At 52.0% G+C, this 144,179-nt stretch overlaps 1 protein-coding gene across 1 annotated transcript; it reads right to left on the bottom strand.

Annotated features, from left to right (window-relative positions):
- Positions 1-76,456: 76,456 nt before the first annotated feature.
- LOC144950113 (SLIT and NTRK-like protein 2) lies at positions 76,457-123,124 on the bottom strand (the record flags this gene model as incomplete). Its single annotated transcript, XM_078880173.1, is given in 9 exon segments — positions 76,457-77,418; positions 103,979-104,413; positions 104,415-104,561; positions 105,464-106,042; positions 116,059-116,961; positions 117,501-117,677; positions 119,074-119,351; positions 121,472-121,516; positions 123,010-123,124. Coding segments are annotated over 9 exon segments (3,567 nt in total), but the record flags the coding sequence as incomplete, so codon positions are not given.
- Positions 123,125-144,179: the final 21,055 nt, after the last annotated feature.

The following is a 144,179-nucleotide window of genomic DNA, read 5'->3' as shown; positions in this document are numbered from 1 at the left end:
TTTGAGGCCTAGTTCTAGGCTTTCGGCCTAGCTGTAGGCTTTAGGCTGCTATGAGTTAATTTTTAATTTAAATGTTTTAATTAAAAACTATCTCAGGGAATTATAAGGGAATGTTACACTTGTTTAGCCAGGAAAGCCTCACTGAGTCTAAAGGTTTTTTGTAGGGTCCTGCCAAGTGTTTGCAGTAGGGGGCGATGTTGCTATACCTAATCGGACATCGGACGGACGGACGATATAATCTGTTGTAGGCTGGTTCACTTCGTTCCTACCAGTATAAAGTCCCACTCTGAATTCCATCGCCTCTCATCCAGAAACCCCCCGACTCTCGATCGGAATCTGTTCAATCCTCCGCGTGGCTTAGTTCGACTTAGCGCAGGCCCAGCAAAGGTTCAATTTACTCGCCGCTGTTCTTATTCGTGAGCGAGAACCCGGGTCACCGGGGTCAGAGCCGAGTGCAGCACTAACCACTGCTCCAAAGATAAAGGCAAAGAACCCCCGTATAGCCTGTGACAGACTGTAGGGGCAAGTGTTGTTAGCGAGCTCAGTTGAAGGCTGAAACGACACACGAGGGGGTGGGTGGCCAGCACCACGCCTCATCGACTTTGTCCCTACGTAGCGATATTTACACACTGCACCAGGTACTCATTTGAGGCTGAGTCGACCTAGGGGAGGCACAGGACTGGTTCAGATCTTCGTCACTGGTGTTAGCCGTGAGCGGCCAACACCAGCGCAGTGCGCTAACCACTGCGCCACCGCTCCCTGTAGCGCATCCACACAACCTCACACACACACACCCCAAACACCCCCCCCACACAATCACCCCCCACACACTCACTCCCCCCCCCACACTCACACACACCCCACACACTCACACACACCCCACACACACACACTCACCCCACACACACACACACTCACCCCACACACACTCACCCCCACACACTCACCCCCCACACACACTCACCCCCCACACACTCACCCCACACACACACTCACCCCACACACTCACACACTCACCCCACACACACTCACCCCCACACACTCACCCCCACACACTCACCCCCCACACACACTCACCCCCCACACACACTCTACACACACACACTCACCCCACACGCACACACACCCCCTCCCACACACACACCCCACACAATCACCCCCCACACACACATTCCCCCCCCTACACACTCACCCCACACACACTCCCCCCCCCCGCACACACTCACCCCACATACACTCACCCCCCCCACACACACCCCCCCTCCACACACTAACCCCACCCCCCCCCCACACACTCCCCCCCACACATACACACACACTCACCCCATACCCACACACTCACCCCACATACATACACACACACACTCACCCCAAACCCCCCCCCACACACACTAACCCCACACACACACACACACCCCCCACACACTCCCCCCACACATACACACACACACTCACCCCACACACTCCACACACGGATCCTCGGGGGACGATCGTGCGAGCCGTGGATTGTCTTTGTGTTACGAGACGGTGTCCCGTGACTTCGTTTGAAAGTTGATCGCGGTGGAGAGAGGACGGAGGAGGTGGAGAGGGGAGGAGGTGGAGGATGAGGTGGAGGAGAGGGGAGGAGGAGGCGGAGGAGGAGAGGGGAGGAGGAGAGGGGAGGAGGTGGAGGAGGAGGTGGAGGAGGAGAGTGGAGGAGGTGGAGGATAGGGGAGGAGGAGGCGGAGGAGGAGAGGGGAGGAGGTGGTGGAGGTGGTGGAGGAGGAGGTGGAGGAGGTAGAGGAGAGGGGCGGAGGTGGTGGAGGAGGAGAGGGGAGGAGGTGGTGGAGGAGGAGGTGGAGGAGGTGGAGGAGGAGGTGGAGGAGGTGGAGGAGGAGGTGGAGGAGGAGAGTGGAGGAGGTGGAGGATGAGGTGGAGGAGAGGGGAGGAGGAGGCGGAGGAGGAGAGGGGAGGAGGTGGTGGAGGAGGTGGAGGATGAGAGTTGAGGAGAGAGGAGGAGAGGGGGGGAGGGTGAGAGTGGAGGAGGTGGTGGAGGAGGAGAGGGGAGGAGGTGGTGGAGGTGGTGGAGGAGGTGGAGGAGGTAGAGGAGAGGGGCGGAGGTGGTGGAGGAGGAGAGGTGGAGGAGGAGGTGGAGGAGGAGGTGGAGGAGGTGGACAGCTGAATTCCTTCCACTGCTGGCCGGTAACCTGAGATTCCATTGCCGGGCAGCTGCAGCCGTTGAGTTTGATTCCCTCTACCCGAATTCATTTCCCCACCACTGCCGCCGACGTCGGTTATTATAATGAGCCTATCCTCTGCAATTGTCTCAATTTGCATCTACTCGCATCTACCACACCCGGTGTTTTTGTATTGTGTTTGTTGTTGGCTAAGAGATGTTAACTACCTCGCCTGGTGTGCAGGAGGTCGTGGCTTCGATCCCGACCCTGACGATGCCTGCTGCTGTATATTTAGAGTTTGCGTGTCTCTCTCTGTCTCTCATCATCAGCACGGTGGCTAAGAGATGTTAACTACCTCGCCTGGTGTGCAGGAGGTCGTGGCTTCGATCCCGACCCTGACGATGCCTGCTGCTGTATTTGAAGTTTGCGTCTCTCTCTCTGTCTCTCATCATCATCACGGTGGCTAGGAGATGTTAACTACCTCGCCTGGTGTGCAGGAGGTCGCCTGTTGTATCGTGTTTTTGTATTGTTGTAACGTTCTTACCCGTGCCCCCATACTGGGCATCTGTGAAAAAAAGAGCTTCATAGCTCATCGGATTCCTCCTGCAGTCTATATATGTATAGAGAGATATTCTGATTCAGATTTTGGTGTAATAACAGTAGAGTCACTCTGCAGTACGAATGGACAGCTGGGTTAAATAAAGGATGTCACTGTGAATCTCAATAGGGGTTCTCAGCTGGGTTAAATAAAGGATGTCACTGTGAATCTCAATGGGGAGTTCTCAGCTGGGTTAAATAAAGGATGTCACTGTGAATCTCAATGGGGGTTCTCAGCTGGGTTAAATAAAGGATGTCACTGTGAATCTCAATGGGGGTTCTCAGCTGGGTTAAATAAAGGATGTCACTGTGAATCTTAATGGGGGTTCTCAGCTGGGTTAAATAAAGGATGTCACTGTGAATCTCAATGAGGGTTCTCAGCTGGGTTAAATAAAGGATGTCACTGTGAATCTCAATGGGGGTTCTCAGCTGGGTTAAATAAAGGATGTCACTGTGAATTTCAATGAGGGGTTCTCAGCTGGGTTAAATAAAGGATGTCACTGTGAATATCAATGAGGGGTTCTCAGCTGGGTTAAATAAAGGATGTCACTGTGAATCTCAATGGGGGGTTGTCAGCTGGGTTAAATAAAGGATGTCACTGTGAATCTCAATGGGGGTTCTCAGCTGGGTTAAATAAAGGATGTCACTGTGAATCTCAATGGAGGTTCTCAGCTGGGTTAAATAAAGGATGTCACTGTGAATCTCAATGGAGGTTCTCAGCTGGGTTAAATAAAGGATGTCACTGTGAATATCAATGAGGGTTCTCAGCTGGGTTAAATAAAGGATGTCACTGTGAATCTCAATGGAGGTTCTCAGCTGGGTTAAATAAAGGATGTCACTAGAGGCTGTGAATCTCAATAGGGGTTCTCAGCTGGGTTAAATAAAGGATGTCACTGTGAATCTCAATGGGGGGTTCTCTGCTGGGTTAAATAAAGGATGTCACTGTGAATCTCAATGAGGGTTTCCAGCTGGGTTAAATAAAGGCTTTCACTGTAAATCTCAATGGGGGTTCTCAGCTGGGTTAAATAAAGGATGTCACTGTGAATCTCAATGGAGGTTCTCAGCTGGGTTAAATAAAGGATGTCACTGTGAATCTCAATGGGGGTTCTCAGCTGGGTTAAATAAAGGATGTCACTGTGAATCTCAATGAGGGTTATCAGCTGGGTTAAATAAAGGATGTGACTGTGAATCTCAATAGGGGTTCTCAGCTGGGTTAAATAAAGGATGTCACTGTGAATCTCAATGAGGGTTCTCAGCTGGGTTAAATAAAGGATGTCACTGTGAATCTCAATGGGGGTTCTCAGCTGGGTTAAATAAAGGATGTCACTGTGAATTTCAATGAGGGGTTCTCAGCTGGGTTAAATAAAGGATGTCACTGTGAATATCAATGAGGGGTTCTCAGCTGGGTTAAATAAAGGATGTCACTGTGAATCTCAATGGGGGGTTGTCAGCTGGGTTAAATAAAGGATGTCACTGTGAATCTCAATGGGGGTTCTCAGCTGGGTTAAATAAAGGATGTCACTGTGAATCTCAATGGAGGTTCTCAGCTGGGTTAAATAAAGGATGTCACTGTGAATCTCAATGGAGGTTCTCAGCTGGGTTAAATAAAGGATGTCACTGTGAATATCAATGAGGGTTCTCAGCTGGGTTAAATAAAGGATGTCACTGTGAATCTCAATGGAGGTTCTCAGCTGGGTTAAATAAAGGATGTCACTAGAGGCTGTGAATCTCAATAGGGGTTCTCAGCTGGGTTAAATAAAGGATGTCACTGTGAATCTCAATGGGGGGTTCTCTGCTGGGTTAAATAAAGGATGTCACTGTGAATCTCAATGAGGGTTTCCAGCTGGGTTAAATAAAGGCTTTCACTGTAAATCTCAATGGGGGTTCTCAGCTGGGTTAAATAAAGGATGTCACTGTGAATCTCAATGGAGGTTCTCAGCTGGGTTAAATAAAGGATGTCACTAGAGGCTGTGAATCTCAATGGGGGTTCTCAGCTGGGTTAAATAAAGGATGTCACTGTGAATCTCTATGGAGGTTCTCAGCTGGGTTAAATAAAGGATGTCACTGTGAATATCAATGAGGGGTTCTCAGCTGGGTTAAATAAAGGATGTCACTGTGAATCTCAATGAGGGTTCTCAGCTGGGTTAAATAAAGGATGTCACTGTGAATATCAATGAGGGGTTCTCAGCTGAGTTAAATAAAGGATGTCACTGTGAATCTCAATGGGGGTTCTCAGCTGAGTTAAATAAAGGATGTCACTGTGAATTTCAATGAGGGGTTCTCAGCTGGGTTAAATAAAGGATGTCACTGTGAATTTCAATGAGGGGTTCTCAGCTGGGTTAAATAAAGGATGTCACTGTGAATCTCAATGGGGGTTCTCAGCTGGGTTAAATAAAGGATGTCACTGTGAATATCAATGAGGGGTTCTCAGCTGGGTTAAATAAAGGATTTCACTGTAAATCTCAATGGGGGTTCTCAGCTGGGTTAAATAAAGGATGTCACTGTGAATTTCAATGAGGGGTTCTCAGCTGGGTTAAATAAAGGATGTCACTGTGAATATCAATGAGGGGTTCTCAGCTGGGTTAAATAAAGGATGTCACTGTGAATATCAATGAGGGGTTCTCAGCTGGGTTAAATAAAGGATGTCACGAGAGACTTTAAATCTCAATTGGAGTTTAACGTCACATTCATATTTACACGATATAACTCCCAAAAAAAACTAAATTATGGATTTAAGTGGCCTGGTTGTGTTTTCTTTTTGGGTCGGTTGGTTTAATTCGTAAATGGAACAACACCGTGACTGCTGCTTGTTGTTGTGTTTAATTTATTGTCCTTCATCCCCCCCACCCCTCCCTCCTCCTCCTCCTCCTCCCCCCCAGAGACTCCGATTAGCGCGGTTGCCTACGTACGGTGCGAAAGAAGTTCAACACACATGCATACAACATACGTAGAGTAATGTGTTTTTGTGTACCTTTGTCCTTCACACGTAGAAATAATGCTATTGTTGTTGTTGTTGTTGTTTGTTATCGGCTCTGCTGGGCTGCGTTTTTGCAACACTTTTGCCAATTTCTCATTTTATTTTCATTTTATTTTGCAAATGCAGCATATCGGTGGTTTCATGTGCAGGGAGCGATAGCAGAGATGGAAAAAAGGGAAAGAGTGAGAGAGAGAGTGAGAGTCATTCGATGATAGTAGGGTGAAGATTGAAATTATCCATGACCCGATTCACGCAGACTCACACATAGACTCACCGGCTCACTCAGAGACATCACAGACTTACACAAAGAGCCATAGACACACAGACATAGACTCACCAACTCACTCAGAGACTCACAGACTCACACAGAGAGCCATAGACACACACACAGAGAGCCATAGACACACACACAGAGACTCACAGACTTACTCAGATACTCATAAAATCACTCAGAGACCCACAGACTTACACAAAGAGCCATATATACACACACAGAGACTCACAGACTCACTCAGATACTCATAAAATCACTTAGAGACTCACAGACTCCCACAGAGAGCCATAGACACACAGACATAGACTCACCAACTCACTCAGAGACTCACAGACTCACACAGAGAGCCATAGACACACACACAGAGAGCCATAGACACACACACAGAGACTCACAGACTTACTCAGATACTCATAAAATCACTCAGAGACCCACAGACTTACACAGAGAGCCATAGACACACACACAGAGAGCCATAGACACACACACAGAGACTCACAGACTTACTCAGATACTTATAAAATCACTCAGAGACTCACGGACTTACACAGAGAGCCATATATACACACACAGAGACTCACAGACTCACTCAGATACTCATAAAATCACTTAGAGACTCACAGACTCCCACAGAGAGCCATAGACACACACACAGAGACTCACAGACTCACTCAGAGACTCACAAACTCACTCAGAGACTCACAGACTCACACAGAGAGCCATAGACACCCACACAGAGAGAATAGACACACACAGAGACTCACAGACTCACACAGAGAGCCATAGACACACACACACACAGAGCCATAGACACACACAGAGACTCACAGACTCACACAGAGAGCCATAGACACACACACACAGAGCCATAGACACACACACAGAGAGAATAGACACACACAGAGACTCACAGACTCACTCAGAGACTCATACATTCACTCAGAGACTCACAGACTCCCAAAGAGCCATAGACACACACAGAGACTCACAGACTCACTCAGAGACTCACAAACTCACTCAGAGACTCACAGACTCACACAGAGAGCCATAGACACACACACAGAGAGCCATAGACACACACAGAGACTCACAGACTTACTCAGATACTCATACAATCACTCAGAGACCCACAGACTTACACAGAGAGCCATAGACACACACACAGAGAGCCATAGACACACACAGAGACTCACAGACTCACTCAGAGACTCACACAGAGACTCACAGACTCACACAGAGAGCCATAGATCACGCATAGTCTCACAGACTCCCACGTTGACTCAAAGAATCACACAGATTCACAGATTCACTCAGAGACTTACAGACTTACTAAAGGACTCACAGAATCACACAGAGAGCCATAGGCACACACACAGGCTCACATACTCACTCAGATATTCACAGATTCACTCAAAGACTCACACAGAGAGCCATATACACACAGACATACAGACTCACTAAGAGACTCACAGACTCACACAAATAGCCATAGACTCACACAGAGGCTCACAGACTCACTCAGAAACTCAGAGACTCACACAGAGACTCACACACTCAAACAGAGATTCAGAGACTCACTCAGAGACTCACAGACTCACACAGAGAGCGATAAACACACACACAGAGACTCACAAACTCACAAAGAAACTCACAGACTCACAGAGAGGCTCACAAACTCACACAGAAACTCACAGACCCACACAGAGACTCACAAACTTACACAGAGACTCAGACTCACACAGAGACTCACACAGACACTCACAATCTCACACAGAAACTCACAGACTCACACAGAAACTCACAGACTCACACAGAGACTCACAGATTCACACAGAGGCTCAGAGACTCACTCAGAGACTCAGAGACTCACACAGAGACTCCTATAGACTCACCCAGAGAACCAAAGACTCACTCACACAGAGGCTCAGAGACTCACACAGAGACTCACAGATTCGCCCAGAGAGCCATAGACTCACTCACACAGAGGCTCAGAGACTCACACAGAGACTCACAGATTCGCCCAGAGAGCCATAGACTCACTCACACAGAGGCTCAGAGACTCACACAGAGACTCACAGATTCGCCCAGAGAGCCATAGACTCACTCACACAGAGGCTCAGAGACACACACAGAGACTCACAGATTCGCCCAGAGAACCATAGACTCACTCACACAGAGACTCAAAGACTCACACAGAGACTCACAGATTCGCCCAGAGAGCCATAGACTCACTCACACAGAGGCTCAGAGACTCACACAGAGACTCACAGATTCGCCCAGAGAGCCATAGACTCACTCACACAGAGGCTCAGAAACTCACACAGAGACTCACAGATTCGCCCAGAGAGACATAGACTCACATAGCGACCTATACGAGTTGCGTGGACGCAGCGAGCTGACATCGGGAGAGGCGGGAGGTTCAAGTCCATCTCAACGCCGTTCGTTTATTGCCCTCCTCGTTGTGAGATGGGGGGTTGGGAGATGGGGAGGGGGGGCTATGTTGGGAGAGAGAGAAGAGAGAAAGAGCGGGAGGAAGAGAGAGAGAGGTTGGTGGTGATAAGATAGCGAAGGGAGCAGGGCTGGTTCAGTGTCAGTGACACGGCCATTATGAACCTCGATACAGAAACACAGAGGGAGAGACAGCGAGAGAGAGAGAGACACCCAGACCCAGGGCCGGTTTAGTGTCAGTGACACGGCCATTATATGAACCTCGATAGAGAAACACAGAGGAAGAGACAGAGGGAGAGACAGCGAGAGAGAGAGAGACACCCAGACCCAGGGCTGGTCCAGTGTCAGGGACACGGCCATTATGAACCTTGATAGAGAAACACAGAAAGAGACACAGATAGAGAGAGAGAGACACCCAGACCCAGGGCCGGTTTAGTGTCAGTGACACGGCCATTATGAACCTCCATGGAGAGACAGCGCGAGAGAGAAAGGGAGGGTGAGAGACACCCACTGGCTCTGGGCTCGAACCCAGAATCTCGGGGTCTGCTCCGTCAGGCTCCTGCCGGGCAGCTCACGGAGCGAGCCAGGGGGCTGAATCGCTCCGCGGTTTTCCGTCAAGGTCAGACGCGATGTCTCGTTTGAGGCTGAGTCGACCTTGGGGAGGCCCAGGACCCGTTCAGATAATCGTCACTCGTGTTGGTGGTGACCGAGAGCGGGAATCGAACTCGGGTCTCCGCGTATTTCAGAAGCGTCTGGCATGCACAGCAGCAGCAGCAGAAGGAGCTGAACAGCTGTATCAGCTGTGACAGCTGTTGCACATGCAGCTGTATCAGCTGTGACAGCTGTTGCACATGCAGCTGTATCAGATGTGACAGCTGTTGCAGATGCAGCTGTATCAGTTGTGACAGCTGTTGCACATGCAGCTGTCTCAGCTGTGACAGCTGTTGCACATGCAGCTGTATCAGCTGTGTAGCTGTTGCACATGCAGCTGTCTCAGATGTGTAGCTGTTGCACATGCAGCTGTCTCAGATGTGTAGCTGTTGCACATGCAGCTGTATCAGCTGTGTAGCTGTTGCACATGCAGCTGTATCAGCTGTGTAGCTGTTGCACATGCAGCTGTATCAGCTGTGTAGCTGTTGCACATGCAGCTGTATCAGCTGTGACAGCTGTTGCACATGCAGCTGTATAAGCTGCGTAGCTGTTGCACATGCAGCTGTATCAGCTGTGTAGCTGTTGCACATGCAGCTGTATCAGCTGTGACAGCTGTTGCACATGCAGCTGTATAAGCTGCGTAGCTGTTGCACATGCAGCTGTATCAGCTGTGACAGCTGTTGCACATGCAGCTGTATCAGATGTGTAGCTGTTGCACATGCAGCTGTATCAGCTGTGACAGCTGTTGCACATGCAGCTGTATCAGATGTGTAGCTGTTGCACATGCAGCTGTATCAGTTGTGACAGCTGTTGCACATGCAGCTGCATCAGTTGTGACAGCTGTTGCACATGCAGCTGTCTCAGCTGTGTAGCTGTTGCACATGCAGCTGTATCAGCTGTGACAGCTGTTGCAGATGCAGCTGTATCAGCTGTGACAGCTGTTGCACATGCAGCTGTATCAGTTGTGACAGCTGTTGCACATGCAGCTGTATCAGATGTGACAGCTGTTGCACATGCAGCTGTATCAGATGTGACAGCTGTTGCACATGCAGCTGTATCAGTTGTGACAGCTGTTGCACATGCAGCTGTATCAGCTGTGACAGCTGTTGCACATGCAGCTGTATCAGTTGTGACAGCTGTTGCACATGCAGCTGTATCAGATGTGACAGCTGTTGCACATGCAGCTGTCTCAGATGTGTAGCTGTTGCACATGCAGCTGTATCAGATGTGACAGCTGTTGCAGATGCAGCTGTATCAGATGTGACAGCTGTTGCACATGCAGCTGTATCAGATGTGACAGCTGTTGCACATGCAGCTGTATCAGCTGTGACAGCTGTTGCACATGCAGCTGTATCAGATGTGACAGCTGTTGCACATGCAGCTGTATCAGATGTGACAGCTGTTGCAGATGCAGCTGTATCAGCTGTGACAGCTGTTGCACATGCAGCTGTATCAGTTGTGACAGCTGTTGCACATGCAGCTGTATCAGTTGTGACAGCTGTTGCACATGCAGCTGTATCAGCTGTGACAGCTGTTGCACATGCAGCTGTATCAGATGTGACAGCTGTTGCAGATGCAGCTGTATCAGTTGTGACAGCTGTTGCACATGCAGCTGTATCAGTTGTGACAGCTGTTGCACATGCAGCTGTCTCAGCTGTGACAGCTGTTGCACATGCAGCTGTATCAGCTGTGACAGCTGTTGCACATGCAGCTGTCTCAGATGTGTAGCTGTTGCACATGCAGCTGTCTCAGATGTGTAGCTGTTGCACATGCAGCTGTCTCAGATGTGTAGCTGTTGCACATGCAGCTGTCTCAGCTGTGACAGCTGTTGCACATGCAGCTGTATCAGCTGTGTAGCTGTTGCAGATGCAGCTGTATCAGCTGTGACAGCTGTTGCACATGCAGCTGTCTCAGATGTGACAGCTGTTGCACATGCAGCTGTCTCAGATGTGTAGCTGTTGCACATGCAGCTGTATCAGCTGTGACAGCTGTTGCACATGCAGCTGTATCAGCTGTGTAGCTGTTGCACATGCAGCTGTATCAGCTGTGTAGCTGTTGCACATGCAGCTGTCTCAGCTGTGACAGCTGTTGCACATGCAGCTGTATCAGCTGTGACAGCTGTTGCACATGCAGCTGTCTCAGATGTGTAGCTGTTGCACATACAGCTGTATCAGCTGTGTAGCTGTTGCACATGCAGCTGTATCAGCTGTGACAGCTGTTGCAGATGCAGCTGTCTCAGCTGTGACAGCTGTTGCACATGCAGCTGTATCAGCTGTGTAGCTGTTGCAGATGCAGCTGTCTCAGCTGTGACAGCTGTTGCACATGCAGCTGTATCAGCTGTGACAGCTGTTGCACATGCAGCTGTCTCAGATGTGTAGCTGTTGCACATACAGCTGTATCAGCTGTGTAGCTGTTGCACATGCAGCTGTATCAGCTGTGACAGCTGTTGCACATGCAGCTGTATCAGCTGTGTAGCTGTTGCACATGCAGCTGTATCAGCTGTGTAGCTGTTGCACATGCAGCTGTATCAGCTGTGACAGCTGTTGCAGATGCAGCTGTCTCAGCTGTGACAGCTGTTGCACATGCAGCTGTATCAGCTGTGTAGCTGTTGCACATGCAGCTGTATCAGCTGTGACAGCTGTTGCACATGCAGCTGTATCAGCTGTGTAGCTGTTGCACATGCAGCTGTATCAGATGTGTAGCTGTTGCACATGCAGCTGTATCAGCTGTGACAGCTGTTGCACATGCAGCTGTCTCAGCTGTGTAGCTGTTGCACATGCAGCTGTATCAGCTGTGTAGCTGTTGCACATGCAGCTGTATAAGCTGCATAGCTGTTGCACATGCAGCTGTATCAGCTGTGTAGCTGTTGCACATGCAGCTGCATCAGTTGTGACAGCTGTTGCACATGCAGCTGTATCAGCTGTGACAGCTGTTGCACATGCAGCTGTCTCAGATGTGTAGCTGTTGCACATGCAGCTGTCTCAGCTGTGACAGCTGTTGCACATGCAGCTGTCTCAGCTGTGTAGCTGTTGCACATGCAGCTGTATCAGCTGTGTAGCTGTTGCACATGCAGCTGTATCAGCTGTGACAGCTGTTGCACATGCAGCTGTATCAGCTGTGTAGCTGTTGCAGATGCAGCTGTATCAGATGTGTAGCTGTTGCACATGCAGCTGTCTCAGCTGTGACAGCTGTTGCAGATGCAGCTGTATCAGCTGTGTAGCTGTTGCACATGCAGCTGTATCAGCTGTGACAGCTGTTGCAAATGCAGCTGTCTCAGATGTGTAGCTGTTGCACATGCAGCTGTATCAGTTGTGACAGCTGTTGCACATGCAGCTGTATCAGCTGTGTAGCTGTTGCACATGCAGCTGTATCAGCTGTGACAGCTGTTGCACATGCAGCTGTATCAGCTGTGACAGCTGTTGCAGATGCAGCTGTATAAGCTGTGTAGCTGTTGCACATGCAGCTGTATCAGCTGTGTAGCTGTTGCACATGCAGCTGTATCAGTTGTGACAGCTGTTGCACATGCAGCTGTATCAGCTGTGTAGCTGTTGCACATGCAGCTGTATCAGTTGTGACAGCTGTTGCACATGCAGCTGTATCAGCTGTGTAGCTGTTGCACATGCAGCTGTCTCAGCTGTGACAGCTGTTGCACATGCAGCTGTATCAGCTGTGACAGCTGTTGCACATGCAGCTGTATCAGCTGTGTAGCTGTTGCACATGCAGCTGTATCAGCTGTGACAGCTGTTGCACATGCAGCTGTATCAGCTGTGACAGCTGTTGCACATGCAGCTGTATCAGCTGTGACAGCTGTTGCACATGCAGCTGTCTCAGATGTGTAGCTGTTGCACATGCAGCTGTATCAGCTGTGTAGCTGTTGCACATGCAGCTGTATCAGCTGTGACAGCTGTTGCACATGCAGCTGTATCAGCTGTGACAGCTGTTGCACATGCAGCTGTATCAGCTGTGTAGCTGTTGCACATGCAGCTGTCTCAGCTGTGACAGCTGTTGCACATGCAGCTGTATCAGCTGTGACAGCTGTTGCACATGCAGCTGTCTCAGATGTGTAGCTGTTGCACATGCAGCTGTATCAGCTGTGACAGCTGTTGCACATGCAGCTGTATCAGCTGTGTAGCTGTTGCACATGCAGCTGTATCAGCTGTGTAGCTGTTGCACATGCAGCTGTATAAGCTGTGTAGCTGTTGCACATGCAGCTGTATCAGCTGTGTAGCTGTTGCACATGCAGCTGTATCAGCTGTGTAGCTGTTGCACATGCAGCTGTATCAGCTGTGTAGCTGTTGCACATGCAGCTGTATCAGCTGTGTAGCTGTTGCACATGCAGCTGTATCAGCTGTGTAGCTGTTGCACATGCAGCTGTATCAGCTGTGTAGCTGTTGCACATGCAGCTGTATCAGCTGTGACAGCTGTTGCACATGCAGCTGTATCAGCTGTGTAGCTGTTGCACATTCAGCTGTATCAGCTGTGTAGCTGTTGCACATGCAGCTGTATCAGCTGTGACAGCTGTTGCACATGCAGCTGTATCAGCTGTGTAGCTGTTGCACATGCAGCTGTATCAGCTGTGACAGCTGTTGCACATGCAGCTGCATCAGCTGTGACAGCTGTTGCACATGCAGCTGTATCAGCTGTGACAGCTGTTGCACATGCAGCTGTATCAGTTGTGACAGCTGTTGCACATGCAGCTGCATCAGCTGTGACAGCTGTTGCACATGCAGCTGTCTCAGCTGTGTAGCTGTTGCACATGCAGCTGTATCAGCTGTGAGAGCTGTTGCACATGCAGCTGTATCAGCTGTGACAGCTGTTGCACATGCAGCTGTCTCAGCTGTGACAGCTGTTGCACATGCAGCTGTCTCAGCTGTGTAGCTGTTGCACATGCAGCTGTATCAGCTGTGTAGCTGTTGCACATGCAGCTGTATCAGCTGTGACAGCTGTTGCACATGCAGCTGTATCAGCTGTGACAGCTGTTGCACATGCAGCTGTATCAGCTGTGACAGCTGTTGCACATGCAGCTGTATCAGCTGTGACAGCTGTTGCACATGCAGCTGTATCAGCTGTGACAGCTGTTGCACATGCAGCTGTCTCAGCTGTGTAGCTGTTGCACATGCAGCTGTCTCAGATGTGTAGCTGTTGCACATGCAGCTGTATCAGCTGTGACAGCTGTTGCACATGCAGCTGTATCAGCTGTGACAGCTGTTGCACATGCAGCTGTCTCAGCTGTGACAGCTGTTGCACATGCAGCTGTATCAGCTGTGTAGCTGTTGCACATGCAGCTGTATCAGCTGTGACAGCTGTTGCACATGCAGCTGTATCAGCTGTGACAGCTGTTGCACATGCAGCTGTCTCAGCTGTGTAGCTGTTGCACATGCAGCTGTCTCAGATGTGTAGCTGTTGCACATGCAGCTGTATCAGCTGTGACAGCTGTTGCACATGCAGCTGTATAAGCTGCATAGCTGTTGCACATGCAGCTGCATCAGTTGTGACAGCTGTTGCACATGCAGCTGTCTCAGCTGTGTAGCTGTTGCACATGCAGCTGTATAAGCTGCATAGCTGTTGCACATGCAGCTGTATCAGCTGTGACAGCTGTTGCACATGCAGCTGTCTCAGCTGTGTAGCTGTTGCACATGCAGCTGTATAAGCTGTGACAGCTGTTGCACATGCAGCTGTATCAGCTGTGACAGCTGTTGCACATGCAGCTGTCTCAGCTGTGTATCTGTTGCACATGCAGCTGTATCAGCTGTGACAGCTGTTGCACATGCAGCTGTCTCAGCTGTGTATCTGTTGCACATGCAGCTGTATCAGCTGTGACAGCTGTTGCACATGCAGCTGTATCAGCTGTGTAGCTGTTGCACATGCAGCTGTATCAGCTGTGTAGCTGTTGCACATGCAGCTGTATCAGCTGTGTAGCTGTTGCACATGCAGCTGTATCAGCTGTGTAGCTGTTGCACATGCAGCTGTCTCAGCTGTGTATCTGTTGCACATGCAGCTGTATCAGCTGTGACAGCTGTTGCACATGCAGCTGTATAAGCTGTGACAGCTGTTGCACATGCAGCTGTATCAGCTGTGACAGCTGTTGCACATGCAGCTGTCTCAGCTGTGTATCTGTTGCACATGCAGCTGTATCAGCTGTGACAGCTGTTGCACATGCAGCTGTATCAGCTGTGACAGCTGTTGCACATGCAGCTGTATCAGCTGTGTAGCTGTTGCACATGCAGCTGTATCAGCTGTGTAGCTGTTGCAGATGCAGCTGTCTCAGCTGTGACAGCTGTTGCAGATGCAGCTGTATCAGTTGTGACAGCTGTTGCACATGCAGCTGTATCAGTTGTGACAGCTGTTGCACATGCAGCTGTATCAGATGTGTAGCTATTGCACATGCAGCTGTATCAGCTGTGACAGCTGTTGCACATGCAGCTGTATCAGCTGTGACAGCTGTTGCACATGCAGCTGTATCAGCTGTGTAGCTGTTGCACATTCAGCTGTATCAGCTGTGTAGCTGTTGCACATGCAGCTGTATCAGCTGTGTAGCTGTTGCACATGCAGCTGCATCAGTTGTGACAGCTGTTGCACATGCAGCTGTATCAGCTGTGACAGCTGTTGCACATGCAGCTGTATCAGCTGTGACAGCTGTTGCACATGCAGCTGTCTCAGCTGTGACAGCTGTTGCACATGCAGCTGTCTCAGCTGTGTAGCTGTTGCACATGCAGCTGTATCAGCTGTGAGAGCTGTTGCACATGCAGCTGTATCAGCTGTGACAGCTGTTGCACATGCAGCTGTATCAGCTGTGACAGCTGTTGCACATGCAGCTGTATCAGCTGTGACAGCTGTTGCACATGCAGCTGTATCAGCTGTGTAGCTGTTGCACATGCAGCTGTATCAGCTGTGACAGCTGTTGCACATGCAGCTGTATCAGCTGTGTAGCTGTTGCACATGCAGCTGTATCAGCTGTGACAGCTGTTGCACATGCAGCTGTATCAGCTGTGTAGCTGTTGCACATGCAGCTGTATCAGCTGTGTAGCTGTTGCACATGCAGCTGTATCAGCTGTAACAGCTGTTGCACATGCAGCTGTATCAGCTGTGACAGCTGTTGCACATGCAGCTGTCTCAGCTGTGTAGCTGTTGCACATGCAGCTGTATCAGCTGTTTAGCTGTTGCACATGCAGCTGTATCAGCTGTGTAGCTGTTGCACATGCAGCTGTATCAGCTGTGTAGCTGTTGTAGATGCAGCTGTATCAGTTGTGACAGCTGTTGCAGATGCAGCTGTATCAGCTGTGACAGCTGTTGCACATGCAGCTGTATCAGCTGTGTAGCTGTTGCACATGCAGCTGTATCAGCTGTGACAGCTGTTGCACATGGAGCTGTATCAGCTGTGACAGCTGTTGCACATGCAGCTGTATCAGCTGTGTAGCTGTTGCACATGCAGCTGTATCAACTCTGTAGCTGTTGCAGATGCAGCTGTCTCAGCTGTGACAGCTGTTGCATATGCAGCTGTATCAGATGTGTAGCTGTTGCACATGCAGCTGTATCAGCTGTGACAGCTGTTGCACATGCAGCTGTATCAGCTGTGACAGCTGTTGCACATGCAGCTGTATCAGCTGTGACAGCTGTTGCACATGCAGCTGTATCAGCTGTGTAGCTGTTGCACATGCAGCTGTATCAACTCTGTAGCTGTTGCAGATGCAGCTGTCTCAGCTGTGACAGCTGTTGCATATGCAGCTGTATCAGATGTGTAGCTGTTGCACATGCAGCTGTATCAGCTGTGACAGCTGTTGCACATGCAGCTGTATCAGCTGTGACAGCTGTTGCACATGCAGCTGTATCAGCTGTGTAGCTGTTGCACATGCAGCTGTATCAACTCTGTAGCTGTTGCAGATGCAGCTGTCTCAGCTGTGACAGCTGTTGCATATGCAGCTGTATCAGATGTGTAGCTGTTGCACATGCAGCTGTATCAGCTGTGACAGCTGTTGCACATGCAGCTGTATCAGCTGTGACAGCTGTTGCACATGCAGCTGTATCAGCTGTGACAGCTGTTGCACATGCAGCTGTATCAGCTGTGTAGCTGTTGCACATTCAGCTGTATCAGCTGTGTAGCTGTTGCACATGCAGCTGTATCAGCTGTGTAGCTGTTGCACATGCAGCTGTCTCAGCTGTGTAGCTGTTGCAGATGCAGCTGCATCAGTTGTGACAGCTGTTGCACATGCAGCTGTATCAGCTGTGTAGCTGTTGCACATGCAGCTGTATCAGCTGTGACAGCTGTTGCACATGCAGCTGTATCAGATGTGACAGCTGTTGCAGATGCAGCTGTATCAGTTGTGACAGCTGTTGCACATGCAGCTGTATCAGTTGTGACAGCTGTTGCACATGCAGCTGTCTCAGCTGTGACAGCTGTTGCACATGCAGCTGTATCAGCTGTGTAGCTGTTGCACATGCAGCTGTATCAGCTGTGTAGCTGTTGCACATGCAGCTGTATCAGCTGTGTAGCTGTTGCAGATGCAGCTGTCTCAGCTGTGACAGCTGTTGCACATGCAGCTGTATCAGCTGTGTAGCTGTTGCACATGCAGCTGTATCAGCTGCATAGCTGTTGCACATGCAGCTGTATCAGCTGTGACAGCTGTTGCAGATGCAGCTGTATCAGCTGTGTAGCTGTTGCACATGCAGCTGTATCAGCTGCATAGCTGTTGCACATGCAGCTGTATCAGCTGTGACAGCTGTTGCACATGCAGCTGTATCAGCTGCATAGCTGTTGCACATGCAGCTGTATCAGCTGTGACAGCTGTTGCACATGCAGCTGTATCAGCTGCATAGCTGTTGCACATGCAGCTGTATAAGCTGTGACAGCTGTTGCACATGCAGCTGTATCAGCTGTGACAGCTGTTGCAGATGCAGCTGTCTCAGCTGTGACAGCTGTTGCACATGCAGCTGTATCAGCTGTGTAGCTGTTGCACATGCAGCTGTATCAGCTGCATAGCTGTTGCACATGCAGCTGTATCAGCTGTGACAGCTGTTGCACATGCAGCTGTCTCAGCTGTGTAGCTGTTGCACATGCAGCTGTCTAAGCTGTGACAGCTGTTGCACATGCATCTGTTGGGTGGTGAGAGGCTGGTCACCCCGTGGTGCCCTTATAAAACTCAATGTTTAACCTACTCACGCCGGCTTGTGCCCGCCCTCACAGTTGGCCATATTTGCGGAATACACCACGCCACCGTTGACCCTGGCCATTGACCGAGCAACCCAACGTTCCTACCAGCTCCCTCGGCAGGAGGAATATGTTAATGCCACGCAAGCCCTGCCGGGCCCATGCGCTGAACCTCAAGCGATGCAAATTGAAGCGCTCCCCGATGAAGGTTGGCAGAGCCGAATGGAGTTCAAAAGAAGCAGCAGCAGCAGCAACTTCGCTTGTGAAAGAGCCAAACGCAGCAGATCCCCGAGGCGGTGGGCAGAGGTCGCAAACGGATTTTGATTCCTTACCCGTACCCGTACCCGGCCGGGTACGGCCGGGTACGGGTAGGGTACGGGTATCGGGTACCCGATTGCGACCTCTGGGATGAAGCCATGTTGCAGGCGCGGGTGGGTTGATTCTATGAACTTGAATTGTGAGAAGAGACAAGACGTTGGGAAATGAGTGACAAACGGTGACTCACCAGTGACTCACGGTCTACCCGTACCCGTACCCGGCCGCACCAGGGTCGCAAACGGCTACCCGTACCCGGCCGGGTACGGGTAGCCGGGTATCGGGTAGGGTAAGGGTATCGGGTACCCGGTTGCAACCTCTGGGGGTGGGATTCACTTTGGACCCTGGCATTAGGAATAGGCGGGTGCATATAAGGAATATTTATTTTTTATCTTTCATTGTAAACTACTGAAAATAAGTTAATAAAGGTGTCCAGTTTGGGGGCTGTTGCTCCCCCCCACACCCCCCCAACGCAGCAGATCCCCTAGGCGGAGTTTGACTTATATTCTTAGGTTTTGTTCGGTAAAGTCACGTAGGTAAAAAAATTTAAATTAATAAAAGTAAAATAAAATAAAAATCACGACGTTTCGGAGGCAACACAAGTCTCCGTCATCAGGTGGGACCGTCACAGCTAAAATGACTGCATCAAGTGACTCTTGATGCAGTAATTTTAGTGCAGTAATTTTTGCTGTGACGGTCCCACCTGATGACGGAGACTTGTGTTGCCTCCGAAACGTCGTGATTTTTAATTTTATTTCTATTACTACTTTTATTAACTTTTAATTTTATATTCATATTCTTAGGTTTTTTCGGTAAAGTCACGTAGGTAAAAAAATTAAAATTAATAATAGTAAAATAAAATGAAAATCGCGACGTTTCGGAGGCAACACAAGCTTATGTCTTCAAGTGGAACCGTCACAGCCACGACAGCTGTATTAAGTAAATGAATCCTTGCAGTCACGAAAGCTTCAAATCTGGAGTTTGACTTCTCTATGGGGTGTAGGGAGCTCGCTTTGTCCCTCGCAACAGGAATTGCGGGCGTGTATAATGAATTTAAGTTGAATCTTTCATCATAAACTACTGAAAATAAATGTACAAAGGTGCCCAGTTTTGGGGCGGGGGTTATCCCCCCTGCCCCCCCCCCCCCCACCCCAAAACTCCGACCGTGAAAGATCCCCCAGGGTCTCTATGTAACTCAATGGGTCTATGACGTATATGGATCTCTACGTGAGTCTATGGGTCTCCATGTAAGTCAAATAGTCTCTTTGTGAGTCTATATGTCTGTGTTTAAGTCTGTGATCTCTATGTAGGCTTATGGGTCTGTGTGTAAGTCGATGTGTCTGCGTGTACGTCTGTAGATCTGTATGTAAGTGTGAGGGGTCTGCGTGTAAGTCTATGGGTCTGTGTGTATGGGTTTGCGTGTAAGTCTATGGATCTATATGTGAGTCTATGGGTCTCTATGTGAGTCTATGGGTCTCTATGTAAGTCAAAGAGTCTCTTTTTGAGTAAATTAGTCTGTGTTTCAGTCTATGGGTCTGTGTGTAAGTCTATGGGTCTGTGTGTAAGTCTATGGGTCTGTGTGTGCATCTATGGGTCTGTGTGTAAGTCTATGGGTCTGTGTGTGTGTCTATGGGTCTGTGTGTAAGTCTATGGTCTGTGTGTAAGTCTATGGATCTGTGTGTGCATCTATGGGTCTTTGTGTAAGTCTATGGGTCTGTGTGTAAGTCTATGGGTCTGTGTGTGTGTTTATGGGTCTGTGTGTAAGGCTATGGGTCTGTGTGTAAGTCTATGGGTCTGTGTGTGTGTCTATGGGTCTGTGTGTAAGTTTATGGGTCTGTGTGTAAGTCGATGGGTCTGTGTGTAAGTCTATGGGTCTGTGTGTAAGTCTATGGGTCTGTGTGTAAGTCTATAGGTGTGCGTGTGTGTCTATGGGTCTGTGTGTGCGTCTATGGGTCTGTGTGTAAGTCGATGGGTTTGTGTGTAAGTCTATGGGTCTGTGTGTGTGTCTATGGGTCTGTGTGTAAGGCTATGGGTGTGCGTGTGTCTATGGGTCTGTGTGTAAGTCTATGGGTCTGTGTGTGAGTCTATGGGTCTGTGTGTAAGTCTATGGGTCTGTGTGTAAGTCTATGGGTGTGCGTGTGTGTCTATGGATCTGTGTGTAAGTCTATGGGTCTGTGTGTGCATCTATGGGTCTGTGTGTAAGTCTATGGGTCTGTGTGTGTGTCTATGGGTCTGTGTGTGTGTCTATGGGTCTGTGTGTGTGTCTATGGGTCTGTGTGTAAGTCTACGGATCTCTACGTGAGTCTGTGGGTGTGCGTGTGTGTCTATGGGTCTGTGTGTGTGTCTATGGGTCTGTGTGTAAGTCTATGGGTCTGTGTGTGTGTCTATGGGTCTGTGTGTAAGTCTATGGGTCTGTGTGTGTGTCTATGGGTCTGTGTGTAAGTCTACGGATCTCCACGTGAGTCTGTGGGTCTCTGTGTTAAATCTCAACCAATCAACAATGCACGGATACAATTTAAAGGCGCGTTTCTTAAAAACCAAGGCCCCCTCTGTACAAACATCAAACATTAATACCCTCAATTAAAACTGTAAAAACCGCGCAATTAAAAGAGTAACTCAGTTTAACAACCCACCGGTGGGACACGTTGCAACAATGATGCAGGGCGAGTCCTCGCTTTCACGGGCGTCGTTCTCACTGCGTAAGCAGTTCAACAAACATGCAGACACAGACACGCACAACCAGACACACATGCAGACACGCACACACACACACAGACACACACACAGACACAGACACGCACAACCAGACACACATGCAGACATAGACACGCACGCACGCACACACACAGACACAGACGCGCACAACCAGACACACATGCAGACATAGACACGCACGCACGCACACACACAGACACAGACACGCACAACCAGACACACATGCAGACATAGACACGCACGCACGCACACACACAGACACAGACACGCACAACCAGACACACATGCAGACATAGACACGCACGCACACACACACACAGACACAGACGCGCACAACCAGACACACATGCAGACATAGACACGCACGCACACACACACACACAGATATGCGCACACACAGACACGCACACAGACACACACGCAGACATGAGCACACACAGACACGCAGACACACACACACAGACACCCACGCACGCACACACAGATATGCGCACACACAGACACACAGACACGCAACGCATATGCGCTATAACGAGGTTCATCCATTAGGGGACACTTTGCGCAACGCGGAATGCGCACACCGTTACAACACGCCCGTTATAACGCACCCGTTATAACGCACCCGTTATAACGCACCCGTTATAACGCGCCCGTTATAACGCACCCGTTATAACGCGCCCGTTATAACGCGCCCGTTATAACGCACCCATTATAACGCGCCCGTTATAACGCACCCGTTATAACGCGCCCGTTATAACGCACCCGTTATAACGCGCCCGTTATAACGCACCCGTTATAACGCACCCGTTATAACGCACCCGTTATAACGCACCCGTTATAACGCACCCGTTATAACGCACCCGTTATAACGCACCCGTTATAACGCACCCGTTATAACGCGCCCGTTATAACTCACCCGTTATAACGCACCCGTTATAACGCACCCGTTATAACGCACCCGTTATAACGCACCCGTTATAACGCACCCGTTATAACGCACCCGTTATAACGCGCCCGTTATAACTCACCCGTTATAACGCAGAACGATCGCTGTTGTAAGCGAGACTCACTCTCTGTGTGAGTCTATGGGTCTCTGTGTGAGTCTGTGGATCTCTGTGTGAGTCTATGGGTCTATGTGCGAGTCTATGGGTCTATGTGTAAGTCTGTGGGTCTCTGTGTGAGTCTGTGGGTCTCTGTGTGAGTCTGTGGGTCTCTGTGTGAGTCTGTGGGTCTCTGTGTGAGTCTGTGGGTCTCTGTGTGAGTCTGTGGGTCTCTGTGTGAGTCTATGGGTCTCTGTGTGAGTTTATGGGTCTCTGTGTGAGTTTGTGGGTCTCTGTGTGAGCCTATGGGTCTCTGTGTGAAGTCTGTGGGTCTCTGTGTGAGTATATGGGTCTCTGTGTGAGTCTATGGGTTTCTGTTTGAGTCTATGGGTCTCTGTGTGAGTCTATGGGTCTTTGTGTAAATCTATGGAACGCTGGCCATTACAACGCGCCCGTTATAACGTGGATCGCTCGCCGTTGTAGCCGAGACTCACTCTCTGTGTGAGTCTGTGGCTCTGTGTGAGTCTGTTGGTCTCTGTGTGGGACTCTGTGTAAGTCTGCGGCTCTCTGTAAGAGTCACTGTTTGAGTCTTTGAGTCTCTGCGTGAGTCTGTGGGTCTCTGTGTAAATATATGGGTCTCTGTTTGAGTCTATGGCTCTCTGTGTGAGTCTATGGCTCTCTGTGTGAGTCTGTGGGTCTCTGTGTGGGTCTGTGGCTCTCTGTACGAGTCACCGTTTGAGTCTTTGGGTCTCTGTGTGAGTCTGTGGGTCTCTGTATGGGTCACTGTTTGAGTCTTTGGGTCTCTGTGTGAGTCTGTGGGTCTCGGCGTGAGTCCATGGCTCTCTGCACGAGGAGCTGTGTGAGTCTGATCGTCTAATAATAGTTTCCAAAACAATGCGGGTTAGAAGGGCATTTCTACTTTACCTGCGGACCCCGAATAGAAGTTTCATATCACCCAGTTCCATCTCTCCGCATCTCCGTGTGTGCCATCTCTGCCCTGCATGAAACCGACTCTATTATTAAAATCACGACAATTTGAAACGTGGCAATGTTATTCTACAACGCGTTTGATGTGTTTTTAAAAACGTTTTATTACGTTTTGTTTTGTTTGAATCTGTTAATTTTGGAACCCTTTGATGACGTCGTCTGCCGGCCGAGTCCCCCACTTCGAGCAGAGCTTCTTAGCTCTTCGGATTTACTCGGGAAATAGCTCCCGAACTTGTGAGTCTGAAGTGAGTGATTGAGTGGCTGTGTGAGTGGGCGAGTGGGTGGGTAAGTGGTTGAGTGGTTGAGTAGGTGGGCGAGTGGTTGAGTGGGTAGGTGAGTGGTTGAGTGGGTGAGTGGTTGAGTGGGTGGGTGAGTGGTTGAGTGGGTGAGTGGTTGAGTGGGTGGGTGAGTGTTTGAGTGGGTGAGTGGTTGAGTGGGTAGGTAAGTGGTTGAGTAGTTGAGTGGGTGAGTGGTTGAGTGGATGGGTGAGTGGCTGAGTGGGTAGGTGAGTGGCTGAGTGGGTAGGTGAGTGGTTGAGTGGGGAGGTGAGAGGTTGAGTAGTTGAATGGGTGCGTGAGTTGTTGAGTGGGTGAATGAGTGGCTGAGTGGGTGTGTGAGTGGGCGAGTGCAAGAGTGCGTGGGTCAGTGGTTGTGTGCGTGTGTGTATGTTGAACTTTTTTCGCACCGTACGTCGCCAACCGTGCTACTCGGAGGTGCGTGGGAAGGACAGCAAACTAAACACAAAAAACAGTTCTAAACAAATGAGTTAATCTTGATGATCATGTAAAAGTGCATCGCTCCCAGTGGCTTCCGAATATCGGAAGGAAGAGAGCGTTCCAGACGGCCCCAGAAGCGCCATCTCTGTTCGATGGTTCGCCAGAAGCCGCTGTTGCTGCTGCGAGGATGAGCGGAGTTCGCGTGCTGCTTGATGCTTCTTGACGAGATCAGAAAGCTGTTGTGAGTCATTTGCGGCAAGCACTTTGTGTGTAATGAGTGTGACCTTACAATGTAGTAATTGGTGCGACGTTGCAATGTACGTGTGTGAGTGTGTGAGTGGGCGAGTGGGTGGATGAGTGGTTGTGTGGGTGGGTGAGTGGTTGTGTGAGTGGTTGTGTGAGTGGGTGAGTAGGTGGGTGAGTGGTTGAGTGGGTGGGTGAGTGGGCGAGTTGAAGAGTGGGTGGGTGCGTGGTTGTGTGAGTGGTTGAGTGGGTAGGTGAGTGGTTGACTAGTTGAGTGGGTGCGTGAGTGGTTGAGTGGGTGGGTGAGTGGTTGAGTGGGTGGGTGAGTGGTTGAGTGGGTGGGTGAATGGTTGAGTGGGTGTGTGAGTGGTTGAGTGGGTGGGTGAGTGGTTGAGTGGGTGGGTGAGTGGGTGAGTAGGCGAGTTGAAGAGTGGGTGGGTGCGTGGATAGGTGAGTGGTTGACTAGTTGAGTGGGTGCGTGAGTGGTTGAGTGGGTGGGTGAGTGGTTGAGTGGGTGGGTGAATGGCTGAATATCGGAAGGAAGAGAGCGTTCCAGACGGCCCCAGAAGCGCCATCTCTGTTCGATGGTTCGCCAGAAGCCGCTGTTGCTGCTGCGAGGATGAGCGGAGTTCGCGTGCTGCTTGATGCTTCTTGACGAGATCAGAAAGCTGTTGTGAGTCATTTGCGGCAAGCACTTTGTGTGTAATGAGTGTGACCTTACAATGTAGTGATTAGTGCGACGTTGCAATGTACTTGTGTGAGTGGGTGAGTGGGTGGGTGAGTGAGTGAGTTTGTGAGTGGGCGAGTGGGTGGTTCAGTGAGTTTGTGAGTGTGTGAGTGTGTGAGTGGGTGGTTGAGTGAGTTTGTGAGTGGGCGAGTGGGAGAGTGAGTGGGTGAGTGGGTGTGTGGGAGAGTGAGTGGGTGAGTGGGTTAGTGGTTGAGTGGTTGAGTGAGTTTGTGAGTGGGCGAGTGGATGAGTGAGTTTGTGAGTTTGGCGAGTGGGTGGGTGAGTGGTTGAGTGAGTTTGTGAGTGGGCGAGTGGGGGGGGGTGAGTCAGTTTGTGAGTGGGCGAGTGGGAGAGTGGGTGAGTGGTTGAGTGAGTTTGTGAGTGGGCGAGTGGGAGAGTGGGTGGCTGAGTGGTTGAGTGAGTTGGTGAATGGGCGAGTGGGTCGGTGAGTGTGTGAGTGGGTGGGTGAGTGGTTGAGTGAGTGGTTGAGTGAGTTGATCAGTGGGCGAGTGGGAGATTGGGTGGGTGAGTGGTTGAGTAAGTTGGTGAATGGGCGAGTGGGTGGGTGAGTGTGTGAGTGTGTGAGTGGGTGAGTGAGTGGTTGAGTGAGTTGGTGAATGGGAGAGTGGGAGAGTGGGTGGGTGAGTGGTTGAGTGAGTTTGTGAGTGGGCGAGTGAGTGTTTGGTGAGTGGGCGAGTGGGAGAGTGGGTGAGTGAGTGGTTGAGTGAGTTGGTGAGTGGACGAGTGGGTGAGTGGGTGGGTGAGAGGTTGAGTGAGTTTGTGAGTGGGCGAGTGTGAGAGTGGGTGGGTGAGTGGTTGAGTGAGTGGTTGAGTGAGTTTGTGAGTGGGCGAGTGGGAGAGTGGGTGGGTGAGTGGTTGAGTGAGTTTGTGAATGGGCGAGTGGGTGGGTGAGTGGTTGAGTGAGTTTGTGAATGGGCGAGTGGGAGGGTGGGTGGGTGAGTGGTTGAGTGAGTTTGTGAGTGGGCGAGTGGTTGAGTGAGTTTGTGAGTGGGCGAGTGGGAGAGTGGGTGGGTGAGTGAGTTTGTGAGTGGGCGAGTGGGAGAGTGGGTGGGTGAGTGGTCGAGTGAGTTTGTGAATGGGCGAGGCGAGTGGGTGGGTGAGTGGTTGAGTGAGTTTGTGAGTGGGCGAGTGGCTGAGTGAGTGGTTGAGTGAGTTGGTGAGTGGGCGAGTGGGTGGGTGAGTGGGAGAGTTGGCGAATGAGTATTTGAGTGAGTTGGCAAGTGAATGCGTGGGTGGGTGAGTGAGTGAGTGAGTGGATGGGCGAGTGGATGGGTGAGTGAGTGGGTTTATGAGCGAGTGAGTGAATGAGTGAGTGGGCGAGTGAGTGTGTGGGTGGATGAGTGTGTGAGTGTGCGTGTGAGTGAGTGAGTGTGTACGTGTGTGAGTGTGTGAGTGAGTGTGTGTGTGAGTGAGTGAGTGTGTGGGTGGGTGAGTGAGTGTGTGAGTGTGCGGGTGAGTGAGTGTGCGGGCGAGTGAGTGTGTGAGTGAGTGAGTATGTGAGTGAGTGAGTATGTGAGTGGGTGAGTGATTGAGTGTGTGAGTGTGTGGGTGGGTGAGTGAGTGTGTGAGTGTGTGAGTGGGTGAGTGAGTGAGTGTGTGGGTGAGTGAGAGTGTGGGTGAGTGAGTGTGTGAGTGCGTGAGTTTGGGGAGTGGGTGAGTGAGTGTGTGGGTGGGTGAGTGAGTGAGTGTGTGAGTGAGTGTGTGAGTGAGTGAGTGAGTGTGTGAGTGGGTGAGTGAGTGAGTGGGTGAGTGAGTGAGTGTGTGAGTAGGAGATGTTAACTACTTCACCGGGTTTACAGGAGGTCGTGGGGTCGACCTCTCTCATCATCATCACGGTGGCTAGGAGATGTTAACTACCTCGCCTGGTATGCAGGAGGTCGTGGGTTTGATCACTTTCATAATCATCACGGTGGCTAGGAGATGTTAACTACCTCGCCTGGTATGCAGGAGGTCGTGGTTTTGATCACTTTCATAATCATCACGGTGGCTACGAGATGTTAACTACCTCGCCTGGTGTACAGGAGGTCGTGGGTTCAACCTCTCTCATCATCACGGTGGCTAGGAGATGTTAAATACCTCTCCTGGTGTACAGGAGGTCGTGGGTTCGAGCCCAACCCTGACGCGTGCTGCTGTATATTTGGAGTTTGCGTGTTTCTCTCTCCGTGATCGCGCACACTTTTATCCGGGTCCTCTGCTATTCCCTCGACATTTACAAATCGACATCACGGCGTCTATAGAGTGTTTTGACAACGACGACGATGATGATGATGAGCCGCCCACTTCGGTGAGCTCTCATTCGTGATGTGCCAGGGTCGCTTCTGAAACAGGGGTACATCGCCGCTCTGTGGGGCCTGACCTGGTTAAAAATGAAAATGTGTTTTACTCTTCAGAGCGTATGCTTTGCAATCTCCTTGGGAGATCGAGAGATTGAGAGGGAGCGAGAGAGAGAGAGAGAGCGCGAGAGAGAGAGCGAGAGAAAGCGAGAGAAGTCAAAACAACACAACGGAGAGATAAGATGGCATGAATATTTTATGAATCCTTAACACTCCCGACAGCTGGGCCGAGCTTCCTTGGCCACTCACTCCGGGCTCCTCCGAGTGCCGATGGATTTCGTGATCAAGGTGTGGGGCACTAGATAGTAGTCGGGGGGGGGGGGGGGAGGTGGGGGGGGTTAAGCAGGAGGTGGATTACCCACCCCCCCCCTAACAAATAATCCCCCACGTGGCCTAAGGGGAGGGCCACATTGAACAGATCCGCGTGTGCCCGAGCCGCGTTTGCGAACCACGCTGCAGGTTCGCGCTTTCACTGTTTATCTCGTCAGGCGAGCAATGAACCGTAATCGCCGCGGTCATTCTCGCAGCGGCGATGATGGTGGCTTCTGGCTGAACCGTCGGACAAAGACGGCGGTCGCTATGTAGATCAATGAGTCTTTAAGAAGATCGATGGGTCTTTGTGTAAATCAATAGGTCTCTGTGTAGATCAATGCGTCTCTAAGAAGATCGATGGGTGTTTTTCTAAATCAATAGGTCTCTGTCTCTAAGAAGATCGATGGGTCTTTGTGTAAATGAATGGGTCTCTGTGTAGATCAATGAGTCTCTAAGAAGATCAATGGTGTTTGTCTAAATCAATAGGTCGCTATGTAGATCAATGAGTCTCCAAGAAGATCGATAGGTCTTTGTCTAAATCAATAGTTCTCTATGTAGATCAATAAGTCTCTAAGAAGATCAATGGGTCTTTGTGTAAATCAGTGGGTCTCAATAGAGATCAAAGGGTTCTCAATATAGATCAATACGTGTCTATGTAGGTCAATGGGTTTCTGTGTAGATCAATAGGCCTAAGAATAGGGTTTACCCGTGCTGGCAATAAAACGATGTTTTAAGATGTTCGAACACCAAACAGAAACCTTTTGGAAATAATTCATGTCTGCATTAACCACACATACTTGCGGTGAAAATGCAAACAAACACATTGTCCTGCGGAGGGAGCTGGTAGGAACGTTGGGTTGCTCGGTCAATGGCCTGCAGGGTCAACGGCGGCGTGGTGTATTCCGCAAATATGGCCGACTGTGAGGGCGGGCACAAGCCGGTGTGAGTAGGTTAAACGTTGAGTTTTATAAGGGCACCACGGGGTGACCAGCTCCTCCCCACCCAGCCCCACCCCTCCCCTCCCACCCCCCACCCAGCCCCTCCCCACCCTCTCCACCCAGCCCCTCCCCACCCTCCCCACCCAGCCCCACCCCACCCTCCACCCACTCAGCCCCACCCTCTCCACCCAGCCCCTCCCCACTCTCCCTTCTCCACCCAGCCCCACCCTCCCCTCCCCACCCAGCCCCTCCCCACCTTCCCCACCCAGCCCCTCCCCACTCTCTCTTCTCCACCCAGCCCCACCCCTCCCATTTTTGGATGCACAACGGACGGACACAATAATCCCCTGTGGGCTGGTGTAACCAGGAGGTTCCTACCAGTAAAACATGCTCCGGTAATGTACGATGCATTGTACTCAAAATTGATTGGTCCACACCAAAGACGGCCTTCTTTAGGGCCTAGTCTCACCAGTGTTGGACCAGGAAACGCCAAATCAAGACACGATTCCTCGCAAGAGGTTCCTGTTTGGTGGTTGAACATCTCAACGCAACTGTTTTATTGCCAGCAAGGGTGAAATCGATTCTTGATCGAGTTCGATTCTTATACTTTGAAACTGCCAAGAAATCGATCGATGTATATCAATGGGTTTATTTGTACATCAACGGGTCTCTAAGTAGATGAATGGGTCTCTTTGTAGATCAATGGGTCTCAATAAAGATCAATGGGTCTGTCTGTAGTTCAATGGGTCTCTCTGTAGTCCATTGGGTATCTATCTAGATCAATGTGTTTCAATATAGAGCAATGGGTCTGTATGTAGATCAATGGCTCTCTGTGTAAGTCTGTGGGTCTCTGTGTAAGTCTGTGGGTCTCTATGTGAGTCTGTGGGTCTCTTTGTGAGTCTGTGGGTCTCTGTGTAAGTCTGTGGATCTCTGTGTAAGTCTGTGGGTCTCTATGTGAGTCTGTGGGTCTCTGTGTAAGTCTGTGGGTCTCTATGTGAGTCTGTGGGTCTCTGTGTAAGTCTGTGGGTCTCTATGTGAGTCTGTGTGTCTCTGTGTAAGTCTGTGGGTCTCTATGTGAGTCTGTGGGTCTCTATGTAAGTATGTGGGTCTTTATGTGAGTATGCGGGTCTCTATGTAAGTCTGTGGGTCTCTGTGTAAGTCTGTGGGTCTTTATGTAAGTCTGTGGGTCTCTATGTAAGTCTATGGGTCTCTGTGTAAGTTTATTGGTCTCTATGTAAGTCTATGGGTCTCTATGTAAGTCTATGGGTCTCTATGTAAGTCTGTGGGTCTCTATGTAGGTCAAGGGATCCCTATACGGCTCAGTGGTTCTCCGCAACGCAATCCCAGACGAGTGTGTGTGTGTGTGCGTGTGTGCGTGTGTGTGTGTATGTGCGCGTGTGTGTGTGTGTGCGTGTGTGTATGTGCGTGTGTGTGTGTGTGCATGTGCGCGTGTGTGTGTGTGTGCGTGTGTGCGTGTGTGTGTGTATGTGCGCGTGTGTGTGTGTGTGCGTGTGTGTATGTGCGTGTGTGTGCATGCGCGCGTGTGTGTGTGTGTGCGTGTGTGTGTGTGCGTGTGTGTGCATGCGCGCGCGTGTGTGTGCGTGTGTGTGTGCGCGCGTGTGTGTGTGTGTGCGTGTGTGTGTGTGTGCGTGTGTGTGTGTGCGTGTGTGTGTGTGTGTGCGCGTGTGTGTGTGCATGTGCGCGCGTGTGTGTGTGTGTGCATGCGCGCGTGTGCATGCGCGCGTGTGTGTGTGCGTGCGTGTGTGTGTGTGCGCGTGTGTGTGTGTGCGCGTGCAATCTCATCAGCAAGGAGGTGCATCACTGCCGCGCTATTTCTCAAAATGTTTCCCTGGTCATTTGCCCGACTCCCACTGACAGCTGTCTTTTGCAAGGGTCATCAGCTCGTCTCACGCAGCAGGAGCAGTGGCAGTAGCGAGAGAGAGAGATGTGGGGGGGGTGGGGGCGGTAATTGGTGGCCGTCGGGGGTTGGTTAATTGCGTGAGACAAAGACACCCGGAAATTCCACATTACCATGGCGGAGGGGCTCAGGATATCCACGTGGCAAACAAAAACGAGGATGGACTTTTGTTTCTGGATGCGAAGCTTTCGTGACTGCAAGGGTTCATACTCTTAGGTTGTTTCGGTAAAGTCACGTAGGAATTTTTTAAATAATAAAATAAAATAATAATAAATCGAAAATAACTAAATTAAATCACGACGTTTCGGAGGCAACACAAGTCTCCGTCTTCAGGTGGGACCGTCACAGCCAGATTTGCTGTATCATTCTTTGGTTCTTTCGGTAAAGTCACGTATGAAGATAAAATAATAAATTAAATAATAGCACACTATGCTGTTATTTGATTTATTACTTATAATAATAAATTAAATAATAGCCTACTATGCTATTATTTAAAGTCACGTATGAAGATAACATAATAAATTAAATAATAGCACACTATGCTATTTTTTTTATTTATTATTTATAATAATTATTTATAATAATAAATGAAATAATAGCATACTATGCTATTTATTTATTTATTATTTATAATAATAAATTAAATAATAGCATGCTATGCTATTTTTTTATTTATAATTTTATCTTTATACGTGACTTTACCGAAAGAACCAAAGAATAATTCCTGCAGTCACGAAAGCTCCAAAATTAAGATTTTCACTGTATCATTTGATACATTAAATGCATTACTATTTTATTTTAAGACTTTTCTTATTTGTTAAACGAGTAACGTCTCACTGGGCTGTGTTGTTCTTTTTCGGAAGCCACCTTTGCTATCACAAATGATAGCTCAATGAAAGTGGGCTAATTGTCATCATCATCATCATCATTATCTCGTGGACATTTATACCAGCTGTCCAAAGATTCTAAAGGTGCGACGTTGATGATGAATATGGAGGGGAAAACCGGAGGACCCGGAGAAAAATCCACGCGACCACAAAGAGAGACAGAGAGACACGCACATTGTGTTAAGTCTGATATCAAAGCTGCCTTTCCTTTTCTCTCTCTTTCTCTCCTAAGCCCTCTTTGAATTTCACTTCCCCTCCCCCCTCTCGGATCTATTGAATGCCTCGTCACAACGGCATGCTTCTCTCTCTCTCTCTCGCCTGAAGATGAGCGCTTGTCGTTGCGATTGAGAAACGTCGCGATCTATTCATTGTTTTCCTATCTACGTGACTTTTACCGAAAGAACCAAAGAGTATGAATTCATGCAGTGACGAAAGCTTCAAATTAAGAGAGAGACACGCAAACTCCAAATATACAGCAGCAGCAGGCATCGTCAGGGTCGGGATGGAACCCACGACCTCCCGTACACCAGGCGAGGTAGTCAACATCTCCTAGCCACCGTGATGATGATGAGAGAGAGACACGCAAACTCCAAATATACAGCAGCAGGCATCGTCAGGGTCGGGATCTAACCCATTACCTCCTGTACACCAGGCGAGGAAGTCAACATCTCCTAGCCACCGTGATGATGATGAGAGAGAGACACGCAAACTCCAAATATACAGCAGCAGGCGTCAGGGTCGGGATGGAACCCACGACCTCCTGCACACCAGGCGAGGTAGTTAACATCTCCTAGCCACCGTGATGATGATGAGAGAGAGACACACACTGAACACTCTAAATATGCAGCAGGCGTCAGGGTCGAGATTGAACCTACGACCTCCTGCACACCAGGCGAGGTAGTTAACATCTCCTAGCCACCGTGATGATGATGAGAGAGAGACACACACTGAACACTCTAAATATATAGAGCAGGCGTCAGGGTCAGGATTGAACCCACGACCTCCTGCACACCAGGCGAGGTAGTCAACATCTCCTAGCCACCGTGATGATGATGAGAGAGAGACACACACTGAACACTCTAAATATGCAGCAGGCGTCAGGGTCGAGATTGAACCCACGACCTCCTGCACACCAGGCGAGGTAGTTAACATCTCCTAGCCACCGTGATGATGATGAGAGAAAGACACACACTGAACACTCTAAATATATAGAGCAGGCGTCAGGGTCAGGATTGAACCCACGACCTCCCGTACACCAGGCGAGGTAGTTAACATCTCCTAGCCACCGTGATGATGATGATGAGAGAGAGACACACACTGAACACTCTAAATATATAGAGCAGGCGTCAGGGTCAGGATTGAACCCACGACCTCCTGTACACCAGGCGAGGTAGTTAACATCTCCTAGCCACCGTGATGATGATGAGAGAGAGACACACACTGAACACTCTAAATATATAGAGCAGGCGTCAGGGTCAGGATTGAACCCACGACCTCCTGTACACCAGGCGAGGTAGTTAACATCTCCTAGCCACCGTGATGATGATGAGAGAGAGACACACACTGAACACTCTAAATATATAGAGCAGGCGTCAGGGTCAGGATTGAACCCACGACCTCCTGCACACCAGGCGAGGTAGTTAACATCTCCTAGCCACCGTGATGATGATGAGAGAGAGACACACACTGAACACTCTAAATATATAGAGCAGGCGTCAGGGTCAGGATTGAACCCACGACCTCCTGCACACCAGGCGAGGTAGTCAACATCTCCTAGCTACCGTGATGATGATGAGAGAGAGACACACACTGAACACTCTATATATGCAGCAGGCGTCAGGGTCGAGATTGAACCTACGACCTCCTGTACACCAGGCGAGGTAGTCAACATCTCCTAGCTACCGTGATGATGATGAGAGAGAGACACACACTGAACACTCTAAATATGCAGCAGGCGTCAGGGTCGAGATTGAACCTACGACCTCCTGTACACCAGGCGAGGTAGTTAACATCTCCTAGCTACCGTGATGATGATGAGAGAGAGACACACACTGAACACTCTAAATATATAGAGTAGGCGTCAGGGTCAGGATTGAACCCACGACCTCCTGCACACCAGGCGAGGTAGTCAACATCTCCTAGCTACCGTGATGATGATGAGAGAGACACACACACTGAACACTCTAAATATGCAGCAGGCGTCAGGGTCGAGATTGAACCTACGACCTCCTGTACACCAGGCGAGGTAGTTAACATCTCCTAGCTACCGTGATGATGATGAGAGAGAGACACACACTGAACACTCTAAATATACAGCAGGCATCATCACCATCATCACCATCATCACCATCATCACCACCATCATCACCATCATCACCACCATCACCACCATCACCATCATCATCACCATCATCACCATCACCACCATCATCACAATCATCACCACCACCACCACCACCATCAGCAACATCATCACCACCATCATCACCATCATCACCACCATCACCATCATCATCACCATCACCACCATCATCACCATCATCACCACCACCACCACCATCATCAACATCATCACCACCATCATCACCATCATCACCACCATCACCATCATCATCACCATCACCACCATCATCACCACCATCATCACCATCATCATCATCATCAACACCATCATCACCATCATCACCATCATCATCACCATCACCACCATCACCACCATCACCATCATCACCATCATCACCATCATCACCACCATCATCACCATCATCATCATCATCATCAACACCATCATCACCATCATCACCATCATCATCACCATCATCACCATCACCACAATCACCATCATCACCATCATCACCATCATCACCATCATCACCACCATCATCACCACCATCACCACCATCACCATCATCATCACCATCATCACCATCACCACCATCATCACAATCATCACCACCACCACCACCACCATCAGCAACATCATCACCGCCATCATCACCATCATCACCACCATCACCATCATCATCACCATCACCACCATCATCACCATCATCACCACCACCACCACCACCATCATCACCATCATCACCACCATCACCATCATCATCACCATCACCACCATCATCACCACCATCACCACCATCATCACCATCATCACCACCATCACCACCACCACCGTCATCACCATCATCACCACCATCATCACCATCATCACCACCACCATCATCATCACCACCATCACCATCACCACCACCATCATCACCATCATCACCACCACCACCATCACCACCATCATCACCACCACCACCATCATCACCATCACCACCACCATCATCACCATCATCACCACCACCACCATCATCACCACCATCACCATCATCACCACCATCATCACCACCATCAGCACTTCCACCATCACCACCACCATCACGACCACCATCATCACCATCACCATGATCACCACCATCACCATCACCACCACCACCATCATCATCACCACCATCACCACCATCATCACCATCATCACCACCATCACCACCACCACCATCATCACCATCATCACCACCATCATCACCATCATCACCACCATCATCATCACCACCATCACCATCACCACCACCATCATCACCATCATCACCACCACCATCACCACCATCATCACCACCACCACCATCATCACCATCACCACCACCATCATCACCATCATCACCACCACCACCATCATAACCACCATCACCATCATCACCACCATCATCACCACCATCAGCACTTCCACCATCACCACCACCATCATCACCACCATCATCACCATCATCATGATCACCACCATCACCATCATCACCACCACCATCATCATCACCACCACCATTATCATCACCACCATCATCATCACCATTATCACTACCACCAATACCATCACCACCACCATCATCATCATCACCACCACCATCACCATCATCATCACCACGACCACTACCACCACCATCACCACCATCATCACCATCATCACCACCATCACCAACACAATCATCACCACCATCATCACTTCCACCACCATCATCATCATCATCATCACCACCACCCCCCCCGACCTATCCCCCCCCCTCCACACCCACCTATCCCCCCCCCTCCACACCCACCTATCCCCCCCCTCCACCCCCCACCTGTCCCCCCCCTCCACCCCCCCCCCACCTATCACCACCCCCCTCCACACCCACCTATCACCCCCCCTCCACCCCCACCTATCACCCCCCCCTCCCCCCCCCCACCTGTCCCCCCCCTCCACCCCCCCCCCACCTATCACCACCCCCCTCCACACCCACCTATCACCCCCCTCCACCCCCCCCCCCACCTATCACCACCCCCCTCCACACCCACCTATCACCCCCCTCCACCCCCCCCACCTATCCCCCCCCCTCCACACCCACCTATCACCCCCCCCTCCACCCCCACCTATCACCCCCCCTCCCCCCACCTGTCCCCCCCCTCCACCCCCCCCACCTATCACCCCCCTCCACCCCCCCCACCTATCCCCCCCCCTCCACACCCACCTATCACCCCCCCTCCACCCCCACCTATCACCCCCCCTCCCCCCTCCACCTGTCCCCCCCCTCCACCCCCCCCACCTATCACCACCCCCCTCCACCCCCACCTACCCCCCCCCACTAACAGCCCCACGGAGTTTCCCACGAGAATGTTCCGCAGTTCGGGTGCGGTTTCACTCCGCGGGGAGACACGTGATAGGCAGACACGTGATAGGGGCTCTGTGGGGGGGGGGGGGATGGGCTGTATGGGGGGTGTATGGGGGGGGGCTGTATGGGGGGGGGGATGTATGGAGGGAGTGGTGGCGCAGCGGTTAGCGCTGCACGTGCGCTACGAGGCAGGCTGCGGGGTCACCATGCCGGACCTCACGGAGTCGCCACCCAATTGCATTCTGGGGTTCGAGCCCTGCGGCTTCGTGCGTGCGCGTGTGGGCCTCCCCTAGGTCGACTCAGCCTCAAGTGAGTAACCCGGTGCGGTGTGGGAGCATCGCCACTGGGGAGACAAAGGCGGCCGGGCGTGGTGTTGGCCACCCACCCCCTCGTGTGCCGTGTCGGCCTTCATAGGTGTTCGCTAACAGCACTTGCCCCAACAGTCTGTGCAGGCTATACGGGGGATCTTTGTGTGTAAGTGTGTGCGTGTGTGGGGGAGCGGTGGTGCAGTGGTTAGCGCTACGAACCCAGCTATGACCCGAGTTCGATTCCCGCTCAAGGCCAACACCCAGTGACGATTATCAACCGGTTCCGGGCCTCCCCTAGGTCGACTCAGCCTCAAATGTGTACCTGCTGCGAAGTGCAAACATCGCCACTGGGGAGACAAAGGCGGTCGGGCGTGGTGCTGGCCACCCACCCCCTCGTGTGCCGTGCCGGCCTTCATAGGTGCTCGCTAACAGCACTTGCCCCAACAGTCTGTGCAGGCTACACGGGGGATCTTTGTCTTTGTTTTTGCGTCTGTGTGTGTGTGTCTCTCTCTCTGTCGGCCAATACCAAATACCCGAAGCCATCCGCCACTTAAGTGACGCCGCCGCCGTCACCACGGCACGGCGCCTGTGCCAGGCTAGGTGCACTTTGAGGCCACGCGAAGTGTCGGAAGATCCCTCGCCGGCTGAGATGACCGGCGGGTCACACTGGACTTACAGCAAGGCCCTAGACACGGAGTCAACATTGGGGGGGGGGGCAAATCTTACAGGGGGTCTGGGGGGTCCCAACCCAGAAAAAAATGTAAATTTGAAAACGAATTTCCTGCCTAAAATATTAAAAAATTCGCTAACGCATCGGATGGACTTTTTATTTATTTTTTACAATAATGTCTAATAGTGTATTGTATTACATTGCTCTGTTTTAACTTTTTTTTACCATTTCTTGTTTCGTTGTATGTAATGTTTGAGATTAGGGATTAATAAAGTACAACCACAACCATATAAACAGAAATCTATGCATTCATTTATACGAAGACAAGTCCAGATATTGTGGCCAAGGTTTGAGCAAATTGTAGTTTTTATTTACACAGCATAGCAATTATGATTACTTTTTTAGAATTTTTATAGCAATATATTGGGGGGGGGGAGGGGTATTTTGAGTATATTTGAATTTGGGGGGGAGATGTGTTCCCCCCAATTACTATTATAATCACGGCCATGACACAGAGAGCCCTCAACACACACTCTTAGCGCGTGCCCCAACTGAACATCCGTGAGCAAAGAGCTTCACAGACCATCGGATTTCTCCTGCCGCAGTTTAAATACAGACTCTGATTACCATTCTCTCGGACTCTCTCTCTTTCTCTCTCTTATTTTTTTTACGATCAGTGGAAACAATAAGATGCTCGGTGTATTCGGCACTTGCTTCGTTCATTATTTCGTAAAAACTTTTTACATTTAATTTACATTTTTAAACTCTGCTTTATGTAAAGCCCCACCCTCTCGCTCACTCTCTCGATCGCTCTCTCGCTCGCTCGCTCTCTCGCTCGCTCGCTCTCTCGGCCTCTCTCTCTCTCGCTCTCTTTCTCTCTCTTCGTCGGATGGATTCATGATGTCCGTGTCAGGAAGATCGCTCACAACGAAACCGCTCAATTCCCTGACTGGGTCCTGAGCGTCTCGCACAGAATGCTGATGATGGCTTCGTCACGCCCCAGGCCGTCTTTGTATCTCCAATGGTCATTCCTTGCACGTGTAGCCGGACACAGTCACGGGGCAAGTGCTGTCAGCGAAGGCCGGCACGGCACACGAGGGGGTGGGTGGACAGCATCACGCCCGGACGCCTTTGTCTCCCACAGTGGACCGGTTCGGATAATCGCCAGCGGTGTTGGCCGTGAGCGGGAATTGAACTCGCGTTGTCGGGTTCGGAGCGCAGCGCGCTAACCGCTGCGCCACCGCTCCCACACCACACACAGCACACACACACAGCACACACACACAGCACACACACACACAGCACACACACCACGCACACACACCACACACACACACCACACACAGCACACACACACCATGCACATACCACACACACTACACCACACACACCACACACACTACACACACCACACACACTACACACACACACACACTACACACACACCACACACACCAAACCACACACACTACACACACCACACACACACACACCACACACACCACACACACCACACACACACACACCACACACCACACACACACACCACACACACACACCACACCACACACACCACACACACCACACACACCACACACACTACACACCACACATACACACCACACCACACACACCACACACACCACACACCACACACACCACACACCACACACACCACACACACACACATCCCACACCCACCTTACGTGACGAGAGGCTGAGAAGAAACAAAAATAATTGGGTGGTGGTGGTGGGGGGTTATTTAAGAAATTCGCTCAGTTGTTTCAGCTCTTTGTTTTTTTCCGGTAAAGTCACGTAGGTAAAAAAGAAATTAAAATAAGCATTTTTTTTTTTATTTACGTGACTTTACCGAAAAAAACAAAGAGTATGAATCCTTGCAGTCACGAAAACTTCAAATCTAGAATTGTTTCAGCTCAACAGCAACTAAAGCTAACAACAACAATTTGTTATTTATCTTCTTGGTTCTTTCGGTAAAGTCACGTAGAATGGAAATAATAAAGTAATAAAAATAAAACATAATAAAACTTCGATTTAAAGCTTTCGTGACTGCAGGGATTCATCTTCTTGGTTCTTTCGGTAAAGTCACGTAGAATGGAAATAACAAAATAATACAAATAAAACATAATAAAATTTCGATTTAAAGCTTTCGTGACTGCAGGGATTCATCTTCTTGGTTCTTTCGGTAAAGTCACGTAGAAGGGAAATAATAAAATAATAAAAATAAAATATAATAAAACTTCGATTGAAAGTTTTCGTGACTGCAGGGATTCATCTTCTTGGTTCTTTCGGTAAAGTCACGTAGAAGGGAAATAATAAAATAATAAAAATAAAACATAATAAAATAATTCTCACGACGTTTCGGCCACAACGCAAGCAGCCGTCCTCAGGTGAAGAACAGGTCTGTCGGAAAAAACGCTGTCTTTCCGACAGACCTGTTGCCACGACGGGAGATCGAAGCTCACAGGCGAATCTGTGGACAACGACTGCCACTCTTCCACAAAGTAGATCGAATTCATATGAATTATATATATATAAAATATTAAATATAGATTTATTTACATGTATATCATAAATAGGTCAGTAACTCGTCCCTCGTGCACTTAGTATCCATTTATTTTTACCTGCGAAAGCGCGCGCGCAATTATTTATTTATATTCCCTTACACCAGTCCCAAGTTTGCGGAATATACCTCTGGATTTGTCGGCTAAATGTACATCCGAGCTAATTGAATTAAGAGCCTCGGCTAATTTGATTTAACCATTAATTGGTTGTGGGGTAGAGGGGAGGGGGGCACGGGGGGGAGGGGCGGGGGTTGGGGGCTACAGAATTATAGGTCAGAGACGGACGCCGAAAAGCTAAGCCGGGTTGAGTCTGGCCCACGAGTGGATGGGCAAAGCACGTGTCGGGGTCGAAGTTATGCTGAGGGTTTTATTTTCTCAGAAGCGACTTGGTCACAAGAAATAGCTTTTGAACGAACTGGGGATTATCACCATCATCATCATCATCACCATCACGTGAACATTCATTCATAGCAGCAGTCAAATACTCTAAACGCGTGACGTTGATTCTAAATGTGGAGGGGAAAAAACCGGGAGGACCCGGAGAAAAATCCACGCGGCCACGGTGAGAGAAAGAGAGACAGGCAAACTCCAAATGTACAGCAGCAGGCGTCAGGGTCGAGATCGAACCCACGACCTCCTGTACACCAGGCGAGGGAGTTAACATCTCCTAGCCACCGTGATGATGATGACAGAGAGAGACACGCAAACTCCAAATATACAGCAGCAGGCGTCAGAGTTGGGATCGAACTCACGACCTCCCGTGCACCAGGCGAGGTAGTTGACATCTCCTAGCCACCGTGATGATGATGATGACAGAGAGAGACACGCAAACTCCAAATATACAGCAGCAGGCGTCATGGTCGAGATCGAACCCACGGCCTCCTGTATACCAGGCGAGGGAGTTAACATCTCCTAGCCACCGTGGCGCCACCGGTAAGGGTTAGATTTTATTATGTTTAATTTTTATTATTTTAGTAATATAATATTTAATAATGTTTTATTATTATTTTATTATTAAAGTAATAGACATTTTAAATAAAAAAAATAAAAATAAAACAATATTATTTTATTCTAGAATATTTTATTATAAAATATTTTATTATGTAAAATTTTTATTATTTTATTATTTCCCTTCTACGTGACTCTACCGAAAGAACCAAGAATATGAATCCCTGCAGTCACGAAAGCTTTAAATTGACAATTACAGCTTCCGTCCCAGGATGGTAAAAAGGCTAGTATAAAGATCCCCCGAATAGCCTCAAACAGACTGTAGGGGCAAGTGCTGTTAGCGAGTAGCACCTATGAAGGCCGGAACGGCACACGAGGGGGTGAGTGGCCAACACCACGCCCGGCCGCCTTTGTCTCTCCAGTGGCGATGTTTACTACACACCGCACCAGGTATTCATTTGAGGCTGAGTCGACCTAGGGGAGGCCCAGCACCGGTTCGGATAATCGTCACCGGTGTTGTCGAACCCGGATCAGGTAGGTTCACAGCACAGCGTAGCGCTAACCGCTGCACCACCGCTCCCCACCATCACCACCACCATCACCGTCACTATCGTCATCAGCTAGGTTCATAGCGCAGCGTAGCGCTAACCGCTGCACCACCGCTCCCCACCATCACCACCACCATCATCATCACCGTCACTATCGTCATCAGGTAGGTTCATAGCGCAGCATAGCGCTAACCGCTGCACCACCGCTCCCCACCATCACCACCACCATCATCATCACCGTCACTATCGTCATCAGGTAGGTTCATAGCGCAGCATAGCGCTAACCGCTGCACCACCGCTCCCCACCATCACCACCACCATCATCATCACCGTCACTATCGTGATCAGGTAGCTTCATAGCGCAGCGTAGCGCTAACCGCTGCACCACCGCTCCCCACCATCACCACCACCACCATCATCACTATCGTCATCAGGTAGGTTCATAGCGCTAACAGCTGCACCACCGCTCCCCGCAACGACTCCCACACCAACACACGAATCTAAAGATGCCTCCACACAGCCGTTTAGAAGCGATGTCGGTGCCAACGCTGTTCGTACGCACTCACACACACACAACTCGCTGGCTAAACAAAAGCGATCTCGCTTTAACACGTGAGGCTTTCGCAAAGCAATATCATCATCCATCATGGAGGGTTTTTTTGTTTGTTTGTTTTGTTGTTCGGGGTTATATTTACGCGATCTAAACCAACAACAACAACAGCAACAACAACAAACACAAAAACTTAGAAGCGATCTCATTAGACCCGTTGCGCGTCGTTGCTACCTGAGATGCAACTCCGGAGTAGATCAAAGCAACGAGTTTTGAAAGGCAAACGATCTCCAAAGGATTATAAAAAATACAATTCAGAAATTCGGTTAAAATCCCGAAAGCGTCGGCGTGTTTCATGATGATTACAAACGTTTGAATCGGTGCCCGATTGCCCGATGAGCCGGTGATCAGGCAAAGGCAAAGATCCCCACAGGCTTGGAACAGGCTACTGGGGCAAGTGCTGTCAAGGGAGGCACCGCGGATGAAACGTCTGCTCAATCGAAACCCCAACATCGTGGGCGTCATCGTGCCTCTTCCTCGCTTTGACATTCATCTCCCTCGGAGACACTGCTGGTGGAATCGTGAACTCACTCACTCACCAATTTACTCACCCAGTCACTTACTCAGTCACTCACCCAGTCACTCACTCACTCAGCCAGTCACTCACTCACCAATTTACTCACCCAGTCACTCACTCGGTCACTCACCCAGTCAGTCACTCACTCACTCAGCCAGTCACTCACTCACCCAGTCACTTACTCAGTCACTCACCCAGTCACTCACTCACTCAGCAAGTCACTCACTCACCAATTCACTCACTCAGTCACTCACCCAGTAACTCACGCAGTCACTCACTCACTCACTCAGCCAGTCACTCAGTCACCAATTCACTCACTCAGCCAGTCACTCACTCACCAATTCACTCACTCAGCCAGTCACTCACTCACCAATTCACTCCATCACTCACTCACTCACTCACTCACTGATCCAGTCACTCACTCACGAATTCACTCACTCACTCAGTCACTCAGCCAGTCACTCACTCACCAAATCACTCACTCAGCCAGTCACTCACTCAGCCAGTCACTCACTCACGCACACACTCATTCACTCACCCAGTCACTCACCCAGTCACTCACTCACCAATTCACTCACTCAGCCAGTCACTCACTCACCAATTCACTCACTCAGCCAGTCACTCACTCACCAATTCAGTCACTCAGTCACTCAGCCAGTCACTCACTCACCAATTCACTCACTCAGCCAGTCACTCACTCACGCACACACTCATTCACTCACCCAGTCACTCACCCAGTCACTCACTCACCAATTCACTCACTCACTCACTCAGCCAGTCACTCACTCAGCCAGTCACTCACTCAGCCGGTCACTCACTCAGCCAGTCACCCAGTAACCCAATCACTCAGCCAGTCACGCAATCAGCCAGTCACTCACTCACGCACTCACTCATTCACTCACCCAGTCACTCACCCAGTCACTCACTCACCAATTCACTCACTTACCCAGTCACTCACTCACTCACTCAGCTAGTCACTCACTCAGCCAGTCACCCAATAACCCACTCAGTAAGTCACTCACTCACTCACTCAGCCAGTCACTCACTCAGCCAGTCACCCAGTAACCCATTCAGCCAGTCACTCACTCACGCACTCAGCCAGTCACTCACTCACTCACTCACTCACTCACTCACTCACTCACTCACTCACTCACTCACTCAGCCAGTCACTCACTCACTCATCCAGTCACTCACTCACGAATTCACTCACTCACTCAGCCAGTCACTCACTCAGCCAGTCACTCACTCAGCCAGTCACTCACTCAGCCAGTCACCCAGTAACCCACTCACTCAGCCAGTCACGCAATCAGCCAGTCACTCACTCACGCACTCACTCATTCACTCACTCAGTCACTCAGCCAGTCACTCACTCACCAATTCACTCACTTACCCACTCACTCACTCACTCACCAATTCACTCACTCAGCCAGTCACTCACTCACCAATTCACTCACTCACTCATCCAGTCACTCACTCACGAATTCAGTCACTCACTCACTCAGTCACTCAGCCAGTCACTCACTCACCAATTCACTCACTCAGCCAGTCACTCACTCACACACACACTCATTCACTCACCCAGTCACTCACCCAGTCACTCACTCACCAATTCACTCACTTACCCAGTCACTCACTCACTCACTCACTCAGCCAGTCACTCACTCAGCCAGTCACTCACTCAGCCAGTCACTCACTCAGCCAGTCACCCAGTTACCCAATCACTCAGCCAGTCACACAATCAGCCAGTCACTCACTCATGCACTCACTCATTCACTCACCCAGTCACTCACCCAGTCACTCACTCACCAATTCACTCACTCACCCAGTCACTCACTCACTCACTCACTCACCCAGTCACTCACTCAGCCAGTCACTCACTCACCCAGTTACTCACCCAGTCACTCACTCACCCAGTAACTCACTCACCCAGTCACTCACTCACCAATTAACTCACTCACCCAGTCACTCACTCACCAATTCACTCACTCACCCAGTCACTCACCCAGTCACTCACTCACCCACTCACTCACCCAGTCACTCACTCACTCACCCAGTCACCCACTCACTACTGGTGTAGCCATTAAAAATGACAAAGATCCCCCGTGTAGCCTTAACAGACTGTAGGGGGCAAGTGCTGTTAGCGAGCACCTATAAAGGCCGGCACGGCACGGAGGGCCGTCCATAAATGACGTCCCGCGAGTATTTGACCCGCTCTCCCCCCCTCGTCACACGGCGTCACAAAAAAGTCAGACCCCCCCCTCAAATATGACGTCACAAAGCTCTGCCCCCCCCCCCCAAAACCATATTTCCACTTTGAAAATAAAACATGCTTCAAATGGCTTTAAACTATTGTCATTGCAGTGCGTATTTAATGTGGCGCTGCATTCTGATGTTGTAGGAGAAAACATTTATTAAAAATGAGGCGTTGTAAAGCTGAAATTTAGCATGAAATTATCTGGAAAATATTCAACGTCTAATTAAAACTGCAGATGTTCAGAATATTATATTGAAATTATCTTACAATTTTAAAATGTAAAAAGTAATTATAACTATAAAAACACACTTTAAACTTTGTAGTAGAACAAAGCAAAACGGGGAGAACAATTATAACAGTCGCATATTCATTCCGCAGAATTAAAATCTCTGGTAGAATCATTAGAATCAAAATGTTTAATAACAATCATTAAAACAAATTGCAAAATGTTTGCTTCTCCATTCTCCCATGAAGAAGCAAAATGCTTCTTCATGGAATAAATGAAAGATGACCTTAGTAAATTGAAATAATCAAATAGTTAATCATGAAAATTAATCACAATTAGTGTTGTTATAACAATTATATTTAATTAATATTTATTTAAAGTTGTAATACATTTTGATGTGACGTCACATTTCTCAACCACCCCCCTTCCACCCCTCGTCACAAATGTCTGACACCCCCCCCCCGGTGCGTGACGTCATTTATGGACGGTCCCACACGAGGGGGTGGGTGGCCAGCACCACGCACGGCCGCCTTTGTATCCCCAGTGGCGATGTTTTTTAAGGCACCGCACCAGATACTCATCTGAGGCTGAGTCGACCTAGGGGAGGCCCAGGACCGTCACCGGTGTTTGCCCTGAGCGGGTTAGGAGCGCTAACCACTGCGTCACCAATCCCCATTAGCAAAGATAAAGATTCCCCATAAAGCCTTTAATAGGCTGTTAGGGCAAGTGCTGTTAGCAAGCACCTATCCCAATTAGCGCGCACACACACACACATTCATCAACGCACACAAGACAAAGATCCCCCGCGTAGCCTCAACATGCTGTTGGGGCAAGTGCTGTTAGCGAGTGGCAGCACCTATGAAGGTTGGCACGGTGGCACACGAGGGGGTGGGTGGCCAGCACCACGCCCGGTCGCCTTTGTCTCCCCCCCTGGCAATGTTTACACATCGTACCAAGGTGCTCATTCGAGGCTGAGTCGACCTAGAGGAGGCCCAGCACGGGTTCAGATTTTCGTCCGCTGATGTTGGTTTGCCTGTGAGCGGGAATCGAACTCGGGTGGGCCGGGTAAGGAGCGCGGCGCGCTAACCGTTGCGCCACCGCTCCCGACACAAACACAAAAGCCAAAGATCCCCCGTGTAGCCTTAACAGACTGTAGGGGCAAGTGCTGTTAGCGAGTAGCACCTATGAAGGCCGGCACGGCACACGAGGGGGTGGGTGGCCAGCACCACGCCCGACCGCCTTTGTCTCCCCAGTGGCAATGTTCACACACCGCACCAGGTACTCATTTGAGGCTGAGTCGACCTAGGGGAGGCCCACAACCGGTTCAGATAATCGTCACCGGTGTTGGCCGTGAGCGGGAATCGAACCCGGGTCGCCGGGTCATTAACACACTTACACACTTACACACACACGCTCATTAACACACACACACTAACACACACACGCTCATAACACACACACACTAACACACACACACACACATTAACACATACACGTACAATCATTAACACACACACGCTCATTAACACACACACACTAACACACACACACACACACTCATTAACACACACACACATTAACACACACATTAACACACACACATTAACACACACACACACACATTAACACACACACACGCTCAATAACACACACACTCATTAACACACTCAATAACACACACACACACACACTCATTAACACACACACACACTCATTAACACACACACACACGTTAACATACACACACACTCGTTAACACACACACACACTCAATAACACACACACACTCATTAACACACACACACACACTCAATAACACACACACACATTAACACACACATTAACACACGCACATTAACACACACACACACACTTACAATCATTAACATTGTCGACGCTTTCATTGGCGCCGGTGCGGCGACACGGAGTCATTAACAGCCGTGCCTCATTAACGGAATATCCTTGCAGAGGCAAAGCTCCCCCGCGTAGCCTCGGGCGCCCTGTTGGGGCAAGTGCTGCTAGCAGCGAGTAGCAGCACCGATGACGGGTGGCAGGCGAGGGGGGCGAGGGGGGCGAGGGGGGCGAGGGGGGCGAGGGGGGCGAGGGGGGCGAGGGGGGCGAGGGGGGCGAGGGGGGGCAGTGACACCACGCCCGGTCGCCTTTGTCTGGGGAGAGCCCAGGCACGCGCACGCGTACACACTGACACACACACACACAGACACACACACACACTGACACACACACACACTGACACACACTGACACACACACACAGACACACACGCGCACACACTGACACACACACACTGACACACACACACTGACACACACTGACACACACACACACTGACACACACACACAGACACACACACACTGACACACACTGACACACACACACACTGACACACACACTGACACACACACACTGACACACACACTGACACACACACACTGACACACACACACACTGACACACACACACACTGACACACACACACACACTTACACACACACACACTGACACACACACACAGACACACACACACTGACACACACACTGACACACACACACACGGACATAGACACACACACACTGACACACACAGACACACACACACTGACACACACACAGACACAGACACACACAGACACACACACACAGACATAGACACTGACACACACACACTGACACACACACAGACACAGACACACACAGACACACACACACACACAGACATAGACACTGACACACACACACACAGACATAGACACTGACACACACAGACACACACACACAGACATAGACACTGACACACACACACTGACACACACACTGACACAGACACACACACACTGACACACACACAGACACACACACACGGACATAGACACACACACACTGACACACACAGACACACACACACTGACACACACAGACACACACAGACACACACACTGACACACACAGACATAGACACTGACACACACACACACTGACACACACACAGACACAGACACACACAGACACACACACACAGACACACACACACAGACATAGACACTGACACACACTCACACACATTCATTAACGATGACAGATACCCCCCCGCGCCCCCGTGTAGACTCCTTAACCTGCGCCAGTGCACCCCCCCCGCCCCCCAGACGACACAATGACAAAGATCCCCCGTATAGCCTCGACCAGCTGTTCGCCAGGGTGAGGTCGGCACGGTGGCCCATGGCGCGCCCGGCCGCCTTTGTCTCCCCAGTGACAGTCGCCCTCCAACAACAACGGAGGGCGGAGGAGCGACGCTCACAACAACGAGCGGAGCGCCGGGTGGCTAAAGCACAGCAAGTTGGCACAGTAGGGGGCACAGGTGGTGCATCAGCCAGTCATCTCGGTCATCTCGGTCAGTCGACCCGTGGCACCTGCTGGGTCTGCCCCGTGACCTCCTCCTGCCAGCGGGCGTTCGACACTTCACGTGGCCTCAACGTGCACCTAGCCTGGCACAAGCGTCGTGGTGACGTCACCGCCACTTAGTGGCGAATGGCGGTTGTTGTTGTTGTTGTGTGTGTCTGTGTGTGTGTCTGTGTGTGTTCCGCTCACGGCCTACACCAGTGAAGATTATCTGAACCGGTCCTGGGCCTCTCCTAGGTCGACTCAGCCTCAAATTAGTACCTGGTGCGGTGTCTAAAGATCGCCACTGGGGAGACAAAGGCGGTCGGGCGTGGTGCTGGCCACCCACCCCCTCGTGTGCCGTTCCAGCCTTCATAGGTGCTCGCTAACAGCACTTGCCCCTACAGTCTGCCAAGGCTATACGGGGGGGGGGGTTCTTTGTCTTTATATCGTGATGCATGTATTGTGTCGGCGACCCGAGGTGAGGACCAGCGTGGGCCTCCCCTAGGTCGACTCAGCCTCAAATGAGTACCTGGTGCGGTGCGTAATAAACACATCGCCGCGCACATGGGGAGACAAAGGCGGCCCACAGTCTGTGACAAAGTCGCCACGGACGATGTCTGCCTCCGTGTGCACGTTCGCGCGCATCAGTGCGATTCGTTATCATCATTATCGCGCTATTAATTTAATTCCGCTTGTTAAGCCGCGGGAGAAAAAGGGTCAATTTGAGTGCCCGCGACTGATTTCGCAGAGGGTTCTGCCAGGTGCATTCATTTTCATTTTTCTTTCGCCCGCAGACGCAGCGTGAGTCGACATTGAACACAGACGCAGGCCACCATGAAATAGGACAAAGACAAAGATCCCCCCCGTATAGCCTTGACAGACTGTAGGGGCAAGGGCTGTTAGCGAACAGCACCTGTGAAGGCCGGAACGGCACACGAGGGGGTGGGTGGCCAGCACCACGCCCGACCGCCTTTGTCTCCCCGGTGGCGATGTTTACTACGCACCGCACCAGGTACTCATTTGAGGCCGAGTCGACCTAGGGGAGGCCCACGACGGATTCAGATTATCGTCACCGGTGTTGGCCGTGAGCGCGAATCAAACCCGGGTTGCCGGGTTCGTAGCTCAGCGTAGCGCTAACCGCTGCGCCACCGCTCCCCACCATCACCACCACCACCATCATCAGCGTCACTATCGTCTTTGCTTCCACGCTCGGCACACCACATCAAGTGCTGCGTGACCCTCATGCGCTGGCTGGCCACGTGGTATGGGTCACGTCCGGGGTCATATCAAGGTCATGTCAAGGTCATGTCCAGGGTCATGCCCAGGGGCATGTCAAAGGTCACGGCCCGGGGCGCGTCACATTCCACACCCGGGGTCACGTCAAGGTCACGGCCGTGGTCGCGTCAGAGGTCACGGCCAGGGTCATGTCAAGGTCACGTCAAGGTCAGGTCTATTATTGCTACATTTCGGTCACAGTTCCTATGATCGCTGTTACATTGCTTTTATGGCTTTATTTTGGTGATTTCGAAAAGTGAATTGGTTTAGCCATCTCGATTCTTTCGGTAAAGTCACGTAGAATGGAAATTAGTATTATTATTATGGAAATTATTATTATTTCCATTCTACGTGACTTTACCGAAAGAATCAAGAAGATGAATCCCTGCAGTCACGAAATCTTTAAATCGAAATGGTTTAGCCATGTTTGTTTGTTGTAGTACAGAGTTAGACTGATGGCCTTAATCTAAGTTGTCTTGTGGTTGTTGTTGTTTGAATTGCATCCCACTGGGATTTTTGCACACAGCGTTGGTGTACGCTGTTTTTTTCTGCAATATTTTGCTGTCTTTTCTTGGATTTTCTGTTTGCACTCAGTTACATATTCACTTACAGATGTTTTTTTGTTCATGTTTTAGTTTTTTGTTTGTTGCGGTTGCACCCGATTCAAGAGCCGAATGGCTCACAGGGCTATACCAAATAAATGAACTTGAACTTGTGTTTGGACACGACATCTGGCTACAGGATGTTGGTGGTACATGTTGTTTATTGCGAAATTTTGGTCACAGTTCCTATGATCGCTGTTACATTGCTTTTATGGCTTTATTTTGGTGATTTCGAAAACGTTTTTTTTGGGTTTGGCCATGTTTGTGTTGTTGTAGTACGGAGTTAGAATGATGGCCTTAATCTAAGTTGTCCTGTGGTTGTTGTTGTTGTTGTTTGACTTGCATCCCACTGGGATTTTTGTACGGTGCAACTTTTTTTCTGGAAGACTTTGCAGTTTTTTTCCTGGATTTTTCCGTTTGCAAATAGTCACATAGTCACTTTAAGATGTTTTTTGTTCATGTTTTAGTTTTTTTTGTTTGTTGCGGTTGCACCCGATTCAAGAGCCGATTGGCTCACAGGGCTATACCAAAGGAATGAAACTGAAAACTAAAAAACACTGAAATCTCTCTCCTGCCCACCACTCCCCCACATCGCCCTGGTGTTAAATGGGGCAACTAGCGGGTTGCCTGCTTCTGCTGGGATCGTTAGCGAGCGATCCCACGTGCGATGATAGTACGAGGTGCTGGGATCATCTCAATTATAGCCTCTGACAAATTCGCAGAAATGAGAGCGGCGTTCCGAAACGAATTTTTACGAATTTAAGCCAAAAAAAAACCGATTTAACTTTTAAAGCGACGTAAAATAAGAAATAATTCGAGATTTTCACGGCAATTATTAATTCAGGAATACCTAGCAGCACCACGTTCCAGTCTCGGTAACTCTGAGGCCCTTAAAAAGGGCGACACAGATATGAAATAATATAAAGTTGGCGACGTTTCGGCTACTGGCCATTTTCTATGGAACTCCAGAGGGGTGGAGCGGTCCTTTCCTAGCAGAGGCCAACGAGGTAGAGAAGGTCCCTCAATTGATTTGAGCAATTTTTTTAAAATTTCATTTTACCACGGAAGGCTCCACTGAGCTGAGTGGCTCCATTTTTCATCAGGAGCGTCATCGTCATCATCGTCATCGTCGTCGTCATCATCATCGTCGTCATCGTCGTCATCATCATCGTCGTCATCATCATCGTCGTCATCATCGTCGTCATCGTCGTCGTCGTCATCGTCGTTGTCGTCATCATCGTCGTCGTCATCATCGTCGTCATCGTCATCATCGTCATCATCGTCGTCATCGTCATCATCGTCGTCATTGTCGTCATCGTCGTCGTCGTCGTCATCGTCGTTGTCGTCATCGTCGTCATCATCGTCATCGTCAACGTCATCGTCAACTTCATCGTCGTCGTCGTCATCATCGTCGTCATCGTCGTCGTCATCATCATTGTCGTCGACGTCATCGTCGTTGTGATCGTCGTCATCGTCATCATCATCATCGTCATCATCATCGTCGTCGTCATCGTCGTCATCATCATCGTCGTCGTCGTCATCGTTGTCGTCATCGTCGTCGTCGTCGTCATCATCGTCGTCGTCATCGTCGTCGTCATCGTCATCGTCGTCATCATCGTCATCGTCGTCGTCGTCATCGTCGTCATCGTCATTATCGTCGTCGTCATCGTCGTCATCGTCGTCGTCATCGTCGTTGTCGTCATCATCGTCGTCGTCATCATCGTCGTCATCGTCATCATCGTCGTCATCGTCATCATCGTCGTCATCGTCGTCATCGTCGTCGTCGTCGTCATCGTCGTTGTCGTCATCGTCGTCATCATCGTCATCGTCAACGTCATCGTCAACTTCATCGTCGTCGTCGTCATCATCGTCGTCATCGTCGTCGTCATCATCATTGTCGTCGACGTCATCGTCGTTGTGATCGTCGTCATCGTCATCATCATCATCGTCATCATCATCGTCGTCGTCATCGTCGTCATCATCATCGTCGTCGTCGTCATCGTTGTCGTCATCGTCGTCGTCGTCGTCATCATCGCCGTCGTCATCGTCGTCGTCGTCGTCATCATCGTCGTCATCATCGTCATCGTCGTCGTCGTCATCGTCGTCATCGTCATTATCGTCGTCGTCGTCGTCGTCATCGTCGTCATCGTCGTCGTCATCGTCGTCGTCGTCATCGTCGTCGTCATCGTCGTCGTCATCGTCGTCGTCATCATCATCATCATCGTCTTCGTCATCTTCGTGTGAAAATGTATAGCGGTAGCCAAATACTCGAAACGCCGTGACGTTGATTCTAAATGTGGAGAGGGGGGGGATCCGGAGGAACCCGGAGAAAATCCAAGCGACTACGGGGAGAGAGACAGAGACACGCACACTCCAAACATACAGTATGAGTCAGGGTCTGTATCGAACCCACGACCTCCTGTATACCAGGCGAGGTAGTTAACATCTCCTAGCCACCGTGATGATGATAATGATCGAACCCACGACCTCCTGTATACCAGGCGAGGTAGTTAACATCTCCTAGCCACCGTGATGATGATGATGATGATGAAAGAGAGAGACACGCACACTCCAAACATACAGTATGAGTCAGGGTCTGGATCGAACCCACGACCTCCTGTATACCAAGCGAGGTAGTTAACATCTCATAGCCACCGTGGTGATGATAGAGAGAGACACGCAAACTCCAAATATACAGCAGGCATCAGGGTCTGGATCGAACCCACGACCTCCTGTATACCAGGCGAGGTAGTTAACATTTCCTAGCCACCGTGATGATGATAGTGATCGAACCCACGACCTCCTGTACACCAGGCGAGGTAGTTAACATCTCCTAGCCACCGTGATGATGATAGAAAGAGAGAGACACGCAAACTCCAAACATACAGAATGTACACCGGGTGAGGTAGTTAACATCTCCTAGCCACCGTGATGATGATAGTGATCGAACCCACGACCTCCTGTAGACCAGGCGAGGTAGTTAACATCTCCTAGTCACCGCGACGCCGAGAGGGGAGACGCTGGGCAAGAGTTCTTCTTCGGCAGGTACCTCGAGTGCCTGCTGATGTGTCTGGTAGCAGGTACGGGAGTACTCGAGTACCTGACAGACGGATTGCCTGACAGTCTCGTTACACGCAGAGGCGTCTCCTCGGGCTACGGCGAATCGCACCGGGCCCCGCACATTGGGGGGTTCGGGGGACGGATGTCATAGGTGTGCGATGCAATACTCCCATAGCGTTCTATGATTAAAGGTTCCCAGCGTGTCCAATGTGAAAGGATCCCATAGGGTGCAATGTTAAAGGCTGCCATAGCGTGACATGCTCCCTTAGTCTTCAATGTGTGAGGCTTCTTCCAAAGCGTTCGATGTTAAAGGCTGTCAAGGTTTCAACGTTCAAGGCTCCCCATAGCGTTCAATGCTATAAAGGCTCCAGTCGACGACAATGTTAATGGCTCCCCAAAAACTCAAATTTTGAAGCCTCGAATCGACTTTAATGACTTGGCACTGTAATACATTCCTACATGCACAAAGATCCCCCGTGTAGCCTCAACAGACTGTTGGGGCAAGTGCTGTTAGCGAGCACCTATGAAGACCGGCACGGCACATGAGGCGGTGAGTGGCCGCCTTTGTCTCCCCAGTGGTGATCTTTTTTTTGGCGATGTTTTTATTACACATTTCTGTTAGCGAGCACCTATGAAGGCCGGAACGGTACACGAGGGGGTGGGTGGCCAGCACCACGCCCGACCGCCTTTGTATCCCCAGTGGCGATGTTTACACACCGCACCAGGTACTGATTTCAGGCTGAGTCGACCTAGGGGAGGCCCGGGACCGGTTCAGATAATCGTCACCGGTGTTTGCCGTGAGTGGGAATCGCCAGGTTCATAGCGCAGCGCGCTAACTGCTGCACCACCGCTCCCCACCCATACAGACACACACACAGACAAAGATGCCCCGTATAGCCTGAACAGGCTGTTGGGTCAAGTGCTGTTAGCGAGCACCTATGAAGGCCGGCACGGCACACGAGGAGGTGGGTGGCCAGCACCACGCCCGGCCGCCTTTGTCTCCCTAGTGGCAATGCTCACACATCGCACCGGGTACTCATTTGAGGCTGAGTCGACCTAGGGGAGGCCCGGGACCGGTTCAGATAATCGTCACTGGGTGTTGGCCGTGAAAGGCGAATCGAACTCGGGACGCCAGGTTCGTAGCGTAGCGCTAACCGCTACACTACCGCTCACACACAGACAGACACACACACACCAATTTTGAATGTCACATCTGGGGGGTGGGAGAGAGTGGATGGGGGGGATGGGGGCTGTGTGGGGGGGGGGGGCCGCAGCCCAACGCTAATTCCCCGAGCCTCTTCGCATACCACTTCTCTCTGGCCATCTAATTACCCTAATTAGCGCGAGACGTGGAGTGGTGTTAATTGGACATCGTATTTGCCATCGGGATGCAATGGATTCCTCTCCGCCAGGGATGCTGCGGATTCAATTGCATCTGACCATCACACACGCACGCACACGCAGACGCACCACGGCGCCCGTGCCAGGCTGGGTGCACTTTGAGGGTGTCACGTGAAGGCTGGCTGGCACGTGGTCAGCGGAGAGATGCAGGTGGTGCCATGGGGTTGACCGACTGAGATGGCTGGCTGATGCACCAGTTGTGCCCTCTACCGTGCCAACTTGCTGGATTTTATCCACCCGGCGCTCCACGCGTTGTTGTGAGCGTCGCTCCTCCGCCCTCCGTTGTTGATGCTGGAGGGCGACTGCCTCCAACTGCCCAGTAGCGTCCTTCACGAGCCTCCTCCACAGAGGCCGATCTTGACACCGCTGGTACCAGTCATCGGTAAGTTCACTCAGCTCCACGTCCTCCTGTACCACATCACTCCATCTCTTCTCCAGCCCGTGCCGTGCCAGTTTAGAGACTGATAATAGGGTTTCCCCCTTTTTTTCTGGCAACAAAACAGGTGTTAAGATGTTAAAACACCAAACTGAAACCTTTTATAAGGAATCACGTCTGCATTAGCCACAATGCTTGTGGTCAGAATGCAAACAAAAAAAACACACACTCTGATAACACTGATCAACACACCTTTTCTGGAATAAGGTATTCCAACGGTTTAAAGGTAATTTTGGGGTGCTGATTCTAAATCTGGCATCAGTTTTTGTCTATCACATCAGGTTTTTGAGATATCAAATATTGCATTTTCCATAAAAACTGCAGAAGAAAAATATTAAACAAATGTGGATATTATTTGTTTCTTTCGGTTAAGTCACGTCTAAAGATAAAATAACAAATTAAATTAAATAATTTGTTATTTTATCTTTAGACGTGACTTAACCGAAAGAAACAAATAATAATTCCTGCAGTCACGAAAGTTCTAAAATTAAAAATGTGGATATCTACATAAAATTATATTATAAACACACCATTCTAAAAATACCGCACCATATTTTAACACTAAAGCAGTCACTGACTCGCAACAACTTGCAATCACAAGTGACGGAGTTAATTTAGGGTAAAATCAATGAAAATTGGGTATGCCGATTGCATAAAAATGAGATGTGATAGAGCAAATCTGAGATCAGATTTGGAATCAGCACCCTGAAATTAGTCTAAAGCAGCTGCAAAAGTCCAGGCCAGAAAAAATGTTTTTGTTTTGTCGACCAGTGTAATATTTAAATTTTTCTATGGGTCTTTCGGTAAAGCCACGTAGATTGAAAAAAAATTACAAAAATATCACGACGTTTCGATCGCAACACAAGCAATCGTCTTCAGGTGAGAGAGAGAGATCTGCTGAGACGAGGTCTTATATCGGCCTGAGATGGGTGCATCAAGGTAGGTGGGTAGAGTTAGACGTGGTCCGACCCACGGAGGCTGGGATAGTGGCCTTTGTATTGTGAACGACCGATAGAATACGTATCCCTGCAGTCACGAAAGCTTTAAGTCAAAATATTTGGCATTGTCATGTTTGCATTGACCACAATACCTGCGGTCGGAATGCAAACAAGAAAACACACAACTCTGATAATGTATGCACTGTCCTTGAAATGGATTGGTCCACACCCGAGACAGCTTTTTTAGAGCCAAATGGTCCAACACCATATGAGACTAGATTCTAAGAAAAGCTGCCTCGGGTGTGGACCAATCAATTTCAAGGACAGTGCATATCATTATCAGAGTTGTGTTGTTTTTGTTTGCATTCCGACCGCAGGTATTGTGGTCAATGCAAACATGACTCCTTGTAAAAGAAAAGGTGTCAGTTTTGTTGCCAGATAAAAGGGTAAAAAAACAATTATCATATTTTGCTACTGGCAAAGGAGGTTCCAATGGTATGAGCATTGTCCTCGAAACGGATTGGTCCACACCAGAGACAGCTTTCTTTTGAGCCTCGTCTCAAAACGGTGTTAGGCCAGAGGACGCCGAAAGGCGAAGAAAGCCCAAAGACAACGCCACTCTCAGAGTAAACGAGAGCTCGGGGTGAGCAGCGACATCATGGGACCTCCTTTGCCAGTACCAACATATGCTAAGAGGGGTTTTTCACCCTTTTTTCTGGCAAAAAAAGAGACAACGTTTGGAGACTCCCTCCACTCTATCCGACCGAACATCAGCTGCGTGGGCAGCATGCGGTGGCTAGGGGCATGCGTCCGACTTGACCCAGCCAACAACCCAGCCGTGCCCCGCCGGAGGAGATCACACGAAACACAGACAAAGATCCCCCATACAGCCTTTAACAGACTGTCGGGGCAAGTGCTGTTAGCGAGCACATATGAAGGCCGGCACGGCACACTAGGGAGTGGGTGGCTAGCACCACGACCGACCGCCTTTGTTTCCCCAGTGGCGATGTTTGCTACACACTGCACCAGGTAATAATTTTAGGCTGAGTCGACCTAGGGGATCCCAGGGCCGGTTTAGATAATTGTTATTGGGTGTTGGTCATGAGCGGGAATCAAACTCGAGTCGCCGGGTTTGCAGCACACGCTGTCATGCACTCACGCACTCCCACACACTCTCTCAAACACACCCACACACTCTCTCACACACACTCACACACTCTCATACACTCACACACACTCACACACACACTCACACACTCTCATACACTCACATACACTCACACACACACTCACACACTCTCACACACACTCACACACTCTCATACACACTCACACTCTCTCACACTCTCACACACACTGTCATACACTCACACACTCACACACTCTCTCACTCTCTCACACTCACACAATTTCTCACACACTCACACACTCTCACACACCCTCACACACACACTCACACACTCTTATACACTCACACACTCTCACACACTATCACACTCTCTCACACTCTCTCACTCTCTCTCACACTCTCTCTCACACTCACTCACACACTCTCACACTCTCACACACTCTCACACTCTCACACACTCTCACACTCTCTCTCACACTCACTCACACACTCTCACACTCTCACACACTCTCACACTCTCACACACTCTCACACTCTCTCTCACACTCACTCACACACTCTCACACTCTCACACACTCTCACACTCTCACACACTCTCACACTCTCTCTCACACTCACTCACACTCTCACAACAACAACAACAACAACCGCCATTCACCACTAAGTGGCGGTGACGTCACCACGACGCTTGTGCCAGGCCATGTGCACCCTGAGGCCACGTGAAGTGTCGAACGCCCGCTGGCAGGAGGTCACGGGGCAGACCCAGGTGCCACGGGTCGACTGACCGAGATGACCGAGATGACTGGCTGATGCACCACCTGTGCCCCCTACTGTGCCAACTTGCTGTGCTTTAGCCACCCGGCGCTCCGCTCGTTGTTGTGAGCGTCGCTCCTCCGCCCTCCGTTGTTGTTGGAGGGCGACTGCCTCCAACTGCCCAGTAGCGTCCTTCACGAGCCTCCTCCACTGAGGCCGATCTTGACACCGCTGGTACCAGTCATCGGCAAGTCCACTCAGCTCCACATCCTCCTGTACCACATCACTCCATCTCTTCTCTAGCCCGTGCCGCGCCCGTTTAGCCCCCTCGATCCGGCCGAACAAAAGCTGTTTAGGCATTCGGTGGCTGGGCATGCGGGCTACATGACCCAGCCAACGCAGCCTTGCCTGCCGGAGGAGCTCACTGATGGGACTTTGCCCAGATCTTTCAAGGACTTGTGAGCTCCTCACACAATCCAGCCTGGTTAAACCCAGGATGGATCGTAGGCAGGCCAGCCTAAATGTTTCCAACCGGCGAAGATGCTCCACTAGGGGGGTCCACGTTTCGCAAGCGTAGAGAAGGGAGGGAATGACCGTGGCCGAGAAGACCTGAAGCTTCGTGCGGAGCGACAGACCAGGTAGCTTCCACACAGCGTTACGCAACCGATGAAAAGACCTCTGCTGATAAACTGGAGCCGGTCATAAGCACACTGCCCAGGTATGGGAAACTCTCCACTCTCTCACACACACTCACACACACACTCACACACACTCACACACTCTTACACTCTCACGCTTTCTCTCACACTCTCACACACACTTACACACTCTTATACACTCACACTCTCACACACTCTTATACACTCACACTCTCACACACTCTCACACACTCGCATACACTCTCACACTCTCACACACTCTCACACACACTCACACACTCTCATACACACACACTCACACTCTCACACACTCTCACACACTCTCACACACTCTTTCACACACACACACTCACACTCTCACACACTCACATACTCTTATACACTCACACTCTCACACACTCTCACACACTCACATACACTCTCACACTCTCTCACATTCACTCACACACTCTCACACTCTCACACACTCTCACACTCTCTCTCACACTCTCACACTCTCACACTCTCACACACACTCACACACACACACACACACACACTCACACACACTCACACACTCTCATACACACTCACACTCTCTCACACTCTCACACACACTGTCATACACTCACACACTCTCACACTCTCTCTCACACTCTCACACTCTCACACACTCACACACACACTCACACACACTCACACACTCTCATACACTCACACACACTCACACACACTCACACACTCTCATACACACTCACACTCTCTCACACTCTCACACACACTGTCATACACTCACACACTCACACACTCTCTCACACTCACACAATTTCTCACACACTCACACACTCTCACACTCTCACACACACTCACACACACACTCACACACACTCACACACTCTTACACTCTCACGCTTTCTCTCACACTCTCACACACACTTACACACTCTTATACACTCACACTCTCACACACACTCTCACACACTCACATACACTCTCACACTCTCTCACATTTACTCACACACTCTCACACTCTCACACACTCTCACACTCTCTCTCTCACACACTCACATACACTCTCACACACTCTTTCACACACACACACTCTCTCTCACACTCTTTCACACAAACACACACTCACACTCTCACACACTCACACACTCTTATACACTCACACTCTCACACACACTCTCACACACTCACATACACTCTCACACACTCTCACACACTCTCACACTCTCTCTCACACTCACACACTCACACACGCTCACACTCTCACACACTCTCACACTCTCTCTCACACTCACACACTCTCACACTCTCACACTCTCTCTCACACTCACACACACTCACACACTCTCATACACTCACACACACTGTCATACACTCACACACTCACACACTCTCTCACTCTCTCACACTCACACAATTTCTCACACACTCACACACCCTCACACACCCTCACACACACTTTTATACACTCACACACTCTCACACACTATCACACTCTCTCACACTCTCTCACTCTCTCTCACACTCTCTCACACTCTCTCTCACACTCACTCACACACTCTCACACTCTCACACACTCTCACTCTCTCTCACACTCTCTCACACTCTCTCTCACACTCACTCACACACTCTCACACTCTCACACACTCTCACACTCTCACACACTCTCACACTCTCTCTCACACTCACACACTCTCACACTCTCACACACACTCACACACACACTCACACACACTCTTACACTCTCACGCTTTCTCTCACACTCTCACACATACTTACACACTCTCATACACTCACACTCTCACACACTCTCACACACTCGCATACACACTCACACACTCTCACACACACTCACACACTCTCATACACACACACTCTCTCACACTCTTTCACACACACACACACTCACACTCTCACACACTCTTATACACTCACACTCTCACACACTCTCACACACTCGCATACACTCACACTCTCACACACTCTCACACACTCGCATACACTCACACTCTCACACACTCTCACACACTCGCATACACTCTCACACTCTCACACACTCTCACACACTCTTTCACACACACACACTCTCTCACACTCTTTCACACACACACACACTCACACTCTCACACACTCTCACACTCTTTCTCACACTCACACACTCACACACGCTCACACTCTCACACACTCTCACACTCTCTCTCACACTCACACACTCTCACACTCTCACACACACTCACACACACTCACACTCACACACACTCACACACTCTCACACACTCTCACACTCTTTCTCACACTCACACACTCACACACGCTCACACTCTCACACACTCTCACACTCTCTCTCACACTCACACACTCTCACACACACTCACACACACTCACACTCACACACACTCACACACTCTCATACACTCACACACACTGTCATACACTCACACACTCACACACTCTCTCACTCTCTCACACTCACACAATTTCTCACACACTCACACACTCTCACACACCCTCACACACCCTCACACACACTTTTATACACTCACACACTCTCACACACTATCACACTCTCTCACACTCTCTCACTCTCTCTCACACTCTCTCACACTCTCTCTCACACTCACTCACACACTCTCACACTCTCACACACTCTCACACTCTCACACACTCTCACACTCTCTCTCACACTCACACACTCTCACACTCTCACACACACTCACACACACACTCACACACACTCACACACTCTTACACTCTCACGCTTTCTCTCACACTCTCACACACACTTACACACTCTTATACACTCACACTCTCACACACTCTTATACACTCGCATACACTCTCACACTCTCACACACTCTCACACACACTTACACACTCTTATACACTCACACTCTCACACACTCTTATACACTCGCATACACTCTCACACTCTCACACACTCGCATACACACACACACTCACACACTCTCACACGCACACTCACACACTCTCACACTCTCACACTCTCACACACACTCACACACTCGCATACACACACACTCTCACACGCTCTCTCACACTCTTTCACACACACACACACTCACACACACTCTCACACACTCTCACACTCTCTCACACTCTCTCACACTCTCTCACACACTCTCACACTCTCTCACACACACACACACTCACACACACACACTCTCACACACTCTCACACTCTCTCACACTCTCTCACACTCTCTCACACTCTCTCACACTCTCTCTCACACACACACACACTCACACACACTCTCACACTCTCTCACACTCTCTCACACACTCTCACACACTCTCACACACTCTCACACACTCGCATACACACACACTCTCACACACTCTCACACACTCTCACACTCTCTCACACTCTCTCACACTCTCTCACACTCTCTCACACTCTCTCACACTCTCTCACACACTCGCATACACACACACTCTCACACACTCTCACACTCTCTCACACTCTCTCACACTCTCTCACACTCTCTCACACTCTCTCACTCTCTCTCACACTCTCTCACACTCTCTCACACTCTCTCACACTCTCTCACTCTCTCTCACACTCTCTCACACTCTCTCACTCTCTCTCACACTCTCTCACACTCTCTCACACACTCTCACACTCTCTCACTCTCTCTCACACTCTCTCACACTCTCTCACACTCTCTCACACTCTCTCACACACTCTCACACTCTCTCACACTCTCTCACACTCTCTCACACTCTCTCACTCTCTCTCACACTCTCTCACACACTCTCACACACTCTCTCACACTCTCTCACACACTCGCATACACACACACTCTCACACACTCTCACACTCTCTCACACTCTCTCACACTCTCTCACTCTCTCTCACTCTCTCTCACACTCTCTCACACTCTCTCACACACTCTCACACACTCTCACTCTCTCACACACTCGCATACACACACACTCTCTCACACACTCTCACACACTCTCACACTCTCTCACACTCTCTCACACTCTCTCACACTCTCTCACACTCTCTCACACACTCACATACACTCACACTCTTTCACACTCTCTCACACACTCGCATACACACACACTCTCACACACTCTCACACTCTCTCACACTCTCTCACACTCTCTCACACTCTCTCACACTCTCTCACTCTCTCTCACACTCTCTCACACTCTCTCACACTCTCTCACACTCTCTCACACACTCTCACACACTCTCACTCTCTCACACTCTCTCACACACTCTCACACACTCTCACACTCTCTCACACTCTCTCACACTCTCTCACACTCTCTCACACTCTCTCACACTCTCTCACTCTCTCTCACACTCTCTCACACTCTCTCACACTCTCTCACACTCTCTCACACTCTCTCACACTCTCTCACACTCTCTCACACACTCTCACTCTCTCACACACTCTCACACACTCTCACACAGTCTTTCACACACACACACTCACACACTCTCACACACACACTCTTACACACTCTCTCACACACACACACTCTCTCACACTCTTTCACACACACACACTCACACACTCTCACACACACACTCTTACACACTCTCTCACACACACACACTCTCACACACTCTCTCACACACTCTCACACACACTCACACACTCTCATACACACACTCTCACACACTCTTTCACACACACACACACTCTCTCACACTCTTTCACACACACACACTCACAAACACTCACACACTCTCACACACTATCACACACTCTCCCACTCTCACACACTCTCTCACACTCTTTCACACACTCTCTCACACTCTTTCACACACACACACTCACACACTCTCACACTCTCTCACACACACTCACACACTCACAAACACTCACACACTTTCACACTCTCTCACACTCTCACACTCTCTCACACTCTCTCACACTCACACACTCTCACACACTCTCACACTCACTCACTCACTCTCACACTCTCACACACACACACACACTCTCACACTCTTTCACACACACACAGGCACGCTCGCACCTCTCGCCCAGGTGTTCAATCACCGCCGGACTTGGCTGTCTGCGCGTTCCGCCGCAGCCTCATCGACTGCCGTTTACGATTCGCGAATGCAGAATTCAGTGGAGGGGGGGGGATGGGACGGAGGAGATGGTGGGAGGAGGTGGGAGGAGATGGTGGAGGAGATGGTGGGAGGAGATGGAGGAGATGGAGGAGGTGGAGGAGGTGGTGGGAGGAGGTGGAGGAGGTGGAGGAGATGGAGGAGATGGTGGGAGGAGATGGAGGAGATGGAGGAGGTGGAGGAGGTGGTGGGAGGAGGTGGAGGAGGTGGAGGAGATGAAGGAGATGGTGGAGGGGATGGTGGGAGGAGGTGGGAGGAGGTGGAGGAGATGGAGGAGGTGGAGGAGGTGGTGGGAGGAGGTGGAGGAGATGGTGGGAGGAGATGGTGGGAGGAGGTGGAGGAGATGGAGGAGATAGTGGGAGGAGGTGGGAGGACATGGTGGGGATGGTGGGAGGAGGTGGAGGAGGTGGAGGAGATGGAGGAGATGGTGGGAGGAGGTGGAGGAGATGGTGGGAGGAGGTGAATGAGACGGAGGAGATGGTGGGAGGAGATGGTGGGAGGAGATGGAGTAGATAGAGGAGATGGTGGGAGGAGATGGTGGGAGGAGATGGAGGAGGTGGGAGGAGGTGGAGGAGGAGATGGAGGAGGTGGTGGGAGGAGATGGAGGAGGTGGGAGGAGGTGGAGGAGGAGATGGAGGAGGTGGTGGGAGGAGATGGTGGAGGAGATGGAGGAGATGGAGGAGGTGGTGGAGGAGATGGAGGAGGTGGTGGGAGGAGGTGGAGGAGGGGGATTTTTTTCCGTGCGTGTGCGCGCGTGTCTTCATTAACTTAGACGCGTAAAAAAAAATATATCAAGAAAGCAATTACACGGAGCCAGCGGTACAAGAATATATATACACACACACACACGTGTATTTAAAGAGCTGTTACTCAACAACGGTAACTTCGACTGAACCCTGAACCCCCCAAAAAACCCGGCCGCCTACACGAAATCAGAATGACGCATCGTATGGATTACCAGACGTCAATGAAAACTCCAACACTGTGCTACCTTGAAAGTGTTTTGCCATATTTGCACGCGTTCTTGACAGTGTACAATATATATAGAATATTTTTAATAATCTTATTTTGTACTAATTTTTTTTACGTAGCATTTGTTTTTATTCAACCTCTACTTATTCGTATTCTTCCACGACCGATAATCACGATTCATTAACTGGGTGTTGGGTTTGATGTTGTGTGTGTGATTGCGTGGGGCGAGTGCGTGGGGAGTACGTAGGGAGTGTTTTGGGGAGTGTTTTGGGGAGTGTTTTGGTGAGTGTTTTGGGGAGTGCTTTGGGGAGTGAGTGGGGAGTGTTTTGGAGAGTGTTTTGGGTAGTGTTTTGGGGAGTGAGTGGGGAGTGTGTGGGGTGTGAGTGGGGAGTGTTTTGGGGAGTGTTTTTGGGAGTCTATTGGGGAGTGTTTTGGGGAGTGAGTGGGGAGTGTTTTGGGTAGTGTTTTGGGGAGTGAGTGGGGAGTGTGTGGGGTGTGAGTGGGGAGTGTTTTGGGGAGTGTTTTTGGGAGTCTATTGGGGAGTGTTTTGGGGAGTGAGTGGGGAGTGTTTTGGGGAGTGTTTTGGAGAGTGTTTTGGGGAGTGCGCGGGGAGTGTTTTGGAGAGTGAGTGGGGAGTGTTTTGGGGAGTCTATTGGGGAGTGTTTTGGGGAGTGTTTTGGGGAGTCTATTGGGGAGTGTGTGGGGAGTGCTTTGGGGAGTGTTTTGGGGAGTCTATTGGGGAGTGTGTGGGGAGTGTTTTTGGAAGTGCGCGGGGAGTGTTTTGGGGAGTGAGTGGGGAGTGTTTTGGGGAGTGTTTTGGGGAGTCTATTGGGGAGTGTGTGGGGAGTGTTTTGGGGAGTGTTTTGGGGAGTGCGCGGGAATTGTTTTGGGGAGTGGAGAGTGTTTTGGGGAGTGTTTTGGAGAGTGTTTTGGGGAGCGTTTTGGGGAGTCTATTGGGGAGTGAGTGGGGAGTGTTTTGTGGAGTCTATTGGGGAGTTTGTGGGAAGTGTTTTGGGGAGTCTATTGGAGAGTGAGTGGGGAGTGTGTGGGGAGTGTTTTAGGGAGTGTTTTGGGGAGTGTTTTGGGGAGTGCGCGGGGAGTGTGTGGGGAGTGTTTTAGGGAGTCTATTGGGGAGTGAGTGGGGAGTGAGTGGGGAGTGTTTTGGGGAGTCTATTGGGGAGTGTGTGGGGAGTGCGTGGGGAGTGGTTTGGGGAGTGTTTTGGGGAGTGTTTTGGGAGTGTATTGGGGAGTGTTTTGTAGAGTCTATTGGGGAGTGTGTGGGGAGTGTTTTGGGGAGTGTTTTGTAGAGTCTATTGGGGAGTGTGTGGGGAGTGTTTTGGGGAGTGTTTTTGGGAGTCTATTGGGGAGTGAGTGGGGAGTGAGTGGGGAGTGTTTTGGGGAGTCTATTGGGGAGTGAATGGGGAGTGAGTGGGGAGTGTTTTGGGGAGTCTATTGGAGAGTGAGTGGGGAGTGAGTGGGGAGTGTTTTGGGGAGTCTATTGGGGAGTGAGTGGGGAGTAAGTTGGGAGTGTTTTGGGGAGTCTATTGGGGAGTGAGTGGGGAGTGAGTTGGGAGTGTTTTGGGGAGTCTATTGGGGAGTGAGTGGGGAGTGAGTGGGGAGTGTTTTTGGGAGTCTATTGGGGAGTGAGTGGGGAGTGAGTGGGGAGTGTTTTGGGGAGTCTATTGGGGAGTGAGTGGGGAGTGAGTGGGGAGTGTTTTTGGGAGTCTATTGGGGAGTGAGTGGGGAGTGAGTGGGGAGTGTTTTGGGGAGTCTATTGGGGAGTGAGTGGGGAGTGAGTGGAAAGTGTTTTGGGGAGTCTATTGGGGAGTGAGTGGGGAGTGAGTGGGGAGTGTTTTGGGGAGTCTATTGGGGAGTGAGTGGGGAGTGAGTGGGGAGTGTTTTGGGGAGTCTATTGGGGAGTGAGTGGGGAGTGAGTGGGAAGTGTTTTGGGGAGTCTATTGGGGAGTGAGTGGGGAGTGAGTGGGGAGTGTTTTGGGGAGTCTATTGGGGAGTGAGTGGGGAGTGAGTGGGGAGTGTTTTTGGGAGTCTATTGGGGAGTGAGTGGGGAGTGAGTGGGGAGTGTTTTGGGGAGTCTATTGGGGAGTGAGTGGGGAGTGAGTGGGGAGTGTTTTTGGGGAGTCTATTGGGGAGTGAGTGGGGAGTGTTTTTGGGAGTCTATTGGGGAGTGAGTGGAGTGTGAGTGGGGAGTGTTTTGGGGAGTCTATTGGGGAGTGAGTGGGGAGTGAGTGGGGAGTGTTTTGACTGCAAGAGTATGAATCCGTGACTGCAAGGATCCATACTCTTAGGTTTTCTCGGTAAAGTCACGTAGGTAAAAATTAAAATTAATAATAATATAATAATAATAATAATTTGAATTTCATTTTTTACCTACCTGAATTATATCTTGAAACTGGCAAAGGAGGTCTAATGATGAAACTAAAAAAATTGACGAACCGTTAAAGTATAAAAGATGTGAAACGTTATTGCGCGCGTGCGCGTGTGTGCGTGCGTGTGTATAATTGTCCGTATCCATGAATGATGATCTCATCCACTGAATATTGTGTCTGTGTGCATTACTGTGTAGTGACATAAGAAGGGAGGGGCTGCTGGGGGCTCTGGGACCCTTGGCGCCAGGGCTGGGTTCCCAGGCGGGTCAGACGCTTAAGCCCCTTGGCGCCACCAACGGGGGGGGGGGGGGGCTGTGTGTGCTCTGTGGGATACCTGGGGGCGCACACAACCCCCACTCCTCGTTGGGGACTAGGCATAAAAGGGGAGCTCCCTGGACGATCAGGGCCAGTCGTAGCTCAAGACCCAAGACCCAAGACCAGCCATCTGAGGACCCTGGGATGTTGTGATAGCGAGTGGTGGGACTCTGGAACTCCCGACTCTACGACCTTGTGAGGGCGAGTTCCAGAGCGTAGTAGAGTATCTAGGCTGTGTACCTAGGCTGTGTATCTAGGCTGTGTATCTAGGCTGTGTATCTAGGCTGTGTACCTAGGCTGTGTACCTAGGCTGTGTATCTAGGCTGTGTACCTAGGCTGTGTACCTAGGCTGTGTATCTAGGCTGTGTACCTAGGCTGTGTACCTAGGCGGTAACAGAGTATCTGGACTGTTGGAGAGTTGGAGAGTTGGAGAGTTGGAGTCTGTTGGATTGTAATAAAGAAATTACCTCTGCAAGTTGTTTCGGAACCCGTTACAACTGCACAGTGTGGTGACGATCTGAGCAAAGGAACCGAGAGCGAGAGAGAGAGATAAAATAATAACAATATATATTTTTAAATATTTATAGCGATAAGATAACCCGCGTTGATATTCATAAACGCCACGTCTAAAAAGAAAAAAGGAAAATATATCATATATACCCAGCACGGTTTTTCAATTCAATATGATCGCTTGGAGGTGGGGGGGAGGGTTAAAATAAACAATTCAAAAGACTTGTCAACACAAGATTAAGTGAAATATCACGCGAGAAAAATTACCTTAACAAATCGTCATAATAAGCATAATCATCAAACCGGACTATTTAACAAAATACATGCTTATGTTCGTATTAAAATGTATAAAGGTGCCGCCCTGTGATTGCTTAATCTCGTTGCCTGTCACCGCTGGCTGCAGGGGGAGGGGGGATGGGGCAGGGGGGGGGGGCTCGACGTTTAGAGAAGAGAGGCATGGAACTTTCTAGAGTCTAAAGAGAGAGGTTCACACTCTGTCTATATATATAGAAAGAGAGACTCACACTCTCTCTAGAGTCTATAGAGAGAGACTCACACTCTGTCTATAGAGAGAGAGAGCGACTCACACTCTCTTTAGAGTCTAGAGAGAAACACTCACATTGACTCTCTCTAAAGTAGAGAGAGAGAGAGACTTACACTTTGTCTATAGAGAGAGAGAGAGATACTCACATTATCTCTAGAGTCTAGCACTCACAGTGACTCTCTCTAGAGTAGAGAGAGAAGGGGGGCTCATACTCTCTCTCTATAGAGAGATAAAGACTCACACTCTCTCTATAGAGAGAGAGAGAGATACTCACATTATCTCTAGAGTCTAGCACTCACAGTGACTCTCTCTAGAGTAGAGAGAGAAGGGGGGCTCACACTCTCTCTATAGAGAGAGATACTCACACTCTCTCTAGAGTCTAGAGAGAGAGACTGTCTATAGAGAGAGAGAAAGACTCACACTCTCTCTAGAGTCTAGAGACAGAGACTCACACTATGTCTATATAGAGAGAGAAACACACTCTCTCTAGAGTCTAGAGAGAAACACTCACAGTGACTCTCTCTCTAGATTAGAGAGAGACTCAAACTCTCTTTCTATGGAGTCTAGAGTAGAGAGATTGGTTCACGGTCTCTCTCTCTCTGGAACATTCTCTCTCTTGGGCCGTCACTCTTCTCCCCACACTGCTCAGGATGACCTCGTCACACGAGGGGCGGGAGTTGTGACCACATTCTATCCCACCGCTCGCCCACCGACTTTAAATTTGAGTGCGCAAACTACCTCCGTTACGACGACTCTAAGATTCCATCGCCTCCCCACTCTCCCCCCCCACCTCCTCCCTCTCCCCCCCACCTCCCCCCACTCTCCCACCCCTCCCCCCTCTCCCCACCCACCACCCCCCCACTGTCCCACCCCTCCCCCCTTATCTCCTCCCCCCCTCCCCACAAACGTCATCGCGATTGCGCTGACGTCGGCCTGGTGTCGTCACGTGACGAGGAATCCATTCGGGAATCTTCCGCGGAAGTTGATCTCGTAGAGCTAGCTCCGATATCTTCTTCTTCAGGCGACACTCTGGTCTGTACAGAGAACGGCCCGTGGAAGTGTCTCTCATAGAGCTGGCTCTAAGATCTTCTTTTTCAGGCGACGCTCTGGTCTACACACACGAAGGCCCACAGGAAGTGGATATCACAGAGCTAGCTCCGAGAGCATCTCCTTCAAGCTTCAAGACCGCGCGCAAGAACGTCCCGCAGGAAGTTGATGTTCCCCTTGTTCAAGTTGTCTCTGGTCCATACTCGCACACAGTGGCGGAGGAGCACTGCTCCCAATCGCTGTGCCACATGACACTGATGCTCATTGCATGCTGGGCCAAACCATTGTTCCTTTTTTAGTACTTCTCGAAGGTGGAATTTAGCTAAATTCAGTGCTGAACCAAATGTGTTGTGATGGTTTTTTCATTTTCGTGTGGTCATTGATGACCGGGCTGAGACGATCATCTCGCAACACTTGAGAAACCGGTTTGAACATCACCCAGTATGTGTGAGTCTATGGGTCTCTGTGTGAGTCTATGGGTCTCTGTGTGAGTCTATGGGTCTCTGTATGAGAATGGATCGCTGAGTGAGAATGGGCCTCTGTGTGTGGATTTGGGTCTCTGTGTGAGTCTATGGGTCTCTGTGTGAGTCTATGGGTCTCTGTGTGAGTCTACGGGTCTCTGTGCGAGTCTGTGGGTCTCTGTGTGATTTTATGGGTATCTGTGTGATTTTATGGGTATCTGTGTGAGTCGATGGGTCTCTGTGTGAGTCTATGGGTCTCTGTGTGAGTCTATGGGTCTCTGTGTGAGTATATGGGTCTCTGTGTGAGTCTGTGGGTCTCTGTGTGAGTCTATGGGTCTCTGTATGAGAATGGATCGCTGAGTGAGAATGGGCCTCTGTGTGTGGATTTGGGTCTCTGTGTGAGTCTATGGGTCTCTGTGTGAGTCTATGGGTCTCTGTGTGAGTCTATGGGTCTCTGTATGAGAATGGATCGCTGAGTGAGAATGGGCCTCTGTGTGTGGATTTGGGTCTCTGTGTGAGTCTATGGGTCTCTGTGTGAGTCTATGGATCTCTGTGTGAGTTTATGGGTCTCTGTGTGAGTCAAAGGGTCTCTGTGTGAGTATGGATCTCTGTGTGGGTCTATGGGTCTCTGTGTGAGTCTATGGGTCTCTGTGTGAGTCTATGGGTCTCTGTGTGAGTCTATGGGTCTCTGTGTGAGTTAACGGGTCACTGTGTGAGTATGGCTCTCTATGAGAATGGATCGCTGAGTGAGCATGGGCCTCTGTGTGCGGCTTTGGGTCTGTGTGAGTCTATGGGTCTCCCTCACTGCACTTGAGAACCCGGTTTAATCATGGGTGGCTGAAACCTGGATTCAAATCTAGGATCTGAGAACCAACCCCAACTCACACCACTACCCAGACAATCTCTATATCTGTACTCTGGGTCTCACGTCACTACCCAGACAATCTCTACATCTGTACTCTTGGTCTCACGTCACTACCCAGACAATCTCTACATCTGTACTCTGGGTCTCACGTCACTACCCAGACAATCTCTACATCTGTACTCTTGGTCTCACGTCACTACCCAGACAATCTCTACATCTGTACTCTTGGTCTCACGTCACTACCCAGACAATCTCTACATCTGTACTCTTGGTCTCACGTCACTACCCAGACAATCTCTACATCTGTACTCTGGGTCTCACGTCACTACCCAGACAATCTCTACATCTGTACTCTTGGTCTCACGTCACTACCCAGACAATCTCTACATCTGTACTCTGGGTCTCACGTCACTACCCAGACAATCTCTCCATCTGTACTCTGGGTCTCACGTCACTTCCCAGACAATCTCTACATCTGTACTCTGGGTCTCACGTCACTACCCAGACAATCTCTACATCTGTACTCTGGGTCTCACGTCACTACCAGAAAATCTCTACATCTGTACTCTGGGTCTCACGTCACTACCCAGACAATCTCTACATCTGTACTCTGGGTCTCACGTCACTACCAGACAATCTCTACATCTGTACTCTGGGTCTCACGTCACTACCAGACAATCTCTACATCTGTACTCTTGGTCTCACGTCACTACCAGACAATCTCTACATCTGTACTCTGGGTCTCACGTCACTACCAGACAATCTCTACATCTGTTCTCTGGGTCTCACGTCACTACCCAGACAATCTCTACATCTGTACTCTTGGTCTCACGTCACTACCCAGACAATCTCTACATCTGTACTCTGGGTCTCACGTCACTACCCAGACAATCTCTACATCTGTACTCTGGGTCTCACGTCACTACCCAGACAATCTCTACATCTGTACTCTGGGTCTCACGTCACTACCCAGACAATCTCTACATCTGTACTCTGGGTCTCACGTCACTACCCAGACAATCTTTACATCTGTACTCTGGTCTTACGTCACTACCCAGACAATCTCTACATCTGTACTCTGGGTCTCACGTCACTACCCAGACAATCTCTACATCTGTACTCTGGGTCTCACGTCACTACCCAGACAATCTCTACATCTGTACTCTGGGTCTCACGTCACTACCCAGACAATCTCTACATCTGTACTCTGGGTCTCACGTCACTACCCAGACAATCTCTACATCTGTACTCTGGGTCTCACGTCACTACCCAGACAATCTCTACATCTGTACTCTGGGTCTCACGTCACCACCAGACAATCTCTACATCTGTACTCTGGGTCTCACGTCACTACCCAGACAATCTCTACATCTGTACTCTGGGTCTCACGTCACTACCCAGACAATCTCTACATCTGTACTCTTGGTCTCACGTCACTACCCAGACAATCTCTACATCTGTACTCTGGGTCTCACGTCACTACCCAGACAATCTCTACATCTGTACTCTGGGTCTCACGTCACTACCCAGACAATCTCTACATCTGTACTCTGGGTCTCACGTCACTACCCAGACAATCTCTACATCTGTACTCTGGGTCTCACGTCACTACCCAGACAATCTCTACATCTGTACTCTGAGTCTCACGTCACTACCCAGACAATCTCTTCATCTGTACTCTGAGTCTCACGTCACTACCCAGACAATCTCTACATCTGTACTCTGGGTCTCACGTCACTACCCAGACAATCTCTTCATCTGTACTCTGGGTCTCACGTCACTACCCAGACAATCTCTACATCTGTACTCTGGGTCTCACGTCACTACCCAGACAATCTCTTCATCTGTACTCTGAGTCTCACGTCACTACCAGACAATCTCTACATCTGTACTCTGGGTCTCACGTCACTACCCAGACAATCTCTACATCTGTACTCTGGGTCTCACGTCACTACCCAGACAATCTCTACATCTGTACTCTGGGTCTCACGTCACTACCAGACAATCTCTACATCTGTACTCTGGGTCTCACGTCACTACCCAGACAATCTCTACATCTGTACTCTGGGTCTCACGTCACTACCCAGACAATCTCTTCATCTGTACTCTGGGTCTCACGTCACTACCAGACAATCTCTACATCTGTACTCTGGGTCTCACGTCACTACCCAGACAATCTCTACATCTGTACTCTGGGTCTCACGTCACTACCCAGACAATCTCTACATCTGTACTCTGGGTCTCACGTCACTACCCAGACAATCTCTACATCTGTACTCTGGGTCTCACGTCACTACCAGACAATCTCTACATCTGTACTCTTGGTCTCACATCACTACCAGACAATCTCTACATCTGTACTCTGGGTCTCACGTCACCACCAGACAATCTCTACATCTGTACTCTGGGTCTCACGTCACTACCCAGACAATCTCTACATCTGTACTCTGGGTCTCACGTCACTACCAGACAATCTCTACATCTGTACTCTGGGTCTCACGTCACCACCAGACAATCTCTACATCTGTACTCTGGGTCCCACGTCACTACCAGACAATCTCTACATCTGTACTCTGGGTCTCACACCACTACCCAGACAATCTCTACATCTGTACTCTGGGTCTCACGTCACTACCCAGACAATCTCTACATCTGTACTCTGGGTCTCACATCACTAACCAGACAATCTCTACATCTGTACTCTGGGTCTCACGTCACTACCAGACAATCTCTACATCTGTACTCTGGGTCTCACGTCACTACCCAGACAATCTCTACATCTGTACTCTGGGTCTCACGTCACTACCAAGACAATCTCTTCATCTGTACTCTGGGTCTCACGTCACTACCCAGACAATCTCTTCATCTGTACTCTTGGTCTCACATCACCACCAGACAATCTCTACATCTGTACTCTGGGTCTCACGTCACTACCCAGACAATCTCTACATCTGTACTCTTGGTCTCACGTCACTACCCAGACAATCTCTACATCTGTACTCTGTGTCTCACGTCACTACCAGACAATCTCTCCATCTGTACTCTGGGTCTCACGTCACTACCCAGACAATCTCTCCATCTGTACTCTGGGTCTCACGTCACTACCCAGACAATCTCTACATCTGTACTCTGGGTCTCACGTCACTACCCACACAATCTCTACATCTGTACTCTGGGTCTCACGTCACTACCCAGACAATCTCTACATCTGTACTCTGGGTCTCACGTCACTACCCAGACAATCTCTACATCTGTACTCTGGGTCTCACGTCACTACCCAGACAATCTCTACATCTGTACTCTGGGTCTCACGTCACTACCCAGACAATCTCTACATCTGTACTCTGGGTCTCACGTCACTACCCAGACAATCTCTACATCTGTACTCTGGGTCTCACGTCACTACCCAGACAATCTCTACATCTGTACTCTGGGTCTCACGTCACTACCCAGACAATCTCTACATCTGTACTCTGGGTCTCACGTCACTACCAGACAATCTCTACATCTGTACTCTGGGTCTCACGTCACTACCAGACAATCTCTACATCTGTACTCTGGGTCTCACGTCACTACCCAGACAATCTCTACATCTGTACTCTGGGTCTCACGTCACTACCAGACAATCTCTACATCTGTACTCTGGGACTCACGTCACTTCCCAGACAATCTCTACATCTGTACTCTGGGTCTCACGTCACTACCCAGACAATCTCTACATCTGTACTCTGGGTCTCACGTCACTACCCAGACAATCTCTACATCTGTACTCTGAGTCTCACGTCACTACCCAGACAATCTCTACATCTGTACTCTGGGTCTCACGTCACCACCAGACAATCTCTACATCTGTACTCTGGGTCTCACGTCACTACCCAGACAATCTCGTCATCTGTACTCTGGGTCTCACGTCACTACCCAGACAATCTCTACATCTGTACTCTGGGTCTCACGTCACTACCAGACAATCTCTACATCTGTACTCTGGCCTCACGTCACTACCCAGACAATCTCTACATCTGTACTCTGGGTCTCACGTCACTACCAGACAATCTCTCCATCTGTACTCTGGGTCTCACGTCACTTCCCAGACAATCTCTACATCTGTACTCTGGGTCTCACGTCACTACCCAGACAATCTCTACATCTGTACTCTGGGTCTCACGTCACTACCCAGAACATCTCTACATCTGTACTCTGGGTCTCACGTCACTACCCAGACAATCTCTACATCTGTACTCTGGGTCTCACGTCACTACCCAGACAATCTCTACATCTGTACTCTGGGTCTCACGTCACTATCCAGACAATCTCTACATCTGTACTCTGGGTCTCACGTCACTACCCAGACAATCTTTACATCTGTACTCTGGGTCTCACGTCACTACCCAGACAATCTTTACATCTGTACTCTGGGTCTCACGTCACTATCCAGACAATCTCTACATCTGTACTCTGGGTCTCACGTCACTACCCAGACAATCTTTACATCTGTACTCTGGGTCTCACGTCACTATCCAGACAATCTCTACATCTGTACTCTGGGTCTCACGTCACTACCCAGACAATCTCTACATCTGTACTCTGGGTCTCACGTCACTATCCAGACAATCTCTACATCTGTACTCTGGGTCTCACGCCACTACCCAGACAATCTTTACATCTGTACTCTTGGTCTCACGTCACTACCCAGACAATCTGACATCCTCTCTCTGCTCGCCAACACCGATAGAATCGTAGCCCGGCACGAGCGCCTGTGTCCATGGTCCCGTGTCCCATGCTCCACGTCCAGTGGTCTCGTGTCTCATGTCCTAGCTCCCAGGTTCCACGCCCTCCCAATTCGCGTATCCTATCACGTGCCCTTTATCCCAAGTCCCGTTCCCGTGTCTCTTGTCCCGTGTGTCCCGTTTTCAGGGTCCCTTGTCCCAGATTCCATGTCCCAGGCCCCATGTCCCGTGTCTCAGGCCCTGCATCTCGTGTACCAGGTCCCGTGTCCCAGGCCCCATAACCCGTGTCTCAGGCCCTGCATCTCGTGTACCAGGTCCCGTGTCCCAGGCCCCATATCCCGTGTCTCAGGCCCAGCATCCCGTGTACCATGTCCCGTGTTCCAGACCCCATGTCCCGTGTCTCAGGCCCTGCATCTCGTGTACCATGTCCCGTGTCCCAGGCCCCATGTCCCGTGTCTCAGGCCCTGCATCCCGTGTACCAGGTCCCGTGTTCCAGACCCCATGTCCCGTGTCTCAGGCCCTGCATCTCGTGTACCATGTCCCGTGTTCCAGACCCCATGTCCCGTGTCTCAGGCCCTGCATCTCGTGTACCATGTCCCGTGTCCCAGGCCCCATGTCCCGTGTCTCAGGCCCTGCATCCCGTGTACCAGGTCCCGTGTTCCAGACCCCATGTCCCGTGTCTCAGGCCCTGCATCTCGTGTACCAGGTCCCGTGTCCCAGGCCCCATATCCCGTGTCTCAGGCCCTGCATCTCGTGTACCATGTCCCGTGTCCCAGGCCCCATGTCCCGTGTCTCAGGCCCTGCATCTCGTGTACCATGTCCTGTGTTCCATGCTCCATATCCCGTGTCTCAGGCCCTGCATCTCGTGTACCATGTCCCGTGTCCCAGGCCCCATGTCCCGTGTCTCAGGCCCAGCATCCCGTGTACCATGTCCCGTGTTCCAGACCCCGTGTCCCGTGTCTCAGGCCGTGAATCTCGTGTACCATGTCCCGTGTTCCAGACCCCGTGTCCCGTGTCTCAGGCCCTGCATCTCGTGTACCATGTACCGTGTCTCAGGCCCCATATCCCATGTCTCAGGCCCTGCATCCCGTGTCCCAAGACCCAAGTCCCGTGTCCCGGCTCCCAGTCCCCGTGTCCCCACAGACCCCGTGTGCCCCTCTCCTCCCTCCCTCCATAAATTCCTCCGTCTCCTCGCTACGCCTGGTGGAGCGTCGCCTGCCTCTCCAGCACCTCCAGGTAGTCCGTGTCCACGTGGACTTTCGCTCGCAGTTCCAGGTACTCGCCTCCGCTTGCCTCCAGCAGACAGCCGGCCTCCAGCAACCGCGGCGCCTGCTGTTGCAGCTGTTGCATCTGCAGCTGCTGCTGCTGCTGCTGCGGTAACTCCACGACACCGGCCAGAGTGATGGCCTCGCAGATCTTCAGCTCCTGCCGACGCAATCCGGCTTCTACCTCCAGCAGAAACTCCTGCTGCTGCTGCTGGTGCTGTTGCTGCTGTTGGTGCTCCTGCTGCTGCAGCAGGAGGTGGTGCCGCTCGTGTAGATGCTGAAGATGCTGGAAGTGGTGGTCGTCCAGTATGAGCTGCTGCTGCTGATGTGGGTGATGTTGATGGTGTTGTTGTTGTTGTTGATGGTGGAGGAGGTGGTGGTATTGGTGGTATTGGTGGTGGTGGTGGCCAACCATGCCGTCGCCGGGAAGGTGCGACAATATCAGTCGGCCCGGCGAGACGTCGGCCAGGCTGGCGGTGGTGGCGCCGGTGGTGGTGGAGGTGGTGGTGGTGGTGGTGGCGGTGGCGCCCGTGATGATTCCGCCCACGGTGGCTCCGACCGCGCTGGGACTCATCCACTCGGCGCGTGGCGGCGCGTAGATCGGGTTGCGGCACATCCTGCCGAGGAAGCGCGGCAGGTGGACGGACGACGAGTCGTAGACTCCGCCGGTGCCGCCGCTGCCGGAGCCACTGCCACCGGACGCGGCCGTCAGCATGGCACGCTCGGCGGCGGCGGCTTTGGCGCCGCGCTCGGAGGAGGCCGAGCAGCCGTGTCCGTAGATGGCGTAGCGCAGATGCAGCCCCGCAGAGCTCACATCCTGTGGGGTGGGGAGAGGGGAGGGGTGGGGAGGAAGGGGGGGAGGAGGAGATGGTGGGAGGAGGAGGTGGGAGGAGATGGGAGGAGATGGTTGGAGGAGATGGAGGAGATGGTGGGAGGAGGTGGAGGAGATGGTGGAAAGAAGTGGAGGAGATGGTGGGAAGAGATGGTGGGAGGAGGTGGGAGGAGATGGAGGAGATGGTGGGAGGAGATGGAGGAGATGGTGGAGGAGATGGTGGAAGGAGGTGGAGGAGATGGTGGAGGAGATGGTGGGAGGAGGTGGAGGAGGAGATGGTGGAGGAGATGGTGGGAGGAGGTGGAGGAGATGGTGGGAGGAGGAGGTGGAGATGGTGGAAGGAGGTGGTGTAGGAGATGGTGTAGGAGATGGTGGGAGGAGGTGGGAGGTGGATGAAATCATGGGAGGAAATGGAGGAGATGGTAGGAGGAGATGGTGGAGATGGTGGGAGGAGGTGGGAGGAGGTGGATGACACGGTGGGAGGAGAGGGTGGGAGGAGGTGGGAGAGATTGTGAGAGGAGATTGAGGAGATGGTGGGAGAAGGTGTGCAGGAGGGATCAGGAGTTGGCAGGTGGTGGGTGGAGGTAATTTGGAAAGACACGGACAAATGGGGGATTAGCCGTGCTCAACCCGTGCTCGACCCGAGCCTAACCCGTGCTCGACCCGTGCTCGACCCGAGCTCGACCCGAGCTCGACCTGAGCTCGATCCGTGCTCAATCCGAGCTCACGTACCAGTGGAACACAAATGGCCTGCGACTCATAGACAAGGCGGTGACGCCGCAGTGACTGCCAACAGCGCCTTCTTGCCGACCCCACCATCAAAACCAACGATGCGGGTAGAACACCCCCCCCCCCACCCCTCTCCGCACACGAGCGAGCTAATTCCGTGGCTCCATCTCCCACGGCAGACGTCCTTTCGCGAACTCTTATCACCTAACCCGAGTTCCAAAATCCATAACGACAATTCTGTAGGTGTGTGGAAGTCGTCCGGAAGTCCTCAGTGGATGGGTTTCAGGGCGCCACGGTGGCTAGGAGATGTTAACTACCTCGCCTGGTATGCAGGTTGGTCGTGGGTTCGACCTCTCTCATCATCATCACGGTGGCTAGGAGATGTTAACTACCTCGCCTGGTGTACAGGAGGTCGTGGGTTCGATTCCAACCCTGACGCCTGCTGCTGTATATTTGGAGTTTGCGTGTCTCTGCCTTCCTACGATCCCACGGATTTTTCTCCAGGTCCTCCGGTTTTCCCCCTCCACACTTAAAAGCAACGTCACACGTTTCGGGTATATGACTGCTGCCATACATTTCCACGTGATGATGATGATGATAAACCGCCCACTTTCGTTGGGCTATCATTTGTGACGGGCCGGGTCACGAACGATAACGAGAAAAGTGCCACCTTTTATCGAAAAACGCGTTAAGCGAAAACCATTTCCCCGTAAATAATAAAGTAATGATAAAGTCTGGCGAGGTACGATGTGCTGCTACTACTAATGCTGCTGCTGCTGCTACGCACACTGCGCGGTGAGATGGCGGGACAAACAACCGCTGCCGAGTTACCGTATCACTCCGCTCAGCCGCTCAGCTCAAGAAAGTAGTTCGTCGTCGACCGCTCGCTTGTAAACGGAGCGTTGTAACGGAGCGGTGTTCCGTGTTGTAACGGCGCAGTGTTCCACGGGAACTTTTTTTTCCTTCTGCACCTCACTTGCTACAGGTGCCATGGTGACGTCACCGCCACTTGTTGGGTTGTTGTTGTTGTTGTCCTGTTGTTGCTGTTGTTCTTGTTGTCGTGGGGAGCGGTGGCGCAGCGGTTAGCGCTACGAACCCGGCAGAGATCCGAGCTCACGGCCACGACACCACCAGTGACGATTATCCGAACCCAGTCCTGGTCCTCGCCTAGGTCGACTCAGCCTCAAATTGTTACCTGCTAGAGAAAGGGGACCTCCAACTACTACACAAAGACAAAGATCCTGCCCTCACCCCACTCCGTGTAGCCTCAACGGGCTGTTGGGGCAAGTGCTGTTCACGAACTGCCAGAGGTGTGGACTCGAGTCATGTGACTTGGACTCGAGTCAGACTCGAGTCATGAATTTGATGACTTGCGACTCGACTTGGACTTGCATAACAATGACTTTGTCCCACCTCTGCGAACTGCACCTGTGATCAGCAGAGTTGGCTACGTACGGAGCGACATAAAGTTGAAGGTACGCACGTACATGACAGGTAACTAGTTTGAGGCTGAGTGGACCTAGCGGCAGGCCCCAGGACTGGGTTGAGACCATCCTCACCGATGTTGGTGGCCGTGAGTGGGAATCGAACTCGGTTCACTAGGCTCAGTAGCGCCGCTTAGCGCTAACCGCTACCCCCACCACTCTCACCACGACCACCACTGTCATTCATCATCGCCATCATCATCATCATCATCGCCATCATCATCATCGCCATCATCATCATCGCCATCATCATCATCATCGCCATCATCACCATCATCAACATCATCATCATCATCATCGCCATCATCATCATCAACATCATCATCATCGCCAACATCATCATCATCGCCATCATCATCATCGCCATCATCATCGCCATCATCATTCATCATCGCCATCATCACCATCAACATCATCATCATCGCCAACATCATCATCATCATCATCGCCATCATCATCATCATCGCCATCATCATCGCCATCATCATTCATCATCGCCATCATCATCATCATCGCCACCATCATCATCATCATCGCCATCATCATCATCATCATCGCCATCATCATCGCCATCATCATTCATCATCGCCATCATCATCATCATCGCCACCATCATCATCATCATCGCCATCATCATCATCGCCATCATCATCGCCACCATCATCATCATCGCCATCATCATCATCATCGCCATCATCATCATCATCATCGCCGCCATCATCACCATCATCAACATCATCATCATCATCATCGCCATCATCATCATCGCCATCATCATCATCGCCATCATCATCATCATCATCAACATCATCATCATCATCATCGCCATCATCACCATCAACATCATCATCATCATCATCGCCATCATCATCATCATCATCGCCATCATCATCGCCATCATCATTCATCATCGCCATCATCATCATCATCGCCACCATCATCATCATCGCCGCCATCATCATCATCATCGCCACCATCATCATCATCATCGCCATCATCATCATCATCATCGCCATCATCATCATCGCCACCATCATCATCATCGCCACCATCATCATCATCATCATCATCATCGCCACCATCATCATCATCATCGCCATCATTATCATCATCGCCACCATCATCATCATCATCGCCATCATCATCATCATCGCCACCATCATCATCATCATCGCCACCATCATCATCATCATCGCCACCATCATCATCATCATCGCCACCATCATCATCATCATCGCCACCATCATCATCATCGCCACCATCATCATCATCATCGCCATCATCATCATCATCGCCACCATCATCATCATCATCGCCATCATCATCATCATCGCCACCATCATCATCATCATCGCCACCATCATCATCATCATCGCCACCATCATCATCATCATCGCCATCATCATCATCACCATCATCATCGCCACCATCATCATCATCATCGTAATTATTTCTGTAGAACTCAGTTTTCAGTTTCTTGCCCTGCTCCGCACCTCCGATTAGCGCGGCGGGCTACGTACGGTGCGAAGGAAGTTCAACAAACATGCATACTCACTAGGTACTGATTCGAGGCTGAGTCGACCTAGGGGAGCCCCAGGACTGGGCTCAGGTGAATCGTCACCGATGTTGGTGGCCGTGAGCGGGAATCGAACTCGGTTCACGAAGCTCAGTAGCGCCGCGTAGCGCTAACCGCTGCACCACCGTTCCCCCCACCACTGTCATGATCAACATCACCACCATCATCATCATCATCATCGCCATCATCATCATCGCCATTATCATCATCGCCATCATCATCACATCATCGTCATCATCATCATCGCCATCATCATCATTATCGCCACCATCATCATCATCATCGCAATCATCATCTCGTCATCATCATCATCGCCACCATCCTCATCAACATCGCCACCATCATCATGATCATCAACATCGCCACCATCATCATCATCATCAACATCGCCACCATCATCATCAACATCGCCACCATCATCATCATCAACATCGCCACCATCATCATCGCCACCATCATCATCAACATCGCCACCATCATCATCATCAACATCGCCACCATCATCATTCATCATCGCCATCATCATTCATCATCGCCATGATCATCGCCATCATCATCATCGCCACCATCATCATCATCAACCTCGCCATCATCATCATCGCGGCCATCATCATTATCGCCACCATCATCATCATCATCGCCACCATCATCATCATCGCCACCATCATCATCAACATCGCCACCATCATCATCGCCGCCATCATCATCGTCGCCATCATCATCATCGCCACCATCATCAACATCGCCACCATCATCATCGCCACCATCATCATCATCGGCACCATCATCATCATCATCGGCACCATCATCATCATCGCCACCATCATCATCAACATCGCCACCATCATCATCGCCACCATCATCATCGTCGCCATCATCATCATCACCACCATCATCATCGCCACCATCATCATCATCATCATCGCCACCATCATCATCATCGCCACCATCGTCATCATCGCCACCGTCATCATCGTCATCATTTCTGTAGAACTCAGCTTGTGTGTGGTTGGCTACGTACGGCGCGAAGGAAGTTCCACGTTCGTACACAATTACCAGCGCCGCCATCGTCACCACCAGTTAACCGATACACAAACATCGTTGACATCATCATTACCACCACCACCACCACCACCAACAACAACAACAACATCCTCATCATCACCATCATTAATTAGCACCCCCATCAGCAGCGAGGTTACGGTGATGTCATTTATTGCTCGAATTATTCCTGCTGCGTTTTAAGATTCGGAGCCAATTCCACAAACTCAATTAGTTGGCGCTAATAAAGGCAAAATGTGATCGTCAAGATTCCGCTGACGGCGCGGGCTCTGTGCACCACCTGTACCGTGACTCCCTGCTGTTGAGCGTGCTGGTGGTGGTGGCGGTGGTGGCAGTGGTGGTGGCGGTGGTTGTGGAAGTGGTGGTGGTGGGGGAGGTGGTGGTGGTGGTGGAGGTGGTGGTGATGGAGGTGGTGGTGGTGGTGGGGGAGGTGGTGGCGGAGGTGCTGGTAGTGGTGGTGGAGGTGGTGGTGGTGGGGGAGGTGGTGGTGGTGGGGGAAGTGGTGGTGGTGGTGGTGGAGGTGGTGGTGATGGAGGTGGTGGTGGGGGAGATAGTGGTGGAGGTGGTGGCGGTGTTGGCGGCGGAGGTGGTGGTGGTGGCTGTGGCGGTGGTAGAGGTGGTGGTGGTGGAGGCGGTGGTGGTGGTGATGGTGGTGGAGGTGGTAGAGGTGGTGGCGATGGTGGTGGTGGAGAAGGTGGCGGTGGCGGTGGTGGTGGTGGTGGCGGTGGTGGCGGTAGGGGTGGGGATGATGATGATGATGAGAGTGGTGGTGATGAGAGTGGTGGTGATGAGAGTGATGGTGATGATGGTAATAATGATGGTGGTGGTGTGCATGTTGGGTATGATGTTAGCAGTGGTGGCGGGCGCTGACAGGATGATGGATAAGGATGGAGGACACGCAGGAGGACACAAATCATCTTCTTGGTTTTTTTTTTTCGGTAAAGTCACGTAGAAGGGAAGTAATAAAATAATAAAAATGCAACATAATAGAACAATTCTCACGTGACTTTACCGAAACAACCAAGAAGATGAATTCCTGCAGTCACGAAAGCTTTAAATCGAAAGGACACAAATCCTCAGCGGGTTTTTTTTTCTTTCTCCGAGTCCTCCGGCTTTCTCCCCTCCACTTTAAGAAGCACGCGTTTCGACTGGTGAGATGTTTTGTTGAACACGCAGGAGGCTTTCGCCACCAATCCATCGCAGAGGTGTTTGGGTTAGATCTCCTGATGAAGCCAGTCGTGATTACTGGCGAAACGTCGGACTCGGAGTGTGAACGTTGTGCTGGGTTCACTCTCCGGCACACGACCGGTTAGTGCCGTTCCAGTCACGATTTGGCACTAATTGGCTGTGTCGGGTGGTGGCGGGTTTAACGACGCATTTATCTTTACGCGTAGTATGGATTAGATTATTTTACTGCAATAAATTTCGACGCGGTGATGAATGCCACTTTTTTTTTTCAGCTGTCAATTGCGGCCAGGTCGCTTCTGAAAAAAAAACAAGCTAATAGCTGAGTGAGGCTTTACTAATTTGAGGCTGAGTCGACCTAGGGGAGCCCCAGGCACCGGGCTCAGATAATCGTCACTGATGTCGGTGGCCTCTAGCGGGAATCGAACTCGGTTCACTCGGCTCAGGTAAGCTAGAAACATTGCTCAGTTTTGATTTGAAAATGCATCTTTGGTGGATTTTTGTTTTACATTTCTTACCCTTCGCACTGCTCTCGTGCGTTTGTGTCTTTTAAAATCCTTTATATTAAGTTCGCGTGCTTGCTTAGGACCGTGCAAATCTTTCGGTCGTTTTTTAACCCACTTCCCGTGATACAATCGAGCTGACATTTGGCACACAGACTCGTTGTGCGTGACAATTAATGTTCGTGAATTTTTTTTTCCAAAATTTTACACTGTTTAGGATGAAAATATTATATTTAATTACCAATTGCTTAATGGTGCAATGCAATCATCTGACCTATAGGTGGCAGCCATCTCAAGCCAGAGGACGAGAGAACTCTAGCCGCCACGCATATAAAGGATTTATCGTGAAAAACTTTGTTTTTACGGGTTATACTTGTTAAATCCTTTATATTAAGTTCACTTGCTTGCTTGCTTGCGCGCTTACGACCGTGCAAATCTTTCGGTCGTTTTTTTAACCCACTTCCCGTGATCCAATCGAGCTGACATTTTGCACACAGACTCGTTGTGCGTGACAATTTCTTTTCGTGAACATTTTTTTCCAAAATTTTACACTTTTTAGGAAAAAATTAATTATATTTAATTACCAATTGCTTAATGGTGGCAGACAATCATCTGACCCATAGGTGGCAGCCATCTCAAGCCAGAGGACGAGAGGACTCTAGCCGCCACGCATATAAAGGATTTATAGTGAAAAACTTTGTTTTTACGGGTTCATTTTTTTTGTTTGGTGTTGCAACGTTGTGACCCACGCGGACCTCCGTTACTTGGAACTTCGTGCGCGAATAAAAAAGAAAACTTCATAGCCCATCGGATTACTCCTCGAGTATACGAATAAATATTCCGATTCTTGATCCGACAGACAGAGACAGAGAGAGACAGAGAGAGGCAGGAGGAGGAGGAGCGAATGCGCCTTCTCCCTCCACGCGGATTTCTGTGTGCGGCTCACGCTGCGACAGAAACAAGTATAACCCGTAAAAACAAAGTTTTTCACTATAAATCCTTTATATGCGTGGCATCGGGGCGGCTAGAGTCCTCTCGTCCTCTGGCTTGAGATGGCTGCCACCTATGGGTCAGATGATTGTCTGGCAGAATTAAACAATTGGTAATTAAATATTTATTTATTTTCCCCTAAACAGTGTAAAATTTTGGAAAAATTTTTTTCACGAAAATGCATTGTCACGCACAACGAGTCTGTGTGCAAAATGCCAGCTCGATTGGATCACGGGAAGTGGGTTAAAAAACGACCGAAAGATTTGCACGGTCCTAAGCAAGCAAGCGAACTTAATATAAAGGATTTAAAAAGAGACAAAGATCCCCCGTATAGCCTCAACAGACTGTAGGGGCAAGTGCTGTTAGCGAGCACCTATGAAGGCCAGAACGGCACACGAGGGGGTGGGTGGCCAACACCACGCCCGGCCGCCTTTGTCTCCCTAGTGACAATGTTTACTACACACCGCACCAGGTACTAATTTGAGGCTGAGTCGACCTAGGGCAAGCCCATAACCGATTTAGATACTTGTCACTGGTGTTGGCCGTGAGCGAGAGTCAAACTCGTGTCGCCGGTTGCATAGCGCAGCGCGCTAACCACTACACCACCCACACCACCCACACCACCCACACCACCTACAACACCTACACCACCCACCCACACCACCCACACCACCCACCCACGCCACCCACACCACCCCACCCACCCACACCACCCACACCACCCACACCACCCACACCACCTACACCACCCACTCACACCACCTACACCACCCACACCACCCACACCACCCACCCACACCACCCCACCCACCCACACCACCCACACCACCCACACCACCTACAACACCTACACCACCCACACCACCCACCCACACCACCTACACCACCCACCCACACCACCCACACCACCCACACCACCCACTCACATCACCCCACCCACCCACACCACCCACACCACCCACACCACCTACACCACCCACCCACACCACCCACCCACACCACCTACACCACCTACACCACCCACACCACCCCACCCACCCACACCACCCACTCACACCACCCAACCTACACCACCCACACCACCCACCCACGCCACCCACACCACCCACTCACACCACCCCACCCACCCACACCACCCACACCACCTACACCACCCACTCACACCACCTACACCACCCACACCACCCACACCACCCACACCACCCACCCACACCACCCCACCCACCCACACCACCCACACCACCCAAACCACCCACACCACCCACCCACACCACCCACACCACCCACCCACACCACCCACCCACACCACCCACACCACCTACAACACCCACCCACACCACCCACACCACCCACCCACACCACCCACACCACCCACCCACACCACCCACCCACACCACCCACACCACCTACACCACCCACCCACACCACCCACACCACCCACACCACCCACTCACATCACCCCACCCACCCACACCACCCACACCACCCACACCACCCACACCACCTACACCACCCACCCACACCACCCACCCACACCACCTACACCACCTACACCACCCACACCACCCCACCCACCCACACCACCCACTCACACCACCCAACCTACACCACCCACACCACCCACCCACGCCACCCACACCACCCACTCACACCACCCCACCCACCCACACCACCCACACCACCTACACCACCCACTCACACCACCTACACCACCCACACCACCCACACCACCCACACCACCCACCCACACCACCCCACCCACCCACACCACCCACACCACCCAAACCACCCACACCACCCACCCACACCACCCACACCACCCACCCACACCACCCACCCACACCACCCACACCACCTACAACACCCACCCACACCACCCACACCACCCACCCACACCACCCACACCACCCACCCACACCACCCACCCACACCACCCACACCACCTACACCACCCACCCACACCACCCACACCACCCACACCACCCACTCACATCACCCCACCCACCCACACCACCCACACCACCCACACCACCCACACCACCTACACCACCCACCCACACCACCTACACCACCTACACCACCCACACCACCCCACCCACCCACACCACCCACTCACACCACCCAACCTACACCACCCACACCACCCACCCACGCCACCCACACCACCCACTCACACCACCCCACCCACCCACACCACCCACACCACCTACACCACCCACTCACACCACCTACACCACCCACACCACCCACACCACCCACACCACCCACCCACACCACCCCACCCACCCACACCACCCACACCACCCAAACCACCCACACCACCCACCCACACCACCCACACCACCCACCCACACCACCCACCCACACCACCCACACCACCTACAACACCCACCCACACCACCCACACCACCCACCCACACCACCCACACCACCCACCCACACCACCCACACCACCTACAACACCCACCCACTCACACCACCCCACCCACCCACACCACCCACACCACCCACTCACACCACCCACACCACCCACTCACACCACCCCACCCACCCACACCACCCACACCACCTACACCACCCACTCACACCACCTACACCACCCACACCACCCACACCACCCACCCACACCACCCCACCCACCCACACCACCCACACCACCCAAACCACCCACACCACCCACCCACACCACCCACACCACCCACCCACACCACCCACCCACACCACCCACACCACCTACAACACCCACCCACACCACCCACACCACCCACCCACACCACCCACACCACCCACCCACACCACCCACACCACCCACCCACACCACCCACACCACCCACCCACACCACTTACCCATCCAACCTACACCACCTACACCACCCACCCACCCACACCACCCACTCCACACCACCTACACCACCCACACCACCTACATCACACCACCAACACCACCCCACCCACCCACACCACACCACCTACCCAACCCACACCACACCACCCACACCACACCACCCACACCACACCACCCACACCACACCACCCACACCACACCACCCAGCCACACCACCCCACCCCACCCACCCACCCTCACCACACCACCCACACCATCCACACCACCCACACCACCTACACCACCCCACCCACCCGCACCACCCCACCCACCCACACCACCCACGCTACACCACCCCCGCACACCACACCACCCACCACCCACACCACTCACCCACACTACCCACACCACCCCACCCCACCCACCCAACCCACACCACCCACACCACCCACTGCACACCACACCACCACACCCCACCCACCCACCCTCCCCACCTACACCACCTACACCACCCCACCCACCCATACCACCCCCGCAGACCACCCACACCACCCACACCACACCACCCCCGCACACCACCCACCCACCCCACCTACACCACCACACCACCTACATCACCCCACCCACACCACCTACATCACCCCACCCACCCCACCCACACCACCCACACCACACCACACCACCCACACCACCCACCCACACCACCCACCCACACCACCCACACCACCCACCCACACCACCCACCCACACCACCCACACCACCTACAACACCCACCCACACCACCCACACCACCCACCCACACCACCCACACCACCCACACCACCCACCCACACCACCCACACCACCCACCCACACCACCCACACCACCCACCCACACCACTTACCCATCCAACCTACACCACCTACACCACCCACCCACCCACACCACCCACTCCACACCACCTACACCACCCACACCACCTACATCACACCACCTACACCACCCCACCCACCCACCCACACCACCCACACCACCCACCCAACCCACACCACCCCACCTACACCACACCACCCACTCCACACCAACCACACCACACCACCCACACCACCCACCCACACCACACCACACCACCCCACCCACCCACCCACAACACCTACACCACCTACACCACCACACCACCTACATCACCCCACCCACCCCACCCACACCACCCACACCACACCACCCACACCACCCACCCACACCACACCACACCACCCCACCCACCCACATCACCTACACCACCTACACCACCTACACCACCCCACCCACCCACACCACCCACCCAACCCACACCACCCCACCTACACCACACCACCCACTCCACACCAACCACACCACACCACCCACACCACCCACCCACACCACACCACACCACCCCACCCACCCACACCACCTACATCACCTACACCACCCCACCCACCCACACCACTCAACCCAAACCACACCACCCACACCACACCACCCACACCACCCAACCCACACCACCCCACCTACACCACACCACCCACACCACACCACACCACCCACACCACCCAGCCACATCACACCACACCACCTACACCACCCACACCACCCACACCACCCAACTCACACCACCCCACCTACACCACCCCCGCAAACCACCCACTCAACCTACACCACACCACCCACACCACCCCACCCACCCCCACATCACCTCGCTCACTCCGCCCGCTCTGGCATTTTGTTTAAAGTTTCGTGATATAATTTATTTAATTTCTCCCCGTCGCTGTCCAAGCTGCTACCCTCACCTCCACGTCCCAATTAGCGTCAAGGAACGATGCCGGGGAGATCCGTTTCTGACCGCCGGAATTTTTGTTATTTTATTATTATTTTTCATACAGCGGTGTCTGTGTCTGTGTGTCTGTGTGTGTGTCTGTGGGGAGCGGTGGTGTAGCGGTTAGCGCGCTGCACTACGAACCTGGCGACCCGGGTTCGATTCCCGCTCACGGCCAACAACACCAGTGACGCTTATTTGAACCGGTCCTGGGCCTCCCCTAGGTCGACTCAACCTCAAATGAGTACCTGGTTCGGTGTGTAAACATCGCTGCTAGGGAGACAAAGGCGGTCGGGCGTGGTGCTGGCCACCCACCTCCTCGTGTACCGTTCCGGCCTTCATAGGTGCTCGCTAACAGCACTTGCCCCCTACAGTCTGTTAAGGCTATACGCGGGATCTTTATCTTTGTCTGTCTGTGTGTGTGGGGAGCGGTGGTGCAGCGGTTAGCGCTACGCCACGCTACGAACCCGGCGACCCGAGTTCGATTCCCGCTCACGGCCAACAACACCAGTGGAGAAAATCTGAACCGGTCCTGGGCCTCCCCTAGGTCGACTCGGCCTCAAATGAGTACCTGGGGGAGACAAAGGCGGCCGGGCGTGGCGCTGGCCACCTCACCCCGTCGTGTGCCACCGTGCCGGCCTTCATAGGTGCTAACAGCACTTGCCCCTCCAAAAGCTTTGTTAAAGGCTACACGGGGGACCTTTGTCTTTGTGAGTGTGTGCGTGTGTGCGTGCGTGCGTGTGTGCGTGTGTGCGTGCGTGCGTGCGTGTGTGCGTGTGTGCGTGCGTGTGTGTGTGCGTGCGTGTGTGCGTGTGTGCGTGTGTGCGTGTGTGTGCGTGCGTGCGTGCGTGCGTGCGTGTGTGCGTGTGTGCGTGCGTGCGTGCGTGCGTGTGTGCGTGTGTGCGTGTGTGCGCGTGTGCGCGTGTGCGCGTGTGTGCGTGTGTGCGTGTGTGCGTGCTGCCTCTCTCTCCGCTCTGGTTTTAATGATGTGGGACCTTGGGCAGGGATCTTGTTATTGGAAGGTTTTTTTTTACTTTTTTATTTTTGGACGGTGCAGGTTTGGTGGCGGTTCACGACGAAGGCTTTTGGGGGGTTTTAGATTTTCGTGAGTATCAATTTGTCGTGGCCCTCCACCACCCGACACGGCCAGACAGGTTCGTCACGTGAACAGAACACACAGACACACACACAGACACACACACACAGACACACACAGACACACACAGACACACACACACAGACACACACACAGACACACACACAGACACACACACAGACACATACACAGACACATACACAGACACACACACACGGACACACACACACAGACACACATCAAACTCTTTGTTTTTTTCGGTAAAGTCAGGTAGGTAATAAAAAAAAAACTAAATAAAATCGCGACGTTTCGGGCGCAACATAAGCGTCCTTCTTCAGGTGGGTCACACACATCATGTCAGCAGCTTTGGAGCGATCCGTGCGTGGGTTTGGTTGTTCTCTCCTCCTTCTCCTCCCTCCCCCTCCTCCTCCCCCCTCCTCCCCCCCCCCTCCTCCCCCTCCCCCCTCTTCTCTTTTCCCCCCTCCCTCCTCCCCCTTCCTTCTCCTTCCTCTTCCCCCCTCCTCCCTCCCCCTCTCCTCCTCCTCCTCCTCCTCCTCCTCCACCTACTCCCCCTCCCTCCCTCCTCCTGCCCCCTCCTCCCTCCCTCCCCCCCTCCTCCCCCCTCCTCCTCCCCCCTCCCCCCTCCCCCCTCCCCCTCTCCTCCTCCACCTACTCCCCCTCCCTCCCTCCTCCTGCCCCCTCCTCCCTCCCTCCCCCCCTCCTCCCCCCTCCCCCCTCCTCCCCCCTCCTCCTCCTCCACCTACTCCCCCCCCCCTCCCCCCTCCTCCCCCCTCCTCCTCCTCCACCTACTCCCCCTCCCCCTCCTCCTCCTCCCCCCCCCCTCCTCCCCCTCCCCCCTCTTCTCTTTTCCCCCCTCCCTCCTCCCCCTTCCTTCTCCTTCCTCTTCCCCCCTCCTCCCTCCCCCTCTCCTCCTCCTCCTCCTCCACCTACTCCCCCTCCCTCCCTCCTCCTGCCCCCTCCTCCCTCCCTCCCCCCCTCCTCCCCCCTCCTCCTCCCCCCTCCCCCCTCCCCCCCCCTCCCCCCTCCCCCCTCCCCCTCTCCTCCTCCACCTACTCCCCCTCCCTCCCTCCTCCTGCCCCCTCCTCCCTCCCTCCCCCCCTCCCCCCCTCCCCCTCCTCCCCCCTCCTCCTCCTCCACCTACTCCCCCCCCCTCCCCCCCTCCCTCCCCCCCACTACAGCAGGGATGTTGCAGGCCCCTAGTAATTGGCTTCACTCTCCGTCCGTACAACCGGTCCACCCCCACCCACCCACACACGCACGGGATGTCCGCTAATCGATGGATGATTGCGGGGAACGTTTGATATATAAATAATTATACAAATACAATTTTTTTTTTTGCCAGACTCAGCGATTTCTTTTTGCAGACTTGGAAGGGGCCCGAGGGAGGGGGGTGGGGTGGTGTGGTTTGCGGTGGGGGGGGGAGCGGTGGTGCAGTGGTTAGCGCGCCGTGCTCCGAACGCGTTAATATCTTCCCTGGAGTAGGTGGTACTTCGTTTTATCAACCCCCATCCGAAGGGAGGGATGCTGATGATGATGGTCACAGTTCGTATGATCACTGTTACATTGCTTTTATGGCTTTATTTTGGTGATTTCGAATACGTTTTTTTGGTTTGGCCATGTTTGTGTTGTTGTAGTACGGAGTTAGAATGATGGCCTTAATCTAAGTTGTCTTGTGGTTGTTGTTGTTGTTGTTTGACTTGCATCCCACTTGGATTTTTGCACGCAGCGTTGGTCTACGATGCCTTTTTTTCTGGAAGACTTTGCAGTTTTTTTTCCTAGATTTCTCTGTTTGCACATAGTCGCATATTCACTTTAAGATGTTTTCTTGTTCATGTTTTTGTTCTGTTGCTTGTTGCGGTTGCACCCGATTCAAGAGCCGAATGGCTCACAGGGCTACACCGAATACATGAAACTGAATCGCCCCTTCAACTTCCTCTCCCCGAGCACCCAGATGCTGACGACTGCCGTGATTTGGATGCTGCTGGGGGAGGAGGGGGAGCGGTGGCGCAGCGGTTAGCGCACGGCGCTACTGAGCCTGGAGACCCGAGTCCTGGGGCTCCCCCTAGGTCGACTCGGCCTTAAAATGCCCGGTGAGTATGCATGTTTGTTGGACTTTCTTCGCACCGTACGTAGCCCACCGCGCTCATCGGAGGTGCATACAAGGACACTAAACCAAAAACTTGAGTTCTAAAGAAATAATGACGATGATGATGATAGTGGCGGGGAGCGGTGGTGCAGCGGTTAGCGCACGGCGCTACTGAGCCTACTGACCCTGAGTTCGATTCCCGCTCACGGCCACCAACATCGGTGACGTATTCATCTGAGCCCAGTCCTGGGGTTCCACTAGGTCGACTCAGCCTCGAACGAGTACCTTGGCTGTGTCAACATCGCTTCACTTAGGGAGACAAAGGCGGCCGGGCGGGATGACCAGCACTGTCCTTCCACCCCCCCCTCCTCTCCACGTGCTCTAGAACCTCATCGGCGGTGCTACTACTCGCCACTTGCAGCACTTTGCCCCGACAGTCTTAAGAGCTATACGGGGGATCTTTGCATTTGTCTTACGGAATTGTACCCCCCCCCCCCTCCAACCCGCCCCGCCCCCCCCCCGTTATAGCGAGAATCACCTGCACAGTGAAAATGAAACCTTCGTTTTGATTAACGAAACTTTTATCTGACGAAAAGGAAATCATCGCAAACGCGCTGCGAGGCGTCGACATCGAATTCCGGGAATTTCGTCGGCTCTGATGATCTTTTAACTTTAACTCTTTTGACGTTTGGGGTTTGAAGGGAGCATTGATGATTCATCAACAACAACATCAGCAGCAGCTGGGGTAGAACTAATAAAAGGTATGCGAATATATTAAACAGGCGATGCTTTGAAATTTATCGCCACTGTTAATTTCGCTGAAGCTCGGTGAAGTGAGTAAAATTTTTTTTACTGCTTTTAAGTGTTTAATGAGGCCTTAGTTCGTGAGCTAGCACACACACACACCGCACACACACACACACTCTCACACACACTTTACACAGCACACACACCACACTCACACACACCACACTCACACACACCGCACACACACACACCACACACACACTACACACACCACACACTACACACCACACACACCGCACACACACACACCGCACACACCACTCACACACACACCACACACACACCGCACACACCACTCACACACACCACTCTCACACACACTTAACACACCACACGCACACACACACACCGCACACGCACACACCACACACACCTCACACCACTCACACCACTCACACCACTCACGCACTCACCCCGCACACACCACTCACACACACCAAACACACCGCACACACACACCGCACACACACACTACACACCACACACACGCACACACCCACTACACACACCACACACACCACACACACACACACCACAGACACACCACACACACCACACTCACACCACACTCACACACACACTTTACACAGCACACACACACCACACACACCGCACGCACCTCATACCACTCACACACTCACCCCGCACACACACTCACATACACTCACACACACTCTCAGACACTCTAACACACTCTCACACACTCTCACACACGCACACACTACACCCCACACACACTACACACACCACACTCACCACACTCACACCACACTCACACACACACTTTACACAGCACACACACACCGCACTCACACCACACACACCACACTCACACCATACACACACCACACTCACACACACACACTTTACACACCGCTCACACACCGCTCACACACACTTATACACCACACACACCTCACACACACACACCTCACACACACACCGCACACACACCCCACTCTCACACACACACACCACACACACACTTTACACAGCACATACACGCACACACTCACACCACACTCACACACACAACACATCACACACACCACACACAAAAACACACACGCACACCCCACACACACACCACACACACACCACATTATACCACACACACACACCACACACACACACATACCACACGCATACACCACACACACGCACACACACACACCACACACTACACACCACACACACCACACACGCACCCACACCATACACATACCATACACACCACACACCACACACGCATACACCACACACACGCACACACACCACACACTACATACCACACGCACACACACCATACATATACCACATACACCACACACACACACGCACACACACACCACACACACACCACACACACCACACACACTATACACCACAAACACACCACACACACACACATCACACACATCACACACACATCACACACACACACACACTATACACCACACACCACACAAACCACACACACACCACACACACACGCCACATACACTACACACGCACACACACACCACACACACTCCACACACACGCGCACACACACACACCACACACCACACACACCACACACACTATACACCACAAACACACCACACACACACACACATCACACACACATCACACACACACACACACTATACACCACACACCACACAAACCACACACACACCACACACACACGCCACATACACTACACACGCACACACACACCACACACACTCCACACACACACGCACACACACACCACACACACCACACACACACCACACTACACACACACCACACTACACACACACTACACACCACACACTCCACACGTAACCACCAACGTAAAACAGTGAATGCCCATCATCGACCCCTGTGAGCAGCAATTTCGCGATAATAATTTTTGTTTTTCCTTTTGAGATTTGAGCTCCACAGTGATTTGAGCCATTCGATTGCTTCCGTCCCAGAGTTTGTGACTTTGCAGAACCACTCACTCGCACATGCACAATTCAGGTTGTTGTTTTGTTGGGTTAAATCGCGTAAATAAAAATGTTGTGTCGTTAAACCCGCCACCACCCGACACAGTTAATTAGTAAGGTTTAGTGTCACGTAAACAAAACGTGCCGTGTTGTTACTAGTACAGCACTAGTGTATAGTGTAGTGTATAGTGTAGTGTAAAGTAGTATATAGTGAAGTGTATAGTGTAGTGTATAGTAGTGTATAGTGTAGTGTATAGTAGTGTATAGTGTAGTGTATAGTGTAGTGTATAGCGTAGTATATAGTGTAGTGTAGAGTGTAGTTTATAGTAGTGTAGTGTATAGTGTAGTCTATAGTGTAGTGTAAAGTAGTATATAGTGTAGTGTATAGTGTAGTGTATAGTGTAGTGTATAGCGTAGTGTATAGTGTAGTGTAAAGTAGTATATAGTGTAGTGTATAGTGTAGTGTATAGTAGTGTATAGTGTAGTGTATAGTGTAATGTATAGTAGTGTATAGTGTAGTGTATAGTGTAGTGAATAGTGTAGTGTACTAGTACAGCACACCGGCTGTGTGTTGGAGAGCAAATCCACAACATTTACAATCTGAGCACGACGTTTTTCCAGTCATTGCAACCAGCTTCATCAGGCCGACAGCGAGATTTGTGGAGAAATCCTCCCGTTTCGTTCCTTAAATCGAGGGATAGATGCGATGACGTCACTTGCGAGCCCTTCTCGCTCACCCACTTATCCAAAGACAAAGATCCCCCGCATAGCCTCGGCAGGCCTTTGGGGGCAAGTGCTGTGAGGAGGTCGCAGCGGCAAATCTATGAAGGTCGGCACGTGGCACACGAGGGGGTGGGTGGCCAGCACCACGCCCGGTCGCCTTTGTCTCCCCTCGTGGCGATGTTTACACAGCACATGAGGTACTAATTTGAGGCTGAGTCGACCTAGGGGAGGCCCAGGACCGGTTAAGATAATCGTCACTGGTGTTGGCCGTGAGCGGGAATCGAACTCGGGTCACCGGGTTCGTAGCGCAGCGTAGCGCTAACCACTACACCACCGCTCCCCCCCCACACACACACGCGCATCACCAGATAAGAAGCATTTTAAGGCTGAGTCGACCTTGCGGAAGGCCCAGGAACGGTTCAGATGAAATCAGTTGCCGGCGTTTGGTGACCGTGAGCGAGATTCAAACTCGAACGGGACTGGGTTCGTAGCGCAGCGAAGCGCTAACCACTGCGCCACCGCTCCCCCCCACGCACCCCACACAACCAACGCACGCTCCCCCTGAGCCAATGAAACCTGAGTTCGCATTCAGGTTGGTGGTGTGGAGGGGGTTGACTCAGCCCATCATCATCATCAACATCATCATCATCCCACCCTCTGTTCGGACGGGGTGGTCGATAAATTAGGTACCACCTCGACATTGATTCGTCAGTTTTATTTGATGGCGCTTTGAGTGGCAGATGTTTGTGTGAGCCCGGAAGGCGCCAATAGAATCGGAACACCCGACGAAAAGAAATGGGCCCCACGGTGGCTAGGAAATGTTGACTACCTCGCCTGGTGTACAGGAGGTCGTGGGTTCGATCTCTATCATAATCATCAGGGTGACTAGGAGATGTTGACTACCTCGCCTGGTGTACAGGAAGTCGTGGGTTCGATCTTTATCATCATGGTGGCTAGGAGATGTTGACTACTTCGCCTGGTGTACGGGAGGTCGTGGGTTCGATCTCGATCACAATTATGGGGGCTAGGAGATGTTGACTACCTCGCCTGATCTACAGGAGGTCGTGGGTTCGATCTCTATCATAATCATCAGGGTGACTAGGAGATGTTAACTACCTCGCTTGGTCTACAGGAGTTAGTGGGTTTGATCTCTATCATCATCACGGTGGCTAGGAGATGTTGACTACCTCGCCTGATCTACAGGAGGTCGTGGGTTCGATCTATATCATAATCATCAGGGTGGTTAGGAGATGTTGACTACCTTGCCTGGTGTACAGGAGATCGTGGGTTCGATCTATATCATAATCATCACGGTGGCTAGGAGATGTTGACTACCTCGCCTGATCTACAGGAGGTCGTGGGTTCGATCTATATCATAATCATCACGGTGGCTAGGAGATGTTGACTACCTCGCCTGGTGTACAGGAGATCGTGGGTTCGATCCAGACCCTGACGCCTGCTGCTGTATATTTGGAGTTTGTGGCGTCTCCCTCCCCGTGGTCGCGTAGATTTTTCTCAAGGTCCTCCGGGTTTTCCCTCCACGTTTGCAATCAACGTCACGCGTTTCGAGTCTTTTTGCTGCTGCTGTAAATTCCCCCGTGACGATGATGAGCAAGCAGCGATTTCTTTGAGCCGTCGTTTGTGAAAGCCAGGCCGCTTGTGCAAAACAGCTACGTAGTTCAAGCTAAAATAACAAAATAGTTCGACTTCTTGGTTCTTTCGGTAAAGTCACGTAGAAGGGAAGTAATAAAATAATAAAAATAAAACATAATAAAATAAAATATTATTATATTATTATATTATTTTATTTTATGATTATATTATTATATTATTTTATTTTATTATGTTTTATTTTTATTATTTTATTACTTCCCTTCTACGTGACTTTACCGAAAGAACCAAGAAGATGAATCCCTGCAGTCACGAAAGCTTTAAATCGAAAAATAGTTCGAGTTTACACCATTGGAACCTCATTTGCCAGTAAAAAATATGATAATAGTTTTTTTTTACCCTTCTATCTGGCAACAAAACTGACACCTTTTTTTACAAGGAGTCATGTTTGCATAGACTACAAAAAAAACCAATTATCATATTTATCATTTTTTTTACTGGCAAATGAGGTTCCAATGGTGTAAATGCTTATCCCCGAGCTCTCATACTCTGATGGTGCATTGTCTTTGAGTTGTGCGCCTTTTGGCGTCATCTGGTCCAACCCATGTGAGACTAGGCTCTAAAGAAAGCTGCCTCGGGTGTGGACCAATCAACTTCAAGGACAGTGCACATTATCAGAGTTATGTTTTTTGGTTGCATTATGACTGCAGGTATTGTGGTCTATGCAAACATGACTCCTTGTAAAAAAAGGTGTCAGTTTTGTTGCCAGATAGAAGGGTAAAAAAAAAACAATTATCAGTTCGAGTTTAGTTTTAAGAAATCAGGGATCACGATATTTGCCCGCTCCATGCATTGTCCTTGTGGATCGTGAATCGAGGTCAATCATATCGATTCTCGCTCGGTCGATCCGGCATCGGCTGCTCAACATTGACGAGGAAGCGATCTTGAGAGATGTCGATTCTCTGGCAATCGATTTGTTGGCAAGCAATACTTGGACCGAGTAGTGGTGTGACATCCAATGCCAATACTCACTAAGTGATGGTGACGTCACCACGGCGCTTGTGCCAGGCTAGGTGCACTTTGAGGCTCGCTGACAGGAGGAGGTCTCGGGACAAACCAGGTGGTGCCATGGGTTGGCTGACTGAGATGACCGGCAGATGCACCACCAGGTGTACCCCCTGGAGTGCCAACTGGCTGTCTTTTGATAATTGTTTTTTTACCCTTCTATCTGGCAACAAAACTGACACATTTTTACAAGGAGTCATGTTTGCATAGACCACAATACCTGCAGTCATAATGCAAACAAAAAACATAACTCTGTATGCACTGTGCTTGAAGTTGATTGGTCCACACCCGAGACAGCTTTCATTAGAGCCTAGTCTCACATGGTGTTGGACCAGATGACGCCAAAAGGCGCACAACTCAAAGACAATGCACCATCAGAGTATGAGAGCTCGGGGTAAGCATCTACACCATTGGAACCTCATTTGCCAGTAAGAAATATGATTATTGTTTTTTTACCCTTCTATCTGGCAACAAAACTGACACCTTTTTACAAGGAGTCATGACTCCTTGTGTAAATGGCTGTATTTTATATGCCCAGCGCTCCGATCGTTGTTGTGAGCGTTGCTCTTCTGCCCTAAGTCGTTGCTGGAGGGGCGACCGCCTCCAACTGCCCAGTAGCAGCAGCGTCCTTCACGAGCCTCCTCCACACCCCCCCCCCCTCCTGACTTCATTTGTTTGGCTCAAATCAGCAAGATCGGTGATTCCCCTCGCAGCCTGCTTTGAATTGCCACGTGAATTGTCGAAGGCTCGCTGTAAGGTCACCGGACAGACCCAGGTGGTGCCTTCGTTTGACTGACTGAGATGACTGGCGGATGCACCAGCTGTACCCCCCTTACGTGCCAACTCGCTGTGCTTTAGCACCCGGTGCTCCGCTCGTTGTTGTGAGCGTCGCTCCTCCGCCCTCCGTTGTTGCCGGAGGAGCGACTGCCTCCAACTGCCCAGTAGCAGCAGCAGCAGCGTCCTTCACGAGCCTCCTCCACACAACCCCTCACCCCCCACTTAATTCGTTTGGCTCACATCAGCAAGAAGATCGACGATTTCCGTCGAGGCCCACTTTCAATTTGTACCATAGCCACACTCACGCGGTGTCAAAACAACAACAACAACAAAAATACGGGAACTTGACTTGACAGTGGATAGACCTGACCCCTCCGAGCTGTAGCAGCGTGGATATTTCTCACAACTGGCTCTGGGCGAAGCGAACCGGGAGACGAGCAGGAGACATCGATGCCGGCTGGTGACCTTTGACACGAGCGACGAGCGGCAGAAGACTTTTCGTCTTTGCGTTTGTCGGTGCGTCCTTGTGAACTTATTTCTTTTCGCGGTATGGACGCAGACCCGGCAAAAAAGCGTCCAGGGCAAATGGCATCGACGCGCAGGATCGGGATTTACTAAATGCTGAGCCTCCTTCCGATGGACCCTCGGCTTGTGTCTCCGCAAGGTTTGGGCAAAAAAAATCCTACGATCAATTTGCCTGTTTTCTTTTTCTTCCATCCCAACCCGAACAGCAACGCAACCGTCAGACTCAAGTTCCGCTCACATCGGATCATCTTCATGGCAGCTATGGTGGTACCGCTGGCGTTAGACTAATGGATGCGTGGACAAACGGACAAACGGACGGACAGACAGATGCACGGACAGACACACGGACAAATGGACGGATGGATAGATGGACAGATGGACGGACAGACAGATGAATTGACGGATGGACAGACGGATGGATAATCACAACACTGGTTTGTTTTACACGATGGGAGCTGCTTTTACCCTCATGCCAAGGGCGTCTGAGCCCTGTGAAGTTAGTTTGTCCTTCGACCCGACCCCGCACCTCCGATGAGCACGGTTCGCTACGTACGGTGCGAACGAAGTTCAACGTCCTGTTGAGTGACTTTAATGCCCGAGTGGGTCATGACCCTCGCACCTGGGCTGGAGTGATTAGAAGGCACGGGCCAGATCGGCTCAATAACAACGGCAGCAGCAGCAGCAGCAGAAGGCTGCTGAACTTCTGTGCAGCACCGTGGGTTTATAATCACCAACTACGCCGTGAAGCATCACAGTTGCACGCCGGGTCCAAGGAAGAACATCCGCTGGATTGCACAGCGAGAGAACAGCGGATGTCCTTGACACCACGACCTACCGTGGAGCTGATCTGCCCACTGACCATCGACTTGTCATCTGTAAAATGCGCCTGCCATTGTTCCGCGCCGGTGATGGGCGTCCATCTAGGACCCCGTTCAAACCCACAGTCGCCTGCCTCTCAGCTATGGCTGCAAGGTTTTGGTAGTACATGTTTATGCCATTTATTGTGAAAATTCCGTCACAGTTCCTATGATTGCTTTTTCATTGCTTTCATGGCTTTATTTTGGCGATTTCGAAAAGTGTATTGGTTTAGCCATGTTTGTTTGTTGTAGTACAGAGTTAGACTGATGGCCTTAATCTAAGTTGTCTTGTGGTTGTTGTTGTTGTTGTTTGAATTGCATCCCACTGGGATTTTTGCACACAGCGTTGGTGTACGGTGTTTTTTTCTGCAATATTTTGCTGTCTTTTCTTGGATTTTCTGTTTGCACTTAGTCACATATTCACTTTAAGATGTTTTTTTGTTCATGTTTTTGTTTTTTGTTTGTTGCCGTTGCACCCGATTCAAGAGCCGAATGGCTCACAGGGCTATATCTAATAAATGAACTTGAACTGGAACATACATACGTACACACACGTGACAGATTCCGTCCAATCACAGACGGTTATAGTGATGAAGTGACTGTGAAACGTGTTACACGTGACAGATTCCGTCCAATCACAGAGGGTTATAATTGAAGAAGTTACTGTGAAATTTGCTACACTTGACAGATTCCGTCCAATCAGAGACGGCTATAGTGAGGACATTACTGTGAAACGTGCTACACGTCACAGGCTCCGTCCAATCACAAACGAGTATAGTGAAGAAGTTACTGCAAAATGTGCTACACGTGACAGATGATGTCCAATCACAGGGAGTCATAGTTAAAAAGTTACTGCAAAATGTGCTACACGTGACAGATGATGTCCAATCACAGAAAACTATTGCAAAATACACCACACGTAAATCACAGCATACAACAACGACCTGCAGTGTCAGTTACAGAGCTCAAAAAATAATAGCATATTAAAAAAAGAATGCATAATAATACCCAATAAACGTTGAAAAGACTGCTTTCCAAAAAGCACGGTTGCTTCTTTCTATTTGTTAGGCAAGCAGCAAGGCAGATATATAGACGTACATTTCTCCGGCTTATAAAAAGTGACAAGATTTAACAATGGCAATTCTTTCTTTCCTTTTTTGTGTGTGCGTACAACTTGTAAAGCAAAGGGTGATCCCAATTTCTCCATTTTATTTGCTGTGCGGATTAAGATCGTGGGGGAGCGCGTGTGCGGGTCGACGGGGCCGGCGAATATTGGCCGGGTTTTAACCGCAACGATGTGCAATCGGACACGCGCACCCATTTGTACGAATAGAGCGAGATGTTAACTACCTCGCCTGGTATACAGGGGAGGGGGGGGATATTACTGCGTCTTTAAAACGGTGCAAGTGGCAGACGCTCTAAACCAGTGGTAATTCGTAACCTTTACTGCAGCCTTGCGCCCTTTTGGATCTGAATCGTAAAACGAATGTGCAATGTTAATAACTACGTAGAGGTTTTATGAAACAGATTAAGTTGTAATTTACGTTGCCCGTGCTTGATTTGTGTTTCGATGATTTACCTTCTAAAAAAATAAATGTGGCCGTGTCTCGCACACCCCCAGAAAGTGCATCTCGCACCCCCTGGGGTTGCGTGCACCCCGGGTTAACAAGAAGAAGAACCACTGGAACAGAGCGAGATGTCAATCACCTCGCCTAGTGTACAGGAGGTACGTGGGTTCGATCTCAACCCTGACGATGCCTGTTGTATGTTTGGAGTTTGCATGCCTCTCTCTCTCCGTGGTCGCGTGGATATTTCTCCAGCTCCTCCGGTTTTTTACCCCTCCACATTTTGAATCGACGGTGTTTAAGAGGAGAGCATTTGGCTGCCGCGATGAACTTCCACACGACTACGACGGTTATGATGATGAGAAGCTGCCACTTCGTTGAGAAGCTTAACACATTCCTGCGGAGGGAGCTGGTAGGAACGTTGGGTTGCTCGGTCAATGGCCAGAGTCAACGGCGGCATGGTGTATTCCGCAAATATGGCCGACTGTGAGGGCGGACACAAGTCGGCGTGAGTAAGTTAAACTTTGAGTTTTATAAGGGCACCACGGGGTGACCAGCCCCTCCCCACCCCGCCCCACCCCACCATCCCCACCCAGCCCCACCCTTCCCACCCAGCCCTCCCCACCCTCCCCTCTCCACCCAGCCCCACCCCTCCTATTTTTGGATGCACAACGGACAGACGGACACAATAATCCCCTGTGGGCTGGTGGAACCAGGTGGTTCCTACCAGTATAATTTGTGATAGCCCGGTGACTTCTGAAAAAGGGCTACACAGCTGCGTTAGGGCCTTACCTGGTAAAAAAACCAAAAAGTAGTTCATAAGCTTTCCCACCCTTCCTTCCCTCTTCCCCTGACCATCCCACCACACCCCCACAACCCTCCTCCTCCTCCTCTTCCACCCCTTGCTAGATGAACGTAATGGCATGCACCCCCCACTTTACCCATAGGCTCCCTCCCCTCATCACCGCCCCTACCCCCCAACCACATGTAGGATGGTATGGTCTACAGGTGGGGGAGGGGGGGCAGGATGCTACGGTCCACAGGTGTGGTGGGGAGGGATGGTACAGCCCACAGGTGCGAGGGGGGTATGATGATACGGTCCACAGGTGGTGTGGAGGGATGGTACAGTCTATAGGTGGGTGTAACCCCGCGTGTACCCCCGCGTGGACGCCTTGCAAACAATTTAGCGATGCGCGCGAACTCCGACGCCTTTGCATCATCGTTACGACGCCGCCCCCCCCTCCCCCCGCCAACCCAAGACCCACCTGCCCTGCGCCGCTGGAGACTCCCCGCTTGCGCTTGAGCACGACCGCCCTGCCCGCTCCTCCTCCGCCGACTCCACCCGCTCCTCCACCTCCGCCGCCGCCGCCGACCGCCTGCCCGAGCCTCCGCCTCCGGAGCACGAAGACCAGGAGGCCCGCGGCGGCGAAGACGGTCGCCACGAACACGGCGAGGAGGCTGAGGATGAGCACCGAGAGGGGGACGGCCGAGACCTCCGACGTGCCGGGGCCGGCGGTCCCGGCTTCGGCCACCGGCGGGCGGGGCCGTCCGGCGCCCTCGCCGACCGGCGAAGGCGGGGAGACGGCCGCGGGCTGCGGTCGCCCGGTGACGGCGGGGGCCGCCGGGATGAGGGCCGCCGCTGCCGCGACATCGTCGTCGCCGTCGTCGTGAGGAAGAGGGCACAGCACCTCCCAGGGCAGCGAAGCGGACGTCGCGTCCGGCGAGCCGCACCGGAGACTCGCAGGTCACCTCGCCCACGACGATGCCGGCGCTCAGCTCCTCGAGCATCCACCGCCGCAGGTCGGCCAGGGGGCACGTGCAGTCCCACGGGTTTTCGTGGAGGTCCACCTGCGTCACCGCAACAACCGGAGTTGGTCATCGATTATATCCGGCGCCGCGCGATTAAACGGATGCTGGTAACGTTATAGGGCGGTGCCGGCGGGGCGGGGGGGGGCGATCCGGCGAAACCGGTAAAGAAAAAATGCTCCAAATCTTTGCTAAATGACAGTAGGGTTTACCCTTTCTGGCACTAAAACAGGAGTTTTGTTAAAATGTTAAAATGTTTAAACAACAAATCGAAACCTTTGGCAAGGAATAAAGTTACTGCATTAACCACACACGGTACTCGTGGTGAACATGCGAACAAAACACGTGGCTCTGATAGTAAATGGGCATTGCCTTTGAAACTGATTGGCTTACAACAGAGACAGCGGCCTTCTTTTGTAGCGGCCAAAAAGGCTCCAAATGTTGTGAACCACACTCTGGCGATGGGCACCCAACAACACCACCACCAACAACCAACCCAACACCACCACCAATCAACTACACAACCCCCCCCCCCCCCAATCACCTCCCTCCCCACCTCACCCACCCCACCACCCCCCCTCACCCATCCCACCGCACCGACCCCACCGCACCGACCCACCCCACCCACCCCCAACCCCACTCCACCCACCCCAACCACCCCACCCGCCCCCCCCACCCACCCCCAACCCCAGCCACCCCACCCTACCCCCCACCCACCCCACCCACCCCACCCTACCCCCCACCCACCCACCCCACCCACCCTACCCCCCACCCACCCACCACACCCACCCACCCCCACCCATCCCACCCATCCCACCCACCCGCATCCCACCCCACCCACCCCACCCACCCCACCCACCCCACCCCCCACCCACCCTCCCCCACCCACCCACCCTCCCCCACCCTCCCCCACCCACCCCTCCCCCCACCCCACCAACCGTCACCTGCACGAGCGGCGCGCTGATGCGATCGAGCACGCCGGCGACGGGCAGCGCCCTGAAGTGGTTGCCGCGCAGGTTGAGGCGCGCGAGCTCGGGCGTCGAGGCGAACGCGCCCGCGGGCAGCCAGCGCAGCAGGTTGTTGTTGAGGAACAGCAGCCGCAGCTGGGGCGTGCGCTCGAACGTGCCCGGCGCCACCTCGCGGAGCACGTTGTACTCCGCGTACAGGTACTGGAGGCTGCCGAGACCCGAGAGCATCCCGGGCGTGAGACGCGCCAGGTCGTTGCCGTTCAGGTGCAGCCGACGGAGTCCGCCGAGGTCGTCGAAGGAGCCCTCCTCGACGTACGCGATGCGGTTGGCGGCCAGGTGGAGGAGGTCGAGGGCGCGCAGGCCTTCGAGGTCGCCGCGCATGACACGCCCGAGGGCGTTGCCGGTGAGGTAGAGCTTCTTGGGGTCGCCGGGACGAGGGCGCAGCGACGAGAGGCGCTCGATGCCGCGCTCCTGGCAGTTGACGCTCAGGCCCAGGTCGGCGGTGTGCACCACGCACGTGCACGCCGTGGGGCACTGCACGGGGATCGGGGGGCGCTGTGGGGGGTGGAGGGGTGGGAGAGGGGGACAGAGGAGGGAGAGGGGGGAGGGGGGAGGGAGAGGGGGAGGAGGAGGGGGGGAGGGAGGGAGGGGGGAGGAGGGGGGAGGAGGGGGGGGGAGGAGGAGGGGGGGGGAGGAGGGGGGAGGGAGGAGGAGGAGGGGGAGGAGGAGGGGGGGGAGGAGGGGGGGGAGGAGGGGGGAGGAGGGGGGGGGGAGGTAGGAAGGGGGAGAGGGGGTGGAGGAGGGGGGGGAGGAGGAGGAGGGGGTGGAAAGGATTGGGAGGGGGAGGAGGGGGAGGGGAAAGGAGAGAGGGGGAAGGAGGGAGGGGGGGAGGGGGGAGGAGGGAGGGGGAGAAGGAAGGGGGAGGGGGAAGGGGGGGTGGTGGTCGTGGTGGTGGTCGTGGTGGTGGTGGTGGTCGTGGTGGTCGTGGTGGTGGTGGTCGTGGTGGTGGTGGTCGTGGTGGTGGTGATGGCGTGAAGGATGGGAGAGCGAGAGAGAGAATTCCACAGAATGAGAGTTTATTTGTAATTAGACCGCTAGAGGAATCCGATGAGCCGTGACGCTTTGCTCACAGATGTCCAGTCGGGGCACGGGGTAAGAACGTCACGACAACAAGAAATCTAAAAGAAACACGGTAGGAATTACAAAGTATAGGAAAAGTAAACAAATCATCGAAACACTTACAAATACGACGCAACCATCCCCATCCTACTACGTTACCGTAGTTGTTGTTGTGGTGTCGAGACCAGCGAGTAGGCGGGGTGAGTGGGGGTTGTAGAGGGGGCCACGGTGGCTAGGAGATGTTAACTACCTCGCCTGGTGTACAGGAGGTCGTGGGTTCGATCCTGATCCTGACGGCTGCTGCTGTATATTTGGAGTTTGTGTGTCTCTTTCATCAGCATCATCATCATCACGGTGGCTAGGAGATGTTAACTACCTCGCCTGGTGCACAGGAGGTCGTGGGTTCGATCCGGACCCTGATGATGCCTGCTGTGTATTTGGAGTTTGCTTGTCTCTCTCATCATCATCACCACGGAGGCTAGGAGATGTTAACTACCTCGCCTGGTGTACAGGAGGTCGTGGGTTCGATTCCGACCCTGACGCCTGCTGCTATATATTTGGAGTTTGCGTGTCTCTCTCTCTCATCATCATCACCACGGTGGCTCGGAGATGTTAACTACCTCGCCTCGTATACAGGCGATCGTCAGTTCGATCCTGACCCCCGCTATTTATTTGGAGTTTGCGTCTCTCTCTCTATCTCATCATCACCACGATGGCTAGGAGATGTTAACTACCTCGCCTGGTGTACAGGAGGTCGTGGGTTCGATTCCGACCCTGACGACGACTGCTGTATGTTTGGAGTTTGCGTGTCTCTCTCTTTCCCCGTGGTCGCGTGGATATTTCTCTGGGTCCTCCGGGTTTTCCCTTCCACATTTAGAATCGACATCACGAGTCAAGAGTGTGTGGCTGCTGCTTTAAATGTCCACGTGATCATGATGATGATGATAATAAGTCCACTTCGTTGAGCTATCATTTGTGATATGCAGTGGGCCTTACCTGGTAAAATAAAAACATTACATCTTACATTGATGTAATGTTTCATCTTGCTGTGCTCGTACGGCACCACAGATCTTCCGTGGATTTTTTTGCAACTGTTTCAAACCGGACCGTCATCATCCGTGTAAGAAATCAAATCAACTCAAACTCAATAGACTCACGCATAGACCAATGGACTCAGAGACTCACACAGAGACCCACAGACTAATAGCTCGCACAGCAGCACACAGACTCACACAGAGGCCCACAGACTCTCACACAGAGACTCACAGACTCACACAGAGAATCACAGACTACACACAGAGACCCACAGACTTCACACAGAGACCCACAGACTACACAGAGACCCGTAGACTTCACACAGACCCACAGACTCATAGCTCACACAGAGACCAACAGACTACACACGGAGGGACCCAAAGACTACACACAGAGACCCACAGACTCACACAGAGACTCACAGACTACACACAGAGACCCACAGACTTCACACAGAGACCCACAGACTAATAGCTCACATAGCGGCCCACAGACTACACACAGAGAGACCCATAGACAAATCACAGACCCACAGACTCATAGCTCACACAGAGACCCACAGACTACACGCAGAGACTCACAGACTCACACAGAGAATCACAGACTACACACAGAAACCCACAGACTTCACACAGAGACCCACAGACTACACGAGACCCGTAGACTTCACACAGACCCACAGACTCATAGCTCACACAGAGACCAACAGACTACACACGGAGGGACCCAAAGACTACACGCAGAGACCCACAGACTACACGCAGAGACCCACAGACTACACGCAGAGACCCACAGACTCACACAGAGACCCACAGACTCACACAGAGACTCACAGACTCACACAGAGACCCACAGACTCACACAGAGACCCACAGACTCACACAGAGACTCACAGACTACACACAGAGACCCACAGACTCACACAGAGACTCACAGACTCACACAGAGACCCACAGACTCACACAGAGACCCACAGACTCACACAGAGACTCACAGACTCACACAGAGACTCACAGACTCCACACAGATACCCACAGACTACACACAGAGACTCACAGACTCACACAGAGACCCACAGACTACACGCAGAGACCCACAGACTACACACAGAGACCCACAGACTACACACAGAGACCCACAGACTCACACAGAGACCCACAGACTCACACAGAGACCCACAGACTACACGCAGAGACCCACAGACTTCACACAGAGACCCACAGACTCACACAGAGATCCACAGACTACACGCAGAGACCCACAGACTTCACACAGAGACCTACAGACTCACACAGAGACCCACAGACTTCACACAGAGACCCACAGACTCACACAGAGACCCACAGACTCACACAGAGACCCACAGACTACACGCAGAGACCCACAGACTACACACAGAGACCCACAGACTCACACAGAGACCCACAGACTCACACAGAGACCCACAGACTACACGCAGAGACCCACAGACTTCACACAGAGACCGACAGACTCACACAGAGATCCACAGACTACACACAGAGACCCACAGACTTCACACAGAGACCCACAGACTTCACACAGAGACCCACAGACTACACACAGAGACCCACAGACTACACGCAGAGACCCAGACTACACACAGAGACCCACAAACTTCACACAGAGACCCACAGACTCACACAGAGACTCACAGACTCACACATAGACCCACAGACTCACACAGAGACCCACAGACTACACGCAGAGACCCACAGACTACACGCAGAGACCCACAGACTTCACACAGAGACCCACAGACTACACAGAGACTCACAGACTACACACAGAGACCCACAGACTCACACAGAGACCCACAGACTCACACAGAGACCCACAGACTCACACAGAGACCCACAGACTACACACAGAGACCCACAGACTCACACAGAGATCCACAGACTCACACAGAGACTCACAGACTACACACAGAGACCCACAGACTCACACAGAGACCCACAGACTACACACAGAGACTCACAGACTCACACAGAGACCCACAGACTCACACAGAGACTCACAGACTACACACAGAGACCCACAGACTCACACAGAGACCCACAGACTACACACAGAGACTCACAGACTCACACAGAGACCCACAGACTACACGCAGAGACCCACAGACTACACACAGAGACCCACAGACTACACACAGAGACCCACAGACTCACACAGAGACCCACAGACTCACACAGAGACCCACAGACTACACGCAGAGACCCACAGACTTCACACAGAGACCCACAGACTCACACAGAGATCCACAGACTACACACAGAGACCCACAGACTTCACACAGAGACCCACAGACTTCACACAGAGACCCACAGACTACACACAGAGACTCACAGACTACACACAGAGACCCACAGACTCACACATAGACCCACAGACTCACACAGAGACCCACAGACTACACACAGAGACCCACAGACTCACACAGAGACCCACAGACTCACACAGAGACTCACAGACTCACACAGAGACTAACAGACTCACACAGAGACCCACAGACTCACACAGAGACCCACAGACTACACACAGAGACCCACAGACTTCACACAGAGACCCACAGACTCACACAGAGACCCACAGACTCACACAGAGACCCACAGACTCACACAGAGACCCACAGACTCACACAGAGACCCACAGACTCACACAGAGACTCACAGACTCACACAGAGACTCACAGACTCACACAGAGACCCACAGACTACACACAGAGACCCACAGACTACACACAGAGACCCACAGACTACACACAGAGACCCACAGACTCACACAGAGACCCACAGACTACACACAGAGACCCACAGACTACACACAGAGACCCACAGACTACACACAGAGACCCACAGACTTCACACAGAGACCCACAGACTCACACAGAGACCCACAGACTCACACAGAGACCCACAGACTACACACAGAGACCCACAGACTCACACAGAGACCCACAGACTTCACACAGAGACCCACAGACTCACACAGAGACCCACAGACTCACACAGAGACCCACAGACTACACACAGAGACCCACAGACTACACACAGAGACCCACAGACTTCACACAGAGACCCACAGACTCACACAGAGACCCACAGACTCACACAGAGACCCACAGACTACACACAGAGACCCACAGACTACACACAGAGACCCACAGACTTCACACAGAGACCCACAGACTCACACAGAGACCCACAGACTCACACAGAGACCCACAGACTACACACAGAGACCCACAGACTCACACAGAGACCCACAGACTTCACACATAGACTCACAGACTTCACACAGAGACCCACAGACTTCACACAGAGACCCACAGACTTTACACAGATGTAGGGGTGTTACGGAGGGGCTGTATACATAGGATCACACGGGGAACAAACACAGTGGGCGGGGCTTCGTGAGTGCACGGGGAGGTGCTCTCAACGACGTCCGCACCGGGCAGCCTGGGGGGCTGACCCGGAGTCGTGATCCTCCGGGGCCCCACCCCTCAGCGGGGGGTTTTGGTATAAAAGGGGATGAGCCGGAGAGCTCGGGGCACAATGTTAAAGCTAAACCAGTGAAGACCTAAGATCGTCTAGCTAGAGCTCTGGACTCCCCTGGGTCGCCGCCCTTATCAGGGCCGCGCAGGACCGAGCCAGCAGCGTGGTCCCGAGAACCAGAGCCGGTGCTCTGGGACTCCGGGTACCATAGCCCGACTTACCAGTGTCGGGCCAGATAGCCTCCCCTAGCCCGTTAGTGGAGGACTAGGAGGTAGGTCAGAGATAGCTAGCAAGTGTGTTCCCAGCTATCCGGGTGAGGGGGCCGATACCCCCTCCAGTGTTGTATGTCCGCGGTTGTGACAACTGTTGCGGAATAAATACGTGTGCCTCAACCCCGGCGTCCAAGAGTCCTCAACGATATTACACAGAGACCCACAGACTTTACACAGAGACCCACAGACTACACACAGAGACCCACAGACTTTACACAGAGACCCACAGACTACACACAGAGACCCACAGACTCACACAGAGACTCACAGACTCACACAGAGACCCACAGACTTCACACAGAGACTCACAGACTTCACACAGAGACCCACAGACTCACACAGAGACCCACAGACTCACACAGAGACTCACAGACTCACACAGAGACTCACAGACTCCACACAGATACCCACAGACTACACACAGAGACTCACAGACTCACACAGAGACCCACAGACTACACGCAGAGACCCACAGACTACACACAGAGACCCACAGACTACACACAGAGACCCACAGACTCACACAGAGACCCACAGACTCACACAGAGACCCACAGACTACACGCAGAGACCCACAGACTTCACACAGAGACCCACAGACTCACACAGAGATCCACAGACTACACGCAGAGACCCACAGACTTCACACAGAGACCTACAGACTCACACAGAGACCCACAGACTTCACACAGAGACCCACAGACTCACACAGAGACCCACAGACTCACACAGAGACCCACAGACTACACGCAGAGACCCACAGACTACACACAGAGACCCACAGACTCACACAGAGACCCACAGACTCACACAGAGACCCACAGACTACACGCAGAGACCCACAGACTTCACACAGAGACCGACAGACTCACACAGAGATCCACAGACTACACACAGAGACCCACAGACTTCACACAGAGACCCACAGACTTCACACAGAGACCCACAGACTACACACAGAGACCCACAGACTACACGCAGAGACCCAGACTACACACAGAGACCCACAAACTTCACACAGAGACCCACAGACTCACACAGAGACTCACAGACTCACACATAGACCCACAGACTCACACAGAGACCCACAGACTACACGCAGAGACCCACAGACTACACGCAGAGACCCACAGACTTCACACAGAGACCCACAGACTACACAGAGACTCACAGACTACACACAGAGACCCACAGACTCACACAGAGACCCACAGACTCACACAGAGACCCACAGACTCACACAGAGACCCACAGACTACACACAGAGACCCACAGACTCACACAGAGATCCACAGACTCACACAGAGACTCACAGACTACACACAGAGACCCACAGACTCACACAGAGACCCACAGACTACACACAGAGACTCACAGACTCACACAGAGACCCACAGACTCACACAGAGACTCACAGACTACACACAGAGACCCACAGACTCACACAGAGACCCACAGACTACACACAGAGACTCACAGACTCACACAGAGACCCACAGACTACACGCAGAGACCCACAGACTACACACAGAGACCCACAGACTACACACAGAGACCCACAGACTCACACAGAGACCCACAGACTCACACAGAGACCCACAGACTACACGCAGAGACCCACAGACTTCACACAGAGACCCACAGACTCACACAGAGATCCACAGACTACACACAGAGACCCACAGACTTCACACAGAGACCCACAGACTTCACACAGAGACCCACAGACTACACACAGAGACTCACAGACTACACACAGAGACCCACAGACTCACACATAGACCCACAGACTCACACAGAGACCCACAGACTACACACAGAGACCCACAGACTCACACAGAGACCCACAGACTCACACAGAGACTCACAGACTCACACAGAGACTAACAGACTCACACAGAGACCCACAGACTCACACAGAGACCCACAGACTACACACAGAGACCCACAGACTTCACACAGAGACCCACAGACTCACACAGAGACCCACAGACTCACACAGAGACCCACAGACTCACACAGAGACCCACAGACTCACACAGAGACCCACAGACTCACACAGAGACTCACAGACTCACACAGAGACTCACAGACTCACACAGAGACCCACAGACTACACACAGAGACCCACAGACTACACACAGAGACCCACAGACTACACACAGAGACCCACAGACTCACACAGAGACCCACAGACTACACACAGAGACCCACAGACTACACACAGAGACCCACAGACTACACACAGAGACCCACAGACTTCACACAGAGACCCACAGACTCACACAGAGACCCACAGACTCACACAGAGACCCACAGACTACACACAGAGACCCACAGACTCACACAGAGACCCACAGACTTCACACAGAGACCCACAGACTCACACAGAGACCCACAGACTCACACAGAGACCCACAGACTACACACAGAGACCCACAGACTACACACAGAGACCCACAGACTTCACACAGAGACCCACAGACTCACACAGAGACCCACAGACTCACACAGAGACCCACAGACTACACACAGAGACCCACAGACTACACACAGAGACCCACAGACTTCACACAGAGACCCACAGACTCACACAGAGACCCACAGACTCACACAGAGACCCACAGACTACACACAGAGACCCACAGACTCACACAGAGACCCACAGACTTCACACATAGACTCACAGACTTCACACAGAGACCCACAGACTTCACACAGAGACCCACAGACTTTACACAGATGTAGGGGTGTTACGGAGGGGCTGTATACATAGGATCACACGGGGAACAAACACAGTGGGCGGGGCTTCGTGAGTGCACGGGGAGGTGCTCTCAACGACGTCCGCACCGGGCAGCCTGGGGGGCTGACCCGGAGTCGTGATCCTCCGGGGCCCCACCCCTCAGCGGGGGGTTTTGGTATAAAAGGGGATGAGCCGGAGAGCTCGGGGCACAATGTTAAAGCTAAACCAGTGAAGACCTAAGATCGTCTAGCTAGAGCTCTGGACTCCCCTGGGTCGCCGCCCTTATCAGGGCCGCGCAGGACCGAGCCAGCGGCGTGGTCCCGAGAACAAGAGCCGGTGCTCTGGGACTCCGGGTACCATAGCCCGACTTACCAGTGTCGGGCCAGATAGCCTCCCCTAGCCCGTTAGTGGAGGACTAGGAGGTAGGTCAGAGATAGCTAGCAAGTGTGTTCCCAGCTATCCGGGTGAGGGGGCCGATACCCCCTCCAGTGTTGTATGTCCGCGGTTGTGACAACTGTTGCGGAATAAATACGTGTGCCTCAACCCCGGCGTCCAAGAGTCCTCAACGATATTACACAGAGACCCACAGACTTTACACAGAGACCCACAGACTACACACAGAGACCCACAGACTTTACACAGAGACCCACAGACTACACACAGAGACCCACAGACTCACACAGAGACTCACAGACTCACACAGAGACCCACAGACTTCACACAGAGACTCACAGACTTCACACAGAGACCCACAGACTCACACAGAGACTCACACAGAGACCCACAGACTTCACACAGAGACCCACAGAATCACACAGAGACTCACACAGAGACCCACAGACTACACACAGAGACCCACAGACTCACACAGAGACCCACAGACTCACACAGAGACCCACAGACTTCACACAGAGACTCACAGACTACACACAGAGACCCACAGACTTCACACAGAGACCCACAGACTACACACAGAGACCCACAGACTTCACACAGAGACCCACAGACTTCACACAGAGACTCACAGACTACACACAGAGACCCACAGACTTCACACAGAGACCCACAGACTACACACAGAGACCCACAGACTTCACACAGAGACTCACAGACTACACACAGAGACCCACAGACTTCACACAGAGACCCACAGACTTCACACAGAGACCCACAGACTTCACACAGAGACCCACAGACTACACACAGAGACCCACAGACTACACAGAGACTCACAGACTACAGAGGACAACAGACGAATAGCTCACATAGCGGCCCACAGACTACACACAGAGAGACCCGTAGACTTCACACAGACCCACAGACTCACACAGAGACCCACAGACTTCTCACAGAGACTCACAGACTCACACAGAGACTCATAGCTCACACACAGAGGCCCACAGACTCTCACACAGAGAGACCCACAGACTACACGCAGAGACCCACAGACTACACACAGAGACTCACAGACTCACACAGAGACCCACAGACTTCACACATAGACTCACAGACTCACACAGAGACCCACAGACTACACACAGAGACCCACAGACTCACACAGAGACCCACAGACTACACACAGAGACCCACAGACTCACACAGAGACTCACAGACTACACACAGAGACCCACAGACTTCACACAGAGACCCACAGACTACATAGAGACCCACAGACTAATAGCTCACATAGAGGCCCACAGACTACACACAGAGAGACCCGTAGACTTCACACAGACCCACAGACTCATAGCTCACACAGAAACCCACAGACTACACGCAGAGACCCACAGACTACACACAGAGACCCACAGACTCACACAAAGACTCATAGCTCACACAGCGGCCAACGGACTCTCACACAGAGAGACCCGTCGACACACTTACCTGGTTGTGCTGATGCTGCTGCTGGTGATGGTGGTGGTGGTGGCTGGTGGAACGCGTGGACGGCCGCGGGTTTCGCACTGTGGCCTTGGGGTGGCGCGTGGAGGAGGCACGCGGCACCACCGCCGTCGTCGTCGTCGCCACCGCCATCGTCGCCATCGTCGTGGTGGCGAGCGACGTCGTCGTGGCCACCGGCGGCGCCGTCGTGGAGGCGAGCGATGAGGAGAACGACGCCGACGACTTCGGGACATCGCGGCCGCCGCCGCCATCGCCACCGCCGCTTTCCGTCGTCACGTTGCCGCCGCCGCCACCTCCATCCGGTGGCCTCTTCGATTTTTTCATCGTCCGCTCTTCCCGGTCACCGCCGCCACCGTCGCCCTTACGATCGCCGTGCCCCTGCTGCTGCGTCTTCTGCTGATGGTGGTGGTGGCCGTGGTGGCTGTGGTGGTTGTTGTGTTGGTTCGGCTGCTGTTGGTTGTGAACATTGTGACCGCCGCCGCCGCCGCCGTGGCTATTACCGCGCGACAATCTCCCTCCCGACGCGGCGCCGCCGCCGCCGCCGCCGCCGCCGGACGGCGACGCGGCCCGCCGCTGACACAGCTCGGAGCGCGGAACGTCGCGGAGCTGCTTGCCGTGGAGGCGAAAGGGCGTCTCGCACGTGACGTCGCCGAGAAGCGCCGAGTAGGGGACGTTGTCGAGCCAGCGGCGCATGCTGAGCAGGTCGCAGGAGCAGTTCCACGGGTTCTCGTCGAGCTGCAGCTCGAGCACGCGGTTGAGGTGCTCGAGGAGGCCCCCGTAGGCGAGGGTGCGCACGCGGTTTCCCCGCAGGTCGAGGTGGGTGAGCGACACGGGGCGCAGGCAGTGGGCGGGCAGCGACGAGAGGAGGTTGTCGTTGAGGATGAGGACCTGCGGCCGCCATCACCACCCCCCACACACAAAAGCGCGAGAGGTCATTCATTCATTCATTGCCACGCAGAGTCAAGTTCAAGTTCATTTATTAGGTATAGCCCTGTGAGCCATTCGGCTCTTGAATCGGGTGCAACCACAACAAACAAAAATCTAAAACATGAACAAAAAACATATTAAAGTGAATATGAGTGCAAACAGAAAATCCAAGAAAAGACAGCAAAATATTGCAGAAAAAACACCGTTACACACCAACGCTGTGTGCAAAAATCCCAGTGGGATGCAATTCAAACAACAACAACAACAACCACAAGACAACTTAGATTAAGGCCATCAGTCAGACGAAGGCAACGATACCCACCTCACACCAGCCCAGCGTGCCGTCTTACTACGACCCTGGGGGGGGGGGCCGTCGGTGGGGGTGGCAGCGGCGAGACTCGAACGACGCGTGGGGAAGGGCCGGAGGGGGCGGAGGGGGGCACGGACGGCGGATGACAAAAAACAAAATGTCCGCATTCTCGTGGCGAGGGCTCGCGTACCTTGAGACGCGGGGTGTTGGCAAACGCGCCGGCCTCCAGGTAGCTGAGGAGGTTGTAGTCGGCCTGCAGGTACTCGAGCGAGTCCAGCCCCTGCAGGGTGTCGTTGCGCAGAGACTCGAGGTTGTTGCCGTTGAGGAAAAGCTTCTTGAGCGACCGCCAGCCGGCGAACGCGCCATCCTGCAACAATGGCGGCGCGTGGCCCCGTCACAATGACGTCACGACGGCGACTGTGACATCATTGGGCGTGACGTCACGACGGCGACTGTGACGTCATTGGGCGTGACGTCACGTCGGCGACTGTGACGTCATTGGGCGTGACGTCACGTCGGCGACTGTGACGTCATTGGGCGTGATGTCACAACGGCGAATGTGACGTCATTGGGAGTGACGTCACGTCGGCGACTGTGACGTCATTGGGCGTGACGTCACAACGGCGATTGTGACGTCATTGAGCGTGACGTCACAGCGGCGATTGTGACGTCATTGGGCGCGACGTCATTGGACGCGACATCACAGTGGTGATTGTGATGTCATTTGGCGTGACGTCACAACGGCGACTGTGACATCATTGGGCGTGACGTCACGACGGCGACTGTGACGTCATTGGGCGTGACGTCATTGGGCGTGATGTCACAACGGCGAATGTGACGTCATTTGGAGTGACGTCACGTCGGCGACTGTGACGTCATTGGGCGTGACGTCACAACGGCGACTGTGACATCATTGAACGTGACGTCACAACGGCGATTGTGACGTCATTGAGCGTGACGTCACAACGGCGAGTGTGACGTCATTGGGCGTGACGTCACAACGGCACAATGGTCATCGTGACGCTGCAATCACGCACGCGGTTCTCTACATGTGAAAAGGTGGTATTGGCCAATGAAGAGAGTGTTTGTTATACGTGTGGAGGGTAAATAACCAAGCATGCGAGGGAGAAACACTCGATCCACACCAACACCTACCCTGGCCTCACCTCTACCCCTACCCCTAACCTCACCCAGCCTTGCCTCACCTCTACACCTACCCCTAACCTCACCCACAGTCAGCCTCAAACCTCACCTCACCCACCCCGGCCTCACCCCTACATTTACCCCTACCCCTTTAACCTCACCCCCAGGGACAAAAAGAAAAGATCCCCCGTATAGCCTGAACAGACTGTAGGGGCAAGTGCTGTTAGCGAGCACCTATGAAGGCCGGCACGGCTCACGAGGGGGTGGGTGGCCAGCACCACGCCCGACCGCCTTTGTCTCCCCAGTGACGATGTTTACACACCGCACCAGGTACTCATTTGAGGCTGAGTCGACCTAGGGGAGACCCAGGACTGGTTCAAATAATCGTCACTGGTAATGGCACACGCACACACACGCACACACAGATACACATACGCGCACACGCACACGCACACACACTCACACGCACACGCACGTACGCACACACGCACACACACACACGCACGCACACATGCACGCACACACGTGCACCCACACGCATATACACGCATGCACACACGCACGTACACGCACACATGCACACCCACGCATAAACACACGCACACACACGCACCACCCACCTCGATGTCGTCGATCTCGGCGCTGCCGAGGTGCGCGAGCACGGCGCCGCTGTGGTTGACGAGGTCTCCGGGCGCCAGGCGGCCCAGCGGGTTGCGCGCCAGGTAGAGGCGGTAGGCGCGGGCGGCCGAGGGCGGCGGCGGCAGCGCCGATGCCGGCCCCAAACCCCGGGCCTCGCAGTCCACCTCCCAGGCGCCCTCCCGCTCGGAGCACGAACACGGCAAGGAGCAGAGGTCGACCTGGACGACGGCGGCGGCGGCCACGCCAAGAGTGGGAACGGCTGGGCGGGGTCAGGGGGTGAGAGGTGGAGGAATAGAAGGGGGGAATGTTGTATATACAGGGACTCATCTTCTTGGCTCTTTCGGTAAAGTCACGTAGAAGGGAGATAATCAAATAATAAAAGTAAAACATAATAAAATTATTGTAATACAAATAATTTTATTATTTTATTATGTTTTATTTTTATTATTTTATTATCTCCCTTCTACGTGACTTTACCGAAAGAACCAAGAAGATGAATCCCTGCAGTCACGAAAACTTTAAATCGAAATATACAGGGACTCTTCTACTTACGAACGAGCCGGTTTCCAGAGGCCTGTTTCGTAAGTAGCGGAGTCCCCGTGTGCATGTCAAGGCTTGGAGATGTTAACTACCTCGCCTGGTGTGCAGGAGGTCGTGGGTTCGATCCCGACCTTGATGCTTGCTGCATATGTGGAGTTTGCATGTCTCTCGTGCTCTCTCTCTCTCTCATCGTCATCACGGTGGCTACGAGATGTTGACTACCTCGCCTGGAGTTTGCGTGTCTCTTTCTCTCATCATCATCACGGTGGCTATGAGATGTTAACGACCTCGCCAGGTATACAGGAGGTCGTGGGTTCGATCCCAACCCTGACCCCTGCTGCTGTATATTTGTAGTTTGCGAGTTTATCTCTCTCATCATCATCATCAGGGTGGCTAGGAGATGTTAACTACCTCGCCTGGTGTACAGGAGGTCGTTGGTTTGATCCCAACCCTGACGCCTGCTGCTGTGTATTTGGAGTTCGCGAGTTTTTCTCTCTCATCATCATCATGGTGGCTAGGAGATGTTAACTACCTCGCCTGGTATACAGGAGGTCGTGATTTCAATCCCGACCTTTACGCCTGCTGCTGTATGTTTGTAGTTTGTGTGTTTTTCTCCCCGTGGTCGCGTGGATTTTTCTCCGGGCCCTCAGGTTTTTCCCTCCGCATTAACAATCGACGTGCTCCTGCTATTAATTTTCTGCACGATGGGAAGCCACTTCGTCGGGCTATCATTTGTGGCCACGTAACATCCCAAAAATGTAAAAGAGCTACATAGCTCAGTGGAGTCTTACCTGGTCAAATACAAAAAACAATGGTCGTAGTTCATGGTAACGTTGAACTCTTCCGGCACCATACGGAGGCCACCAGCAATGATTTGGCAGAGGGTGGTAGCGGCCACAACAGTGTCGGGCGTGGATAAATACGAGATGAGCGGCTGATGCGATTGCTGCCTCGCGATTGGGACGACCACAGCAACATTTTTTGGTCAAAATCGGCCACAACGTGATTTTTTGTTCCGCTAGCCACACCATGGAAACCACAGCGTCGGGCTCACCACTTCAAAGGGTTCAGCCAAACCGGTGGCACTACACCGCGGATTGGCCATACCAGGAACAAATCCGGCCACACCAGGACAGGCCACACCACGGAGACCAGGTAATAGCCAAACCACGACAACACATCGCCAATGGCCCAGCCACACCCTGGTCAATCAGCCACAACGAAAGTTACAAACATCGCGGGGTGTTGCGGACGTGACAATTGGGAGGTTCACGATTTGAAGCTTTTGTGACTGCAAGGATTCATACTCTTAGGTTTTTTCGGTAAAGTCACGTAGGTAAAAAAAAATACTTTCATAAATTTGTATTTTTAAATCCTTTATATTAAGTTCACTTGCTTGCTTGCGCGCTTACGACCGTGCAAATCTTTCGGTCGTTTTTTAACCCACTTCCCGTGATCCAATCGAGCTGACATTTTGCACACAGACTCGTTGTGCGTGACAATTTATTTTCGTGAAATTTTTTTTCTCCAAAATTTTGCACTTTTTAGGAAAAAATAAATTATATTTAATTACCAATTGCTTAATGGTGGCAGGCAATCATCTGACCCATAGGTGGCAGCCATCTCAAGCCAGAGGACGAGATGACTCTAGCCGCTACGCCTATAAAGGATTTATAGTGAAAAACTTTGTTTTTACGGATTAATTTTTTTTATTTTTTACCTACGTGACTTTACCTAAAAAACCTAAGAGTATGGGAGGTTCACGCCACGTGACGGGCACAGAGGGTGGCAGCCACACCAAGGGAAATGGGCCACACCAGCAGGGTCTGTACAACTCACCAGACTCCGTACCAACGGTGTCCTCCGCATCAGGGCCGGCCACACCTGTGAGTGAGAGGGAGACCGGGGAGAGGTGGGGGTGTAGGTGTGCGTGGTGTGTCCGCGGCATGCTGCACAAACACAAAGATCCCCCGTGTAGCCTTAACGGATTGTTGGGGCAAGTGCTGTTGGTGAGCAACACGTACGAAGGCTGGAACTGCACACGAGGGGGTGGGTGGCCAGCACCACGCCCGGCCGCCTTTGTTTCCCCAGTGGCGATGTTTAGACAGTGCACCAGGTACTCGTTTGAGGGTGAGATGACCCAGGAAAAGCCCATATACACGCACACACACATGCACTCTGGCACTCGCTCACATGTAGACTCACTCTTTCACTCACACACTCACTCGCTCTCACACTCACACGTAGACTCACTCACACACTCACATGTAGGCTCACTCACTCACTCACCCCCCACATTCACTCACTAACACACTCACTCACTCACACACTCACACACTCACACACTCACTAACTCACCCACATACTCACACACTCACTCACATACTCACTCACCCACACACTCACACACTCACCCACACACTCACTCAAACACTCACTCAACAACAAGCGCCATTCACCACTAAGTTGCGGTGACGTCACCACGACGCTTGTGCCAGGCCATGTGCACCTTTAGGCCACGTGAAGTGTCGAACGCCCGCTGGCAAGGAGGTCACGGGGCAGACCCAGCAGGGGCCACGTGTCGACTGACTGAGATGACCGAGATGACCGAGATGACTGAGATGACCGAGATGACTGAGATGACCGAGATGACTGAGATGACTGAGATGACCGAAATGTCCGAGATGTCCGAGATGACCGAGATGACAGAGATGACCGAGATGACCGAGATGACCGAGATGTCCGAGATGACTGAGATGACCGAGATGACCGAGATGACCGAGATGACCGAGATGACTGAGATGACCGAGATGACTGACCGAAATGACCGAGATGACCGAGATGACTGACCGAGATGACCGAAATGACTGAGATGACCGAGATGTCCGAGATGACCGAGATGACTGAGGTGACAGAGATGACCGAGATGACCGAGATGACCGAGATGTCCGAGATGACTGAGATGACCGAGATGACTGACCGAGATGACCGAGATGACTGACCGAGATGACCGAGATGACTGAGATGACCGAGATGACTGACCGAGATGTCCGAGATGACCGAGATGACTGAGATGACCGAGATGACCGAGATGACCGAGATGACTGAGATGACCGAGATGACTGAAATGCCTGAGATGACCGAGATGACCTAGATGACCGAGTTGACTGAGATGACTGAAATTCCCGAGATGTCCGAGATGATCGAGATGACCGAGATGACTGGCTGACACTCACTCACTCCACCCCCTTCGACAAATACACAAATTGTGAACCCCCCCCAACTCTCCCCCCCCCACTATCCCACCCCCCCACTCTCCCCCCCCCCCCCCCCACTATCCCCCCCCCCTCCACCTCCACTCGACGGGGGAGTCCAACCTGGTCCATCGAGTTGACGAAGCCCAGCACCGGTACCCGCCCGCTCGTCGCAGCGCGCAGGAAGCCACCGCCGTCCACAGCACGATCGCGCGCACGTCCATCGGGGCCCCAGACGTCACGCACGCGCCCCTGCCGAAGGACAAGGGGGCATAGGGCAAAGGTTCATACTGGATTTGAAGTTTTCGTGACTGCAAGGAGCCATGCATCCGTTGGTTCTTTCGGTAAATTCTAGATTTGAAGCTTTCGTGACTGCAAGTATTCATATTCTTATGTTTTTTTTCGGTAAAGTCACGTAGGTAAAAAAAAAATCTAAATTAATGAAAGTAAAATAAAAATAAAAATCACGACGTTTCGGAGGCAACACAAGCTTCCGCTGTGACGGTTCCACCTGAAGACGGAAGCTTGTGTTGCCTCCGAAACGTCGTGGTTTTTATTTTATTTTTATTTAACTTTTAATAATTTTGATCTTTCCGTAAAGTCACGTGGGTGAAAAAATAAAAATAATAAGAATGCACTATGAGACCTCCTTTACCAGTGGCAAAATATAGTAATAGGTTTTTACCCTTTCGACTGGTACAAAAACTGACACCTTTATACAAAGCATCGTGTTTGCAATAACCACAACACAAGCAGTCAAAATGCAAACAAAAAGAAACAACTCTGATGATGATATGCACTGTCCTTGAAGTTGATTGGTCCACACCCGAGACAGCTTTTCTTAGAGCCTAGTCTCCATTGGTGTTGGACCAGATGACGCCAAAAGGCGTACAACTCAAAGACAGCGCACTATCAGAGTATTGAGAACTCGGGATAATCATTTACACTATGAGACATCTCCTTTACCAGTGGCAAAATATAGTAGTAGGTTTTTACCCTTTCAACTGGTACAAAAACTGACACCTTTATACAAGGCATCATGTTTGCAATAACCACAACACAAGCAGTCAAAATGCAAACAAAAAGAAACAACTCTGATGATGATAATGATATGCACTGTCCTTGCATTTTGACTACTTGTGTTGTGGTTATTGCAAACATGATGCCTTGTATAAAGGTGTCAGTTTTTGTAGCAGTTGAAAGGGTAAAAACCTATTACTATAAGAATGCAATAAAATAAAAAAAGTGAAAACAACTCGATTAAATCACGACGTTTCGGGCGCAACACAAGCGCCCGTCATCAGGTAGGGACAACCAACAGCGAAAGCAGTAGTTGAGGCATGCCGAAGCGATGGCGTTGACAAGGGTTTAACACATTCCTGCGGAGGGAGCTGGTAGGAACGTTGGGTTGCTCGGTCAACGGCCAGGGTCAACGGCGGCGTGGTGTATTCCGCAAATATGCCCGACTGTGAGGGCGGGCACAAGCCGGCGTGAGTAGGTGAAACGTTGAGATTTATAAGGGCACCACGGGGTGACCAGCCCCTACCCACCCAGCCCCACCCCTCACCCAGCCCCACCCAGCCCCTCCCCATCCTCCCCTCTCCACCCAGCCCCACCCCTCCCAACACCCACCCAGCCCCACCCTCCCCACCCAGCCCCTCCCCACCCTCCCCACCCAGCCCCACCCCTCCCAACACCCACCCAGCCCACCCTCCCCACCCAGCCCCTCCCCACCCTCCCCACCAGCCCCACCCCTCCCACCACCCACCCAGCCCCACCCCTCCCACCACCCACCCATCCAGCCCCCACCCTCCCCACCCAGCCCCTTCCCACCCAGCCCCTGCCAGCAGTTCACGGGTCGCACGAATCTCTATGAATCTCTACGCATCTCTACCCATCTCTATGCATCTCTGTGACTCTCTGTGACTCTCTACCCATCTCTATGCATCTCTATGCATCTCTACGCATCTCTACCCATCTCTATGCATCTCTGTGACTCTCTGTGACTCTCTACCCATCTCTATGCATCTCTACGCATCTCTATGCATCTCTATGAATCTCTATGAAAATCTATGCATCTCTACCCATCTCTATGCATCTCTATGAATCTCTACGCATCTCTACCCATCTCTATGCATCTCTATGAATCTCTACGCATCTCTACCCATCTCTATGCATCTCTGTGACTCTCTGTGACTCTCTACCCATCTCTATTCACCTCTATGCATCTCTATGCATCTCTATGAATCTCTACCCATCTCTATGCATCTCTATGAATCTCTACCCATCTCTATGCATCTCTGTGACTCTCTGTGACTCTCTACCCATCTCTATTCACCTCTATGCATCTCTATGCATCTCTATGAATCTCTACCCATCTCTATGCATCTCTATGAATCTCTATGAATCTCTATGCATCTCTACCCATCTCTATGCATCTCTATGAAAATCTATGCATGTCTACCCATCTCTATGCATCTCTATGAATCTCAACACATCTCTACCCATCTCTATGCATCTCTATGAATCTCTACGCATCTCTACCCATCTCTATGCATCTCTATGAATCTCTACCCATCTCTATGCATCTCTATGAATCTCTATGAAAATCTATGCATGTCTACCCATCTCTATGCATCTCTATGAATCTCTACGCATCTCTACCCATCTCTATGCATCTCTATGAATCTCTACGCATCTCTACCCATCTCTATGCATCTCTATGAATCTCTACGCATCTCTACCCATCTCTATGCATCTCTATGAATCTCTATGACTCTCTGTGTGTGTCTCTCTGCGTTTTGCTGCACGGTCCGCGAGTTTGAGTTTCATGGCCGGTGACCGAATTGACTCACTGCCCTGGATCGACGTTGAGGTGCGATTAACGACCGCCGTTGATTGATTGGTGGCGATTCGGAGTTAGTGGGGGGGGGGGGGGGTTGGTGGGGGGTAGGAGTTAGGTGGGGGGGGATGGTGGGGGGGGGTTGGTGGGGGGGGATGGTGGGAGTGCAGAGTTAGTGGGGGGGTTGGTGGGGGTGATGGTGGGGGTGTTGGTCGGGGGTAGGAGGAGGGGTTGGTGGGGGGTAGGAGTTAGGTGGGGGGGGATGGTGGGGGGGGGGGGGGGTGGGGGGGGATGGTGGGAGTGCAGAGTTAGTGGGGGGGGGGTTGGTGGGGGGTAGGAGTTAGGTGGGGGGGGATGGTGGGGGGGGGGGTTGGGGGGGGATGGTGGGAGTGCAGAGTTAGTGGGGGGGGGGGGGGTTGGCGGGGGGGTCGGTCGGGGGTAGGAGGAGGGGTTGGTGGGGGGTAGGAGTTAGGTGGGGGGGGGGGTGGTGGGGGTGGATGGTGGGAGTGCAGAGTTAGTGGGGGGTGTTGGTGGGGGGTAGGCGGAGGGGTAGGAGGGAGGGGTGAGTGTTTACTATTGTCATTATTAATTTATTTATCCAGTGGGGGGTTCCCGCCTGTCTGTCTCGTCGGCCCGCGGGAGTTGTTCCGCAGAAAGCAAATGAGGGCCCAGGCCATTGTGCCCACCCCAGCAAGCAGAGCGAAGCTACGCCAAATTACAAAGACAAAGATCCCCCGTGTCGCCTGTGACAGACTGTTGGGGCAAGTGCTGTTAGCGAGCACAAAGATAAAGACAAAGATCCCCCGTGTAGCCTGTGACAGACTGTTTGGGGCAAGTGCTGTTAGCGAGCACAAGGATAAAGACAAAGATCCCCCGTGTAGCCTGTGACAGACTGTTTGGGGCAAGTGCTGTTAGCGAGCACAAAGATAAAGACAAAGATCCCCCGTGTCGCCTGTGACAGACTGTTTGGGGCAAGTGCTGTTAGCGAGCACAAAGATAAAGACAAAGATCCCCCGTGTAGCCTGTGACAGACTGTTGGGGCAAGTGCTGTTAGCAAGCAGCAGCAGATACGAAGGCCGGCACGGCACACGAGCAGGTGGGGTGAGCCAACAGCCACGCCCGGCCGCCTTTGTCTCCCCAGTGGCGATGTTTACACATCGCATCAGGTACTCATTTGAGGTTGAGTCGACCTAGGGGAGGCCCAGGACCGGTTCAGATAATCGTCAACACACAGACACACACAGACACACGCACACAGACAGATAGATACATACACACGTATACCGGTAGATACAAACATACGGCCAGATACATAGACACATAGACAGATCGATACCTAGACAAACAAACATATCGATTCAGATGAATACCAACAACAACAACAACCGCCATTCACCACGAAGTGGCGGTGACGTCACCACGACGCTTGTGCCAGGCTAGGTGCAGCTTGAGGCCACGTGAAGTGTCGAACGCCCGCTGGCAGGAGGTCACGGGGCAGACCCAGCAGGTGCCACGGGTCGACTGACTGAGATGACTGGCTGATGCACCACCTGTGCCCCCTACTGTGCCAACTTGCTGTGTTTTATCCGCACAGCGCTCCGCTCGTTGTTGTGAGCGTCGCTCTTCCGCCCTCCGTTGTTGCTGGAGGGCGACTGCCTCCAACTGCCCAGTAGCGTCCTTCACGAGCCTCCTCCTCAGAGGCCGATCTTGACACCGCTGGTACCAGTCATCGGCAAGTCCACTCAGCTCCACGTCCTCCTGTTCCACATCACTCCATCTCTTCTCTAGCCCGTGCCGCGCCCGTTTAGCCCCGTCGATCCGGCCAAACAAAAGCTGTTTAGGCATGCGGTGGCTGGGCATGCGGGCTACATGACCCAGCCAACGCAGCCTTGCCTGCCGGAGCTCACCGATGGGACTTTGTCCAGATCTTTCAAAGATTTGTGAGCTCCTCACACAATCCAGCCTGGTTAAACCCAGCATAGATCGTAGGCAGGCCGGTCTAAATGTTTCTAACCGGCGAAGATGCTCCATTAGGGGGGCCCACGTTTCGCAAGCGTAGAGAAGGGAGGGAATGACTGTGGCCGAGAAGACCTGAAGCTTCGTGTGGAACGACAGCTCAGGTAGCTTCCACACAGCGTTAAGCAACCGTCGTGAACAGACGATGATGATGATGATGCATCATTATCATCACGATAGCAAATGTCTGTGGTTTGGTATCCAAGTGCCGCTACATCCGAACACGTGGGCTGCCCGCTCGCGTCGAGATAATAAACGTTAATTGTTAATAATTTTTCGCCTGAGTTTGTAATCTCCCCCCCCCACCTCCGTCGTGTTTAATGACTCTGCTAATTACAGTTGACGGCCTCTTTGGCGTTTGTTGTCGCTGCGACATCGGAGGTAACAATGTCCACGTTGCGGTGTGAACCCCTCGGCAAGCAATGGGGGAGACAAAGGCGGCCGGGCGTGGTGCTGGCCACCCAGCCCCTCGTGCGCCTTTTCGGCCTTCATAGTTGTTCGCTAACAGCACTTGCCCCAACAGTCTGTGCAGGCTATATGGGGGATCTTTGTCTTTGTCTTTGTGTGTGTGTGTGTGAGGAGCGGTGGTGCAGCGGTTAGCGCTCCGCTCCGCTACAAACCCGGCTATGAGCCGAGTTCGACTCCCGCTCACGGCCAACACCGGTGACGATTATCTGAACCGGTTCCGGGCCTCCCCTAGGTCGACTCAGCCTCAAATGTGTACCTGCTGCGACGTGCAAACATCGCCACTGGGGGAGACAAAGGCGGCCGGGCGTGGGGCTGGCCACCCACCCCCTCGTGTGCCACAGTGCCGGCCTTCACAGGTGCTGCTACTCGCTAACAGCACTTGCCCCTACAGTCTGTTTAGGCAATACGTGGGAGTCGTTCTTTGGCTCTTTCGGTAACGTCACATAGAAAATCAAATAACAATAGAATACGACGTTTCGATTGCAACACCAGCAACCATCATCAGCTAAGAATGAGATAAAAAAAACATAGTAGACTTAGAAATAAAATGCAATACAGCACAGAGAGTCGGCTAACACAACAGTCAACAACAACCCCACGTGGTTGATGACGTTCAACCAACAGAATGACGAACAGACAGACAGCGCCCGCTGTGTCGGAGCCTTAAATCGACTTTTGACTTTTAAACAACTTTTATTGCCGGCAGCAGCAAAGGCACTGGAGGCGATTTCGATATGAAATACACAAAGTCACCAGCAAACAAATGAAAATAAACGCTACAAATCCACGCGCTGTGGCGCTAAAAGCACCGCGCACAACACGAAAGAAAAGCCACGTGGTGGTGGTGGTGGTTGTGGTGGTGGTGGTTGTGGTTGTGGTGGTGGTTGTGGTGGTGGTAGTTGTGGTGGTTGTGGTGGTGGTGGTTGTGGTGGTTGTGGTTGTGGTGGTGGTTGTGGTGGTGGTGGTGGTGGTCATCGCGCACGCCACGGTGACGAGTGAGCGCTTCAGAAGGTGAACACCACGAGGGTGCCGTCCACGCTGGTGCAGAGAGGGGCTTGTCCGGCTCCCCAGCGTTCGAAGAAGACGCGCTGCACATCACCGACACGTGTGTGGTACATGGCGTGCTCCAGCCGGAGCCGCGCCTTGAGCAGGCCCCTGAACACTGGAAGCTGGGCAGGGAGAGAGAGGGGGGGCTAGAGGATAATGGAATTCTGGACCATAGTGGCCGGAGGAGAATGGAGTTTCATACGGTGGGATCTTTGTCTGTGTTGTATGAGAGAGAGAGAGAGAGGGAGCGGTGGTGTAGTGGTTAGCGCTACGCTGAGCTGCGACCCGAGTTCGATTCCAGGCTCACGACCAACACGCAGTGACGATTATCCGTGCCGATCCTGGGCCTCTCCTAGGTCGACTCAGCATTGAAATGAGTACCCGATGCGTTGTGTCTTTGTACGAATCGAAAAAAAACCCCAGCTCTCATACGCACACTGCAACACACTAGACAAAGATCCCCCATATAGCCTAAATAAACTTTCGGGGCAAGTGCTGTTACCGTTTAGCACCTATGAGGACCGGAACGGCACACGAGGGGGTTAGTTGCCAGCGCCACGCCCGGCCGCCTTTGTCTCCCCTAGTGGCGATCTTTACGCACCGCACCAGGTACTCATTTGAGGCTGAGTCTACCTAGGGGAGGGCCCAGGACCGGTTCCCGATAAGGGTCACCGGTGTTGGCCGTGAGCCGGAATCGAACTCGGGTCGCCGGGTTCATAGCGCAGCGTAGCGTTAACCGCTGCACCACCGCTCCCCACACACACACACACAACACACACGCGCACTCTCTCTCAAACGCGAGCAAGTTGATTTATAATTCGTTTCTTGTCGCCGCCGCTGTTGTTTTACTGTTGTTATTTATTACAATAATTTTTTTTTGCTTTTCGGAGGAGGAGAGAGGGGCGCGGGGGGGGTGGCGGTCACGCGGCTGGCTTTCTCTCCCTCTCCGTCTCTCTGTAACACCCTGGGGGCTAATTCCTCGCGTGCCCGCGAGCTCATTTGCATGCTGGATGCGCCGAGGGGGAAGGTTGTGTGGTGGAGAGGGAGCGGTGGCGCAGCGGTTAGCGCAACTCTCGCGAGCGAACCTGACCCAAAAACTAAAATTCATTGCGAGGCGGCCATGGGACTTCTAGATTTGAAGCTTTCGTGACTGCAAGGATTCATATTTTTAGGTTTTTACGGTAAAGTCACGTAGGTAAAAAATTTAAATTAATTAAAGTAAAATAAAATAAAAATAAAATTAAAAATCACGACGTTTCGGAGACGGAAGCTTGTGTTGCCTCCGAAACGTCGTGATTTTTTTATTTTATTTTTTATTTTATTTTACTTTTTTTTATTTTATTTTTTTACCTAAATGACTTTACCGAAAAAACCTAAGAATACGGCCATGGGACCTTGGACGACTCAGCCTTCAAACCGGGTGCCCGATGCGGCCTGCTGTAGACTTCAGTGATAACTGGGGAGACAAAGGCGGTCCGGTGCACGGATTGCTGCCCACCAACTGGCTTGCCCCAACGGTCGACTCAAGGCTACACGGGGGACCTTTGTCTTTGCGGGGAGCGAACCCGGCGACCCGAGTTCGATTCCATGCTCACGGCCACCACCAACAGCGGTGGCGATTGTCTGAACCGGTGCTGGGCCTCCCCTAGGTCAACTCAGCCTCAAATGGGGAGACAAAGGCGGCCGGGCGTGGTTGCTGGCCACCCACCCCGCTCGTTTGCAGTGCCGGCCTTTATAGGTGCTACTCACTAACAGGACTTGCCCCACTGATGTGTCGAGGCTATACGGGGGAACTTTGTGTTACGTGTCAGCGTTGTGTGTTGTGCACGCTTGAATAGGTGGAGCTGATGCGGTCTAGGAGGATGTGGAGCTGAGTCGACTTGCAGGTGACTGCTACCGGAGATGCCAAGATCGGCTTCTGTGCAGGAGGAGGCGGCTCGTGAAGGTCGCTCCAGGGAAGTTAAACGAAACTAAACTACTTAGGAATTTTATACTGGTAGGAACCTCCTGGTTACACCAGCCCACAGGGGATTATTGTGTCCGTCCGTCCGTCGTGCATCGAAAAATGGGAGAGGTGGGGCTGGGTGGAGATGAGAGGGTGGGGAGGGGCTGGGTGGGAAGAGGCTGGGTGGGGAGGGTTGAGCTGGGTGGGGGGTGGGAGGGGTGGGGCTGGGTGGGGAGGGGCTGGTCACCCCGTGGTGCCCTTATAAAACTCAACGTTTAACCTACTCACGCCGGCTCGTGCCCGCCCTCACAGTCGGCCATATTTGCGGAATACACTACGCCCTGGCCGTTGACCCTGGCCATTGACCGAGCAACCCAACGTTCCTACCAGCTCCCTCCGCAGGAATGTGTTAAACCCTTGTTAAAGCCATCTCTTCGGCATAACTCAGCTACTGTTTTCGCTGTTGGTTGTCCCCACCTGATGACGGGCGCTTGTGTTGCGCCCGAAACGTCGTGATTTAATCGAGTTGTTTTCACTTTTTTATTTTATTGCTTTCTTATTGTAATAGGGTTTAACCCTTTCAACTGCTACAAAAAACGGACACCTTTATACAAGGCATCATGTTTGCAATAACCACAACACAACGCTCCTACCAGCTCCCTCCACAGGGAATGTATTTTTAACCAGACAGGGCCTTTCTGAGCCATTCAGCTCTCGTTCCGAAGCAACGTGGCCACAAATGACAGCTCAACGAAGTGGCTCATCACGTGGAAATGCACCGCAGCCAAATACTCTGAAGGCGTGATGTTGATTCTAAATGTGGAAGTGATAAACCCATGGACCCGGAGGAAAATCCACACGACCACGGGAAGAACGTGCAAACTCCAAATATACAGGAGGCGTTCGGGTCCGGATCGAACCCACGACCTCGTGTACACCAGGCGAAGTAGCTAACATCTCCTAGCCACCGTGATGATGATGATGATGTGAGAGAAAGACACGCAAACTCCAAATATATAGCAGGCGTCAGGGTCGGTATCGAACCCACGACCTCCTGTATACAAGGTGAGGTAGTCAACATCTCCTAGCCACCGCGATGATGATGATGATTAAAGGGAGAGATACGCAAACTCCAAATATACATCAGGCGTTCGGGTCCGGATGGAACCCACGACATCCTGTATACCAGGCGAGGTAGTCAACATCTCCTAGCCACCGTGATGATGATGATGATGATGAGAGAGAGAGACACTCAAACTCCAAATATACAGCAGCAGGCGTCAGGGTCGGTATCGAACCCACGACCTCCTGTACACCAGGCGAGGTAGTTCACATCTCCTAGCCACTGCGGCGCTCCAGATTGGAGGCGGTCACCCTCCAGCAATGACAATGGAGAGCGAAGGAGCAACGCTCACAACAACGGCCAGAGCGCCGGGTGGATAAAGCGCAAAGTGGAGAGCACGCAGGTGGTGCATCTGGAGTCATCACCACCTGGATCTGTCCCGTCACCTCTGCAAGCAGCGAGCCTTCCACACGTCACGTGATAGCCTCTAGGGGCACTTAGCCTGGCACCATTGCCGTTGTGACGTTACCGCTTCTTAGTGGCGAAATGGCGGCTGTTGTTGTTGCGTGAGTGGTGTGTAGGCGAGCGGTGGTGCAGCGGTTAGCGCTACGCTGTGCATCGAACCCGGAGAGCCAAGTTCGATTCCCGCTCACGGCCAAAAATCAGTGACGATTATCTGAACCGGTTTTGGGCTTCCCCTAGTTCGACTCAGCCTCAAATGAGTACCTGGTGCAGTGTGTAGTAAACATCGCCACTGGGGAGACAAAGGCGGCCGGGCGTGGTGCTGGCCACCCACCCCCTCGTGTGCCGTGCCGGCCTTCATAGGTGCTACTCGCTAACAGCACTTGCCCCTACAGTCTGTTAAGGCTACACGGGGGCTCTGTTTTTGTGCTTTTGTGTACGGCCAACACAGTGGCCTAAGGGGGTTGTGGACGGTTGCGAGGGGCTGGTAACCCCTCCACCTTCCGCCTAAGTACCATTAAACTACTTTGAAAAACATCGAACTAAGCATGTGCCAAAGGCCCCGGGGGGACAGGCGTCTTTGACGTCTTCAGGCCAAACCCCATTTGGCGGTGCCAGCAGACTGATCTCGTAGCATCGGGATTCCTCCAGAAATGGTAAAAAATAACTATTGCAAGTGGCCACGTGGAATAATCAAACGCTCGCTGCAGAGGAGAGGCTGCCACACCTCTGTCAGGAGCTGGACCGGTACCGCCTGGAACGTCCGGTGGAGCGGATCTGGCTCCAGTCACCATGAGAGGTGGACAGTCCTGCAGTCAGGGCAGGATACTGCCAAACAACAAGTAGTGGCTCTTATTCTGAACAAAAAATGAATGTGGCGTGGTGGTGAGGTGTGGGAAGCTGTAAGCCCCAGGCTACTGTGGGCTCGCCTTCCCATCAACGGGAGGTGAGGAATGGTGGTCGAGGTTGCTTACGCCCACACCAAAGATGAACATCAGTGGACGGATGCAGTCAAGGCCGATGAGTCAGATGCCTTCAATGACCTACTGTCGCAGGTGCTAGCTAAAGTGGCCCCTCGGGATAGAGTCATTCTGTTGGGTGACTTTAATGCCCGAGTTGGTCATGATGCGGGCACCTGGGCTGGAGTGATTCGAAGGCATGGGCCAGATCAGCTCAATAACAACGGTAGGAGGCTGCTAGACTTCTGTGCAGCCCAAGGGCTTGTAATTACCAACACACTGTTCCGGCATCGGCGCATCCACACAACATAATGGATGTATGCTGGGTCCAAGCTAAACATCTGCTGGACTACATAGTGACGGAATAGCATATGCGGACCCATGTCCTTGACACCAGGACCTACCGTGGATCTGATCTGCACACTGATCATCGGCTTGCCATCTGTAAGACGCGCCTGCCATTCTTCCACTCCGGTGGTGGGTGTACACCCAGGACCCCATTCAAACCTAAAGTGGCCTGGTCTCAGCTAGTTGATGAAAGTTGCAAGCGAGAATTTCGTCATCGCAAGCAGCTGGGGGTGGCATCTCCCCCCCCACCCTCCTGATGACGAGGTGAAATTAGCGACATTTAGAACTTCGGTTCATGCAGCTGCAATGACTGCTTTGAGTACATGGTCGGTCGAGACCTCCCCAGAGACCCTGGCTGACGGAGGAGGTGTTCAAGGCTGATGGAGAAAAAACGACAGGCCCACTCTCAATGTCGACAGCATCCCACGTCGGAGAATGAGGAGGCTTACCGCAGTCTTTGCTCGGAGATTCTGAGAGCAGTGAGGCGCTGCAAGGATGGGTGGTTGTCGTGGGTTGCTGAGCAGATGGAGTCTGCCTCAGTAGCTCGTGATTTCAAATCACTCTTTAACTCAATTAAAAAGTAACCTATAGTTCCACACCTATCCAGTTTTTTAGGGTAAAGATCGCTGATCCGATTTCCGACCCCCAGCAGATTTGCTAAGCATTTCTGTGATGTTTCTAGGGGAGGGGATATCCCTCAACCTGTAAAACATCATGGGGCAAAGTGGGGATGACCTTGCTGGGGCTGCGGTGCCTCTCAAATATTGGAAGAAGTAGTCACCCCTCGTGAGTGGTTGGCTGAATTGCCATCTGTTGAGGAAGTATGCAATCCAAAGTCTGAGACCAGGAAAGCGCCGGGCAGAGATGATCTCTCAAGCGAAATGTTGAGGGAGGGTGGCGTTTGTGCACAGACTGCCCTATGCGACATCATAATAAAAGTCTGGACCACTGGATAGGTTCCACAGGATTGAAAGCATCTCCCTCAGTGTGCCAGGAAAGGTCCTGGCACGGATTATTCAACATCGCCTTGCCAGGAACGCTGAGGAGAGGCTTGTGGAGCCCCAATGTGGTTTCAGGCCAGGGCGGTCCTGGTACAGATACAATGGAAGGCTGATCGATGGCCGGGTGTGGTCAAGGATTGGCTACCTATTGGCCAACCATGTATGCTCATTATATTTATCTGGTGATTGCTGCTCACCCAGAGGAAGAGTTGGAGGTGCTGCTGCTGAACCTGGAGTGTGCCACTAAGAGGTGGGGCCTTACCATCAGCTCAAACAAAACTAAGCACCTGCCTAGGTATTTGTGCTATCAACCACTCCACCCCCCCCCAAACTCCACAATTGGTGATGGGGTAGTTGTGGAGAGAGTGGAGAGTTCCCCATACCTGGGCAGTGTGCTCATGAACAGCTCCGGTTTGACAGCAGAGGTCTCTCTCCGAATCAGTCGAGCGGTATTATCTTTTCATTGGCTGTGTAACGCTGTGTGGAAGCTACGTGGTCTGTCGCTCCACACGAAGCTTCAGGTCTTCTCGGCTATGGTCATGCCCTCCCTTCTCTACGCTTGCGAAACGTGGACAACCCTCATGGGACATCTTAACCGGTTAGAAACATTTAGGCTGGCCTGCCTACGATCCATCCTGGGTTTAACCAGGCTGGATTGTGTGAGGAGCTCAAACATCATTGAAAGATCTGGACAAAGTCCCATTGGTGAGCTCCTCTGGCAGGCAAGGCTGCGTTGGCTGGATCATGTCGCCCGCATGCCCAGCCACCGCATGCCGAAACAGCTTTTGTTTGGCCGGGTCGAGGGGGCTAAACGAGCGTGGCACGGGCTAGAGAAGAAATGGAGTGATGTGGTACAGGAGGATGTGGAGTTGAGTGTACTTGCCGATGACTGGTACCAGCGGTGTCAAGATCGGCCTCTGTGGAGGAGGCTCGTGAAGGACGCTACTGGGCAGTTGGAGGCAGTCGCCCTCCAGCAACAACGGAGGGCGGAGGAGCGACGCTCACAACAACGAGCGGTGCGCCGGGTGGCTAAATCACAGCAAGTTGGCACAGCAGGGGGCACAGGTGGTGCATCAGCCAGTCATCTTGGTCATCTCAGTCAGTCGACCCGTGGCACATGCTGGGTCTGCCCCGTGACCTCCTGTCAGCGGGCGTTCGACACTTTACGCGGCCTCAAGGTGCACATGGCCTGGCACAAGCGTCGTGGTGACGTCACCGCCACTTAGTGGCGAATGGCGGTTGTTGTGTATGTATATGTACGGGGAGCGGTGGTGTAGCGGTTAGCGCGCTGCGCTAAGTACCCGGCGATACGGGTTCGATTCAGCACTTTCCCCTACAGTCTGTTAAGGCTACACGGGGGATCTTTGTCTTTGTGAGCGTCAGTGTGTGAATGTGGGGAGCGGTGGTCTAGCGGCTCGCACGCTCACGGCCAACACCGGTGACGATTATCTGAACCGGTCCTGGGCCTCCCCTAGGTCGACTCAGCCTCAAATGAGTACCCGGCGCGGTGTGTAGTAAACATCACCACAGGGGGGGCAAAGGCGGTCCGGCGTGGTGCTAGCCACTCACCCCCTCGTGTGCTGTTTCGGCCTTCATAGGTGCTCGCTAACAGCACTTGCCCCTACAGTCTGTTAAGGCTCTACGGGGGATCTTTGTATGTATGTGTACGTGTCTGTATTTGCGTCTGTATCTGTGTGTATTATCTGAATATCTCTCTGTATGTCAGTGTGTATGTATCTATTTTTGCATGTGTCTATCTGTGTGTATGTATCTATATGCGCGTGTGTCTCTTTGTGTGTGCATGTATCTGTACGTGTGTGTATTTGTGTATGTATCTGTGTGTATGTATCTATCTGTATCTGTGTGTGTGTATGTATCTATTTTTGCACGTGTCTATATGTGTGTATGTATCTGCATGTACGTGTGTCTATCTGTGTGTGCATGTATCTGTACGTGTCTGTGTGTGTGTATGTATCTGTGTGTATTCTCTGTATGTATGTGTGTATGCATCTATCTGTATCCGTGTGTGTCTGTGTGTTCTCACTAGAATGTGCACAATTTGCACAAATCTCGCCGCAGCGCTTAATTGCCTGCGTGGTGAAACAGCGCCAGCCAAACTGACTCATCATTAACTCTCCCACCCACTCTCTCTCCTCACTCACCCATTCACTCATTTGCACGCTCTCGTCTCTCTCCCACTCACACATTGACTCTCTCTCTCTCTCGAGCCACTCTCACTCCCCCACTCTCTCCGACTCTCCCAGCCATTCATTCACACTCTCTCACTCTCCACCCACTATCTCACACTCACTCAAACACTCACTCACTCATCCACTCACCCACACACCCGAAACCCCTCGTCACCGACTATCCCCTCTTACAATCCACCCAGCCACTCATCCACTCACCCATTCACCCACTCATTCACCCACTCATCCACCCACTCATCCACTCACCCATTCACCCACTCATTCACCAACTCATCCACTCACCCATTCATCCACTCACCCACTCACCCATTCACCCACTTATTCACCCACTCATCCACTCACCCATTCACCCACTCATCCACTCACCCATTCACCCACTTATCCACTCACCCATTCACCCACTCATTCACCCACTCATCCACTCACCGATTCACCCACTCATCCAATCACCCATTCACCCACTCATTCAACAACAACAACCGCCATTCGCCAATAAGTGGCGGTGACGTCACCACGACGCTTGTGCCAGGCCATGTGCACCTTGATGCCATGTGAAGTGTCGAACGCCCGCTGGCAGGAAGTCAGAAAGGCAGACCCAGCAGGTACCACTGGTCGACTGACTGAGATGACCGAGATGACTGGCTGATGCACCACCTATGCCCCCTACTGTGCCAACTTGCTGTGCTTTAGCCACCCGGCGCTCCGCTCGTTGTTGTTGGAGGGCGACTGCCTCCAACTGCCACAGTAGCGTCCTTCACGAGCCTCCTCCACAGCGGCCGATCTTGACACCGCTGGTACCAGTCAAGTCCACTCGGCTCCACGTCCTCCTGTATCACATCATTCCATCTCTTTTCTAGCCCGAGCCGCGCCCGTTTAGCCCCCTCGATCCGGCCGAACAATAGCTGTTTAGGCATGCGGTGGCTGGGCATGCAGGCTACATGACCCAGCCAAAGCAACCTTGCCTGCCAGAGGAGCTCACCAATGAGACTTTGCCCAGATCGTTCAAGGATTTGTGAGCTCCTCACACAATCCAGCCTGGTTAAACCCAGGATGGATCGTAGGCAGGCCAGCCTAAATGTTTCTAACCGGCGCAGATGCTCCATTAGGGGGGTCCACGTTTCGCAAGCGTAGAGAAGGGAGGGAATGACTGTTGCCCAGAAGACCTGAGGCTTTGTGCGGAGCGACAGACACAACAGATGAAAAGATATTGCCGCTAGACTGATTCGAATTGAGACATCTGCTGTTAAACTGGAGCCGGTCATGAGCACACTGCCCAGGTATGGGAAACTCTCCACTCTCTCCACAACTGCCCCATCACCGATTGGGAGATGTTGGGGTGGAGTGTCTGATGGTACAAAATACCCAGGCAGGTGCTTAGTTTTGGTGGGGCTGATGGTCAGGCCCGTCCTCTCAGTGGCACGCTCCAGTCTCAGCAGCAGCGTCTCCAACTCTTCCTCTGAATGAGAAGCTATTACCAAATCATCGGCATACATAACGTGGTTGACCAATAGGCAGCCATCCCTTGATCGCACCCGGGCATCGATCAGCCTCCCATTATATCTGTACCAAATGGAAATTCCCCCGGTGCAGCTATTGAAGGCTTCACGAACTACGTGGTCACAATAGATGTTAAATAATGTGGGAGCCAGAGGACATCCCTGTCGCACCCCAAGGTGTACAGGGAAAGGCTCCGACTCAAGGCCACGTAGTTTTACCCGGGCCCGCTCACCATCATGAAGGTCCTTAATGATCGTGAGCAGAGGGTCAGGGACTCCGAAAGCACGAAGAACAGCCCAGAGCCCAGGCTTACTGATGACATCATGGGCCTTGACCAGGTCAATAAAGCAGAGATGTAGGTCTTGTTGGAATTCCCCACACCTCTGCTGTAGCAGACGGACAGAAAATATGGCATCTGTGCAGGACCGCTCTTTCCAGAAACCGCATTGGGGCTCTGCAAGCCTCTCCTCAGCGTGCCTAGCAAGGCGATGTTGAATAATCCTTGCCAGGACCTTTCCCGGCACACTGAGGAGTGAGATGCCCCTGTAGTTGTTACAGTCTGTGCGGTCCCCCTTCTTAAAGAGGGGGACCACAAGGGCATCCTTCCAATCCTGCGGAACCCGTCTAGTGGTCCAGACTGTTGTTATGATGTCATATAGGGCAGTCTGTGCACAAACGCCACCCTCCCTCAGCATTTCGCTTGGGAGGTCATCTCTGCCCGGTCCCTTTCCTGGTCTCAGACTCCGGATCGCCTTCAGTACTTCCTCAACAGATGGCACCTCAGCCAGCCACTTACAGGGGGTGACTTCTTCCAATGTTTGAGGCACCGCAGCCTCAGCAGGGTCATCCCCACTTTGTGCCACGATGTTTTCCTGGCTGAGGGATTTCTTCTCCCCCAGGACCTCACAGAAATCCTCAGCAAATCTGCAAACTTGTTCCTGGGGGTCGGAGATTGGATCACCGTTTTTTCCCCTAATGATGGTAATAGGTGTGGCGCTGCAGGTTACTTTTTGATGGAGTTAAATAGTGATTTGTGATCGCGGGCCACTGAGGCAGACTCCATCTCCTCCGCAACCCGCGACCACCACTAATCCTTGCAGCGCCTTACGGTTCTCCGAACCTCCGAGCGAAGGCTGTGGTAAACCTCCTCATTCTCTGACGTGGGATGCTGTAGCCGAAGAGAGTGGGCCTGTCGCTTTTTCTCAACTATCCTGAACACCTCTGTCAGCCAGGGTATCTGGGGAGGTCTGGACCGCGTACCCAAAGCAGCCATTGCAGCTGCATGAGTCACAGTCCTAAACCTCGCCCATTTACCCTCGACATCAGGAGGAGTGGGGGACGATGCCAACCCCAGCCGCAAGCAATGATGAAATTCTCGCTTGCAACTTTCATCAGCTAACTGAGACCAGGCCACTTTAGGTTGAGATGGGGTCCTGGGTGTACACCCACCACTGGAGTGGAAGAATGGCAGGCGCATCTTACAGATGACTAGTCGATGATCAGAGGGCAGATCAGCTCCACGGTAGGTCCTGGTGTTAAGAACATGGGCTTGCATCCGCTGGTCCGTCACTATGTAGTCCAGCAGATGTTCTTGCTTGGACCCGGCATGCATCCATGATGTTGTGTGAATGCGCCGATGCCGTAAGAGCGTGTTGGTAATTACAAGCCTATGGGTTGCACAAAAATCTAGCAGCCTTCTACCGTTGTTATTGAGCTGATCTGGCCCATGCCTTCCAATCACTCCAGACCAGGTGCCAACATCATGACCAACTCGAGCATTGAAGTTACCCAACAAGATGACTCTATCCCGAGTGGCCACGTTAGCCAGCACCTGTGACAGGAGGTCATAGAACGCATCTGACTCATCGGCTTTGCCTGCATCCTTCCACGGATGTTCGTCTTTTGTGGGGGCATACGTAACCACGACCACCACTCCTTGCCTCCGGTTGATGGGAAGGCGAGCCCACAGTAGCCTGGGGCTTACAGCTTCCCACATCTCACCGCCAAGCTCCCACGCCCCCTTATTTATTTTGTTTAGAAGAAGAACCACACCCTGTTGTTTCACAGTCTCCTGCCCCGACTAGAGGACTGTCCACCCCTCATGGTGGCTGGAGCCAGAACCGGTCCACTGGACCTCCTGAATGCCACAGAGATCCAGGCGGTACCAGTCCAGTTCCCGACAGAGGAGTGGCAGCCTCTCCTCCACAGTGAGCATTCGAACATTCTACTTGGCCACACGAAGTTGTTTTTCGTTGTTTCTGGAGGAGCCCCGAAGGTAAAGATTCAATCTCCTAGCTCCGCCAATTGGGGGTTAGCCATGAGACGTCATAGACGCCTGTCCCCCCGCGGCCTCCGGCACAAGCTCATTAATCCACTCATTCACCCACTCATCCACTCACCCATTCTCTAAATCATTCACCCATGCATCCATTCACCCACTCATTCACTCACTCATCCACTCACCCATTCACCCACTCATTCACTCACTCATCCATTCACCCATTCACCCATTCACCCATTCATTCACCCACTCATCCACTCACCCATTCACCCACTCATTCACCCACTCATCCACTTACCCATTCACCCACTCATCCAATCACCCATTCACCCACTCATTCACCCACTCATTCACCCACTCATTCACCCACTCATCCACTCACCCATTCACACACTCATTCACCCACTCATCCAATCACCCATTCACCCACTCATTCACCCACTCATCTACTCACCCATTCACCCACTCACCTACTCACCCATTCACCCACTCAATCATCCACTCACCCATTCACCCACTCATTAACCCACTCATCCACTCACTCACTCATTCACCCACTCATCCACTCACCCATTCACCCACTCATCCACTCACTCACTCATTCACCCACTCATCCACTCACCCATTCACCCACTCATCCACCCACTCATCCACTACCCCATTCACCCACAATCTCTTACCCACCCATTCACCCACTCATTCACCCACTCATTCACCCACTCATTCACCCACTCATTGACTCACCCATTCACCCACTCACCCACTCACCCACTCATTCTACCACTCACCCATTCACCCACTCATTAACCCACTCATCCACTTACCCACTCATTCACCCACTCATCCACTCACCCATTCACCCACCCACTCATCCACTCACCCATTCACCCTCAATCTCTCACCCACTCATTCACTCACCCATTCACTCACCCATGTACTCACCCTTTCACTCACCCATTCAATCGCCCATCTACTCACCCACTCACTCGCACTCTCTCACCCTCCACCCCCACTCTCACGCTCCATCCCAACTCTCTCCCCTCTCTCCCACACACTCACTAATCCACTCACACGCTCTCCACCCGACTCTCCCATCTAACCCACCGTGACATCTCACCCTCTCACCCACTCATCCATTCACTCGCTGGTTTACGAACGCTTTCTCTCTCTCTCTCACCCTCTCCCCACCTCTATCCATCGCTAACTAAATTATTTACAGCTCTCGTTCGCTCTCTCAATTTGCTCTCACACTGACTGACTCACTCACTCTCTTAATCACTCAATCTCACCCGTTGGAACGTACTCACGAACACACCGCTAACATAATCACACACAAACACCTCACACACACTCACACACACACCCTCACACACTCACACACACTCAAACACTCACACACACTCACGCACTCACGCAAACACTCACACACACTCACACACACACTCACACACACTCACACACTCACACACACACACTCACACACACACACTCACACTCACACACTCACACACTCACACACACACTCACACACACTCACACACCCTCACACACTCTTACACTGACTGACTCACTCACTCTCCTAATCACTCAATCTCACCCGTTGGAACGCACTAACCTACACACCACTAACATAATCACACTCAAACACACTCACACACACTCACACATTCACACACACTCATACACACTCATACACACACACACACCCTCACACATTCACACACACTCACACACACTCTCACACACACTCACACAAACACTCACACATTCAAACACACACACCCTCACACGCTCACACACACTCACACACACTCTCACACACACTCACACACACACTCAAACACACACTCACACACACTCACACACTCACACACACTCACACACACTCTCACACACACTCACACACTCACACACACACACTCAAACACACACTCACACACACTCACACACTCACACACACACTCAAACACACTCACACACCCTCACACGCTCACACACACTCACACACACTCTCACACACAACAACCGCCATTCGCCACTAAGTGGCGGTGACGTCACCACGACGCTTGTGCCAGGCCATGTGCACCTTGAGGCCACGTGAAGTGTCGAACGCCCGCTGGCAGGAGGTCACGGGGCAGACCCAGGTGCCACGGGTCGACTGACCGAGATGACCGAGATGACTGGCTGATGCACCACCTGTGCCCCCTACTGTGCCAACTTGCTGTGCTTTAGCCACCCGGCGCTCCGCTCGTTGTTGTGAGCGTCGCTCCTCCGCCCTCCGTTGTTGTTGGAGGGCGACTGCCTCCAACTGCCCAGTAGCGTCCTTCACGAGCCTCCTCCACTGAGGCCGATCTTGACACCGCTGGTACCAGTCATCGGCAAGTCCACTCAGCTCCACGTCCTCCTGTACCACATCACTCCATCTCTTCTCTAGCCCGTGCCGCGCCCGTTTAGCCCCCTCGATCCGGCCGAACAAAAGCTGTTTAGGCATGCGGTGGCTGGGCATGCGGGCTACATGACCCAGCCAACGCAGCCTTGCCTGCCGGAGGAGCTCACTGATGGGACTTTGCCCAGATCTTTCAAGGACTTGTGAGCTCCTCACACAATCCAGCCTGGTCAAACCCAGGATGGATCGTAGGCAGGCCAGCCTAAATGTTTCCAACCGGCGAAGATGCTCCACTAGGGGGGTCCACGTTTCGCAAGCGTAGAGAAGGGAGGGAATGACCGTGGCCGAGAAGACCTGAAGCTTCGTGCGGAGCGACAGACCAGGTAGCTTCCACACAGCGTTACGCAACCGATGAAAAGATATTGCCGCTCGACTGATTCGGAGTGAGACCTCTGCTGATAAACTGGAGCTGGTCATGAGCACACTGCCCAGGTATGGGAAACTCTCTACTCTCTCCACAACTGCCCCATCACCGATTGGGAGTTGTGGGGGCGGAGTGCCCGATGGTACAAAATACCCAGGCAGGTGCTTAGTTTTGGTGGGGCTGATGGTAAGGCCCCACCTCTTAGTGGCACACTCCAGCCTCAGCAGCAGCGTCTCCAACTCCTCTTCTGAATGAGCAGCTATTACCAAATCATCGGCATACATAACGTGGTTGACCAATAGGGAGCCATCCCTTGATCGCACCCGGGCGTCGATCAGCCTCCC

This window comes from Lampetra fluviatilis, chromosome 56 (assembly GCF_964198595.1).
Source record: "Lampetra fluviatilis chromosome 56, kcLamFluv1.1, whole genome shotgun sequence".
NCBI classification, from domain to species: Eukaryota; Metazoa; Chordata; class Hyperoartia; order Petromyzontiformes; family Petromyzontidae; genus Lampetra; species Lampetra fluviatilis.
The sequence above is the reverse complement of the archived record's forward strand: the minus strand, read 5'-3'. Positions and strand labels throughout refer to the sequence as shown.